The sequence below is a fragment of the Moschus berezovskii genome, chromosome 26 (genome assembly GCF_049115385.1).
Source record: "Moschus berezovskii isolate FMDL1 chromosome 26, NW_MosBer_1.0, whole genome shotgun sequence".
NCBI classification, from domain to species: Eukaryota; Metazoa; Chordata; class Mammalia; order Artiodactyla; family Moschidae; genus Moschus; species Moschus berezovskii.
The window spans coordinates 30,563,059-30,707,237 of NC_142485.1; the positions used below are offsets into that span (position 1 = coordinate 30,563,059).

The 144,179-nt window shown below is 45.4% G+C and overlaps 1 protein-coding gene and 1 long non-coding RNA gene across 6 annotated transcripts in view; both read left to right on the plus strand.

The window, feature by feature from the left end:
* Positions 1-7,832: 7,832 nt before the first annotated feature.
* IRF2 (interferon regulatory factor 2) lies at positions 7,833-94,523 on the plus strand. 3 transcript variants are annotated; one of them, XM_088832698.1, is made up of 10 exons: positions 7,833-8,019; positions 8,164-8,317; positions 52,469-52,564; positions 60,613-60,712; positions 62,115-62,291; positions 62,601-62,647; positions 71,068-71,185; positions 82,616-82,780; positions 91,782-91,828; positions 93,116-94,523. In XM_088832698.1, the coding sequence occupies exons 3-10, from the start codon at positions 52,478-52,480 to the stop codon at positions 93,422-93,424; spliced, it is 1,050 nt and encodes a 349-aa protein (XP_088688824.1). In that variant the 5' UTR covers positions 7,833-8,019; positions 8,164-8,317; positions 52,469-52,477; the 3' UTR covers positions 93,425-94,523. The 3 variants fall into 3 exon arrangements, with proteins under 3 accessions (XP_088688824.1, XP_055272369.1, XP_055272370.1); XM_055416394.2 differs by lacking the exon at positions 8,164-8,317 and having other exon boundaries at positions 7,834-8,019; XM_055416395.2 differs by lacking the exons at positions 7,833-8,019; positions 8,164-8,317 and adding an exon at positions 19,344-19,367.
* A 31,924-nt stretch (positions 94,524-126,447) lies between these two features.
* The window catches only part of LOC129549302 (uncharacterized), a 21,132-nt gene continuing 3,400 nt past the window's right edge, over positions 126,448-144,179 (plus strand). Inside the window, exons 1-4 of one of the 3 annotated variants that reach the window (XR_008684529.2) lie at positions 126,448-126,654; positions 127,972-133,089; positions 134,362-134,450; positions 139,417-139,565. This is a non-coding gene — a long non-coding RNA (uncharacterized LOC129549302). Of the gene's footprint in view, positions 126,655-127,971; positions 134,451-139,416; positions 139,566-140,283; positions 141,269-144,179 lie in introns of those variants that run through there. The other 2 variants (XR_008684528.2, XR_008684527.2) reach the window with 2 other exon arrangements.

Here is a 144,179-nt window from a genome sequence, read left to right on the forward strand (position 1 = left end):
TGGTAAAGAATCCACCTGTTAATACAGGAGACACAAGAGACTGGTTTGATCCCTGGGTCATGAAGATACCCTGGAGAAGGAAATGGCAACCCACTCCAGTATTCTTGCTTGGAAAATTCCATGGACAGAGGAGCCTGGAGGGCTACAGTCCATGGGGTTGCAAAGAGTTGGACATGACAGAGCATGCACACCAGCCAGCCAACCAGTGATTAAGACTCCGCACTTCCACTCTAGGGGATAAGGGTTCAATCCCTGGTTGGGAAACTAAGATCCCATATGCTGTATGGTATGTCCAAAAGATAAAAATATTAAAAAAGCCCAACATGACATCAACCATACATATTGTGAAACAAGTGATTCTGTTGGTTTTACACCCCTGAAAAGATGAAACGTTCTTGTCAAGATAGGAACTAAAAACAAGGAAAATATGGAGACAGTCTGAGCAAGTCAAGTGAGGATGAACCAAAAGATTGGTCACCCCTATGGGGCTGGTTCTGCCTGGCTCCCCAGCAGGAACTCACCCATCCACCCTCCCTCCAGTTTCTGTTCCTTGGTCTGCATATTTCTGTCTCTTCTTCAGTCTTAAGGATCCTCACTCACACTTTGCTGTGTCTTCCTTCTTATCTCCAACTATAGGGAAATGAAGCTGAACTAACAGCCAGTATTTGAGACTTTGGTCTTTTTTACTTTAAAAAAAAAAAAACACAACAAAACAGCAGCTTTTCCCCAAATGAAATTTTACTCAAAACTTCAATATGTAAAACAGGAAAGAAAGTGACTTTTTTTTGGTTGTCAGGAGACCAAATCCAGTATCCACAGTTGGATATTGAGAAAATATGTGATGGGCTATTTAAACCAATATTTGCTTTCAAATTATACAACATCCAAGGCAAATCAAGAAGTTTTACCTAAAACTTCTGCCAACAAAAATTCAGTTTTGTGGAAACTATTCATTACACACAAGTGGTTTCTGATGGAAAAAAAATTCTGAAAATTTTTTGAAGTTAACAAAAGAAATATTCAAAACCATTAAATTTGGGGATGAATATTGATTTTGTGGTGACATAATCTCCGAGAATTATCATTGTAGACTCAAAACAGTCTGAGGAAAATAGTGTGTGCCAGGACCCACAGTTGACTGTATCTTCTTTTTTTAAGGAAAGTTTTTATGGTGGTGTGATAAAGACCACGAAGTAAATATTTGCTTCACTTGTTGAGATGAAAATGAGAGAAAATGTTAAAGGGAAAGAAATATTTTAGGAATACAAAAAAGAAATGAAAAATGAGATCAAACTGTTTCCAAATATCCTTAATGTGTTGTTTCCTCAACAAATTCATCATGTAATGAACTGAGAGTCCAGCAAAAGAACTGTTGCAAAGTCTAAGAAATCCACAAATTAAGAAATCCTTGAATTTCATTAATTTGGGAAATTTATAATGTGACATTTTAAAACCACAAAACCCTTCAAAATCTTCCCACTGAGCTCACAATAAAATGCATACTCTTGTTCTGGCCTCTGCCTGTGTCCTCACCCTCATTCAGAACTTTTAAGTCACATTTACCTTCCTTTGGTTTCCAGAATACATCGGGCCCTTTTGCTTCTCAAGGCCTTTGTCTCCACTCTGCCCCCCTGCATCAGCACTTTATCACACAGTTGGTATCTGTTACGTGTTCAAGTGAGTGCCCTTCAAAATTCACATGTTGCAATGCTAGCCCCCAGGACCTGAGTGTCTTTGCAGATGCAATGAATTAAGATGAGATCATACTGGAGTATTGTTGTTGTTTAGTTGCTAAGTCATGTCCGACTCTTCATGACCCCATGGACTGTAGCCTGCCAGGCTCCTCTGTCCATGGGATTTCCAAAGCACGAATACTGGAATGGATTGCCATTTCCTTCTCCAGGAGACTTTTCCAACCCAGGGATCAAACCTATGTCTCCTGCATTGGCAGGTGGATTCTTTACCACTGAGCCACCAGGGAAGCCCATATTGGAGTATGCTGCTGCTGCTGCTAAGTCACTTCAGTCGTGTCCGACTCTGTGTGACCCCATAGACGGAAGCCCACCAGGCTCCCCCGTCCCTGGGATTCTCCAGGCAAGAACACTGGAGTGGGTTGCCATTTCCTTCTCCAATATTGGAGTATGGGGGCCCCTAATCCAGTAAGTTGGTGTTGGACAGGGAGGCCTGGCGTGCTGCAGTCCATGGGATCGCAAAGAGTCGGACACGACTGAGCGACTGAACTGAACTGAATCCAGTAAGACTACCATCCCTATAAAAAACAGGAAATTCAGATACAGGTACACATCCAGGGAGAACACCTGAAGATTCAGCAGAGATGGAGTGATGCTTCCACAAGCCCAAGAGTGCCTCGGATTGCTGGCCAACCACCAGAAGCTAGGAGGGAGCAAGGAACACATCCTGCCCTCTCAACCCTCAGAAGGAACCAACCCCGTGGACACCTCGATCCTGGACATATAGCTTCTAGAACTGTGAGACAGTACATTCCTGTTATTTCAGCCACCTGGTTTGTGGTACCCCAGGAAATGAATGGGCCCCCAAGTATTTTCTGTCAAAGGTCTTACTTGTTTCCCTCAGCACACGGATACAAATCTGTAACTATCTGATTGGTCTGGTTGTGGTGACTCATCCCATTAGAATGTAAGCTCCGGGAGAGCAGGGCTTCCTTTTATTCTTACCCAGAACGCAGCTCAGGAATGTCTTGGAGGTGCATCTAAGGTGAAGGAGGCAACATCAAGAGCTGTATGTATGAAATGTGGTGCGCCTTTTGGATGTAGCGGAGATGCAACTTTTTGAGGAAATAAGACTATTTAAAAATACTCTTCGGCCTTTGTTTCATGACACTCTTGTGTCTTTCTGATTGGCAAATTTCCAAATAGAATAAGGTGTATTATTCAAAGTGTTCAGAAGCTGGGGGGAGAAAGAGGATAGACTGAATATCATCAAGGCTCACATGCTGGCGAGTGAGGAGCATACAGAAAAGTGGTGGAAGCTGTAACAGAAGATTCTTCAAAAGCAGATTCAGCGAATTTTGCGGTTTGCTGAATTTATGTGACAAACTGGACATTTATTTCTTGTTTGAGATAATTGCTTTTTATTTTTCTGGTTCCTTGAGATCTGATATCTCTCTCTTAATATTTAAAAAAAATTTTTTTTTAAGATTTTCTTTTAATGTGGACCATTTGTAAAGTCCTTATTGAATTTGTTACAATATTGCCTCTTTTTTATGTTTTGGTTTTTTCAGCCCTGTGAGGCATGTGGTATCTTCTTAGTCCCTCGACTAGGGATTGAACCAGCACTCCCTGCATTGGGAGGCAAAGTTTTAACCACTGGACCACAAGGAAGTCTCTGAAATATTTTTAATTCTTGAAACTATTACAGTAATTGTTTCTAAAGAAACTCCAGGCAAGGCTATAGGCACTTTTTCCCTTCTGACTTTAACAGCACTACTTTGCAGTTTATCACCTTAGAGACATAATGAATATTTCAAAGCCATTTGGGATAAGACAGAGAAATGATAGCAAAAAAAAAAAAATTATGACTTTTTGACACTGAAAGCTTTGCTTTTGGACAACAGAAACTCATCTCTGTCTCCCTCCCTGTACCTGCCCACCCCCCACCACACACACACACACACACACACACACATTCTGGCACATTTAAAGAGTATTTCTTCTCTTATTTCACCAGAGGAACAGGACAAAATTAATATTTATTACTAAGGATTGGGCAATATATTACTCAATTGAAATTCATGGTTTTCAGAGAATAATTGCAACAAATGAACATTTCAGAGTTTCTAGTAAAATGGAAAAAAACCACTACATGAGATAATACAGTAGTCAAGAATTTCTCCAATTTAATGTCTATGATCCTTGAACTTAGATGGCTTTTTCAACATCTTTGCAGTTCTCCTGTTTCAACTAAAATCTACCATGGCTGTACTGTTTATTCAACATGGAGTTCACAATGATATTCTTTGCAGTGCAGAACTATAATCTATGGCTTTGTATTGGGCCAACTGCTCTGGCAAGTGCAGAACACTCATTTTCCATGAATTTATAACCTCTGCTGAATTCCAGCAGCATGCAAAAGAGTCTGGGGGCCAGGACAGAAGTGGTACGAGTTATACTGTGGGAAAAATTAGGACGTCAACTGACAGAGTTATGGGGGGCTGATTTAATCACAACTTTAAATGCTTAGCCCTCTAGTTAGCATGCCATCATAGCGTATAGCTGTAACTTTAATGTACAGTTCTAAAGACCGTGATAATAGCTGGAGGTGATGTCTGGGCCATTACTAGGATGATACAAGGGAAATTAACATTCCAATTTACTAGACTGTAATAAAACTTCTTGGATGGCAGAGATTTTCATTTGTGATGTTCACAAGAAGAGTTCTTGGGCACTCAATAAATGTTCATTATTTAAATGATTATTTTATCAAATTAGTCTCATTTATTAGAACAAATAACCCATTTGAGAAAGGTTAACCTTGACTGTATCTTTAAGTTTCATTCATGGAAACATCGACTGCTGTATGGCCAAGTCATCGTCCTTTCTCGACTCTCTTGAAATGAGTCCTGATACATCCAGACAGATGATCTAAGGATGTTCCAATCCACAGGTGAGACATAAACACACCTCACTCAGGAGCTCACTCTAGTTTCATTATGTTAGACTGCTCAAACAACATTTATTGCTTTAGATGACATATTTGGTTAGATTTCTTTCGTGTGGCAAAAGCTACTTTTCCCAGAGATTTTCAAAACGGTTATATTGTGCTATTTTGATTCATTTTCCACAGAGGTTTATGACTCTATGTGTCTCATCAAAAGGCTAAAAATATTTTTTGACCCTGTATATGAACACGACTGAGCGACTAAACTGAACTGAACTGATGAATACCGTGTGGGTTTGGGGGTCATATTTACATTTTGGGTCATATTTGGGTCATATTTACATTTTGGGGGTCATATCATATTTTGGGTCATATTTATATTTTGGGGGTCATATCATATTTTGGGTCATATTTACATTTTGGGGGTCATATCATATTTTGGGTCATATTTACATTTGCAATCATATGTCTTCAAGAGCATAAGAACAGAGTGAAATCCATTCTATGGTTTGTGAGTTTAGGGGCCTGGAAATTAGAAACATTACCCATGCCCCAGGAAGTTCCATGGACTCAGGAAAGATGGGAGTTGGTGAGGCTTCCGTTTCCTGGCTGGTTAATGAAGTAACAAATACAAGGAGGTTGGGGAAAATGTTATGAGTTTAGTTGGGACATAAATAATTTGTTGCACCCAAGGAACATCTAGAACGTAAATGCACCCAGAGCTCAGAAGGTATAGATTTTGGAGTTATCACCAAACAGTGATATCTAAAGCTTTGGGTGTAGGCGAGAGCACCCCAAGAGAAAGCATGCAGAGTGAGAGGGCAGCAGGGAAGAGGCCAGACTGTCTCCACACACCATAATTTAGTGGGCTGGCAGCAGAGGAGGAACCAGCAAAGAAATAAAACAGGACAGAAGGATGTCACATAGGCATCAGGCCGTATTATGGCAATTATTAAATGACAGAGAGATGCTGAACAGAAATGTTCTTTACAAAAATTACTAAAAGGATATACATGAAAGTATCTTCAGGTCTATTCCTTACTGGTAAAATTGCAGGCGTCACAGTCTTCCTTCAACTCTCCTGTATTCTGCACAACAAATATCGATTACATTTCTCTTAAAAATACTCTGATAAAGTCTACAATATTCTCTGAGAGCCAAGGGCAAACGACTATTAGTTCCTAAGCAGTTGAGTGCCTCTGCTGGGCACTACACTGAGGATAAAACACCGAACAAGAGGATGGCTCTGTTGTTTTACCAAAAAGGAACGGAAGCTGGTTTGACAAGGGAGTGGTGTGGGGCACAGTAGCAGGAGATGAGGCTGGAAAAGAGGTCTAATGTCAGATTATAATGGGCTTTTTATGTCTTGAAAATAATATGGACTTTATTCTGAGGGCCCTGGAGGAATTTTTGAGGGGCAGGATTAGGACGGGAATTGTGCTTCACCTGAAGTTGATTTTCTGCTTCACCTGGCTGTTAACCCAGACGAGTTCGAGTTCGAGGGAGAAGCCTAGTCCCCAAGGCCACTGCCTTAACGAGTGAAGGCTACGCAGAGGGGTGCAGGAGGGGCTGGCGCCAGAGATATTTGGGATCAGCATCAACAGGTCCACATGATGGGTGGTGTGCTGGGAGGAAGGAAAACATTAAGGACCACGGGGTTTCTTACTTGGGTCCACGGGGTGGGTAAAGAGTGATAAAAATTCTACAGAGTTTGTATATAGTTACTCTAATCATCTATCATGGCCATTGCTTTATGAAATAAGAAAGTCAGTGACTGTAGCAAATAGTATTCTATGAGAGGGGATAAAAAGTAACAGTATGGCAGATCTATTTCTGGGACCACAGCCACAACAGAATCCTAAACCCGCCCCTCTCCTCACCACACAGGGCATACTTAGATACTTTGACCCGTCTGCAGAGCTCAATACTTCTGTGAAAGAGAACTGCTGGAGCTATGTTTTTAGGCAAGTGTTTACATGTATGTAGCTATGGCCTCCTAGGAAGGGACTTCCTGTGTGAGGGGAGAGATATTTGGGAGAAGGCCAATGAAACTGCAGGTGGGGGAAGGAACGGGTATAAAGAGATGAGAATCTATATTTTCAAGCATGGGACCCCAAAGCAACAGGTCCCAAGTGAACTGTGTTAGTCTGAGCTAACACCCTTTGAAGGGAACTGGTGCAGCACCTGTATTCTCGCATTCTCTAAATCATCCCCATTTCAGGGCATTGAAGACTGAGGCCTGAGGTTAAGCAACTTGACTGGGGAATGCCAGGTAAAAAGTTAAAGAGGCCAAATCGGAACCTGGCTGGAAGTACTCCAGTATAAACCTGTCTCCTGGTCCAGCCACAGTGAGACATCTTTCAGGAAAATCCGCTCTTACCCTTGCCCATCTTAGCTGCGGGCAGGGAACTTCTAGGGGAGGGCCTTCCTTATCGCCCCCAGACAGGGTCCCAGTTGACAGCAGCCCCTCAAATGCTTACACCCTCAGCTACTGATAAGGGTTTAAATAAGGTTAAGCACGCGCCGCTTGGCCACGGTAGTACACTAGTATCTAAGTAATGCTGTCTTGTCAGTTCACTGCTCCTTGTGTTCCTTGGAAGTGGGCAGTGTTACAAAGTGAAGTTTTACTCACTCGGAAAACAGGCTGTAAACACCTGCCCCACCGACGGGATGGCAAGAGCGTTGCTTCTACGAGCCGCCAGCCTCCTCCCTCCTTCCCGACCTTCGGGTCGCCCTTTAGGATGGGCAGTCTGTAGGGTACCTGCTTTCCCCTCCTGCCGCCAACCAGCTGACGCCCGGAGCCCAAGCTGGCGCCCCCGGACCCCCCGCCCCCGGACCCCCCGGCTCGACTGGTTTGAACGCCCGGGTGCGCGGGCAGCACACTCACGAGCAGCCGCTTGTTGCTCTCGCGGCCGCGACGTGGGGAAGTGAAAATGAAATTGACTTTTCTGAGAAATGATGAAAGCGGCGCTGCCCGCCAATGAACGGCGGCGGCGGCGAACTTCCGCACCTCGCGGCCGGGCGGCTCGCTGCCTCCCCCCGCCTGCACCTCCCGGTTGCACAAGCTTGAAACAAACACTCGGGAGGAAGGGCGGAGGGAGGAGGGCGGAGCGGGGCGGCGGGGGGAGCGCGGAGGGCGGGCGGGAGCGAGCCAGGCTCCGGGAGGGCGGGGGGCGGGGGGATTTCCAGCCTCCGCGCTTCGCAGTTTCCTCTCCTTGTTTTGCTTTCGATCTGGACTGTTCTCAGGCAAGCCGGGGAGTAACTTTTAGTTTTGCTCCTGCGATTATTCAACTGACGGGCTTTCATTTCCATTTCACACACCCTAGCAACACTTAAGCCTTGCGGAATTGTATTGGTAGCGTGAAAAAAGCACACTGAGAGGTAACATTTTTTTCAAATAATAGTTGGGACTGTGCGTGTGTGTTTTTCTCGAGGGCATGTTTAGGAGCACTGGAGGGGATGTGTATGTGTGTGTGTGTGTGTGCGTGCGCGCGCGTCCTGATGGTTTGACACGATGTTTTGCAGACGGAAAATGCTGAGGTTCATAAATATTAATACTGATTTTTGGAGGAACAGTCGGCGCTGTTATGGATCATCTGGTTTTAGGGGAAGCAGGTTCGGTTGCTGCTGCTGCTGCTGCTGCTGCTGCTGAGGCTGCAAGGAGGAGGAGGAGGAGGAGGTTGGTGGAGGTTTAATTTCACTTTTGGATTTGCAGATGCAGAGAGCTGGCTCCATGGACACAGACCTGCTCTGTGCGATCCTGCTCCCCAGGTGTTGTTTGTGGGGGAGCAGGTCCGCTGGAGTCGGGCCTCCTTTTAAAAACAACATGATCGCGTGCATGTATGTGCGTGTGTGTGTGTGTGTGTGTGTGTGTGTGTGTGTGTGTTTACAGATGCCGGCGCCACCAGATCCGAAGGAGGGGAGCGGGTCGTTCTCGGCGCCCGGCGGCGGCGCCTCTCTCCAGGCAGCCTCTGGCGTAAATAGGCAGGAACCCGCCGTCCGCCCGCAGCCTGCGCCCCGCTCCCGGGCCGGGAGAGGCGCTTCCAGCCGCGGCAGAAGGAAACTTGATGGGGCGCCCGGTGGCGGTCCCCGGGGCTCGCCCACCCTCGGGGCTCTGGGAAGGGTCGCGGGCATCGGGTGCCAGCGGCCGGGGGCCGGGAGGGCGGGCGGGCTCCGATCGGGGCTGCGCGCGGGGCCTGGCCGGCGCGCCCGGCTTCCTGGGGGCTGGGCCGCCGCCGCCACCGCCCGGGAGGGACGCGGCGCCCTCCTTCCCGCCGGCCAGCGCCCGGCCTGGCCCTGGGGCTTTGTCGCTGCACTTGTCCCCGCGCGGGGCTGGGGGTCGGGGGGGCTCGGGCGGCGAGTCCCGGGAGGGGTCAGCGGTCCGGGCCGCGGCCTAGGGCCCGGCGCCTCCGGGTCCCCGCGGGCGCCCCCGGGCCGGCCTCGCGCGCTCGGCCTGACCAGCCTCGGCTACGGAGCGGGCAAGGTGGGGGCGGGGAGCCTCCGGGGACCGAGCGGCGCCCCGCTGGCAGGCCCGGGGCTGGGGGTGCCGGCGTCCCCTGGGGGTCCCGGAGCGCGGGCGGCGGCGGGGTGGGGACGCGAGTGCCCGCCCCGCGCCCTCCGACCCCGCTCGGGGCGCAGAGTGGCATTCGCCAGTTGGTGCAAAGCCGCGGCCGCCACTTCCTTTCCGCCTCGCGGGCCGGGCTCGCCCACCAAGCGATGCCCGCCGCGGCCCATCGTGGCGCCCGGCCGCTCGCGGTGCCAGGGAGCCGGCCCTGAGAGGGCTCGGGCAGCCCTTTGCAAGTTGGAAGGGTTTCAGGACGCAGCTCACCCCCTCCCTCCCAGGACGCACCGGCATCTCAGTTTGGGCCCCAGGTGTGGCTGCGTGGGCCGCCCTTACCCCCTTACCCCTTTAGAGGGGAAGAAGCGGGAAGGAGGCTGGCAGCCCAAGCCGGGCGCAGAAACAGCCTTCCGGGCACCTGGCGAGGCGCCGAGGTCAGCCGGTGTTGGCGGGACCCCTGGTCGTCGCTGTAAATGTGACCCTTGGCACTGGCAGTGGAGGTGGCCACGTACTGGCGGCGTGGTTTTCGGTCCTCTTTGCCCCTAAAGGATAGTGTTTGGAACTTGGGGACATCTTCCCCGCTCTCTCCCTCTGCAGCCTCCTCCCTCCAGTGTGGGCAACGGTAATGCTCCCGGTCCTCGGTTCAGAAGAGTGCTGGCATCTTCCCTCTGCCACCGGCCTCCCCGTCGCTGTGACTCGGTCTGCTTTTGATGAATGGCGAGGGAGGGTGGAGGAGAGTTACATTTCCTGTTGTGGATTTTCAGGAATCACCAAGGTTGCTGTCAAGCCTGCATTCGTTTATGAGTTTTCAGACCGACTGCAGATAACATTGAGGACTCAGCAGCGTGCGCTTTGCTTTTTGGTGCTTAAGGGCAGGTACAGAGAGGGGCCTGGTGACAATCTGGAAGGGAAGGTAGATGGTCTTGACGTTAGGCAGATGCAAGCTCCTTGCCACGACCTGGAAGGTGACCCCTATTTACTTTCATGCACCCGCACTCAGGATTTTCTCCTTTTCTCACCCCACCGCCATCACTCTTTTTTCGGAGAGGGAAAGGACAAAATCCTGGAAAAACTTGTGTTTTCTAAGGAAACTTCAGTAGATGGAATATTGAGGACTTTATTTGGTATTTTTTAATACCTTGAAAAATGTATTGATCGACGGGGCAAAGTCCAGAATTTCACTTTAATTAGTGAATGGTTATAATTTATAACAGCCTGTTGTGTAAGTAGTTAGATTTTGGCCTCCTGGATCCGAGTTCGTGTCTATTCTGATTTGTAACTGCTTCTTAATATTAAACATCTACATTTTTCATTCTCAGTGAGTTGGTTTTTTTTTTTTTCTTTTGTCCTTCCAAAGTTAGAGATAATTCTGCACACTTCAGACGTCCTTACCTGTTAAAGTGTCATGATAATCCAAAGTAAGTGTTTGTGGCTAAACTGTAGACTGATTATCCTGAACCAAAGTCCTGAAACGGCTCCATGAACCATGACCCAGTCTCCTCTTTCTCTGCTTTCCCATATACATTATTAGGCAGATATTCAGTATACCAAAACTAGTTCAGGATGTTTGAACTTAGTAGTGGAAACTTTAAAACTTTGGGCATTTAACATTGGGGAGTTTCACGTGCATCAATTTTCTCCTGTCTCCAAGGACACTGTTCTTTTATTCTTGGTGTCATGGCATATAAGCTTTGTTGTTTTTAGAGCATTTTCACGAAACTTCCCTTTTGATAGAGAACAGACCAGTGAACTGTAAATGAGGTATCTGGGACATGGTTCTGTTATGTGCTTCATACCAGAAAAAGGCTTAAAGCAGATAAGGGACTTTATTCATTTAATAAGTATTCATAGAACATTCACTATGCCCCAGACACAGTGCTGGGTTCTGTGGGTTTGACTGAGAACGGGAAGGGAGTTTCTTTACCTTTTGGGGAAATTGCATTCTAGTTGGTGAGCTGACAATACCTAGCCAAAAAATAAATACAGTAATTACCTTTAGGGGTGAGTTCTATGAAAGGTGATAGTCGTATGTAACTGAATATCTGATAGGGTTGCTTTTGGGAACAAATGAGGTAGTGTTATGAAAGAAGGTTGCATGAGTTACAGCAGTCTACAAATGCATAAGGCACTCACCTTCAGAATTCTGTCAGATCTTTCTTAACTTCCCACTCCAGTATTGCCTGGAGAATCCTCTAGACAGAGGATCCTGGGGCGGGGGGCTACAGTCCATTGGGTTGCAAAGAGTCATGTAGGACTGACGGATTAACCACAATGCATTCTTAACTTTAAAAGTCAGGGAATCATGACTGGATTAAACACTGACTTTCTTTTAGAGAATTTTCAGCACGAAGTGATTTTACTTGTTCTGAGAGAATATAGAGAATGGTAAGGAATTAAACACAGAATAACTTTTATGTAAAGCATTGAAATCTTTAACAAGACATCTGATATTGTTAGTAAGTTTTTTTCTGTCAAAAGTTAGATGGTGTCCATGGAGACCAAATGATATGGAAATAAAAATGATTGGACCAGTGTATTTTCCCTCCTTATATCAAGAAAAATCCTTTCCAAGCTCATTGTGTTTTAGTGTGAATTTTCTTCCTCATTGCTGAAGACTCTTCATTATCTGTTACTACTGATATGCTCTTAACTGATTTTAATTTTCGCTATAACATCTTTATTATTTTTGGCTGTACCGTGGGGCATGTGGAATCATAGTTCCCCAACCAGGGATGGAAACCGAAACCCCTGCAGTGGAAGCTCAGAGTCCTAACCACTGCACCACCAGGGGAGTCCCGCTATGACATCCTCAAAGCGAGTCAGTTAACTTTCATTTATTGGACGCTTACTATGTACCTAACACTATCTATGTGAAAATGATATGTGACAGCATATGTGAAAATAAATGTAATAGATGGTATATGTTTATAATAGATATAAAATACATAAAGGAGTATATATAAATACCATAAATTTCTGGGAAATGTCCATTATTGTTAGCAATAAAGCCAGTTCTTCTTTTGGTCTGTATGGGACACATGTTCCTTTGAGCACAGGGGTTGGAAGTTAGGGCCTCTGTCCCTGTTCACCCCATTCGTGCCCTACTTTTGGCCTGAGTGTGATCAATATTTGGCTATAATTTATGCCTAAGGCAGGGTCAAGCAGTGGCCCTCGTGGTGGGGGTGACTGGTGAGAAAGGGAGTGATGAGATTTGATTAAATCTTGTTTTTTTTTTTTTTTTTCAGCAAAGAATGGTAAGTTATCTATAGGATCCAGATTTAAACCCAAAGCCAATATTTTATATAAAATACTAAAGGCAATACACAGGCAGGAAATCAAGCCTGCAGGTACCTGAGGTTGGGCAGTGACCCTTCCAGAAGATCCATAGTCACCAGCAGTTTTTCCTCCAAAGATGCTTTTAAAATGATTTCCCATCTTACCAGCTCCATCTTTTGACAAACAGCCTCTGAAACAGATTGTGTTTAGTTAGGAAGACTTCGTGGGCCTGTTTTTATTCCTCAGAAACACACTGCAGTTAGAAATCGTGGTTGATCTGAGAACCAGCATCAGCAAATCTAGATGATCCAATTCCAGCCCAAAGCAGAGAAACTCGATGTTGGCAGCCTGGGCAGCCATTCCTTAGATAAGCTGTTAGTCCTGTTGGACCTTCTGAGGTTCTGAAACTAGCTGCCATCTTCCCCGCCCCCCTATCAGTAACTTTGAGTTCTGCTGGGGGTCCAGGGACCCCAGGATATGAACCATTGCAGTAACCCAGGGGATTATTTTGTTAAATGAATGCAAACGTTGGGTCCTTATTTCATTTGTTTTTTAAATATCTGTTGACAGCCAGCTATGTCCAAGGCCCTGGATAGCGGAAGGTGCATGGACTCAAAGAGCCCAGAGGCCTGGAGTTGACTTTCAGCTCTTTTGTTAACTCTCCACTCACTTCTCCTTTCTGGACCTTGGTTTTCCCATCTGTAAAATGGGGCTGCATGGTTCTATCATGTTTGAGGGATGGGACTTATGTATATCAGAATCTTGGAGAGGAGGGGGCTTTTAGAAACCACCCAGACCTTCAGATTTGAGACTGAAGCCCTTTCCTCTCCTTGTCTCTCCTTTTTGAGAATCCCTCCTCCCACCCCCGAGTAACCTTCTGACATTGACCAGGGTGTCCTGGATCCCTGTCCCTCAGGTATGTGGGCCAGAACAAAGGCAGAGAACCACTGAATCAAGGGTCTCTTCCCAGGGCCAAACCTCATCATTTTTTTCCATTGGCTCCCAGGTCAGGCTATTCAGGACAGCATGCAGATAGTACTTGTTATCCACCTTTTAGGCAGCTCTTTGAAAGGGTAATCTGTAGTCCCTCCCCATTGACTCTGCGCACGTTGACCTTGCTTGTCATACAGAAATAGGGTCTGCAGTATGGTTGTGATATTTTGAATTTTCTGCTCTGAACAAGCCGAGGAGGATTGTGTTTCATGAGCCTGTCTCTAGGAAGGCCACGGAGTCATGGGTGTGTTTGTTGTTTGTTTCTGTTTTGGCTTATATTCCCCTTTATCGGTTCAGTATTCAGCTTTAATACTGAATAAATAAGAAAGAACACGAGTTAAGCAAAGAACGGCTCTGTATGTCTCGTGCCCTGTGTGCACACCTTGTAGTCCCACGCTTATGAGACGAGAAGGCTGTGTCGTTCTTTCTGGTTCTAAGCATTTTTATCTCAGGGGCAAGGCCAATTTAGTTCAACAAAATACCTTGCTTTAGAGTTCTGCTTGATAAAAGCCAGTCGAGTTTTGATTAAACATTTTTGAGAGTTAACCAGTTGCTGGGTCAGTTTCATGAATAATTTCTTTTCCAGCATCCTTAGCAATCTGTTGCTGTCTGTGTAAGAGCATTTGATACTCAACACATCTAATGTGATCAAAGGAAAGATGAGCTTCCCATTTCATCTGTTCTTTTTGAGCTTACAGATATCAGGTTTTTGTAGGATCCAAAGAAATACCTTCTAGATAGAAGATGCTCTCCTGGCCCCATGAGCTTAGAATCCAGTGGACTTTGCCCTGTCATGAGGTTGATGTTTTGAGTGAGGAGAAGCTATATACATGTTTCAAGTCATATATAACGTGTTACTTTTGAAGAGCTTTTCCTGTGCCCCTTACCCTAAAATTATTGAAGGTGATGAGAACACTGACAGTGGTGGCCGAGAGCGTCATCTGATTAGGGTGTCAGGTGTTGGGGGTGGTAGAGTATGAGTGGGGAAGGTGACAGTTGAGGGAATGAGGTGATGGAAAAGAGACGAAGGTGTAGAGTAGAAGATTGCCTCTTGAATTGTTGAGTGCGAGAGAGTGAAGAGGGAGTCAGACAGGTAGACTTTGTGTCTGCTACAAATGCCATTGAGATGTTTTGCAAGTAGAGGGACAAGCTGGTAATTAATTGATAGTAAATGCAGAACAAGTTGAAATGCTAGGGGACCCTCCACTTCTAACTTTGGAGTTTGGCCTTTTTTTTTTTTTCCTGGGGGAATCAAATTACTAGGCATGGCCAACTTTAGACAAGTAAACAGAAGGCTGTGAGTTTGGGCATGGTTGAAACCACGTTAGAGGTGGTGTTGAAGCCAGAGAGGATGGAGGAATTGGTGCCCTGACCTGAGGCCTTAAGACTCAAACTCAGTTACCTTGAGAGGCAACCACAGCCCCCTCGAAGAAGATAGCTGTTGATGAAACGGATCAGCAGTGCTGTCACAGCCCTTAGGCTGTCCCCTCCCCCACGCTTGTCTTCCTTGCTGCTCTTTTGTTTTTGCCAGGTTGTAGGAGGTAAGTAGGGAGTTGGGAAAAGAGAATCAGCCAATACTGTGTTTCCCTAAAGAATACAAGGCACAGGGTTAAGACTGAGCTATGGATCGTCACTGGTACTGCGGTCACTGTAGTTTAGAAACTAAGCACTTGGTACCATAGCTAGGGTACTGTACTTTGAAATAAACTTTCTGGAATACAGTTAGGTGGTGTACACTTAATGTCTTAAAAATGTTGAACTCCCTGTTCCAGTAATCCCACTTCTAGGAACCTACAGATGTGAAGTAACCAGAGCAGAACAAAGATTTATGTACAGGGATGTTTACTGTTCGCTTCTGTTATAGTGAGAACTCGGAAACACCCTAAATCCCCAGCAATAGGAGCACATTTAAATGCGTTACAGTGCACCAGCCCCTGAGTACAGATAGCTGATAAAATTCATGCTTTTGCATTTAATGATGGGAAGGTATTTGGGGTGTATGTTGAATGGAGAAAAAGGATTTCCAATTATTAATTTTATTTTTAAAACATGTGCATGTGTTTGTATATACATCATTAAAAAACACACTGGAAGGAAATATCTGGATGGTGTGCTTATGGATGTTTGGCTTTCTCCCCCAAATTTAATACAACAACACAATTACTTTTATAACCAGAAAAATATTCTCAAGAAGACTCTGAAGTGTTCCCTCTAACCTCACCTCTGGTAAATGTGGATGAGGACAAGTAAATCGGGTGTTGCTAAGGAGGGTGTTGTTTGTGAACTTGGCCATTCCCAGGCCCTCTCTGCCTTGATGTACAGAGCCAGACTCTAGAATCAGAACTTTGCCAGCGACTGAGTGCCTAGATATGCCGTTGTCCTGATTCAACTCTTCCAGCTTCAAGATACTGAGATTGATGGTTCCTTTCAGAGGTTGGGACGCATTGTTTTATCAGCAACAGTGGAGGGTCTGAGATGTTACCTGCTTCACAAATGTGTCCTCTGTGTATGTGACAGAAGCACCTGACATGGGGGTAGGAGGCAAGAGTTCCTTCTTGATCTTTACAACCAGGCCAGCAGCCAGAGAGATGCTACGGTGCTGGCCCCCCATACCTAGACCTTGAAGCGATACCATTGAAAACTGATGAACCTGGGTGTGGATTACCTTCCATAGACGATGTCAGAACGATGTCAGAATGACCATCCCTCTCCGCTGCCAATGGTCCAGGGTTGCGGAGGGGAGCGGGTGGATAGGGAGAGAGATTGTGTGCGTGCTCAGTCACTCAGTTGTGTCTGTTTGCGACCCCATGGATTGTAGCCTGCCAGGCTTCTCTGTCCATGGGATTTCCCAGGCAAGACTAACTGGAGGGGGTTGCTGTTTCCTATTCCACGGAAACTTCCCAACCCCAGGGATCGAACCCTCTGCTCCTTTCCTCCTCTGAGTCAACATCCTCACCTTTCGGCTCTTACCAACGACAGGTGTCTCTGAGGTCATGGCTTTGCCCCTTTTGAAATGTACATGCTTAGAGAGGTAGGGCCTCCTGAGACCCTGCAAACTTAACCCAGGAACCTAGTCAAGGCTGTAACCATTTGGCCCTCTTGAGAAGATTAGAGAAGTTTGACTATTCTTCTGGAGCAGCGCAGTTAGTTGAGACAAATGACTACAGGTCTAGTTCTTGCGGTAGGTGAAGAAGAAAAGGTTTCTGGGGGAAGTGAACGCAACCTTCCCTGTCTTGTGTGCGCCGTCTTTGTACCCTGTTGGTTCCTGTGTCTCAGGTGGCTTGGCTGTTTCACAGGAGCCCTGAAATCTGGGAGGTTTCATTTTCTCCACACGGCAAACCTTACAAAGCCCTGTGGGATTCTCCATGGGGAGAATCTCCATGGGATTGAGACACTTGTGTGTCTCAATTAGAGTGTGATTTCTGATGTTCCATAACTAAAGAAGCCTCCAAATCTGGAATTTGTGTCTGGAAAAATTTTTAGAATAGTTTTGATTCCTTGTCGACACGGGAGGGTTTTTTTTGGATGTGTTATGAAACTGGGGTTGGGTGTAACCATTAGGAGTTTAGAGGCAGAATGCCAAAGCACAGCTGAGAAAAAAGAATATTGATTAGGACAACACTATCCAGTACAAATAGAATGTGAGCCACGTGTATAATTTTTAATGTTCTAGTAGTCACGTTAGAAAAGTCAAAAGAAGTGCATGCTCAGACACTCAGTCATATCCGATTCTTTCTGACCCCATGGACTACAGCCCACCAGACTCCTCTGGCCGTGGAATTTTCCCAGCAGAAATACTGGAGTGGGTTGTCATTTCCTCCTCCAGGGGTTCTTCCCAATCCAAGGATTGAACCCATGTCTCCTGCATCTTCTGCATTGGCAGGCAGGTTCTTTATCACTGATCCACCTGGGAAGCCCCAAAAGAAGTAGGTGAAGTTAATTTTAATGCTCTCTTATTTAGTCCAGTGTGTCCAGAATATTATCCTTTCAACATGTAATTAACATAAAACTGTTAATGAGATCATTTACTTTTTTTCATGCTGAATCTGCAAAATCCACTGTATCTTTTATACCTTCAGCACATCTTAATTCAGTCTGGTCACGTTTCAAGTGTGCAGCGGGCAGCGGCCATATGGCTGGTGGCTACCATATTGGACGGTGTAGGACTAGGAAATGGAGTAGGTCGTGAAGAGAAATATGGGGAAACATTGTAATACAGCAACTCAATCTAAAAGAACCAGGGAAAAAAGAAAGAGAGTACTCATTTGGTTATAACTGCATCTCCCTGTATGTCCCCCGCCAACCCTACCTCCTCTCATCAGCTTAAAATAATAAGATGCTCTGAATCTCTTCAGAGGCAACACACCGTGTGTGCCATTCCTTTGGCCATAGACCCAAACACCTTGAATATTTTCCACCCTTTTGAAGTGCTGTGAAAAACGTCGGTTCCCTGGATTTTCCCGTTTGCAACACCTCCCCGACCAGGTTATCTGAGACCTGGGGATCATGTTGTATTTCCTTGCATTCCCCACCCGTGCTTGATATGCAGTAAGCGCTAGGTAAATATTTGTTGATTTGATTTTCAGCCCGAGAGCGAAGGTTAGCTCCGAAGGCTGGATTCCAGCTCAAGATGGATGGGCCAGATCTCTCTCGTGTTAGAAGCCTAGTGGTATATGTATGGAGCACAGAAACCCTGGGATTTGTCACTTTGCGTTAGCAGTTATCACTTTGTATTAAGGAGTTCAATATCCAGAAGGGGAAAAAAACGGTCTGGTTTTCTCCTTTGGACCAAAGCCTTTACAGAAACCTTATCACTCGATTCCTTTGACATTTATGTTCCAGTGCTGATAATAATACCTTCCGGTACATGTAAATAAGCTCTAGTTGCTGAGGTATACATTTGGGAGCTGCTACTTTCTTGGTGGGTTAGTTATTAATAATAACTTTGTTATTAACAAACTTTCATCCCATAACTTATAGGCAGGGAAGTTCTTTTGAAGTCAAGCCCTGGTATCTTAACAGTTGCCTTCATTTGTTCTCTCAGACTGTAATTGTTGGGGAGAAGCAACAGACGTAGCCACAGAGCCCAGGCAATTTATTTTTCCTGAAGCCTTACCTAAGAACTGCTTAGGTAGCTTTTCTCTGCGAGATTAAATACGACCTTCACTGAATCATGTTAGCAGGGCCAGCAGCTAGAAAAATAAAGACTAAACCAAACCTTCAGCAAAGAAATTCCCAGCTGCTCAGCGGGTCAGAGCTTTCTTGATTGCTTTCTTCCAATGAAAACACTGTAGATTAGTTTTAAGTGAATTCTAGTAGGTTTGGGGATTTGCAACTGACAGAAGAACAGGGAAGTATAATCTCACTTTAAAATCGTAATCCTGAAGGTAAATCTTGATTGACTCTTTGGGGGGATGTTGGGATTTTGTTCATATGGGAAAACTTCACTGGTGTGCACTGTTGAGCTGACTTGGAATGTCAGGGTCCTCAGGGATGAGGGGACAGAGAAATGAGATGAGAAGCTGGTGGCCCCGGGGGATGCCCTGGGTTCGTGGGTTGCTCTCTGGGACCCTGAGGACCAACACGGATGGCACCCCTTTCTTCTCTCCGTTATAGAAGCGAAGTCCAAAGGTCCCAGGAGGGAATGTGGGTGAACTGCTATTTCCCCTTTGGGGTGTGGCTCTCCCGGTGATTCAGGAAGTCAGGGCGAGTTTAAAATATTATAGGAGAGGGTTTATTTATTTGCCTCTCTTACAGGTGCTTTGACTGCATCAAGTCTTTTTCTCCTCTCTCTCTCAAAGTCAAGGTGCAGTTCGGGTTGCAGTCTGGGCAATGGGGTCGGTCTGGACCCTGAAACGAAGGAGGGGACAGTTTTGATCATTCTTCCAGTCGCTGTTTACAGGTGTGTACTCAGTGCTGACTCCATGTTGGGGGAGAAGGTGTAGAAAGGTAGCGACGTCTTCAGCCTGGAACTGAGTGAGCTCGGCAGATGGTGTGTGTTCCCTGCAGTGAGGAGCCCCGGTCTGGGCGGCCGAGACCTCAATTTAAAGATGTGACTTGCGGTGTCTGCATCATCGATGGGCCACCCAGCACCGTCTCAGTTTGTCCCGGAGACCACAGGGCGGACGCGGCACGTTTTGGGGCCAGCAATGTCTGTTTTATTTTCTACAGGACAGATTCTTAGTAAAGCTTATCACAGGCGTAGAACAAGGTCTTGTTTCATTGTTCCGGCTGGTTCTCTACCGTTTTCCCTCCCTGGGTTTGGCACCTTGGTTCTCCCGCCGTTGTCTGGTGTCCTTTGTCATGAAGCGTCTGAGCCTTGATGATGGTTATCTGCGCTTCTACTTCCCCTCCCCTCTGAGGGCAGACTGGAACTGGCCATGCTGCTGCTGACACACTGCTCGGAATCCCTCCCTGGAGGTTTGTGCCAGGAGTACCTCGCTCCTCACATACCTCACACGGCTCGAGGTGACATCGCCCTGAAGGGGAAATTGGCCCATATTTAATTCTGAAAATCCATCCTTTTCTGTGCATGTGTATATGTGGTCAGTAGATTACCTTCAGGTTACCTGGAAGTAAAGTATGACTGTTGTCCAGTGACAAGCAAGCAGTGAGTTTGTAAATGCGTGTCTGGTCATTGTTTTCTTATTATTATTACTATGGTAAAAGTTACATAACACAAAATTTCCTATTATAATCATCTTTAAGAATACAGTCCAAGGGCATAAAATTCATTTACAGTGTTCGCAGCTGTCACCACTGCCCTTCTTCCCTACAACCTTTTTTCATCATCTCAAACAGAAACTCTGTGCCCATTAAATAAAAATCCACCTCACTCTGCATGGACAGCCACCATTCCCCTTGCCTCCTCTAGGTACTTCATATAGGTGGCATCAGACAATATTTGTCCTTTTGTGTCTGGCTTCTGTCACTCAGCAGAATGTTTTTCAGGTTCATCCAGTGTTGGAGCATGTGTCAGAATGTCCTTCCTTTTAAAGACTGAATAATATTCCCACACTTTGTTGATTCGTTCATCTCTCGATGGGCCTTCGGGGTTGTCATTACTGCTGGCTATTGTGAGTCATGCTGGTGTGAACTCTGCTATAGAAGTATCTGTTTGAGTCCCTGCTTTCAATTCTTACAGTCCAGTGGGTCATACAGTCATTCGCGGTTTAACTTTTTGAGAAGCTGTTTGCCATGTCACCTGCACCACTTTGCATTCCCATCAGTAATGCCCAAGGGTTCCAGTCTCTCCATATCCTAGCCAGAATTTCTTCCCTTGAATTTTTTTGGTAATCGCTGTCCTAACTGGTGTTTGATGGTCTCTGTCGTTTTGATTTGCATTTCCCTAATGGCTGGTGATGTTGAGGATCTTCCTACCTGCCTCTTGGCCATTTGTATATCCTCTTTAGAGAAATGTTTCTTCCAATCCTTTGCCCATTTTTGAACTGGTTGCTTTTTGTTGTTGAGTTGTAGGATTAAGTCATTATTTTATGGGTTCCAAAGTCTGGTCTGAAAACTCAAAAGATATGGTCTGAAATACTAGTATGGTCTGGAAACACAAAAGATTCTCCCTTGTTACAGTATGTATATAACATGTGGTTTATATAAAACCAGTGAAAATTTTTCAGATTTTGAAAAATTTTGAGATGTTGTAGAGCTGATAAAGCACCTATTGAAGAATTAAATTAGTGCTGAATGAAGTATATCAGAGTGGACTCTGAAATGGGGAATCAACTAAGGGTTAACCTTCTCACAGAATACCAGAATTGAAGGTTTTCCTAGGGATTATAGCCTGCTCCTTCACGTTTACAGCTGGAGAAATCAATCAGCCTGCCCAGGGTCACGTGGCTGGATTAAGTCCTTAGTACATTTTGTTGAACTTGGTAGTAAAGAGTTAATTTTTTTCTGTTACATTTTGAATCCTAAATTTCTGGCAAGAGAAAAAACATAATGTTTGAATATGGTAGTGTATTAATTGTATTAGCTACTCATATGGTCATCTCTGATTCATGTAAGTACCTTCAGTACTTGGGGCTCATAAAAAGACCCTCAGGTTCAGTACTTTTGAGGTATGTTGGATAAAACTGCGTAAAAGCAGCCTCAGAACAACATTTGGGGGCATGAGAATTTATACATAATACTCTCAGCAGTGGTTTGATAACTGCCATTTGAGCAGATGAAGCAAAATAGTGCTGTTATAACAGGTCTGCTGGGAAAAATGAATGAGAGCATTTGTGTATTTATTGCCAATAATCAACAGAACGAGAAACCATGTATTTGTCCTTAATAAGAGCTGTAGTAGATGACAAATTCAGTGAAATGTCAACTTTACAGTAGCAAATTTATTGTTGGTTTACTTTTGTGCTCTGCTCGAATTTTCTGCTTCACTCAATCCTTTAGAGAAGTTGGTCTTTATTGAATAATGTAGCCTGACAAGATCATATATGGATTATAACTCAGAGTGAATTGTAAATAATTGGGAAGCAGATAGATGGCTGCAAAAATCTGTATTCCCTTCAGGCTTGGGGCCCAGACTTTTTAAAAAGTCTGTAAAACTAACCTCAAGTAGCTATGAAAACAAATATGATTTTGAAGACTCCTTCCTGCAGACAAATATTTTAAATACAACTCTCAGAAGAGTTAATTCCTTCAACAGACTTTCTGGACTGCTGATGTTGAGATGCAAAATTGACATTCCAGCTTCTCACGGAGCTTATCATTAGTTAGAGAGACAGGCAGGGAAATAACCATCTGTAGGAGCAAAAAGAACAAAAGATGTGCTTAATGGAAGCACAGCAGCAAAGGCTGTGAGAAGGAAATGGCAAGGGCTGTATCTTTGACCAGGGCAATGGAGGTGCGCGTCACTATGCATTTCCACCAGCTGTAGGAACAGGGCAGGTTCAGCCAGTTTCCTGTGGGGGCTCAGGGCATCTTTGGTTCAAAGAGCAGTAAGAACGAAACCATGAAGGGTTGGAAATTCTTCCACTCTTGGTGGATGGAGAGTTCTCTTGTCTGATGGGAGCAGACGGGTCAGGGGGGTGTCAAGGATCATTCCTCGTAGGCACGAATACTTTCCTCAGTGTGTGCGTTCCTGTGTTTACTAGCAAGGAAAGGCCTTACTCTGAGTATAGAGCAAGTTTTTGGGGAGAAGGGTTATTGGGGATTTGGAACATCTCCCCACCCCTTACATTTTAGAAGACAATATAGGTAGTGACTCTTTAGCAGTTGGAAGTCAGAACTGTGAGCCTGCCATGCTTAAGAGAAGCTAGAAGAAGGTTTAAGAATGATGCATGAGTTTCATTCATAGACACATGGGTGCTGCAGGAAGGACCAGACTGTGCTTTTATAATAACCAGGCCTGTCTAGGAGATGTTTTTGTACCTTTGTAAGAGGAAGTGATGCAAAGGTACAAAAATATTTTTTGTATCTTCTTCTGTTTGTTTTGATTTGGCTTTTAGTGAGAGAAAAGTTAGGATGACTACGTTCACAATACTTAGTGAGAGGGTGATAGAGACTGCTGCCAGAGGAGAAACCCAAGTTAGAGTACCAAGATGATGGCCCAGGTGCCCCCAAGCCAGAACTTGGCACAGCAGAAGTGTTTAGGGTGAGGCATCCCAGCAGCTCCAAGAGTGACTGGATCTGGTTTCATCTCAGCAGCGGGACTTGCAGTTGGCATCGTATTCGCGGTGCGCTTGGCCGTGTTCTCCGAGTGATGCGATGGAAGAGCCTGGAAGGGCTGGCTCATGGAACCTTAGGGGCAAGCATCAGTTACTCAGGAAGCCTGGAGGAAGCCGCGGGTAGGATGCACCCTGTGGGACTTCTTCCCATCTGCACGCAACCCCGCTCCCTCCCGCCAGCGTAACTAGGTGACAGCGCAGAGGCCGTGACTAGGTTAACGGCTGCAGTGATAGCCTATATTGGATATGTGCTGGGCTCTTTGCTTACGTTCGAAGATCTTATTCAAAGGCCCAAGATACTTCTGTGTTATATTTTAATAGATCACGCTCCAGGTTTATTATCAACAACTGCCTTGTTGAGCTGATTATAAATTTGGGAGGACCGTCATGGGAGGGCTCAGCAGAACGACCTGCCTATGCCCGGCACTCAAGAAACATTGGATGAATTAACCCGGAATGATTGACCTAGTTCTCCCATTTGTCATTTCCTGTCCAGACAGACTCTTCTGTGGGACCTCAGAGCCAGCGGGGCTCCTGAACTGTGTTTTCTAGTGGGGAGCGAGGCCCCGACAGCAGGTGGGAGACACCTCAGCCACGTGTGCATGTGCCCCGGGGTGTGTGAGGGTGTCTCTCCTCACCAGTCGGCAGGGACCCTGGTTATGGTGCAAGGACAAAGGTCTCTCTGTTAGCCAGCCAGCCTCAGGGAGCCTTCCGGCTGTTTCTCTCCCATATCCGCCCATTTTTCCTGGGGCATAGCTTCTCCGAATTACTAATGGTTCAAACATGCCAGCGCGCTGCTTCCGCCCTTTCCTTTGTTGCTGGGCTCCCTTTGTTTGGAAGTTTTTTCCTTCCTTTCCGCCTGAGGCCTGAGATCCCCTACCTTTCCAAGCCTACTTCAGATGCCCCCACTTCTTTGAAGCCCTCTCTTCTGGGCTTTGACGTAATCTAGTAAAACTCCCACAAAATGCCTTCCAAAAAGCTCAGGGTCCTATGATTGTCAGGTTTATGAAATGACCAGGGTGACTCCAGTGCAAGAAGAAACCAAGAACCAGTTGTGTTGATAAGTTCAAGCCCACCCAGAGGGGTGTGTTATCACTTCAGGCACATCATGGGAACCTTTGGCATCTTTGATTTGTTTCCCTAGGATGCCTACTTTTAGATCTGGTTGTTTTCTGTTCCTGCCTCCCTCGTTACAATGTAACCTTTTTGAGGACAAAGATCATGTCCTGATTGGCTTTGTATTCCCCACAGAGGTTTTCACAAAGTTCTATGTTTTGAATGAAATGTTAAATAAATGTAATTCAGAAGTTTGCTAACATACTTAACTTGGTTCACCTGCGAAAAATGTCATGAAAATAGTACAATTTTTCTTTTTTTGGATTGCATGCTTTAGCAATCTTCCCCCCCAGCCCCTTATTTGTTACTTGTTCATATTGTAGTTCCATCATCACAAAAAGTATTTCATGTCATCTGCTTTCTCCTCCCCAGCCTGAGCCCCAGTGGGTTTTCCAGGAGGGGTTCATCCACTGTCTTATCAATCTGTAATTACTACATGATGATTCATGTGCAAAGGATGGTACCTGATCTTTAGGGAAGATGAGTAAGAGACAATTCCTGCTCGCAAAGACTTCACCCAGAGCTGTGCCTGTTTTCAAGTACATGAAGCTGTGAATTTCAGTTGAGTTTAGATGGTAGGAGGGATGAAGGAAGAAGTCAGAAAGGTGGGACAGGGCTGAGTTCTGGTGAGTACAGATTTTATTCACTGGTCATTGTGGAGCCACTCAGAGTTTCGAGCCAGGTGATCAGACATTTGGGAAGAGAAATCTGGCCAGTACTGTGCAAGGTGCAGAGGGTGCTCACATTCCAAAACACAGACCCTAGGGACCCTCCTGCTCCTTGGGAGTAATTGTGGGGTGTCCACTCTGCTATCAGGTGGGGTGCTGGCTCTGCTCTTCAGAATTTCTTGAGGGATATTTTAGGGGAGACCAAGGCACTCATCTCATACTTTTCCTCCTAATATAATAGAAGCTGCTCTTTATATGTTTCTTCCTCATAGCAGCTCTGAGTTGCTATTAAGATCTGTGTTTATAGATGAAGAAACTAAGATTTGGAGGGGTGACAGGGTGTAAGTGGTGAGATTCCCGTCAGGCGTGCTTGACACCAGACCTGTGCTTTCTCCAGCACCTTCTGCTGAAGCCAGGAAGGGGAGGGAAACCGGTGTGGTCCTGAGAAGGGCTGGTGGAGAAGGGGACATGGTGACAATACAGTGGATGCCAAATCCAATTTCCAGGTACTGTTTGGGACTTGGTTAATGGCAGTAAGTAGCTTTGAAAAATACCTGAAGACATTTCTGCAGCTTGTAAAGGAAAGATGTGTTCTTGAGTCAGGTCTTAATGTATTTGGGGGCGGTTAGCAGTGCTGGCGCTCATTTCCAGTTGGAATTCATCAGTGATTTTTTTTAAATGCGCTTAGATTTTCATAATTTAGATATATCTGGAAAGTAACTTATCTGTGCAACCTCACAGTTTCGCATCTTTTTTTTTTTTTACAAGAAAGAATATTATATTAGTATATGTATCAGATTTAGATCATTGTAGTGTGGTGGTTTCTTTTTAATGTTTTAGAAACATTGAAACATCCATGAATAGAATCATTACTGTGGAAGGTTATAGTGTGTGTGTTGGATCTCAACCGGATTTGAGCAAAAAGAGCTGAACTGAATGGCTCTGTAATATTATACAATAAAAGTGTGGTGGTTTAGTCGCTAAATCGTGTCGGACTCTTTGTGACCTCATGGATTGTTGCCCAACAGGCTCCTCTGTCCATGGGATTCTCTAGGCAAGAATACTGTAGTGGGTTGCACTGCCCTCCTCCAGGGGATCTTTCCAACCCAGGGATAGAACTTGGGTCTCCTGCACTGCAGACAGATTCTTTACCGACTGAGCCACCAGGGAAGCCCCAATAATGATAAGTATAATAATTATAATAGAAAGAGGAAGAAGGGGGAGGAGAAGGAAGAAGGGGAAGGGGAGGAGAAGGAAGAAGGGGAAGGAGGGGGAGTAGGAGTAAAAGAAGAAGCATCAGTAGTAACCTTTATTGAGAGTTCACTGGCTAAGGGGGCAAGCTCAAAGGAAATCCCCCAAGTAAAAGCCGCAGCTAGAAGGAAGCTGTCAGAGACCCTGTGGATGTGGAATGAAGGGAAAAGACAGTGCCCTTCCATGCCAACCTTTTTCAGAGCAAATTATTTTCAGGCCAAGTATCTTTGGGGGAGCATCGGTTTTCACCATCAGTTCAGTGCAGTCGCTCAGTCATGCCTGACTCTTTGCGACCCCGTGGACTGCAGCACATCAGGCTTCTCTGTCCATCGCCAACTCCTGGAGCTTACTTAAACTTGGGTCAACATCATCGGCCAGTGAATGGATTTGAAATCAGATGGCAGCAAACAGTTTTGTCATTTTATGCAAATAGGTTTTCTTGGAAGGGTCCAGTATTCTGAATCCCTCTTACTCGACTTTTCTAACTGAAGTAGTGACAGCATCGCCATCCCCTTTATCCATGTCCCCATGTCTGTGTTCCCAGTGGGACAAAACAGCCACCATCCGTAGGTCACAGAGAATCCTATGGCGGTGGCAGGAAGGCAGTGCCTTGGGTGAAGTACAGAGCTCGGAGAACTTAGGTCCTGCCCATTTCCTGCCGTGTTCTTCCTTCCCAAGCTACTGTGTGTGTCTCAGCGATCTCAACTCTGTGGTCCAGAGTTTTCTCACATGCACCATCTTGTTTGACTCCTCCTGTGCTTTCCCGGGGTACTTGAGGACCGAGACGTCTTTTCTGGGCTTTTGAACTGCTGGCTTAACTGGATGGCTCCAGAGATACCCACCTATTCACGCGAAGAGGGACAGTCTGAAATGGACGCCCCGCTTAACTCCCAAAAGGAGAAGTCACTCCTTTTAGGCTTTGCCTTACTGCAGAAGCAGTGCTCAGAGGACATGCTGATTAAGGGAAAAATAGGGTCGCTTCTTTTCCCATTTTCCATATGGAAAGAAGGTTTGAATGTGCAGTACAAGCCTGAGTCCATATGCTTTGAAATCTGTCTGTGGCTCTTGCTTTGCTGAATTGCAGAATCTGATGCCACCTAGGTACATGGGTCTGGGGCCAAACACACACAGTGGTCGCAGCATGACTTCAGATTTATGAAGTCTTGTTTAAAAGTCAGTCTACCCTTCTAGGTCCTTGCTGCCTTCTGTGAATTCTTCTAGAAGATACTCTTTTAAAAGGTGATGGATTTTTTTTTTTTTAATGCCCTTAGGTTTCTATAATTTAGATTTACCTGGAAAGTAATTTATCTGTGCAACTTCATACAGCTTTTTCTCAATTTTTTTAGAAGAAAGAATATTGCATTTGTATATGTAACAGATTTAGATCATTCCTTGTGTGTTTTGTTTTTGTTTGTTTTGTTTTTGACGTTTTAGAAAACGTTTCACACATGGTTAAATTGCCTTGAAAACACTTGACTGGGTCATGGCTGGGTCAAAGGATAGCCTTTAAAATGTCTGATACCTATGGTCAAGCTGACTGTCTGGAAAATTTGTATCTGTTTGTACTCCAGCCTATAGCACATGCGGATGTAAAGCACAATTCTAGGTGTTTTACGGGGTTCCTTATCTAATCCTTGCAAAGCCCTGTGGGAACAGATAGGGTTGATAACCTGCCCAAGGTCGCACAGCTAATAAGCAGTAGAGATGGGCTTTCAGACCAGGCTTGAGTTCACCTCGTGGCCTTTTCTGCTCTGTTACTCGTGTGGCAGCTCTTGTGAGGAAATTAGCCAAGGGACGCTCTGATGATACACTCCTTCCTTCTGCGAGTCCCTGGGTGTGATGGGAGCTCTTCTTTTTTGCCCAAAGTTTTTAAAAAATTTACTTATTTTTAATTGGAGGATAATTGCTTTATAATATTGTATTGGTTTCTGATATATAGCAACATGGATTAGCCACAGGTACATGGATGTCCCCTTCCTCTTGAACCTCCAGGGAGCTCTTTTTTAAATATCATTCTTGCTGCATCAGATAAGAGAGTTGCAAAACGGTTTTCCTGAGGCGAAACCTTTGGTCTTTACATTCTTTGCAAAACGGTACCCTTCAGAAAGTGTTCCCCGAGAAAGGTCTTTGGAGATACATCCCCTTTCCTCAGCTGTTCCTTGCTCCGTGTTCGGCTGGCTGTAGGCAAGGACAGGCAGGAGACAGTGTAAAAATCTTACCACTATATGACCCTTCTTCCTGCTGTCTTGTTCCTCATGGAGGTGTTGGGAGGACCTACCCCCTGCCCATCAAGGTTGCCTGTTTGGGGTGGCCTCTGCTGGTTGCTAGTGTCTCCTGGGGGACATTGTCAAACAGAGGTGTGAAGGTTTTGCAAAGTTTTGTTTGTGGACTTCAGCTTTTAAACCTTTGGCTACCAGACCTGGTGAGACCAGTCATATACACACACATAGACTCAAATTATTTTCACCAGTGCAGCCCTGGGATCATACAAGGTCAAAAGATTTGTTCCTCTTTTAGGAAAAGCCCCAGACAGCTCACTGTCTTCCTGTTCCATCCTTGTTTATGGGTGATTTATATTCTTAGTTGCTCCTCCCTCAGAACAGGAGACCCAACAAAACAAAGTAGGGAAATGCTACCATGACTCGGCTCTGTTTTCTTTCTGGGTCTGTAGGCTTGTGGGACTTAAATGCTCATGTCCCTAAAATGTTCCTGACACGAGGAGGCAACTGTCAGAACTAGCATGGTGTCCGTGAAAAGCTCGGGAAACATACCCGTTTTCTAGTGTATATGTTTGAGGGCACGTGTAGACGAATCCTTTTCATTCAAGTCTGAAGCCTGTCTTGGATGCTGGGATCTCAGGGTAGTGGAGCTCAGGGATGGAGGATCGGCTTTGCCAGATTGCTGGGAGAAATATGAATAACCTCAGATATGCAGATGACACTACCCTTATGGCAGAAAGTGAAGAGGAACTCAAAAGCCTCTTGATGAAAATGAAAGAGGAGAGTGAAAAGGTTGGCTTGAAGCTCAACATTCAGAAAACAAAGATCATGGCATCTGGTCCCATCACTTCATGGGAAATAGATGGAAAAACAGTGGAAACAGTGTCAGACTTTATTTTTTTGGGCTCCAAAATCACTGCAGATGCTGACTGCAGCCATGAAATTAAAAGACGCTTACTCCTTGGAAGGAAAGTTATGACCAACCTTGATAGTATATTAAAAAGCAGAGACATTACTTTGCCAACAAAGGTCCGTCTAGTCAAGGCTATGGTTTTTCCCGTGGTCATGTATGGATGTGAGAGTTGGACTGTGAAGAAAGCTGATCGCCGAAGAATCGATGCTTTTGAACTGTGGTGTTGGAGAAGACTCTTGAGAGTCCCTTGGACTGCAAGGAGATCCAACCAGTCCATTCTAAAGGAGATCAATCCTGGATGTTCATTGGAGGGACTGATGCTAAAGCTGAAACTGCAATACTTTGGCCACCTCATGCAGCGAGTTGACTCACTGGAAAGGACTCTGATGCTGGGAAAGGTTGGGGGCGGGAGGAGAAGGGGACGACGGAGAATGAGATGGCTGGATGGAATCACCGACTCTGTGGACATGAGTTTGAGTGAACTCCGGGAGTTGGTGAGGGACAGGGAGGCCTGGCGTGCTGTGATTCATGGGGTCGCGGAGAGTCGGACACAACTGAGCGACTGAACTGAACTGAAGCCACAGCTTCCTTCTCTGAAAATGGGAACGGTGATAACAGTGTTACCTACCTCACAGGATTATTGTGAGGGTTGCAGGAGGTAATGTATGAAGAGCATAGAGTTTAATACCAGGTGCACATCATAGGCATTGCCACCATCATTCTACCGCTATCTTTACCTGCTGAGGAATCAGGAGAGCATTTTTTTGGGAGGCAAGTTTGCATTTCTTTTTTTTTTTTTTAAAGATACATATATTTTGGAATGTGGAGGATTTTTTAAAGTCTTTATTGAATTTGTTACAATGTTGCTTCTGTTTTTGTTTTGGTTTTTTGGCCATGAGGCATGTGGGATCTTAGCCCCACCCTCCCCATCAGGGATTGAACTCATGCCCCTGCATTGGAAGGGGAAGTCCCAAGCATTGGACCACCAGAGGAGTCCCAAGTTAGATTTTTCAATGCGTGTATTTGCAGTCCATGGGGTCGCAAAGAGTCAGACACGACTGAGCAACTGAACTGACTGATTTATAAACAGTTCAGTTCAGTGCATGTAAACGTAATTGGTGGCATGCGTGCATTGGCCTTTTAGGTAGGCAGGTCTCTGGGGCTCCTTGACCTTGGCCATCATCAGCCTTGCTGTGTTTTCTTTCTTCACACTGCCTGGAGGAAGTGTGTGTGCAAGGATCTCCGAACTGAATCTCTACCCAAGTCCCATAGAACCAAAACAGTTCAAACGTACATTAGATGTCTCACGTGGCAAGGATACACCTGCCCTTTCATTCAAAATTATTTTAAGTGTAAGGGGGTAAAGTTTCTGGACAGTTCCTTGAGTGAATTTGCGTTTGTGTCACTTTTCAGTCTTTTTCTCTCATGCAATGGGTTCTGCAGAGCAGTAGGGCTTATATTAAGTAGAGAATGACTCACGTGCTTCCTCAATGGATAATGCCATTCTTATGCTGCATAAACTGTGATAAACAGCAGCAAATAAACATGATTTAACTTGATACTCCGGGACGTATTCTGTCATAACTTTAATTTTTGAAATCGGATATTTAAAATGTAGGAGAAGGAATGATGGCATTACAAATGTCACTGTAAGGCAACCTTAGGGAAGAAATTTTAAAGAAATTTTGAATCTTATTTAAAGCTTTTCTTGGGCTTCCCTGGTGGCTCAGATGGTAAAGGATCTGCCTGCAATTCAGGAGGGTTTGATCCCTGGATTAGGAAGATCCCCTGGAGAAGGGAATGGTTAACCACTCCAGTACTCTTGCCTGGGATATCCCGTGAACAGCGGAGCCTGGTGGGCTACAGTCCACGGAGTCGCAAAGAGTCCACAGGACTGAACAACTGACACTTTCACTTTCTATTGTAAATAGATTTATGTATGAGATGGTAAAGTAAAAGGTATACCAGTTGCTTGGTGGAACTAATGGAAAGGCAATAATTTTTAAATGGCCACCTCAGGTGTCAAATCTTAAAAACAATATTCAGCAAAAGCATTCCCTCACTCTTTAATATGCAAAAACAGTCTGCATTAAAGTTTTCCATTTCAGGACTGAAAATGTGCTGTTACTAACTCAAGCATGGTATGTGCCTGATTCGTTTATAATGTAAGCACAGCTTAAGGAAGAAGATGCTGATTGTCTTGTAGAACATGGGAACAATAATATATTGCAAGGATTGAAATAAACTTGAAATTAATTACAGACCCCAAATCCCTTCTTTGCAATCCAAGAAGCTCTGAAAACTGAAAGTTTTTTTATCATGACTCATTTGTCTGTATAGTCTGCCCCGAACTGGCATGAAACTATTTATAGCTTTTACTAATCCCAATCAGTGTGAATGTTCCTGTTTTACTGCAGAAATATTGCTGTATTAGATTAAGTGGTTCCGCTCTAGAGATTGCTGGGGGTGTTATGTTCTATATGTTATATGCACCATATCATCTCTCTACAATCCCAAAGCTGCTGAATTCTAAAACATATACGGTCCAAGGATTTTGAATAAAAGAGCAGTTATCTCCTATGACCTGAAGACACCCTCATCCTGCTTTTTTTTTCTTCCCCAGGGATAGTCTGTCTTTACAGCTGTAGAGGTAAGGTATAATTATTAGTAAGGCCCCATTCATACTCAGAAGTGTTCCATTTTGGACCACAAATGATATGGTCACTATACTGACCATCTGTGCATTCTGGGTAATGGAAAACGCAGTGGTGATGGGCCTCAGTAAGTTTCTTGTGAATTTCCATATATACCACTTTGAAATAAATGATTCCAGGTTATATCTTGAAACCCTAAAATAATGGAAAGCAGTGCTTATAAGAAATAATTTTTAAAATGTAAAAATAGATACTCCAGTGCTTTCTCAGACAAAATTAGTCATTGCATTTGTATATACCTTCCTTTTTTTTTTTTTTTAAAGGCAGATCATTGTTTTCTTCACTGTAATTGCTTGTGTACCAGGCTTCTTTTACTAGGCTGTCTCCCGTCTGTGTTCCCCCTTTCACTGTCTTTCCTGTCTGACATCCAGAGTCAGGTCCTTGTTTATTAACTCAGCATCAATCTTTGCCGTACGTTGGGCCCTGGAAGGAGAGACGTGAGAAGACAGAATTGCTTGAGCCTCACGGAGATTCTTGACTAGGGAGGCGGATAGGTTTGGAGTCTGGCCTGGCCTGGGGAGACTAGGAAGTCTTGCCCAGGATGGGCTTCTGAAGCTAAGATGTGAGCCATGTGAGTCAGAGGGTTGCCTTTGAGGATGGCAAGTACAGAGGTCGTGGGTTGCCCTGCTGACCTGAGGGTCAGGGAGTAGGCCAGCATCAGGAGGGGAAGCTGGAGCCAGAGCAGGTGACAACAATGAGCTTTAAAGGAGATCATGTTTATGCTTTTACAAGAGTCTTCTGGTTGCCGGGCAGATAACAGACTGGGGTTGAGAGGTGTGGGGGAGCCATCAGAATGGACGTGATTGGTGTGGGCTCTGCTGAAGGCAGGAATTGTTCTTGAGTCCCTGGTTTCACTTTCTGTTCTTACAGTGTTGTAGTTACTCTTCTGGGGAAACAGTGAATATGTGCTGTGCTTGCTACTTGCAGGCCAGAGCAGTTACTGAAATGATCAGCTAAGTGAGAGCAAGTAGAGTTGTAGGCTTTTCAGGCTTCTGTTTTCTCCACGTGGAGGAAAAGTTGTAAATAAGACACATAAAGCAAAAAAAAAAAAAAACGACCAAAAAAAAAACCCTTACTCATGGTGGGCTTTCTTGAGCCAAGTGCAGGAAATTGGCTGTTGGGATCAGGAAATCTTGTCATGAAAGAAGAAACTATGCCTGCTGGGAATGCCCACTTTGGGGGCTCTGCTGACAGCTGAGACTGGCCCAAAATGCCCCCCAGAGAATCCTGCGGTGTGCGGTCCCCTGAAGACATCAAAACCCGCCTTCTCTGGGGGGCTCAGGGACCTGGCCTTCTGACTTCTTTCTTCTGCTGCTGACTTCACCTACAACGTGAAGCAGTGTCACCTGGAAACCAACCTCATGTTTTAAAATCTAAATCTAGCATCTAGTTAGCCTCTTGGTCGTGTCCGACTCTTTGCGACCCCATGGACTGTAGTCCGCCAGACTCCTCTGTCCGTGGGATTCTCCAGGCAAGAATACTGGAGTGGGTTGCCATTTCCTTCTGCAGGGAATCTTCCAGATCCAGAGATCAAACCCTGGTCTCCTGCACTGCAAGCAGATTCTTTTAACTATCTGAGTCACCAGGGAAGCCCCAAATCTAAATAACTTCAATCAAGTATGAAGTTATTCAATTAAATATTAATTATTTATATTAATTATTCATATTCAATTAAATATGAATTCAGATGTTTGACTGGAGATAACTCTTAGATGCTGAAGTCTGAGAGCCTTCTCAAATATGCAGGTTGGCTTTCGGGGTCATCTGTTCATTTCTTACATACCCTATACTTTAAATGACTCGTGTACCATCTTCCCCAGAAAATGAAGCTTCAGGGTTCTGTGTTCAGATCGTTGTTGCTTGATTGTGCAGCCCTCTATGGGTGGACAGATAAAGTGATTGATGCTCATACTTCATACAATCATGGTACCCGTAGATTAAGAAAAAACCACCAGCCGTTTAGTTTAAGCACCTCAGGGGGAATTGGCTAGAGTTTGTTATATTTGCAGAAATGCTGTTGCTTCCCACTCTGGACAGTAAATCACTGGCATGTTTGGCTGTCTTCTTTTTTGCCAAGTCTTTTTCTTTGCAGTTAATTTCAGGCTTAAAAGTTGCAAAAATACTTGCAAATAATTTTTCTATTTTCCCAACCTCTGGAGAGAAACTTGCCAACCTGAAGTCCCATCACTCCTGAATCCTTGAATGTATCTATCCTGCAAAGAAGGATGACCTCTCCACGTGACCATCAGATTCAGGAAATGGGCAGGAGAACTTTCTAACCCACAGACCCTGTTCAGATTTGCTAGTTGTCTCAATAATGTCCCTCGTAGCAAAAAAAGAAAAATCTCATTCTGATTCAGGTGTCGTGCTTTTGTCATCTTTCCTAAGCGTCCGTGAACTTGAGATTTTTGATGATTACAATCCAGTTATCTTACACAGCATCTGTCAATGTGAGTTTGTTGGCAGTTTCCTCACGATTAAATTCAGAAGATGCATTTTCTGCAAGAATATCTCGTACGTGATGCTCTGTTCTTTTTGCCTCTTCTCCGGTGGCGTCTGTCTTTGACTTGTTCCTTTATTAGTGATATGCATTTGATCATTTGAGTAAGGAGATGATCTGTCAGCCTTCTCCACTGTAAAGTTACTTTTTCCCCTTTGTAATACAGAATATTTTGTGTGAGGTACTTTGAGACTGTATAAGTGTCCCATTCTCATCAACCTTTCACCCACTGGTTTTAACTTGTGTCTTGACTGAGTAATTACTACTTGGATTGCTGCCAAACGGCAATCTAGTTCCATCATCTTTCCACGGTTGTTAGTTGGCACTGTATTTTGCAGAAAAGCTTTCTCTTCTCCCTATTTTTTGTAGATCCCTATTTCATTCAGTGGGTATAACACAATGTTTCCATTATTTCAGTGCTCCAGTTGTCTCAGATTTGGCCAGTGGGAGCCCCTTCAAGTTGGCTACTATATTTTTTCGATGTGTTCCCAGTGTTCTTTGATCATTTCCTTACTTTCTGGCTTCTAAGATGGTTAAAGCTCATCTCTAGCTTTCCCTGATTTAGCCCTGGAATCAGCCATTTTCCCAAGAAGCCTCAGTGCCCTGCCCACTTGTGGTGGACCCAGAAGCCATCGAGGCCACCCCTGGTCTCCACCTTGCCCAGGGATTGCCACGCTGTCCCAGGGTCCCAGTGGCCATCAGACCTCCTCCAGTAATGTCCTGCATCTTGGCCGCCATCCTTCTTGATAAGTAAGGACAGCGCTAGTCCCGGCGGAGATCAGAGTCACTTATTCAGACGTTCCCAGTCAAATGTATTAGCTGAGTCAGACAAGATTGCTTATCTTTAGTGTCCAGATGTTTATCAGGAGCTTTCATATCAACGTGAAGAAAATGAGCCTTGTGGTAATAGTCGAATCTGCATTGATCTAGGGCAGCTTTTTTGGAAGGGTAGATTTAAAACCGGCCCCTGAATTCGCAGAGAGAAGTGAGCTGGTATGTAGAGTGTGGAGGACACACAGGGCGCTGACAGACTGAAGCTGTTTGGAGTGGAGTTTGTGGGCTGGAGTGTTGGCACGCTTTAGAGGTCCTGAAACTAGAAGTGAAGGGGCAGCAGAAGGCCTCGTGGGCAAGAGATTGCTCTTCACGCACGCTGACGGCTGTGGAAATTGACAAATACCCACAATGCCTAGCACTTCCGTGGTTTTCAGTAACTTACAAAAGTGTTCCTGTGAAATCAACTCTGAGATGGTGGAGCAGTGGCTTCTATGGGGCTTGTCTGTGTTACGGAAATAGTTCCCTGGGTTAATCAGTAACTGGCAGGGCAGGGCAGGGCAGGGCAGAGCCCGCTTCCCTCCCTTCATGCTTTCATCGGAACCCTCTAGGTCCCAGGTGGCCCATGCTCAGGCCAGGTGATCCTGCTTTACAGCAGAGGCAGAAACTAAAATGAAACCACTGGAAAATACACTCAGTGATTCAAGTTTAAAAAAAAAACAAACAAAAAAAAGATTCTTTCCTGTTGCTTCTTAAAGAAGGGATGGAGGTGTAAAGGGGTGGAGAGTGGAAAAATATTTTTATTTTGGAGTATGGGAGTGGGGAAATGCTGTTTTCCTTACAAATTACAAAAATAAAGCTGGGCTGGACAGGATATGCAGTCCCTGTTGCTGATTTCCACCAGCCAGGAAGGTACTAAAAGGGGCAGGAAGTGTGAATTGAAGCGGGTGGAGCTGGGTAATGAGGCTGTGAAGCTTTCTACTCATCAGGTCAGGCGGGCCAGCAAGGGCTCCCTTGATGGGCACTGGGTCAAACTGGGAGGCACTGGGATCTCAATGCCTCTTTATGTGGTTCCCAGTTTGGCCTCATAGTCCACAGGCTAAGTGAGGGCCTAAGACTCCTTCTGTTTGTTTATTTATTTTTAATTTTTCAATTTACTTTTTCATTGGAGTGTAATTGCTTTACAATGTTGTGTTAGTTTCTGCTGTAAAAACAGCATGAATCAGTTATATATGTACATATATCCTTTCTTCTTGAACCAGTCTCCTGCCCACCCCCCACCCCACCCCGTCTCAGGCCTCGGTCATCACAGAGCACCGAGCTGAGCTCCCAGTGCTATATAAGCAGCTTCCTACTAGCTAGCTGGTTTTACACATGGTAGTTTATGTATGTCAGCACTACTCTCTCAATTCATCCCACCCTCTCCTTCCCTCACTGTGTCCTTCTGTTTAAATTGGAGCTCTAACACCTTCTGTGAGAATGGACAAGTTGCTTGACCTTACGTGCCTCAGTTGCTTCATCTATCAAATGGGCATTTTAGTAGCAACTGCCTTCTAAGGTTGCTGTGAATTAAGTGAAATAATGCCCCTGACCAGCTTCAGTTCAGTTCAGTTCAGTCGCTCAGTCGTATCCGACTCTTGCGACCCCATGAATCACAGCACGCCAGGCCTCCCTGTCCATCACCAACTCCCGGAGTTCACTCAAACTCATGTCCATCGAGTCGATGATGCCATCCAGCCATCTCATTCTCTGTTGTCCCCGTCTCCTCCCACCCCCTATCCCTCCCAGCATCAGACTCTTTTCCATTGAGTCAACTATTCATATGAGGTGGCCAGAGTATTGGAGTTTCAGCTTTAGCATCAGTCCTTCCAATGAACACCCAGGATTGATCTCCTCCAGAATGGACTGGTTGGATCTCCTTGCAGTCCAAGGGACTCTCAAGAGTCTTCTTCAGCACCACAGTTCAAAAGCATCAATTCTTCGGCGATCAGCTTTCTTCACAGTCCAACTCTCAAATCCATACATGACCATGGGAAAAACCATAGCCTTGACTAGACGGACCTTGGTTGGCAAAGTAATGTCTCTGCTTTTTAATATGCTATCTAGGTTGGTCATAACTTTCCTTCCAAGGAGTAAGCGTCTTTTAATTTCATGGCTGCAATCAGCATCTGCAGTGATTTTGGAGCCCCAAAAAATAGAACTTGCCAAACACTTAATCCTCGTTAGCTAGTGTCAGGATTGCTGCCGTGTGGCGTGGGATACTCCGGGCATGCCTTGTGTTCAAGGGCCTAGGCGGAGGTAAGGATGACTCACCCAGAAGCTCACCACTTACCAGCAGGGTTGCCTCCCCAAAGATGATTCAGCTTGCCGAGGGTGAGTCAGGCCTTTTCAAGCCGACCCAACTGAAAATTGAGAGTAATAGTGTTTCAGTGTCAGGTGGATAACCTGCCTTAGCAGGAAACCCACAGGGGTGTCTCTTGCAGACACTGTTTTTTTCCTGGCACCTGACCACTCACAGTGACTTGGAAAGACTAGAGCTGGCCTTGAAACCATGTATCTGTCTTTGGGAACAAATGGTTCTCCCTTCACACCAGGCACATCCCAGGTGTTCAGTAACCACTTATGGCTAGTGGTTACCTTGTTAGACCGTTTGGATACTGTTTGCTCTTGTCCCTTAGTGACTCTTTGTGATCCCATGGAGTGTAGCCGGTCAGGCTCTCCTGTCCTCCCAAGCAAGAATACTAGAGTGGGTTGCCGTTTCTTCTCCAGGGGATCTTTCTGACCCAGGGATGAAACCCATGGCTCCTGCATTGCAGGAGAATTCTTTACTCCTGAGCCACCAGGGAAGCCCCAGGACATTGGTACCACTTGTTTTACAGATGAAAAATGTGTGTCACCATCACATGGAAGTCACCGGACTGAGATCTAACCCTGACCTGTCCACTTAGAGCATGTCCAGTACCGCTGGACGGGGCTGGTGTCGATTTATTGGCTAACTTCTGGGTACAAAGTGCAGGGCTAGATGTTTTAAGTAGTTCTACATGTTAACATGTGCAGCAGTGTTAACAGAAGTGCGTCTCAGTGGAGTAAGGCAAAATGCAGTGCAGACAGCATAGGATACATGATAGAGGCAGTGTGTATTATGGATTTAAGGGCAGTTTTGAATTCACCAGTGTGGGCTTTGTGGAAATGGCATCTGAACTATTACCAGGCAAGACTTTTCTCCTGGGCTCTGGCGTCACGTATCTAATTGTCCATCTGGCATCTCTTTGGATATCCCAAAGATATCTTAAATTCAATAGACCTGAAACCAACCTCAGTATTTTTCCTCTCTCTCAAGTAGAAGTATAGCTGTTTGACAGTACTGTGTTACTTCCAGGTGTACCGCACAGTGATTTAGTTACACATATATACGTAGTAATATATACACAGATGTGTACATATTAAGTCTTTTCCATTATAGCTCATTACAAGATAGTGAGTATCGTTCCCTGTGCTCTATAGGAAATCCTCGTTGTTTATCTATTTTATATACAGTAATGTGTATCTGTTAATCCCAAACTCCTAACCTGTTTCTCCCCACCCCGCCAACCAACCTTTTCCCCTTTGGTAACTGTAAGCTTGTTTTCTCCATCTGTATGCCTATTTCTGTTTTGTAAATAAGTTCGTTTGTATCATTTTGTTTTAGATCCCACACATTAGTGCTATCACATGATATTTGCCTTCCTCTGAATGACTTCTCCTAGAATGGTCATCTCTAGGCCACTGGCAGCATCACGGGTGGACCCAGAGATGATCATACTAAGTATTTCTCCCCTTAAGCCTTCCACATTCCCTATTGCAGAGCGACATTACCACCCACTTTGTCTGAAGATGGACGAAAGGAGGTCACAGAGCAGTCTCAAGAGGGAATGGAGTCAGACATTCAGAAAGAAGAGTGGTGACCTCTGTTTTTCTCTCTGGGGTGAGGGGCAAAATCATTTGCTGGGATCAATGAGTGTGGAAGTGAGGGTAGAAAAATCTAAAAGTGCTCCCATGGAGAATGAGAAGCACTGATGGAGAAGGAATACAACAACAAAAAAGACAGACTGTTTGAAAGCTCTGGTGAAGTGATAAACCATAAATCTATAATGGTATTATTATTATTATGACTGGGTACCATTCGGCCAGGGGCTTCCCCGGAGGCTCAGTGGTAAAGAATCTGCCTGCCAAGCAGGAGACATGAGTTCGATCCCTGTGTCAGGAAGTTCCCCTGGAGGAAGAAACGGCAACCCACTCCAGTTTTCTCGCCCGGAGAATCTCAGGGACAGAGGAGCCTGGCAGGCTGTACTCCATGGACTCTCAAAAGAGTCTGACACAACTCAGTGATTAAACAACAACTATTCAGCGCAGTCCTGAATTTTTGCCACATGAGCAAACAGGAAGAGGGAGGCAGTGAGACCTGTCTGCAGTGAAGTGGTTGGGAGCTGTGTCTGGGAAGGAGTGGGCCCCGAGAGTGGACATTCTTGGGAGACGGATCAGGGATGCGGAGCATGGTGGGAGGAGGTGGACCCTCTTGTGGGGGAGCGCACATCTGCACAGACATGGCATGTGGCGTGGATGTTCAAGGCTTCCTCCCTGGGTGGAGACCTTCTGTTCTCTTTTGGCTACATTGAGAACTGTTTTCTAGAATGACCGTTGGCTCACCTGCAGTACTGAAAACCAGAGATATTTTGGTGTCTTTCGAGCACATGTGTGGAGGCCGTAAGTGGCTTACGGTTGTGATTCAGAGGCTAAATCACCCTGTTTCAGGTGCCAGGGTAGTTTGTGGTCAGAAACAGGGAGATTTTTGTAAAGGAGCTCTGGTAATGTCATTCTAAAAGGGTATAGAAAACATGCCTAATAAGAAATTTGTGGGTGTGCAGTGGTGAATATGCAAAACGGTAGTTGGGATAATTCTCAGTATGGGAAACTGGCTCTGTGGTACTTAGAGGTATTCCATTGATGAGGAAATCTAGTCACCATTGGCCTCCCTGTTTTCCCATGACTCAATTGTTTACTAACCATATGGAATCTGAAAGGCCGTTGGCTAATGATCCAAAGTGTATGTATCACTACATACACTTACCTGCATATAAAGTATCCTAGGAAAATAAAAAATAACTGATTCTTGACTCACAGACATAGAAAATGAACTTATTGTTGCTGGGGGGTGGGGGGGAGTTGGGGGGAAGGGATAGTTAGGGAGTTTGGGATGGACAGGTATACACTGCTCTATTTAAAATAGATAACCAGCAAGGACCTCCTGTATAATGCATGAAACTCTGCTCAGTCTGCTCTGGCAGTCTGGATGGGAGGGGAATTTAGGGGAGAATGGATACATGTATATATGTATATGACTGAGTCCCTGACAGTCCCTGAAACTGTCTCAGTACTGTTAATCGGCTATACCTCAATACAAAATAAAAAAATTAAAAAAAATAAATAACTGATTCTTAAGCCCTGGAGATTCTTATTCAGTAGTTCTGGGATGGGGCCAGAAAATCTTTTTTTTTTTTAATTTTGATTCTCCAGATAATTGCACACACAGGTTGGGGTGCTGCTATAGGTGAAGGGAAGGTATAGCAAAGTATAACTGTGTTATTAGCATTGGTATCTCATTCTTAGTAAGGGCTTGAACTAGTGTGATAGGGATAAAGATGATGGTGATAACAGTCATGGTGATGGTGATTTTTAATTTTCAATTCCAACTTCCTCTAAGTTCACATAATTTTGAACTGAAATTCTTATTTTTTTCAAAAAGGTACACAGAAGTCAATATGAGGCGCATAGGGTCATGTAAGAGGAACTTAAATTTGGGAAGGACTACTGTATATCCAGGAGAAATTACCACTAGAAATTGCTATATTATATTCCTATGAGTGTATCACCACTTGTGTGTTTTCCCTTTCCTCATACCCAGTAGCTCTGGTCACTGGCTTCCTTGCCATCATGTGTGGCGTGGTGCTTGGTTCATGATGAAACATGGCCATTCAGGACTTTTCAGTAACCCTGCAAACAAGTCCAGTGTCTAGTGGGGCATTTGAGACCCTCCAGCAAGACCTGGATTCAAATCTTGGTTCCTAGATTCAAATCTGGGGGCTTGGGTGACTTGGAGCCTTTTTTTTTTCCTTTGTTTTTTAAATGTACCTTTGTAAGCTAGGCTTTCCCTCATCTCTAAAATGGGGATAGTAATAACTAACTGACAAGTGCAATTGTGAGGGTTTGCGATGAGTATATTAACATGTGAACTATCCAGTCTGTGCTTCTAACACGCTGGCTGACTCTTATGAAGCTGCCCCATGTTAATATGTGAATCAGTTGCTCTGTCCACATCAGCAAAGAGGCCTGCCTTAGTTCTGCTTTGGCCATAAACACCAGTGCTTACCTTGCCTGACTTGACTTGCAGCCTTCCGTCTACGTAAGTGATCCCGCCCTACCCTGTAAACTCTTCCTGTACCATAAAGCTTTCGATTAAGAACCCATTTAATAATGATTTATGAAGGAGTTCATCTAGTTGGCATTTAATCATCCACTGCCTTCTGATCTCTATTGCAGTCTTTTATTATGATAATTATAGTATTATTAGTTAGCTTTAAGTAATTTATGTCTCATGCCCCCAGTTAATTTACTAATTCCTCGAGGGTAGTGATCATGTCTTACACGTCTTTGAATTCTCCTCAGCACTTAGCACACAGTTCCTCGTAATAATGTGTGTTGAATAAATATGTGGTGGTACCCTGGATGACTGGATACTGCAGACAGTACATCCATAGGGGGAGAGGGTCCAGTGGTTAGAACTGTGAGAGAAGGTTAATGGGTGAAAACGGACTCGAGTTGCCTTTTGTTGGGAGGATGACATTTATGTCGGTTGATAAGAGGGCTGGCACGTGGCTATGTGAGGCGAAGAAGCCGCCTGCACAGGTATATTTAAAACAAATGATGCAGCTGCAGAAGCGATGGGGCTGGGCACCACTGTGATTGGCTTCTGTGACACAGCCTCAAAGTTAAGCCCTGTGCTTATCAGCAGCTTCTCTCCCAGGCTTTTGCCTGCCCTCTTACCACGCTGTGACCCACCATCTGTGATGCTGTGACTGGGAACTGACGTTTGGCGGGGCTGCTTGTAGATCTCTAGGTTTGCCTCTAAGTGAAGATGCCTTTATTTCCTCTTCATTCCTAAAGGAGATTTTCACTGTATTTAACATTTAAAAAGAGCAATTATTTTCTTTGGGTGCTTTTTAAAATTTCTTTTAACTTAATTGTTTTGGTCTCGACACACAGCATGCAGGGATCCTAATTCCCCAGCCAGGGACTGAACCTGCGCCCAACTCAGTGGAAATGCAGAGTCCCAACCACTGGACCGCCAGGGAGGTCCTACTTCAGGTTCTTTAAGGGCATCTTTTCCATCAGCTTCTGTGTTCCATGGTTTCTGTTGAGTAGTCACTGTAAGGCTTCTGGGTTTTGTGTTTTTTGACGGTCATGAGCCTTTTTTTTAAGAACCTGTTTTTCTTCTGCTGATGTTAAGATTTTTCTCTATATTTTTAGTTTTCATCAAAGATACTACACTATGCCTAGGTGTGGCTTTATTTATAGTAGTCAGTTTGGGATCTGTTCCGTTCCGTTCTGTTCAGTCGCTCAGTCGTCTCCGACTCTTTGCGACCCCGTGGACTGTAGCCTACCAGGCTTCTCCATCCATGGGATTCTCCAGGCAAGAATACTGGAGTGGGTTACCATTTCCTTCTCCAGGGGATCTTCCTGACCCAGGGATCGAACCCGGGTCTCCCGCATTGGAGGCAGACGCTTTAACCTCTGAGCCACCAGGGAAGCCCTTGGGGTCTGTAGTGAGTATAAATTTGTGGTTAGGTGGTAATTGATCACTGTCTCTTGAAATATTGCTTCTACCTCATTCTTCTATCTTATCTTTATAGAACTTCCAACTGCCAATTGTAAGGTTGGACCCTGGTGGCCTTCTTGGCTTCCCCTTCCCGGAGGCTATCTTGGCTCCTTCCCCTCTCCATCCCCCGCCGGAGGGAAAAAGTCCCGCCAAACCACTGAGAAATCTCTGACGTAATAACCCTCTGCCGACATCTACCCTCCTTCCTGACCTCCAGAGTGACCAACCCGGTCTCACCTCCTTGACTAGCTGACCATTCGCAATCTCACATTCCCGAGCTTTACCCTATTTTAGGCCTGTCCAGGTTATATGATGCCACTTCCTGCCCCGAAGGCATAAAAATCGCACCCTGCCTTTGTTCGGGGCAGAACTCCTCGTGGCCATTCTTGCGGTCAGTGGGCTCTGGGAGCGCACTGCCAATAAAGCCTGTTCCTTTCCCTTGGTGTCTGGGTTATTTCCTTACAGCTTGAGACGCCCGTTTTCACGACCTTACACCAATATCTAGACCTTTTGGACTTCCCTCATAGCTCAGTGGGTAAGTCATCTACCAGCAATGCAGGGGACCTGAGTTTGATTCCTGGGTTGGGAAGATCCTCTGGAGAAGGAAATGGCAACCCACTCCAGTATTCTTGCCTGGAGAATCGCATGGACAGAGGAGCCTGGCGGGCTACATACAGTCCGTGAGGTCGCAAAGAGTCAGACACAACCTAGCTACTAGACCACCAGAACTTTTTAGGTCTAAGACACACTCTCTCAGTGTCGTGGATTTTCGATCCCTTATCACACGTATCCCACTCTTTGTCTCAATGCTCTGTTCTTGTCTGTTTTGTCTTCTGGTTCACATTTTCGCCCTAGTGGTGTCTAATCTGTTGGTAAATTCATCCCTTGAATTCTTACTTTGAATTATCAGTAGTTATCCTTTAGTGTAGAATTTCCAGTGTTACAGCTTTCAGTTCTCTGAAAAATTTTTCCATCTTGTCTTTTATTTCCTTAACTGTATTAAGCATAGTTGTTTAAAGGCTATGTCTGGAAACATTGGCGTCTGTGTATTCATTAGATCTGTATAAAATCCGTGTCTGTATCCCTATTGGTCCGTTTTTATTGTTTACTACTTTCCCTGGTTTTCTATTTTGTTGTCTTTCATCCTCGGATTCCTAGCTGTTTTGATTGAATGCTAGCCATTGTATCTGAAAAATACCCGATAGAATATAAATCTTAGGATAATGTCATCTTTTCTCAAGATGATGTTTTAAGGTGATTTCTGGTAGTTCCAGATCATTTCAGTTTGATCAAGGATTGAGATTAATCAAAGCCAGGTTTTAGTGTTTGAGGCTGCTGCTGCTAAGTCACGTCAGTCGTGTCCGACTCTGTGCGACTCCATAGACAGCAGCCCACCAGGCTAGTCTATTTCCATTTCGTTTTACACCTTACACAACTTTCATGTTTGGGAGCAGGGAGTTCCCAGGACTCCCTTTTCGTAGCTGGCTCCTGACTTCAGTTCTGATCCCCCTGGTCACTGGAAGGGTCCACAGCCCTGCTCAGCTTCGAAGCCCTGCAGCTTCCTCTCTGGGTTCAGCAGTTGCTCCTAGGCTTGGAGAAGAGCAGCCCCAAATATCAGGCTTACCTTCCTGTGTTCCTTCCTTTCCCCAGATCCTGCCCTCCTAATTCTTTACCATCATTTTAGCTCTCTTATGTTTCTAACCATATTTTATTTATTTTTTATTTTTTTGGTTTCACTCTCTCTTTTTTTTTTAATTTTATTTTAATTGGAGGCTGATTACTTTACACTACTGTATTGGTTTTGCCATACATTGACATGAATCTGCCCCGGGTGTACATGTGTTCCCCACCTTGAACCCCCCTCCCACCTCCCTCCACATATCCAACCATATTTTAAAAAACACACTTTGTTCAGGTTTCCTAGTTATTCAGTAGGGGAGTTAGGTGTGAATTACCGACCATGCCATTACCAGAAGCAACCCCTCTCTCTCAGCCCAGAGTTTTATTCTCTAAATCCAGCAAGGACATTAGAAGTCTCTGGCGCTGAACATTAACATGATTTAAGTGGTGTTTTAGGATGATTAACATGTCAGTGGTATGCAAATCAGAGAGGGGTTGGGAAAGTCTCCATAAGTAGAACAGTTAAAAGACCATCTGAGTGTTTTCTGAAGCAAGAGGAAGGCAGATGTTAGGGTTTCTGAGCCTGGGCATTGGAGACAGACCTGAACGAGAGTCTGGGCTCCTGTAATGATCAGCAGGTTGTCTTGGGCAGTTCCCCAACCTGTCCCCTCATCTGAAATATGAGTAATAAAGTCCCTACCTTCTGGGGTTGAAAAGAAGTGAGAAGCTCACAGAACACCCTGGTTTTCATGGCTAGCATGTAGTAAGTGCTTAGTAAGTGGCCTACTATTCTAAGAGCCAAACCACAGTTATTTAGGTTAAAATTCAAGATCTCGGTTAATGGCACTAATCAGGACCAGAGTTAGCATTGTCAGCCTCATAGGGGATGTGAGTTCGTCCCATGAAACACAGTGAACAGCTCTTGTGCCTTCATGTAGCAGCACCGGTGCCAGTAATATTCTAAATACTTGCCGTGCCCTGAATTGATTTATAGTCAATGCCATGGTTTCAAAGATGAATCCAATTCCAAATCTCAAAGATGTTAGGATAGCTGATTTCTCAAAGTCAAACTTGAGGGTAGATGCTTCATATTTTAGGTTTGAAAGTGTAGTCACTCAGTCATGTCCGACTCTTTTGCCTCCCCATGGACTGTAGCCTGTCAGGCTCCTCTGTCCGTGGAATTCTCCTGGTGAGAATACTGGAGTGGGTAGCCATTCCCTTCACCAGGGGATCTTCCTGACCCAGGGATCAAACCTGGGTGTCCTGTATTGCAGGCAGATTCTTCACCATCTAAGCCACCAGGGAACCCCATGTTTAGGTTTATAGAACCATAAAATTTAAGTTTTTCACTTTTAATGCACTGTGTACAGGAAATGAAGCTTACAAGAAAAGATAAATCAGATTACGAGCCTTTATGTTACAAAAGGATTCCTAGAGTCACAGATAACCTGGGAAATTATCTTTGTGAAACCCCTCCTTTTTCTAGACAATTAAAGTGTCCCCCGGAGAGATTGAGTGACCGACCCAGGGACGCACAGTAGTCAACAAAGTCAGAACTGGAACACAAAGGTCCACGTTTCTGATGTTTTTCAGTCCTCTTAGCAAAAATATCACCTCTTTGCTTCCCTGTCGAGTTCCTGACTTTTTCAACTCTGTTCAGGTTTCCTGTGGTGTGTTTGTGCCCAAGGGAAACTTGCACCAGAGAAGGAAGACCCAGCTAGCTCCTTGAATTTCACTGATGGAAGCTGGAAAACACATGCCTCATAGGCCTGTGCTAGATCAGTGTTGAGTTCCACCTTCCCTTCCTTTCACAGATGTATACTCAGCCTCTGATAGTCATGAGAAATCTATGTCAAATGGCAGCCTTTTTATTCTTGATCATGTGGCAAGACCACTGGTAATTCATTACCTGTTTAGTGTGTGGGAGTGGGAGCCAGGCTCTAAAATGGAGTAAGAAAGAGGAAGTGCTTCTGTGTAAAAGGGTTAGCTTTCATCGGGGATGTCCTAGCTATTAAAAAAAAACAAACAAAAAAAACACACACAACACCATGGAACCTGAAATGAGTGAAGCACTTGATAACAGTTTTCCCTACTCTGATCAGATACTTGCTGTATTTGCTTTTCCTAAAAATCTGCTTATAATTTATGACACTCCTGACTAAAGATTTAGAACAGTTTCTATATGTGGGATTTCCATAGAGTTTGGCTAGGTGAGTGGTAAACATTGAAGTTTGGCTGAGCTGCATCCTTGTTAGAAGGACGTATGTAAATGGACTGGGTCAACAGGTAGATGACGCTGCAGAACACGATGTACAGAGGCTAGTGGAGGAGGGCTGTCTGCCGGGACGAGCAGACTTTGTAGCAAGAAGAACCAGACTCTTCGCAGAAGAACCAAGTGAGTCTGGAGCCTTGCTCCTCAGAGTGTGGTCCAGTGACCTAGGAGCTTGTCAGAAACTGAGAATCCCAGGACTCACCTAGACCTCCTGAATCGAGATTTGTGTGTGTGTGTGTGTTAACATTGGTGGAGCCCTGGTCCAGGTTTTATCAGTTCAGTTCAGTTCAGTTCAGTTCAGTCGCTCAGTCGTGTCCGACTCTCCGCGACCCCATGAATCACAGAACGCCAGGCCTCCCTGTCCATCACCAACTCCCGGAGTACACTCAAACTCATGTCCACAGAGTCGGTGATGCCATCCAGCCATCTCATTCTCCGTCGTCCCTTCTCCTCCCGCCCCCAACCTTTCCCAGCATCAGGGTCTTTTCCAGTGAGTCAACTCGTCGCATGAGGTGGCCAAAGTATTGGAGTTTCAGCTTTAGCATCAGTCCCTCCAATGAACACCCAGGATTGATCTCCTTTAGAATGGACTGGTTGGATCTCCTTGCAGTATAAGGGACTCTCAAGAGTCTTCTCCAACACCACAGTTCAAAAGCATCGATTCTTCGGCGATCAGCCTTCTTCACAGTCCAACTCTCACATCCATACATGACCACGGGAAAAACCATTGCCTTGACTAGACGGACCTTGGTTGGCAAAGTAATATCTCTGCTTTTTAATATGCTATCAAGGTTGGTCATAACTTTCCTTCCAAGGAGCAAGCGTCTTTTAATTTCATGGCTGCAATCAGCATCTGCAGTGATTTTGGAGCCCAAAAAAACAAAGTCTGACACTGTTTCCACTGTTTTTCCATCTATTTCCCATGAAGTGATGGGACCAGATGCCATGATCTTTGTTTTCTGAATGTTGAGCTTCAAACCAACCTTTTCACTCTCCTCTTTCACTTTCATCAAGAGGCTTTTGAGTTCCTCCTCACTCTCTGCCATAAGGGTAGTGTCATCTGCATATCTGAGGTTATTGATATTTCTCCCAGCAATCTTGATTCCAGCTTGTGCTTCTTCCAGCCCAGCGTTCCTCATGATGTACTCTGCATATAAGTTAAATAAGCAAGGTGACAATATACAACCTTGACGTACACCTTTTCCTATTTGGAACCAGTCTGTTGTTCCATGTCCAGTTCTGACTGTTGCTTCCTGACCTGCATCCAGGTTTTATAATCAGCTCTTATCCTTCTGTTCACAGCACTGATAATATCATTGGTTGGTATAAATCTCTAGTTTTCTCTTCACTCTTGGGATGATGACCAAAATCCTAAGCTTGACTTTCCAGGCCTGTGGGGTCTGCCTGTCTCTGACATCACCCTGTTGCTGACTGCCTTCTGCAGCTGGTCCTCTTGCCCCTGGGGTCTTTGCATTGTCTGCTGTCCTCATCTTCCTTTAACTGTAGACAGAGTAGGAGACCTGTCACCTGACTCAGAGCATCTTCTGCGTTAAATTTCTTAGGGTGGCCGTAACAAAGTACCGCAAACCGTGTGACTTCAACAGAAGTCTATTCTCTTACAGTTCTGAAAGCTGGAAGCCCCAAGTTAAAGTGTTTGTAGGGCTGTTCTCCCTCTTAAACCTCCAGGGGAGGATCGTTCCTGGCTGCTTCCAGCTTCTGGTGGTTGCATGCAGTCCTTGGCTTGTGGCTGCATCACTCCAGTCTCTGCCTCTGTCCTCACATGGCTGTCTGCCCCTGTGACTGTGTCTGCACATGGGCTTCTCTGTCTGCGTGTGTGTGTGTGTGCTCAGTCTCTGAGTTGTGTCTGAGTCTATGCGAGTTGCTATGGGCTGTGTAGCCCACCAGGCTCCTCTGTCCATGGGATTCTGCAGGCAGGAATACTGGAGTGGGTTGCCGTGCCCTCCTCCAGGGGATCTTCCTGACCCAGGGATCGATCCCACGTCTTCTGCGCCTCCTGCATTGTGGCAGATTGTTGTGCAGAGCCACCCAGGAAGCCCCTCTCTCTGTGTGTCTGCGTCTGCATTTCCCTATTCTCCAAAGACACTAGGTTCCTGTGAGCCTCTGATCACATTTTCATCAACTCATTGATAGGTCATCTTGTTCTATGTGCTTCTGTTTTAAAGACTCCATATTTAATACATCTTGTAGACAACAAGCAGTAACTCGTGCCTGAAGGAAGTTTATCTCACACACGTATTTTCTCTAAAAGTCACGTCACAGCCTTCTTGCACTTAGAGATGGTTGACAGCATTTCAGACAGCCCACCCTGGGGGCCATTTTAAATGGCAAAATCACCAGCAAAAAAGCAGGAAAATGTGAAAAATGTTGCACTGGTTAGACTGTGAAAAGGACACGTATTTATAGTGTGAGAGCTGAAATAAGAAGGCAGGATGTCACCGGTTTGACCTTAGTTGGGAGCGTGTGCACTGGCTGACTCAGGAATTCCACATCTCTAGGCATGTCTGTCGGAGAAGGCAATGGCAAGCCACTCCAGTACTCTTGCCTGGAGAATCCCAGGGACTGGGGAGCCTGGTGGGCTTCCGTCTGTGGGGTCACACAGAGTCGGACACGACTGAAGTGACTTAGCAGCAGCAGCAGCAGCAGGGCATGTCTGTGAAGGGCCAGGGAACACACCAAGGATCAATTTGGGTGATAGAAATATATTTAGTGGGTAGGTACATTTGCGAATATGAAATCCTCGAATAATAAAGATTGATTGTATTTCCCCACACAGGCTTTGAAGATAGAAAGTTTTTTGCCTTATTTCAGGTGACCATTTTTTCCTAAATGGGTCGTTTGTGAAAAAAAAAAAATAGGGGAGGAACATGTTATAAATTACAGATGGAAAGCAGGGGCATGTTTCCATGTTGCTGAGCTAAGGTAGGGCTGCAGAGGTTCCTGGGCCACAGCGGTTCTGCTTGTCATCTTGTCCCCTCAGAAGAGCTTGTCACCTCGTATCCACGCCTCCTCGCCCCTCTGTACTGCCCAGACCTACCTGCCCCCTCTCTGTGTCTTGAGATCTTTTTAAGAAGGAGGATCTACAGGGTCAGCTGGGCAGGGCCCTCGCCATGCTCGGTCACTCAGTGGATCTAATGTGGACAGCTTTCCCCCACGCTTCCAGAACTCTCTCCTTACCATTCTGTACACAGGAGGCGCCCTGGGCTGGGGAAATTGTCTTGCCCACTGTCTCTTGCTAGACCGGGAGTCCCTAGGTGGCAGGGACCAGCTCCTTCCTTCCTGTTCCTGGAGCATCACTCTTGATCTGTGACCTGTGAATGGGTGGATGAAGGAGCGAGTGATCGGAACAGCTTGAGAAGCGCTCAGAGCAGCCCTGTGGGACTCCCTGTGGCTCTTCCACATCCTTTCGGGGTGTCCCTGTAGGTCCTCTCACTCCTGAAGCCACCAGATGAGGGGACAAGGCCAGCCTGCCGTGGTGACCCCATCTTGGCTAACCTTCAGGACTGGCCCTTGTATTGCACCTCTCTTGCGGGGGAAGGCTGCATTTAGGTTCTGTAGGATTATCCAAAGACCTATGAGAGCTGGAATTCCTGCTCTCAGTGAAGTTACTCTTTGGAAAGAGTAGAGGGTGGGCACAGCTGAGAAGTTTCCGTTTCAAAAAGGTAAGAGTTAGTAAGTTAGTAAGAATAAACACAACCTTAGAATAGCTGCCCTATAGCAATGTTTGATTTTCCGATGAGCAGCACAAGATCATGGGCATTGTGGGACGTGGAGGAGGAGGGATTCCTGCAGCTGGCGTGTCTGGGAGGCCTTGTGGGGAGGAGCGCGGAGACTGCGTCTTGGAGAATGGCTCAGGATTGGTGAGGCCGGGAAAGAGGAGCAGGGAGGAGGCGGTGTCTGTGTGACAGCCAGTGGGTCAGAAGTAGGGAAAAGGTCCAAGGGAAAGGCACGGACTTAATTCTAGAGTTGAAATAGGCTTTATGGGCAGAGAGTGCAGCTCCAGGTGGCTCATAGTGATGCTTGCCGTGTGGTGCAAGCTGCAGGCTGGGCACAGAGGAGACAGGAAGTCCTCTGCGAGCTGGAAGAGAGCATTACTGAGACTCTGACCATCCCAGCCCGCAGTCATTGGAACAGAATATCCAGAGCTCATTTCTGGAGGAAAAAATGAGCCAAGGATAGATGAGGCAGCCGAGGGTTGAAAAGAGCGTCGTGTCCCACTGTCCATGAAGTCCTGTGGAATTGGAGACTTGGTCGCCACTGTCTCTGCTTTTGCATTGAATGCAAACTTGTGTGTGAATAGGCTGAAGATGAATGAGTGATCCCGCTCTGGGTATATTTAGGTGGGCAAGGGATAGACTGTGTAGAAATGCCATCTGGAAGGAGGTGGGAGAGGCGTTCTGTGGGCTGGGGGAGGAAAGGTGACCCCAGGTCAGAGGGGGTGGGTGGCGGTGAAGAAAGATCCTTGAGGGAGCACTCTGAATAAGAGATGCTTTCACATAAAAGTGTTGCTGAAGCCAGAGAAGGAGGCTGGTGTGCTCTGCGGGGAGACAGACTACATCAGGAGGGGACTGCTAATTGGTGAAAGACCTTGGAACCGAATGAACTGATACCTTAAGAGCTTGCCCAGGTGTGCCCGTATTGGGATTTCGAAGCTTGTCAATAACTCACATACCCCAAAGGAATGGCTACTGTGTCCACCCTTGGCTCTTAAAAAGATGATGCCCAAAGGTACTTGTAAAACACTGGTCCTCTGGGTACCCGATACAGTGAAGGTATCTGCCGTAAACACAGCCAGGTTGGGAGGGGGTAAGACCCAGCCTTAGGGTTTCCCAGGTGGTACAGTGGTAGAGAATCTGCCTGCCGATGCCAGAGACACAGGAGATGCGGGTTTGATCCCTGGTTAGGAAGATCCCCTGGAGAAGGGAATGGCAACCCACTGCAGTATTCTTACCTGGATAATCCCATGGACAGAGGGTCCTGGCGGGCTACAGTCCATAGGGACACAAAAAGTTGGCCGCAACTGAGCATGCCTGTGCAAAACCCAGCGTTAGGTATCTGAGCCCTCTGGCTGGCTGCGTTTCTGCATCATGGGACCCTCTTAGCTGAGAGCAGGCGTGGCCCTCACTCACCATTGCCCCACGGAGACAGCCCCTCGGGAATGAGTGGGGCAGGATGCTCCAGGGCAAAGCCCCTGATATGCTCTCATAGCCCCCCGGCCCCCGGGTACACATAAGCTGTGCGATTTTGAGGAAGAGGAACATACCGTCGGTCAGGCATGGTGTCAGACTTCACCTGCGGACATGACAGTGAGCAGCAGAAAGGCCTGATGTTGTGTTTGCTCTTCTGCAGAAAGACACCATGCCGGTGGAAAGGATGCGTATGCGCCCATGGCTGGAAGAACAGATCAACTCAAATATGATACCAGGGCTGAAGTGGCTTAGCAAGGTAAGTGTGTGCATGTGTGTGTATGTACGTGAGTGTGTGTGTCTGTGAGAGAGAGATCCCTACCAAAAGCCAGCTGCGTGTGGACTGCTGCAAGTAAAATTGTTCTTTGTGTTCAAAATAGTAAGCTTATTTATTACAGAAACCAGCCAAGCAAAAGTGATTATGAAAATGTCAAAGGATCATCAAAAGAAGATTTATCATCACTTCGGACTGTAGCCTCGACCCCGAGCTAAGGCTCTGGTCTGTGGGAAGCGTCTGGCTGTATTTCTATTCAGTGCTTCTTACCCTTATCCATCTCTGAATATTCTTTCTTGCTTCTCCTGGTTTTCTAGGGTTGGAGGACATGGAAACTCTAGGGCTTTCTATTGGGAAAGGAGCATATTGATTTTCTTTTCAGTATTCTCTACGTAAAGAAAACTTTTGTTTTTGTCTTTAAAAAAAGGATTTTACTTTTATTATGAAACTCTGTGTGCCTACCTGTCCGAAAAAAGCAGTATTCTGTCATTTACAACCCCCTCCCATATACATACGTAAATACTTTCTTTTATCAGCCTCAAAACTCTCAGTTTCGTCGATCCTGACTCTTAGGGGATGAATCAGGAAGCCATTGAATGTAAAAATAAAGAACGCCTGGAAACATTGTGTTATCATCTAGAAAAGCGATGACTACAAAATACTTTTCTTTAAGACAGCCCAAGAGAGATTTCTCTCCCGCTACCAGGAGTATTACGGTTCTTCTGAGCAAGTGTCTTTTTCCTCTTCTACCTCCCCCTGTGTTTTTAATCTTAAGGACATGATGAATAATTTAGCAGGTCAGGCTTTACCTTTGCATCATGTGCTGAGAGCTGACAGCCAGATTGTGGCCACTCCTAACAAGTGTACAAAATATTGTTCAGCCTAATTTTTGTATGGATACTGCTCCTTAGTTCACTTTTATCTTCTCAGATATCGCTCAATCTTATTTCTATTTTTCTTCCTCCTCATTTACCTATTTTTTCATTTATTTTAAATGTAATGGTGTATTATATGTGAATGTATCTATTTAAATGAGTCCCTTCTGAAACAAGATGGCGTAGATATAAACAGAAATATTTTAAGTAAAGCATATGCTCATTTCAAATAACCTGTCCTATATTCTAAGATCTTAGGGCAAACAATGTACTTTTCCAGCCTTGCTGTGTTTGCAGTGTTTTAGGTTTGTGTCCTGGAGGGGCTTTGTAATTAGCCTCTTCCAAAGAAACAAGTCATCAGTTCAGTCGCTCAGTTGTGTCTGACTCTTTGCGACCCCATGGACTGCAGCACGCCAGGCCTCCCTGGCCATCACCAACTCCTAGAGTTTACTCAAACTCATGTCCATTGAGTCAGTGATGCTGTCCAACCATCTCATCCTCTGTTGTCCTCTTCTCCTCTGGCCTTCAGTCTGGCCTTCAGATGAGTCAGTTCTTCCCATCAGGTGACCAAAGTATTGGAGTTTTAGCTTCAGCATCAGTCCTTCCAATGAATATTCAGGACTGATTTCCTCTAGGATGGACTGGTTGGATCTCCTTGCGGTCCAAGGGACTCTCAAGAGTCTTCTCCAACACCACAGTTCAAAAGCATTAGTTCTTCGGCACTCAGCTTTCTTTATAGTTCAACTCTCACCTCCATATATGACCAGTGGAAAAACCATAGCTTTGACTAGACAGTCCTTTGTTGGCAAAGTAATGTTTCTGCTTTTTAATAAGCTGTCTAGGTTGGTCATAACTTTTCTTCCCAAGAGCGAGCGTCTTTTGATTTCATGGCTATAGTCACCATCTGCAGTGATTTTGGAACCCCCCAAAATAAAGTCACTGATTCCACTGTTTCCCCATCCATTTGCCATGAAGTGATGGGACCAGATGCCATGATCTTAGTTTTCTGAATGTTGAGTTTTAACAAGTCATCAGGTAGATTTTTTTGTTATTTTGCAGACAAGGAAATCAAGGCTCATAGGTTTAGGAGGATTATATTTTGAAGAACTGGTAATATTGCTTATATTGATTTAGGATGTGAAATTAAAGCAGATGTTCCTGATTTCTGAAGAGAAGTCAGTTGTTTGCCTTTGCTTTTTCCTTTTCAAAACCCACCCACCCGTTTTGGCTAGCTTGATGCAGTGGCGCGCTTCCAACATCACCATGTCTCCTGAAAGTAGGCTCTTAATACACTGCAGTTTGTTGTTATCTGTTCTAGGTTGAATGGTAGCCCCCCTCAAAGATAGATCCACATCCTGACCCCCAGAACCTGTGGTTGTGACCTTATTTTGGAGAAAGGATCTTGGCAGATGTAAATTAACTTAAGGATGTCAAGATGAGATCATCCTGGATTACCTGGTGGGCTGATCAGTGACCAGGGTCCTTATAAGACACAGAAGAGGGATTTCCCTGGCAGTCAAGTGGTTAAGATAATTCACCTTCCAGTGCAGAGGTGTAGGTTCAGTCCCTGGTCAGGGAGCCAAGAGCTCACATGCCTAGCAGCCAAGAAGCCAAAACATAGAACAGAAGCAATATCGTAAGATTCAGTGAAGACTTTAAAATAATGGTCTGCCTAAAAATTTTGTTTTAAATCTTAAAAAAAAAGACACAGATGAGAAGACACACCCACAGAGGGGAAAGGCCAAGTGGAGAAGGAGGCAGGGGCTAGAGTGCTGCGGCCATAAGCCAAGAACACCTGGACCCAGTGGAAGCTGGAAGAGGCAAGGGAGGATTCTCCTTAGAGCCTCTGCTGATGTCTTGATTTTGGATTTCTGGCCTCCACAGAAAAATAATAGGATCCATTTCTGTGGTGCTAAGCCATTCAGTGGGTGGCAGTTTGTTATGACAGCCCAAGGAAGCTTACACCCCCCTCTCAGAGCTACTTCTTCACTGGGGCTGTCCACCGAGATATCTTTTCCTCAAGGCCCTGTGTCCTTGTATTTTGGATTTTGTTGTTCATTCGCTAAGTTGTGTCCGACTCTTTTTGAACCCATGGATCGCAGCACACCAGGTTCCTCTGTTCTCCACTATCTCCCGGAGTTTGTTCAAATTCGATCCATTGAGTCGGTGAAGCCATCCAACCATCTCATCCTCAGTTGTCCCCTTCTTCTCCTGCCTTCAGTCTTTCCCAGCGTCAGGTTTCCAGTGCGTTGGCTCTTTGCATCAGGTGGCCAAAGGACTGGAGCTTCAGCTTTAGCATCAGTCCTTCCAATGAATGTGCAGGGTTGATTTCTTTCAGGATTGACCGGTTTGATCTCCTTGCGGTCCACTGGACTCTAAAGAGGACCAGAAAGTGAATGAATTCTTCTTGGTGCAGCTGAACACTTACTGCCCCTCAGGCACTCCTTCATGTGGAACCTTACTCACCTGGCTCTTGGCTCCTGAGTGCCTTCCCTGGTGCAGAAGGACGGGAGACCTCCACCGCCTTGTCCTCTGCTGGCCTGGGCATGGGCCAGGCTGAAGGACAGAAAGGGGTCAGTGGCTGCAGCAGATGGCACCTCCCAGGATGATGCTGTGCCGGGTGCTCCTGGGCTGCCTGAGGGCCCAACGCCAATGGAAACGCCTTGTGGCTGTAGTCACTGTAGATGTTGGGTGGCTCGGGGCATTTCCTGTCTGTACCCACACCTCCCCAGGGCGTCTATTTATAGGTTTCTGCCAACTTAGGCTTGCTGGCATTCGACTGTCTGCATAAATATTTCACTCAGACCCCACTGTTATTCCCTGCCCATTCATAAGCCTAAGAATCCCTACTTGTATTTTGAGTGGTTTGAGGTCATCCCAAATTCTCTTCTGCTGAAGGCTGTTGTGAGTCTTAGAAAAGCCGTGCTGTCCTCGGGGTTTTGTCGTTCGCGGTGCTCATGGGGAGGCACTCCAGGCTGGCCATGTACCAGGGCTGTCTTGACCGTAACTGAGAGCTCAGTGACAGGCCTGACACCCTGGAGGCTCCAGGTAATGTTGTGCTGAGAACAAATGGATGAAGGATGGCTGCTTGAAGGGGAGGAACATTGGTGACTCTGTTTTTGTTCTGTTAAGATAATTAGACTCAAGAACACTGGATTGGCAACGGCCACATCGCTCTCAAACGGAGACTCCATCATACCCAGTGCATTCCTAGTGAGAGATAAATAGGTGGCTGATTAATGCCTTAAATTTGTTTCCATCTCCTGTTTCTAATACATGAAGGGGTGGGGAAGTGAATGAAAGTCTGTTGCTCAGTTGTGTCCGACTCTATGCAACCCTGTGGACTGGAGCTCACCAGTCTCCTCTGTCCATGGGATTTCCCAGGCAAGAATACTGGAGTGGGTTGCCATTTCCTTCTCCCAGGGATCTTCCTGACCCAGGGATCGAACCTGTGTCTCCTACTTAACAGACAGATTCTTTGCCACTGAGCCACCAGGGAAGATAAATAGGTGGCTAATTAACGCGTTGAATTTGTTTGCATCTCCTGTTTCCAATACATGAGGGGGTGGGTGCTGATGGAACCGGTGCTCTGGAGTCCTCTGAGGAGCGATAAGGAGGTTTGCACAGCAGCTTTGTACCTAGCTCCTGAAAGTGGCTGTGGCTTGGGCCAGTTGCTTTTTATTATGAGTATTTGCAAATACACATAGTATGCTTGAATGATCTAACGACTAGAAAGAATAGTGTAGCAAATTCCCTTCTAGATTTAAAGCTCACATCTAGATTGAACAACTATTAAGAGTTAAAAAAATCTGTGTTTTGGGAGGTGATTAAAGCAACTCCTTGACTGGGTATATCTGTAAGACCCAAGAATATTTTCTTATGGATTCACAATACCATTACCAATTGGATAATCATAAATTAATCATAATTAGTCATCATTTAAAGTGTCATTACTGCCCTGTTCCTATTCAGAATACCTGACTATTCCCCAGATACCTTCCTAGGATTTATTTGTTCCATCAGAAGCCACAGCAGACCCCCAGGTTGTGTTTGGTTCCTGACTATGAGCAATGTCTGCTCCCTTTTTGCCGTCTCTCCATTGGCTTGTTAAAGAGACCAGGTCTGTTCTGGATTTGTCCTCATGCTTGATTTTGTCATGCTTGATTTTCCCTGGGGCTGATTCTTGAGGAAGGAAGGAGGCGGCATCCAGGTTCACTGTTCTCATCACTTTGATTGATTCCCACCCTGATTATTGAGGTTCCTGTTTCTCCCCGGAGGTCTGCCTGGACCCAGGCGCCAAGGCCCCCTCCCTGAGCCCTGAAGGTCATCGGGTAATTCCGACCTTTTCCTGCTCTGCACTTTGAAAACAGGCTTGTTACTTGTGTAAATATCAGGCCATCTCAGAACACAGTGAGAAGTCCAAACAAAAATAGCAAGCAACATTGGAACATCTTATAAATATTGGGAGAGTGAAGCGGCCGTGGGAGATAAGAAGGCTGGATTCCATTTGGGGGTCAAGGTATGTTTGTTCTGCATTGCTCAAAATTATCTCAGATTTTCTCAACTTGAGCCAGGCTCATTTCTCCTGCCTACAGGTGGGCAGAGGTCTCTACATATGGAAATAGAAGTGGACTCTGCTGCTGTGTTCAGTTCTTCCATACACAGTGTGTGCAGCCACCCTGGAAAAATGTCTATTTAGGTCCCTTGCCCATTTGAAGGGGATTCATGGTGGATGATTGCTAGGTTCAGTCATTACTTTCATGATTTCATGATTTGGGCATGATTTCTGGGAGACTAGGTTTGGACTAGGTTTGTGTGTGTGTGTTGTTGTTGAATCACTAAGTTGTGTGTGCTTGCGCGCACACACACACTTAAAAAGATCTACTTATCAGAATCAATTTTGTGTCTCAGGAGATTGATTTCAGACTGTGTCACCCCAGATCTCCTTTGATCTAGAAAAGAGTGCAGGAGTCTGATTCTGTAAGGGTCTGTATCTTTAAGCATAAACCTTTAGATTCTGGTTGTGTACGTCAGGAAAAATTCTTTCAGAAATAAATTTATGGGTTTTTTTTTTTCCCTGGGAATGTTAAAAACTGCATTGAGTGATTTTGTGCTCTGATATTCATCTACTGTAAAAAATAAAGTTTCACTCAACCCTCTTCAGATCACCGCCCTTTTGAAACTGGCCAACCTGAAACCCTGCCCTCTCTCAGTGGATGATACGGCCTGAACACAGAGGGTTTTATGAAAAACCTCTCACTTTCAGTTCTTTACTGACTACGTTTTATATACATGGAATTTTCCCCTTTAACAGTTCTGGGGAACCCTCAAGTGTTCTGACATATTTTTAGTTCAGGCTTTGTGATTGGTTCTGTGGGAGGCATCAAGTCCCTTTTGGGTCGGTGGGGCCCGTTTGTATCTTTCATTGTGTGAAACCAAAGTGGTGGAAAATCCCTCCTGACATTTACTTTCCTGCTCCAGTGTATTGTGCAGAGATTTTTTTTTCCCCATCCCTAGAAATGATCAGACCTACCTTGAGAGCTTTAAAAAAATACAGTTTTCTTAGTCTTTAATCTCCGTGGAATCCAAGTCAGCAGATCTGTTGTAGGTCAGGAAATCTAAATCTAAACCCTGGGAGACAACTGGCAGTGTGAGTCCATGATTGAATATGGGGTCACATGGCCTAGGTTTTGAATTTGGATATTTACTAATATTACCGTGAGTTCCTTGAATGGATCATTTAAATCCGTTCCTCAGTTTCCTGAACTGTAAAGCGGAAATAGTAACATATACTCAGCTCCTTCGGGTGTTGCAAGAACCAAAACTGAGACCTTGTGAGCATGCAAAGTGAACTGGGTTTCACATAAGTAGTTTTACTATTTTGTTTCCAAAGCACCAGTTTCTAGTCATATGTTTGCCAGGGTTGATTTAAGCAGTTTTGAGTAGGTATAGAAGAGAGACGGAGAAGGTCTTCCATGACAAGAAGTGTACTTGAGGGACTTTTCTTCAGAAAAGGAGTATCATCCTCACATAATTGGTACATCTTTGTTTATATTTGTTGCTTTCTCCTCAGGCAGGGTAGCAGACACATAGGGATTAGAACAAAATCTTTTAAGTTTTTTTTTTAACTTCTCTATTTTGTTTTATTTTGTTTATATATTTTTGCCCACACCATCTGGCCTGCAGGAGCTTAATTTCCCCAACCAGGGATTAAACCTGTGATGTGCACCCCCACCCCACCCACCCTAACCCCTGGACCTGAGTTTGAGTAAACTCCAGAAGTTGGTGACGGACAGGGAGGCCTGGCGTGCTGCAGTCCATGGGGTCGCAAAGAGTCAGACACGACTGAGCGACTGAACTGAACCCCTGGACCGCCAGGGAAGTCCCTAAAACAAAATCTCTCATTTCTGTTGGCTGCATGAGCAGATTGAGAGATTCAGTCTCTGACAATGGCCTCAGACACCCCGACTTCCCTTTAGCAGTGAAATGAGTATTGCTTTGGAGAGTTGCCTAATTTTTAAACATTTCTTTATTTTTAATTGAAGGATAATCACAATATTGTGTTGGTTTCTGCCATACATCAGCATGGATCAGCCATGGGTATATACATATGTCTCCTCCCTCTTGAGCCTTCCGCACACCTCCCACCCCATCCCTCTGGATTGTCCCAGAGCCCCGGGTTGAGCTCCCTGCGTCATACCTCAAATTCCCACTGGCTGTCCATTTTACATATGTTCGTGTATGTTTCCATGCTAGAGTTGCCTGATGTTTAATTTACCTAAGACAGCTGGAGTTCCTCTTTACCACGTGACAGAAATAAATCATAAGCCATAGGCATTTCAGTCAGTGGCCATTTACCTGTGGTCCTATGAAAAAGGAGGCACAGATAATGAAACACATTGGCATTTCCCAAATCATCACTTTCGACCTTGAAATTTATTTCTCACCTACAGACTCCACCTGCTTCTCAATCTCACCTGGAAGACTGTCAGGATTTGGGTCATAGTGAGGAAATAGGTTTGGTTTACCATAGACATTCAGCAAACCCAGTGATTTTACTTAGTGGGGAGTCTTACTAGCTAAAACTAGCTAGAACCCTCTGCAGTGATGGCCTGAAACCCTTGGCTCCAGTTCTTATTTACTTTTTTTTTTTTTTAGGAAAAGAAGATTTTTCAGATCCCCTGGATGCATGCTGCTAGACATGGGTGGGATGTGGAAAAAGATGCACCCCTCTTTAGAAACTGGGCCATCCATACAGGTATGAATCCCACATCATCTCCGGAGGCTGGCACTGTTGCTTTTTTTGTTGTTGGTTTCATGCTTTTTAAAAATCAAGGTATAACTGACAAATTGCAGGATATTTAAAGTGTACTTTGTTTTTTGGTTGAGAATATTTAAGTTCTATTCTCTTGGCAAATTTCAGTTATATGATAGACTGTTAGCTATTGTTTCTTTTTATTTTTACTGCATGTATGAAATGCCTTGGCTTATGGTTTCATGAAGATAGTGCTGATAAACCTGTGACTTGTCTCCAGACACATCCAGGACATATGAGGTATATAGACTTCATCACTCAGAAGTGATGCTCCACCCATGCCTTAGAAACTGAGTCTTTAAATTTCATGGACATGTGGTTTTCTTTTTTTTTTTAACACCAAGAATACTGTATATTGGGGTATATCCGATTAACAATGTGAACAGTGAAGTTCACTGTTTCAGGTAAACAGTGAAGGAACTCAGCCATATAAATGTGGTTTTCTGATGAAGTTCCTCTGGTGTATACCAGGGGGATGTAGAACTGGTTTGTTCTGGAGCTGTAAACCTTGGCCAAATTATCTCCCCCAAAGGTAGTCGAGATTATATTTATTTATAATATAATTTAACTAGAGAGCTGTTTCTCTATTTATTTAGCTATGTATTTCTTACTATTTATTTATTTAGCTGTTTATTTTTGATTATATACTTACTGTTTATTTAGCTATTATTTATTTGCTGTTTATTTATGTAGCTATTTATTTATAATTTCATTTAACTAGGGAGCTGTTTGTTTGAGAGTCAATTGAAAAAGAGACCTTCCAGTGACTTAACGTTTGTTGATCTCCTGGCCTCCTGAAGTGAAGTGAAGTGAAAGTCACTCAGTCATGTCCGACTCTTTGTGACCCCATGGACTATACAGTCCATGGAATTCTCCAGACAAGAATACTGGAGTGGGTAGCCATTCCCTTCTCCAGGGGATCTTCCCAACCAGGGATTGAACCCAGGTCTCCCACGTTGCAGGCAGATTCTTTACCAGCTGAGCCACCAAGGAAACCCTCCTGACTGCCTAGCTTTTTCTTTTCCTTACCTTGATTCTCCACATTGATTTCTACGCTTATTTTCTCTGAAGCTGTTTTGTAGACCCAGGGTGACCAGTCTGTCCCTGTTTGCCCTGAAACTGTTGGGTTTTAAAACAAAAATTCTTGCATCCCAAGAACCTTCTCAGCTCAGAACAAACCAGGACGTTTGTTCACTGTAGGCGTGGCCTGGAATGAGAAGCATTCTCTCTACGACCCGCCAGCCATCCTGTTTCCAGAAATTTTTACTCTGGAAATAATTTTCCCTCTCTTTTTTTTTTTTTTTCTTAACCTTCATTCTTTCGACTATTTATTTTTTTTTTTTAGGAAAGCATCAACCAGGAATAGATAAACCTGACCCAAAAACGTGGAAGGCGAATTTCCGATGTGCCATGAACTCCTTGCCTGACATTGAGGAAGTCAAGGACAAAAGCATAAAGAAAGGAAACAATGCCTTCAGAGTCTACCGGATGCTGCCCATGTCTGAGCGACCTTCTAAGAAAGGTAGATAAAGATATTTACCGGCTAAAACAACCGTCGCTTAAAGAACGCCTTTGTGATTTTTTGATTTCCACAATCATAGCCACAGCAAGCATACAACCCTTGTTCCCATTGTGGATGTTAATTCTGCCCTTACCTGGCTGGGTAAAATGACTCTCAGGCCTCCCAAGGAAAGGAAAAAAAACATTTGGGATCTTGACCATCTACAGATTACAGCAATAAATGCACTGAGAGTTTCAGAAAGAGTTTAACGTAGGGGAAATGTCTCTCCGTTCTTCATGGATTAATCCCGAACTGTTTTTGTTGCCACAGGAAAGAAACCAAAGACAGAAAAAGAAGACAGAGTGAAGCACATCAAGGTAATCTTTGTGCAGAGAGGAGGCCAAAGTTGTGATCATACGAGTGATTCATTGTCTGTCTCGTGAAGACAAGCGATGTGGTCTTTGTGAAGTATTTAATCTTGCTTCCTTTGCTGTTGTGATTTCTGTGCTTTTCGTGTCTCCTCTTTGGCATGTACCTGCTTGTAGGCTCAGGTACATACACCTCCCCTGCTTTATCCAATTTCCCTGAACGATTTATGAATGAACTCACAAATCCACGCTGAGCCTGGCAGCCTCAGGCCTCCATCTGGCCCCTGCAACTCTTGCCAGCTGGTCACTTAGCTCCAGCTAAGCTCCAGCAACCCGCTACTATCTGATAATATCAAGTTTATTTTCAGGCCATTAAATATATTTTAAAGTATATTAGGTATTATAAATTTATATTAAATACCTACACTTATGTATGTAGGTGCTTAGTCACTCAGTCGTGTCCGACTCTTTGTGACCCCATGAATAGTAGCCCACCAGGGCCCTTGAGCCTGGCAGGCTACAGTCCATGGGGTTGCGAAAGAATTGGACGTGACTGAGTGACTGAACACACATGCACACATGCACATATATATGTGTGTGTGTATATATATATTTATGTGTGTGTGTATATATATATATATATATTTATGTGTGTGTATAAATGTATATTTTTTTCCCTTGATAGATTATTAGTTTGTGGTCTGTTCAGGCCCTCTATTTGTGTGGATCTCAATATAGAACTAGCTTTCATGACTCCCAAAGGTCTTCCATAGGGATGTGTTTGTGTGTGTGAGCTTTTCCGTCAGCTGTGTAGTCTGAAACCCCCTACCCTGTGAGGGTCTTTGTGTGTTGATTGGGTGGCCCTTGTTCAAAAGCCAGAGAATCACCAAATATCCCGTGAGAAATTTGAAGATGAGCTTCAGTTGCTAAGCACAGAGCAGACTCTACAGTCTGGGCCCCTGGACCATCAGAGAGACAGTGGTCTGCTTCAGCGCCCCCTGTTTGCAGATGAGGAGATGGTGACATGAGAGGGTTCAGTGACACGGGCCCAAGGGCAGTGGGACGTGTGGCCAGGTTCCCATGGTAACTTAGAACTGAACCTAAAAGTGATGCCAAGTACTCTGATTTCTACTCCAGAATAACTGTTGAAGGAAAATCCAAATTATCCAGACAGCACAACGTTTAAAAGCAAACCACTGAGTCAGAATAGTCGGAAAGACACACGCACAAAATATACTTCAGTTAGATTTGTGAAGGTAGTTCAAGGGGAAAACAGGTAAATTGTTAAAATTTCAGACACATTTACTTCTACAGTTGAAAAGAAATATTTTAGCTAGAGTGTTTCAACAGTGAGACCTCTAGTTTCCACTTTCAGTATTTTTAGTTGGTGGCTTACTTTAAATATAGCACAGTATAGGCCTTATTTTAACTTTTTATTATGGAAAAATTTTATACACACAGGAAGGAAGCAAGTGAGTCAAATGTACTTCATAGACCGTCACCCCGCTTTCAACATCAGTCAGCTCATGGCCATTTTATTACATTACTACCTCTGTCCACTTCCTTATATGCATGAAACTTGCAGATATTCAACTATTTTTTGACTTGCAAAAATAATTTCGTATGGTTCAGCCCAATATTTTAAAGCAGATTCCAAACATCATTTCTTTCACAGGTACTTCAATAAATATCTTTAAAAGATAAATGCTCTTTAAAAATAATCCAGAATCATTATTACATCTGAAAAACTTAGTAGTAGTTCTTCAGTATCACCAAATATCCATCCAGTCCGTGCTAAAAATTTCTAATTTGTCTCATAAGCTTCATAGTTTTTATATAATCTGATCACTTGAATCAAAATCATGTGAAGTTCATATGTTGTGATTTTTTTATATGTCTCAAGTCTTTTTAACCTATGGGTTTCCACTAGATTACTTTTAAAAAATTATTTTTTTCTTGCAATTGAAAAAATCTTGTTGTTCGTTGTATCAAATTTCCCACTATTTGGATTTCTTTTAGGGCCTACATTCTGATTATTGTTGTTTAGTCAGAAAAGTGTAACTTCCACAAATATGTGATTTTGAAGAATCCTCTACAGTCTTATGTACAACTCTGTCATATTTACTGCTTTTAATATTTTCGCAGCATCTAGCTTAGTCCCTGGTACAAAACAGATAATTAATACATATTTGATCACTGCATAGATAGATGAGTATTTGTTGACCAAGTTGATGCATAAAGAAATATATTAAAGGGAGTGGAGGGTTAGAATGCAGATCAAATTTCATAATCTCAGTTAATGGAGAAATAAAAATGGAGTAACAGATGTTCACTTTTCAGCTGACTTTGCTCAGACATATCCTCCAGAAGCAGTGACTATTAGGTGCCGATGATTGTAAGATGTACTATTATTTTTTTTAATCTGTAAGCAAGGAAAACTGGTTGCAGTGAAATCCTGACACACACAGTTGATCAGAAGGCACGTCTTACTTCAGGGGTAGGGAAATGTGAGGAATGTGCCCCTCACAAGTCCATCAATGTGAGAATTGATGACACATGGTGTTCTCGGCAGTAAAGGTCATCTGCAGCCCCGTCACAATGACAGTGTCTTCCGTGTGGCCAGGCCCCCCATTGACGCAGGGGAGCAAATGAGAGCTTTCCTCGTAGGTACAGCCATGTGGGTTAATTCCATCCCAGGAGAAAGTGCAGTGAGAAATCCTGCTGTGATGTAGGCTTGCTTAGTACCTGAATTGTGTCCCTCAGAGAGACATAATTCCTTTGGCAGAAGATAGGTGATTCATCGGAAGTAAACACAACTTAACTTTTGAATATAAATCCCCTTGCATCTGACTTACAGCAAAGACTGGGAACGTGGAGGGGGCTGGTAGGCTTTCCCAAGTGCTATGGCTCATGGCTGCATAAGTGTTCATTGGATATTTCTGTAGAGCAGTTCAAAGTTCATTCCCCAAATTGTCTGGAATCGTGTAAAGGATTTTACTGAGATATTCATACATTACTTCTTATTGTTTGTCAAACAGCTAACATCTGAGTTCATATGTTCTGTTCATATATGCAACTGAATAGACTAGGGAGGTTTCTTCTACAGAGAAAATTTGTCTTATATGTTTGCTTCCCTGGTGGCTTAGTATCTGCTGGCTAGTGCAGGAGACATGGGTTGGATCCTTGGGTAGGGAGGATCCCTTGGAGAAGGAAATGGCAACCCACTCTAGTATTCTTGCCTGAGAAGTCTCATGGACAAAGGAGCCTGGCACAGTCCATGGGGTCGCAAAGAGTCAGACGTGACTGGATGACTAAGCACAAGCGTGTAGTAACTAGGTATGAAAATTTGCTGTTAAAACAAGCTCTTCCCAGTCTTCCTTCAATTAAAGGTGAAGTTTTTTTTTTTTTTTTAAGATACCTGAATAAATCCTATTCTTCTTTAAATTATTTTTTTCATTGCAGTATAGATGATAGAGGTGAAGTTTTAACTAGGAAAGAACATTCAGAGCATGCTGGCCCACTCTTAGAATATTTCTTGGGCCATTCAGGCAGTCTGTTATCTCCATGCTTTTTGTTCCCTCAGGAAATAGCTTCCTGGAAACTGGGAGACCCAAGGCCCATTGACCACGTATTATGTGCAGAAATGCTGCCTCCATATCCCCTGATGTTGGCGTATACGCTGTGTGCTCAGTGAGCCGTCTTTTACTTGAACTAAGCCCTGCCTGTGTGGAGGTAACTGGCCGTCTAAGGAAATATTCGCGTAAGAAGCACAGCAGAGGGCAGTACTAGATGGCACGTCATCAGAGCACGTCTGTTGCAGAAAATGTCCCAAGGCCACCACCAGTAAGGATAGAAGTGGATAAAACAGAGGGTGTGTGGCTGACATTCTGGAACTCCTACTGTGCTCTCAGCTTCAATTATTACCTCTTTCGTCCTTCTCACGATGGGCAGGTTGTCTCCCTTTTGCATCAGCAGCAGTGGAGGCACAGAGATGTTGAGTGATTTTCCCAGAGTTGCACTGCTTTATGGAGTTGGGATTTGAGTCCAGGCGAGTCCAGCTCCAGAACCTGTGCCCCATCACCTTCCTCGGTGCCTCTTGGCCTCTTGGAAGCTGTGGGCTCCGAGCCAGGCCTTGGGGGACATGCCAGTAAATGGATGGACATCCGCCACCACCAGGATCATCGCACGTGAAGGTCTGGAGGTCAGAGCTGCTGTTTGGTCTTCATTGGGTAGGGCTTCCCTGGTGGCTCAGATGGTAAAGAATCTGCCTGCAGTGCAAAAGACCTGGGTTTGATACCTGGGTGGGGATTATCCCCTGGAGAAGGAAATGTCAACCCACTGCACTGTTCTTGCCTGGAGAATTCCAGGACAGAGGAGCTTGGCGGGCTACAGTCCCTGGGGTTGAAAAGAGTCGGAAACGAGAAGTCAGGAAACCAGCTTCATTTGAGCAGGAGCCTGAGTGAGGGCACGTGGGGAAAAGGAGGTGTATAGGTAGGAAGGGTTAGGAATGAATAATTGCAAACTGTAGACTGCTTCCAAATCAAAGAATTGGTGCTCTTACAGAAAATATGATCACAGACAGCCTGCACAGTCATTTGGTAAAGAGCAGGCCTGGACTCTTAGTTCTGAGTGCAGACCTCTGGATGGGAGTTAGAGAAAAATAGGTTTTGGCTCAGCAGAATTTTTTTTTTTTTTGCTACCTTGCACAGCATGCTGGATCTTAGTTCCCCAACCAGGGACTGAACCTGTGCCCCCTGCATTGGAAGTGCGAAGTCTTAACCACTGGACCGCCAGGGAAGTCACTCAACAAATTTTTCTGATAGAGCTCTCGGATCCAACAGTGACTTGAGCTGGCTTACCAAACAGTATGCTCCCTGTTGCTGTCCACAGATAGGCCGAATGACTACCTGTCAGGGCTGATTCTGGAGTGAACTTTTCATGGGTTGCAAGGGACCTTCAGTTTTTAAACCTTAATGAACTGAAAACCCATGCCAGCAACCCCCCTGAACTTTTCAACAGATGGACTCAGAACTGCTCTGGAAGCAGGGAACAAGTGAAGGGCTTGCCCAGGCAACCCTGGTGCCTTCCTCTCCTGGAGGCTCTTGAAGGGACTGCTCAGAGCACAGTCTGCAAAACTGGTTGGCCGACTAACCTCCGTGGATGCTTTTGTGGCATAAGGCACAGTTGAACTCCTTGGGAAGGACTTGGAGCATGGTGGACTTGATATTTAAGGGAGGTCTTTCTCACGGTGATGGGAAGCAGTCAGGGAGGAGAGACTGCAGGAGACAGTTTAGCTGAAAATAGTGGTTGGAATGGAGAGGAGACATTTCTCTGGAGGAGGATGCTGAGGATGAAGACAGGTGTGGATCCAAGAGGCAGCCCTGAGTTTTCAGGCCTCATGGAGAGATGTTAGGACAGAAAGAGGAGCTAGGTTGGCTTAGGACTCAGCAGGCCAGGTTATGGTTCAGCCAGGTGTGGTACACGGCAAGAATGAGCGTTACAGAGGACCAGGAGATGCTGTAGGCAAAGGCCATTCGTGACCTGAAGGATCTCTATATACTTGTTCTATAGAGAAGCGTTCACCTATTTTCTTAATTTGTGCTCTTGCCTTTAAAAATATACATATAGTTTAGTTTTAGATCTTCCTATTCTAATAATTTCAAAAATTTCAGCTGAATGTAGTGAAGATCCCTGTTTTTCTGCTCCCTGAATGGAAACCTTTCGAAGAGGTGCTGGATACTTTTCACTAGACAGTCTGCTGTCTTGTCCTTCCACAACCAAAGAGAAGGTTTGCATGGAGGGCTTGGTTATTTTGGATGTGGGGATGGGAGGAGGCAAAGCAGGTCTCCATTGGTGGTGGTGGTGGTCTAGTTGCCCAGTCGTGTCTGACTCTTTGGGACCCCAATGATTGTAGCTCACCAGGCTCTTCTGTCCATAGGATTTCCCAGGCAGGAATACTGGAGTGAGTTGCCATTTCCTATTCTGTTCTGTTATAGAAGTTGTGCAGGATTCAAAGCAGGGATCTGGGGAATAGAACAGTGTTGGCAGTAGTTCTCTCTGTCTCCGTTGGAATTAGTGCAGGATCCAAGGGTTTATTAAGACAGAAACTACTGGAATTGGACCATGTTCCCTGACCAAAGACTGGATTCAGTTCCCGTATCTCCTCAGATTAAAAGGAGTGTGATCTTAGAAAACTAATTTCGTCTCTGAGTCATAGTTTTTTCAAGTGTAATGTGATAAAAGTCGCACTTGCTGCTAATTAAACTGTAGATCATGTGAAACACTTTGACGTCTCCACATTGAAAAATCAGAATAATTTAGGTTTTTAAATATATGCAAGTCTGACCGCCTCATTACTTTTATAAGAAACCTGGAGTGGAAAATGACAACAAAGGAGACCCATGAAAATGAGCAGTTCTTTCCATAATTCCTTAAAATGTTCTTAGTTCCTTTTGGGAAATGAAAGAGATGGAAGAGGAATAAAATGACACATGGAACTTGTCGGAGATGAGGAAATAGAAAGGGGGCCATTGAGAAAGCCAGAGAGGAGGGGGCTATCAGCAAGGTGGAGAACCAGGTAGATTTTGTTGTCAAGAAGGGAGAGTTACAGGTCTTCCTGTTGGATGTCAGACTGTGGGCCTGAGGGAAAGAGGCTTGCAGAAAGGTGCTTGGATTCGGGAGAGTGGAGTTTTATCAGTGACCTTGGATAATAGCAAATGTTTAATTATAGATGACAGGTGCATATTTACTGTATTTAATCTTCCCATCACCCCTGTGGGAATGGTGTGGGTTCTATTATTGTCCTCAGTTTATAGCTGTCCACAGCATCCTAAGAGACCACCAAAGAGGCTAAAGCCCTGTAACTGCTGAAAGACTTGAACTCCAGGCTCATGTGACTCCAAAGCCAGACTGTCTCACTGTCACCCTCTCCAGGAGCTGAGAGTTCGCTTCCATGAGTGGAGTGGCAGCCGGACTGCAGGCTTTTCCAAGCCACAGTGAGGGGGCTGTGGTGGGAAGGCAGGTGCACAGTCAAGAGTTTAGCTCTCAAGGGAAAGTGACGCCTCAAGTCACAAGCAAGCTAGTGTCTTCCCAGAAAGGATAAACTCCTTTGAATTTGTAAAAGAGATGCTACAGGGAAAGAAGATAAATATTCTACCCAACAGGGCTATCCCAGGTCCTTCGGGGGGCGGGGGTGGGGCAGTCAGCCTTTCATACATCTGGTCAACCCTGCCGGTTGTGATTATTTTTTTTTTTTTTTTTAAGAACTGAGCTATACAATGAGGTAATGTCTTCAAAGTTACGGATATAGTGGTGGGAATTTGCTGGGTGGGACTGCAGCTTCCCTAAGGTTTACAGGGCATTCGTCATTGAGTCCAAGCAGCACATGCATTGATAAGAACACTCTGCCTGCCTTGGAGCCGCCACTCGAAATTTTTCAAAGCACAGTCATATCCATCTCACGTGGTCTTCAACTTCCATTTTCTGTTCTCTCCACCCTATATCCCCCTCTCCAGTGTGGTTTCCCCAGGAGTTGTGTGTGGCTTTTTTGGTCTGATTCTGTTACTCTCATAGATAGCAATAGCTTCTCTTCTCTGGAAGAGAAGCGCTCTCCTCAAACCACTGAAAGGCAGTCTGTACCCCAGCACTGGCTATCCCAGAGCTGTTGGTGCTTTCAGAGTTTGGAGGGCTCTGGTGTACTTGAGTTAAGCAGAATCGAGAGCCAAGCTTAGGCAGAGGAATTGGTTCTACTAGATTCATTAGTATCAGTATGCAGACTCTCAGAAGGCTTTAACAGGCGCCATGGATATGGGCTGCTCCACTGGCCTCCACGGAGTCGGGGAGTCTTCAGCTGGGAGTCTGGCCTGTGTCACCGGCCGCCCCACCCCACCCCCGGGGCAGGATGCTCAAGTGGCCAGGGTCCAAGGCAAAGCCTATATGAGAAAAATTCATCCATCATGTGCTCTGCGTTCCTGTCCTTGGGCTCGGAGTTGAGGCAGAGCTTTTCCTCCAAAAGTGTAAAAGGATTCCTCCCTTAGACAGAAGGTCAGGAGCTGACACTCGCACCCCCTCCTTCAGAGAAGGAAGAGTTGAGGTCTCCACAGCACGGTGCTTTACTTAGATAGTAATACAGCTTCCTTACCCAGGGGTCATCAGGTGCAGAGGTAAGCATTTCAGGGAGGCAGGCCAGATGCAGTGGTGTTATCTCCTCCAAGGAAGAAGGGGGAAAAAAAGGGAACACTAGAGGAGACATTCTAGGCAGAAATGTGCCTTTTAAGCTCTAGCTGATTGAAAACATGCACTTGAAACATGCACTTGGGAGACGAACCTGACCTTGGCATTAAAAGAAAGCAGACAGGGTAGAATTTAAGCTAAGCAAAGGAAGGGAAAAGGAAGTGTTCTCAATTCTTTTTTTCTTTTCTTCTTCCTAGCAAGAACCAATTGAGTCACCTTTGGGGCTTAGTAACGGAGTAAGTGATCTTTCTCCTGAGTATGCGGTCCTGACTTCAACTATAAAAACTGAAGTGGATAGTACGGTGAACATCATAGGTAAACTGTTTTGACATCTCATTTCTTTATACACACAAGTAGCCCCTCCGGGGTCGAGAATTTGTAAAACGTGACTTGAAATAACATAGGCTGTGGGAGGAGGGCTTGGAACTGTCTCAGATGCAAGTTCAGGCCCTTAGATGTCAGTCAGGGCTGAAAAATAAAATCCTTTCAGGATCAGATAAAGGAACTGAGGTGGATGGACCTCAAGAAAATAGGTAGATGAAAAGAGATTCCACCCTGGTGGCTAATGACCGGCGGTTCTCAGTCTTTGCATTTTTGGTTACGTGGACAAATGTGTTACTTATTTAACTTGGGAACAAGGAGTGGGGGAGACTGTCCCCACGAGACCTCACAGCATCTCCTGGATGACGGACTTGCCACTGAGGTGGCGCTCATCTGTCAGATGTGGAAACAGAGGTGCGTGGCCAGAGGGCACACTGTGATCCCAGGAAGAGTGCTGAGTACCTTCTGTGCAGCAGAAGCAGCGCTGTGCACGGGGAAATAGATCAGGAGCAAGGCAGGACCAATTCCTAGTTTCACGGAACTGTAGATAACAACTTCACCGCCTATGATAAATGCGCCAGAGGGTCAGACTGGAGAGATGAGATGCTGCTGCTGCGTGAGCAACTGCAGCAGGGGGCTGGCAGCAGACCTGGCCCCGTGGATCCCGATGCAGGAACACGCTTGGAGGACCAGAGGGAAGGCCAGTGCGCCTGGGGAGGGCGCATGGATCCCGATGCAGGAACACGCTTGGAGGACCAGAGGGAAGGCCAGTGCGCCTGGGGAGGGCGCATGGATCCCGATGCAGGAACACGCTTGGAGGACCAGAGGGAAGGCCAGTGCGCCTGGGGAGGGCGCATGGATCCCGATGCAGGAACACGCTTGGAGGACCACAGGGAAGGCCAGTGCGCCTGGGGAGGGCGCATGAGGCGCCTCAGAAAGGAAGTGGGGTGGGCTTATGGGGGTCTTTGCAGACCCTGGGAAGGAGGTTGGGTTTTTTTCCTCAAAGTGCTGGAGTGTGTGTGTGTGTGTGTGTTTAAGTTTTTAAAAATTGAAATACAGCAGATACTAAGGCTCACAAAGTGTCGGACATGACTGAGCGACTGAACCGAACTGAAGGCTCACAGATGTTTCATATACATGCATCATGTAAGCCCCACCCCTGGAGGCTTTTAGGCAGGAGGCTGACAAATGTGGATTACATCTCAGTAAAGTCCCGCCGGGGTGCTGCCGTGAGTGGATGGTCGGGACCCTTTGTAAGAGTGGAGGCCCAGCCTTGAACTTGTATTCTGACTCCAGCCCAGGAATCCAGAACCTCCGTTTCTTTGCCATCAGTACCTTTGGTTTCATTCCATTTAGCTCCATTTTGTAAACAATTAGGGCTTCTGAGGCTAGTAAGAATGGGAAAGATGAAGTAGAGCTCCAAGTCAGCCTCACACTTCATTTGTGGGTTCTCAGTGGCTTCCCCGATGGCTCAGCAGATAAAGAATCTGCTTGTAATGCAGGAGACACAGGAGACGCGGGTTCCATCCCTGGGTTGGGAAGATTCCCCTGGAGAAGGAAATGGCAACCCACTCCAGTGTTCTTGCCTGGGAAATCCCATGGACAGAGGAGCCTGGTGGGCTACAGTCCATGGGGTTGCAGAGGGTCGGACACGACTGAGCTACCAAGCACATAGCGTGGAGTTTGGACCGGAAGTTGCAGCCGCTGCACATGGGGTTTTGGAGTTTGGAGGTAGAATCACACGTGCAGGGTCTCCCTTGCACTTGGAGTCTCCAGCAGCGTGCAGGGTGGAGGAAGAATGACGCATATGCTGTATCTTGCGACTGGACCGCCTTCCCCGTTGGGATGCCGCACTTCTGCACAGAGACAGATGGCCCCCACAGTCATTTTGAGCTACACGAACCGTCCAGCGAGCAGCCTTCTCACTTCCCCTCTGGAGCGAGGCTGCTTGTCTGACCGGAAGTCCGGCTCCCTCCCCCAGGGCCGGGAGCTGCTTCTCCAGCACCTGGGTTTTGATCATTCCTGTGTCAGCAGACTGTCCTCAGAAAGCTTCGGTCCTCTGAGCTCTTTTTTAAAAAGCAAGATATTTGCCAACCCTCCAGGCACGCATTCTTAAGATTCAGCTTATTTTGAGGGAGCTGTTTGACTTTTGAGCCCCACTTCCTTAAGGAGGGAAATTCAGCCTCAGATAAAATGCCAGACAGAAGCCAGAACTGGACCAGTTTTCTTTACCCCCACCTTTTTTTTTTTTAACATTCTGGTTGAGTCTTCAGTACGCAAATTCTCTGTCAGGTTGGTTGTTCTTTGCCCTTTGGTGTAGTGGGTGCTGTATGGCATTGGTACTGATTTAATGAGTCATTCCTTCTGGAGCAAAGATGAAGGCCAGATTTGGTTAGAGAATCACCAACTGGATTAACTTATTCTCTTCCAAAGAATAAAATCATAATGGATGGCAATAAAATGAGTTTGAATATCTCTTTCTAACTAGTCAGTGACTCTTGCAAAGGTGTGTAATGATAGATGCAGTGGATCCATGCAGGTATTTGAAAGTGGGTAATTTGTGATTATTGCTAACAGAACCACTAGTTCAGATTTTAAACCCTTCTCAGAGCCTTGTCTCCACTCTGCCACGTGATGGTTAATTAGCCATTCCAGCCTCTGTGATGTGTGGACCGAGATGGAAAACATAGCTGTTTCTGATTCCGAGGCTCCTGTGGCATTGGAGAGATTCTTTTCTGGGCTCTCTTTACTTTCTAAAAAAGTGTTTTATTTAAAAATGACACCATTTCTTGCTTTCTATTTATTGGTCTCTAAACCCAGAGTTCCTTCCAGTTTTGTATCCCGGCACCAAGATGAAAACTTGAAGATATTTTCATTCCCCTCTGATAAGCCCATGTTTATGAGATTAAAAATGGGAGCTGAAATGAGTCCTTAATACGAGAGCCTTTTCCTCGTTGTTGGTCGGCTCTGTCCCTGGGGAAATAGATTGAAAATCAATATCTTAATCCCGTGGAGGCCAGCCAGCCAGTATATTTTTATTCTGGAGATGGGCGGGCTGTGTGGTAAGCAAATCCAGTAAGGGCGTAAACAACGAAATGTACTGTTAGCCTGACAAATGAACTCTTGCTGGATCGCAGCTGTGTTTCACTTTTATTCTTAGGGCAGCAGGAAAACACACACACATACACACATGCACGAGTGCACACACACTCACAGTCAGCGGGCAGTGTCCTGGGCTCGCCTTCTTGTCCATAACAGCTGAATGTACTTCCAGATTTTCTGGCTGTGCACTTCAAGCATGTGTGCGGTGTCTCAGTACTTAAACCAGGTCTTTTCCTGTTTCTTCTCTCCTGAGCATTTAAATGCACAGGTCAACACCCCCCCAACACCCTTACCTGCTACCCCTTTAAGAGGAGGGAGGAGAAAAAAAAACCACTCCTTATTGTTATTTTTACTTTTCTTTCACATTGAATTATTTCGTGTATGTGGCAACTTCTGTTTTTAGGAAGTGGAAGAAGCCAGCAACATGTTGGATTGTTCTGATAATACCCTGCTGGCCTACTGCCCGGGTCAGCAGGGCCTCTGCTGAGCTGTATTGAAATCACCTCCAGGCCAGTGTGTAAAGTCTGCAGGTGCGGAAATTCTGTCTCCCTGGCTTAGGTGGGGCTTCATCACCCGCATTGTGTTTCTTGATAAAGGTAACCCCACCCTGCAAGAGAGCAAAGACTGCTGTGAAATAAGACTGTTCATGACCCTGAAGTAAATCAAGCAGGCCTTGGGCAACTAGACATAGACAATTAGGAAATAATGTGATTTGGGTTTTGCCTTGATTTTGGTGGCCCAAATCTCACTGTCTTAGGAAGTACTTTTTTTTTTTTTTTGTAATTGCTTCCAAATTTTACTGACTTCATCTAAAGTAAACCTTGAGTAGCTTTTTTTTTTTTCAGCCATGCTTAGAAACTTTGAGTATCTACAGGAGCAGAAAACAACAAAAAAGGCGCAGAAGAGATTCAGAACTAAGAGACCAAACTTAGGGCCTCCCAGTTATAACTTAAGATAGGCAGCCTCTGGAACCAGAATTCATAACTTTGAGGATGGCCTGCCAGTGCAGGAGGCGTAAGAGATGCGGGTTCCATCCCTGGTGGAGAAGATCCCCTGGAGGCGGGCACGGCAACCCACTCCAGTACTCCTGCCTGGAGAATCCTGTGGACAGAGGAGCCTGGCGGGCTGTGGTCCATAGGGTTGCAGAGAGTCAGACACGACTGAAGTGACTTAGAACACACACACAGATGATGCTCAGGCTGTAAGGGTGTCTTCATCTTTTCAGCTCCTTTAGGCCTTGTTCAGTTTCCCATTTTCCCTGATGCTTCAGATATGAGAAGTTCCATCTACAAGATGAAAAAGTAGCTTTGGGGTGGCTCTTTCGATGGAAGGCACCCCTCTAAGGGGCGAATAAAGGCCCTCCATGCTGGTTCTCAGGGGGCTGGGCCTTGTCCTGGAGGCTCTTGAGGACGGGGTCAGAGACTGGATATCCAGTTTTATCAGGACCCTGAGAAAACTCTTAGCCGTCAGGTGGTCCGTGTATGAGGTGTAAACCGAGATCTCACCAATAATGCATCTTGTTTTTCTTTGGTGAACTGGACCTTGGAAAACCCAGGGTGACAGGTGAGCCAGCACAGGACGTGGTCTCAGTCCCGTGTGCCCCTGCAGCCTGGCAGCGGAGGTGGAGGTTTTATTTATTTTTCAACCTTTAAGGAGTTTTTATCTACCCAAGAAAGTTGTCAACTTTTCATGAGGCTGCAGATGTTTTTCTCCTTCTCCCTCTCTCTTGCCACCTCTGCCTCATTTATAATTAACTGTCTAATCCTGTCTTCCCTGGTCGTATTTCTCAAATCCTCCTCTTCTATTTTTGATGCGACTCCCAGTCACCTTTGCACTGGCCCGAGCTCTGCGTCCTCGCTGCCCCTTCTCCACGGAGTCGTTTGTCACAAAATGCGAGTCTCAGCCTGTCACCACTGTCCTGTGCCAGGACCAAGACCCACACGTCCACAGGCTCCTGGTGACCTAGCCCCTGTCCACCTCTTTCATACCTGGCTTTGAACTTGAATGGCTCTGAACGGTTTGATTTCTACGTGTGCATCCAGGGAGAAAAAGGTTTGGGTCGTGGGTTCTGTTTCTGTGGGTGGATGCTAAGGCTCTGTCCACATAGCAGGGTGAAGAAGGGGCATTTGGTGGCTTCATCAGGGAGGGTATGCTGCCAATTCATGAGGGCTTACCTGGGTCTCTGCTCCCAGAGAGTTGACCCTTAAGACAAATTGATGAACTCAACTGAGTTTTTACTAGAACACACTGTTTGCTCCCCTTTGTAGCAGAGCAGCACAGGATGCTGTTTTCTGGTGGGAGTGAGGAGTGTCTACACAGCCGTAACACTCTGGCTCTACCCTGCACCCGTGTAGACCTGTCACTGTTGGGGGCAATGTGCCCCATGTGGGGACAGAGCTCCCTTCTCTGAAAGTACTAGCCTTGTAGACACTGTCTCTACCTCCCTTGAATGCCTAAACCAAATCGTGGCCAGACTCTTTTATCTAAAGGAAAAACAGAAGAGCACCAGATTAAAAGTTAACAGGATGGGGCTCTGGGCCTAGTTCTGCAGGTTTCTGCTTGTCATGTGACCCTAGGCAAACTCCCTAACTTCTCCAAGACGCAAATTTCCTCGTGTCTAAAGCAGAAATGATAAAACTGATCCCGCCCACCTCACAGGGTTGTTGCGAGCATCCAGTGGGTATCACCAGAAATCACTGTGAGGTTGAAAAGTGAAAGTCTCTCAGTCTTGTTCGACTCTTTGCGACCCCATGGATTATACAGGCCACAGAGTTCTCCAGGCCTGAATACTGGAGTGGGTAGCCTTTCCCTCCTCCAGGGGATTTTCCCAATGCAGGGATCGAACCCAGGTCTCCCACATTGCAGGTGGATTCTTTACCAGCTGAGCCACCAGGGAAGCCCAAAGTGTGGTTAGAAGATGGTAAAGTGATATTATGCTTGTGATATTATCAAAATCATATTAAAATAGATTTGATTAAGAGAAGTTTTCTTATATATGTTATGTCATCAGGGCTGGTATTCACAGTTTAAGTTCTCAAACTTCAGATGAGGTCAGAGAGAAATTTCTCTCCATGGTAGCTTGCAATGGCCTGCTTTTCTATGCCTTCAGCTGGACCCTGCAGCCGCCCGAGTGACCTTGACAATTTGCCCAACCTCCCTGGTTTTCAGCTTTTTTTCAGCTGCCAAGTGGTAGGACCAACCCACCTTCAAAGAACTTTCCCACTCCTAGTAAGATCTTTTAAGATCTTTCTCTGAGGTATGGGGGCAACTACTTTTTTGGGTGGAGACCTGCATTAAGTCAACAGTTATTAATAAAGTGAGAATGACCTTTTAAGGAATCGTACTGGCTCATCAGTAACGAGCCATGAATAATATTATTGTAAGTCTCAGCAACGAGGTCCCGATAAAATTACATTCCTGCGGGTGTCTCTTTTCCTGATGTGCTGACCTTCATAAGCTAGAGGAGCTTAGTGGATTCCTTGCTCCTCTAGCCATTCGAGAATTTCCTTGGCACCCAATATAGAACTGTTGAAAAGCAATTTCACTATTGGTTATGAGCCCAGAGTTTTATTAAGGTGAGATTTGAAAGTTTTTCTCCTAAGAGGGGCTCAGAAAGCCCTGGGTAGCTCAGTTTGAACTTCCTTAACTCTTTCAAGAGACGGTACTGCTGAGCACTTCAGAGGGAAAGCTGAATTTCCACCCTAAGACTGCACTTAACCAGCTGGCTGACCGTTGAACGCTCTGTTAGCTATTTGATTCTCCACGATGTTTTTCCACCTATGTAAGACAGGGTGATAATTGTATCTTCCCCATGGAGTTGTGAGGTCTTACAGATGGTCATTCATGGTGGGGAAGACAAACTTCAGGGCCCAGAAGATGTTAGGTTTTGTTCTTATTGGTGATTAGGATCATGTGGCACCTAGAGGGCTGCCACCCCTGTCCTTGCATGCTGTAGCACAAGGATCCCGACCTCTGGGATCTAATGCCTGATGATCTGAGGTGGAGCTGATGCACTAAGAATAGAGATGAAGTGCACAAAAAATGGAATGCACTTGAATCACCTCCAAACCAACCCCCACCCCCAGGTTCTTGGAAAAATCATCTTCCACGAAACTGGTCCCTGGTGCCAAAAAGGTTGGGGTGTCACTGCTTGAGCAGATTGGTGACTTTGCTCTTCTTGTGACTTTTCATTCCTCAGGAATCAGTGGCACTGTCTGTGTGGTCCCCTCGGGGCAAAGTTTGGTGAGTCAGGGAAATCAGTTCTCATGTCTCTATAGATGGGTAAAGAGAGAGAGATTGATCAAGGCTGGTGCGTAAAGCCCATCCAGAGAGCATCTCGGATGTGTGAGACCTCCCTGCTTCTCTCTTGGACTCGCGACTTACGAGTTGGGAAGTTTCTAGTGTCCTTGGTCATGTTCAGATGGGGAGCGGCGGTCGTCCCTGTCCCAAGCACAAAGCCACACACTCTCAGGGCGATACTTGGCCTTAAACACTGTGGACTCATATTAACTGGGTACCAGATGTAGCCCAGGAAGCAAAAACTTTTCTCTCCTTGTCACTGGTATTCAGGATATACCTAAAAATTGATTTAGAAGTGCTTATCTACTTTTGGTTTGAAAGTATGTTATATTAAGTGAAATACAGTAAAAGGAGCCCCCTTTGAAGGCATGCAGCTCTATGAATTTTGACGGATGTCCTCAGTGGTGTGACCACCAGTATATTTAAGGCATAGGTCACTTTCCTCACCTCCAAATGTTTTCTGTCCCTCCTGTAAGCCCCTGGCAGCTATGGCTGCTCTGTCTTTATCACTTCACCTAGATTTTTAAAATCCCACTTGCCAGGAGTCCTGAAATTCTCTAGAAGACATCCATTGTTCTGCCCAGTACTGACAAATGGTCCTGAACTCCCGCCTGGGAGCCTCAGTCTGTTTATTCATCTCTCTCAGCAGAGTCATCAAGCCGCTCTGCGGTCCAAGCCGCAAACGTGTGCTGTGACTCGAGACACAAAGTCCTCATGCAGAATCTCGGCTCTCTCGGGAGCCACGGCGTGGTTGGGAGATGACATGCATGAACACAGAGTTTAATAAAGAGACAGAGAATTAATGGGTCACGTGAGGCCAAAAGTCAGGACACGTCCCAAGATGGTGTCACACTGTTGTTTTGGCCGAGCCTTGGGGACAGCGAGCGAGGGGCCCACAGGAAGGAGAGGGCAGCTCTGTTCTGGGTTGGGGGGGCAGGAAAAGGCCCCCCAAAAGCAGAAGTGTCTGACTCCTGCCTGCCGTTCACCCTCCCCTTCAACCCTCCCGCTTGCTGAAGCCTTTGATTTCCTGGAACTGGAAAAAAATATTCCACTTCCTGAACTTTCATCACGGGCCCTCCGCTTTCTGTTCCTTTTCACAACTGTCCTCGGCTTATTCTCTGGATCTTTGCGTGCTGGCTTCCAGCCCTGCTGGACTTCTCACAAACCAGATCCTGGCCTAGACTGCGCTTCCTCGTCTCCTCCTAGGACCCGACAGCCAGGCCTTGTACAAAGAAGATGCTCCAGTAATCTCTTGTCAGTTGAATGACTGAGTTGGGCCTTCTGGGGGAAAACCTTGAGGGAGAGAATTCCTGGTCAGAACAAAGGGATGCAGTTAGGAAGATGCTTGAACGACCACCGTTGTTTACACTTCCAGGAATGACAGTGCAAGGGAGAAAGGAATTTTGGAGAACTGGAAGTTAAAGTGGCCTCGATTTAAATCAAATTTATAAAAGATCTTAGCATGTAAGATCTCACACACACACACACACACACATGCACGCATAGACACACCTTGTTAGGTTTTTATATCCACCCCCAGTTAGGGAAAGGAAAGACCCCATTTCGTTTTCCTGCATCTTATTTTCCTTGGGAGAAGAGGCAGAAGAAACTTGAGAGGGCAGTGTCAGTGCTCAGTCTGTGTCTGGCGGGCAGCACAATGGATGCTCTCAGGCCCGAGTAGGATCATCCAAAGGATAAAATAAGAATTTGGGAGTCTGCCGGCCATATTTAGCCTGCCCTCCTCTTCTTTAATTTTATGTGTCCCCCCTCCAGGAAAACCTTGGTAGCATCCAGTTTCCATTCCATTCTGTCTGCCGTGACTTTGTGGAGTCTGTTATCACATCCCCAAATCTCCTTTCCCAGCTTCTTTGGCGCCTTTCATTTCTTTGCTAGAAAATCCATGGATTCTCACTCCCTTCTAAAACCTCCCCTGTATAGAAATCGGGTTATGTTCTCCCTACCTTGTGCTGGTCATTTCATCATCCCTCATTGCCCAGGAAGTTCAAACAGAAACCCACGTATAAGCAGAAATCCTTAAGTAATCAACATACTTGGAGCAGTGAAAACAAGAACTGGCCCATGATGCTAATAACTTCTCCAGGAGACTGGAATGTGGCTGCCCTCCCACCTAACCAGAACCTTTTCCAGGTGGCCAGGGACGCAGAGCACTGCCCATAATCCGAACTGAGTGACTTCGAACGAGCCACTGTACTTCTCTGTGCCCAAGTGTCTTCATTTATAATGGGATAGTGATTCTTTCCCTGACATTCTCACGTGATGAAATGTTGAAGTAACTTATGCAGGAGCAAAACATTGATTACTGGTACGGAGTGCTTTGAGAGAGGCCCTAGGGAAAACGTCGGTCCCATTTGCTTATGGGTGCCAGTTTTCAGGGATATTCCATCCAATCAGTTGCCAACAGAAGTATATGGTCTGTTCTGTTTGAAAGTGGGACAGGGCATTTGGGGCATTCAGATTAAAACCACAATGAGGTATCACCAACATGTATCAGAATGAATAAGTCAAAAAGTAGTGATGACACCAAAATCTGGCGAAAATGTACATAAATGAGCTCATTCATACACTGCTGGTGGGAACATAAAATGGTATAGCTGTTCTGTACGCTACTTGGGCAGTTTTTTTTTAAACTAAACATCTAATTATGACGTGATCCAGCAATTGCACTCCTGTGCCTTTGTCTCAGAGATGGATACTTATGTACAGATAAAAACCGTGCATGAATGGTCATAGCAGCCTTATTTATGATAGCCAAAGAGTGGAACATACTACAAGTCCTTCAGTGGGTGAATAGAAACAGACCATGGTACATCCACGTCATGGAATATTACTCAACAGTGTGAAGTAACCAACTACTGACAAACACAACAATTTGGATGAATCTCCAGGGAATTATGCTGCGTGAAAACAGCCCATCTCAAAAGGTTGCCATGTGAGTTCATCTGTGACGCATGCTTGAAATGACAAAAATTATAGAAATGGGAAACATATGAGCAGATGTCAGGGGTTAGAGACAAGGGGAGGAGGCTGAAGGACGGTGGATATGGTTATAGAAGATGCTTGTAACGATTAGACTGTTAGGTGTTTTGACTGTGGTGGTGGCTATATGAAACCATGTGTGTAACGAAATTCCCAGAACTATATACACACACAAACACACACAAAGGAGTACAAGTGAAACAAGGAAATCTGAACAAGACGCATAGATGATCGATGTCAATATCCTGATACTCTACGATAGTTTTATAAGGTGTTACCATTGGCAGACACGTGGCAAAGGGTGCACAGGATCTCTGTATTATCTCTTAAAACCTCATGTGAAACTCCAGTGATCTCAAACTTGGAAAGTTTGATTTAAAAAAAGATTGAGGCGGAATTCGGAACCAAGGTGGTCAGAATTCATCTTGTTAGTGTTTTGAGGAGCTGATGCTGCGAAGGTGTGTTAGAACTGGGAAGGCAGTCTTTTCAGATGTTCTGATATGACATCCTTTGCCTGCAGAGGAGGAAGAGGGTGGAGAGTGTGAAGAGAGCATCCCATAGCTAGACATGACACAATAGGGTGGAATTTGGTGGTCTTTCCTCTTTATTAAAGTTTGATGAGCTCTCTGGACCCCAGGACCCAGCAGCTTCTTTTAGAGGAGGAGCAGAGAAGAGAAACGGGTCAGGTTCAAAGCACTGTTTCCCTCTCGCGCCCTGGGGCTAGGTCTGGATGCGGCCCCTGCTCCTGCAGCCTTGGCCCTGGGAGGGTTGAATTTGGGATGCTGCCACACGTGAGCACGGTTGGCAGGGCTATTTCAGCCCTGGTGAGCCAGGTTATTGGCAAGCTGCTTCTCCAGGGACATTAACCCAAAGCGAAGGCTTGTTCTTATTTCATGGCAGATGACATTTGATAACTGGGACTCCGGCTCTTGGGCTCCCTCTGGGGAGGTTTTCTTTCTTGAGAGTGCATGCCAGGATGGTGTAGGCTGGGGACGGTGGCACATGATGGCCATCTTTTCTTTAAAGTCGTAGGACAGTCACATCTGGACGGCACCTACGAGGATCAAGAGATTGTCGCTAACCCACCGGACATCTGCCAAGTTGTGGAGGTGACCACTGAGAGTGATGAGCAGCCGGTCAGCATGAGCGAGCTCTACCCCCTGCAGATCTCCCCCGTGTCTTCCTACGCAGGTAAGGGGGTGGGTGGGTCAGAATCTCTGCCATTGAACAAGGAACAAGGCGGGGAGTTCCTTTAGTCTAAGGTCACCCATTTCACCAGCACAGCAGAGAATCTCTCCTCCGTCCGAAGGATTACTCTGGCTGGACTTATTCTGGCTTTAATGTTCTCAAGCAACATCTTCTTAGACACTTTTGTTCTCAGTTCCAAGTCTTGGTCACATTTCACTTGATCCCATGAATAACATGTTCATGCATGACGAATGAATAAGAAGATTTCTTTGGCGGGGGGAAGTATGTTCGATTTTACAGATGTTACAGAAAGATGTTGCAGAAAAACCTGAACGAAAGTTTTAGCCAGTATAACAGTTCATCTGCGTCTGTTTTATTTGCATACATTATCAGAAATTTGGAAGGGTGTTTTTCATGGAATCTGAGTTTGTCCCACCTGGGTAGGACCTTAGGGATCACCTCTTCCAGTTCCTTCATCGGAAGTGAAGGGATTGCTCCAGGCCAGTAAGTGTTTGGGTCAGAACTTGAACTGGACCTGCAGACCCCACGTTCCATTCTGTCATTCCACCAAGTTTCCTTGTCATCTCCATGTAGGTTCCGCTTCTTTTTCAATTTAGCACAGCTTCTCATTGGGCATTTTGAACTCTCCAGGGAATGTCCCCAGACTGGCAGAAATTGGCCCCGATGTCACAGCGTTAGGACCAGATTCAGCGGGCTCTCCCATCCTTAGAGGATAAAGTGGTGGCTCCCTTCCTCCACCAACATTATGTCTTACCCTCCTTCTGATGATCTCCACTTTTTGGGACTCAGATATAACTGTGAAATGTGAGGTCTGAGTCAGGGTTATTCCTTGCGGATATTACAGGTAAAAAGTGGACGCCCTTTGATGGGCAACCACAGTCGCTCAGGTCAGGAATTCTTCCCAGCGCTCTTTATGTGCTGCCAAGTAGCGTGTCCTTCAGTCTGGGCACCACCCCAGTGACTGGCACCGAGTCAGCTTCAGAAGTAGGTGGATTCATGTGACACACTGTTTGTACATTAGCAGCCCCTAAATTAACCACCTATTTCCTGACCCCCAGCTTGCTTCCATGTCAACTTAATTTTTTTCAGTTGTGGTAAAATATCCGTAGTATAACATTTACCACGTTAGCCTTTTTATTATTATTATTATTTTGGGCCATGCTGTGTGCCATGTGGGATCTTGGTTCCTCGAGCAGGGGTGAACCCATGCCCCCTGCTGCGCAAGTGAGAAGTCTTAACCACTGGACCGCCAGGGAGGTCCCCCCACTCCAGCCATTTCTAAGGGCACATTTCAGTGGCATTCAGTGCCTTAACAGGGTTGTGCAGGGAGCACCCCGTCTGTCTCTAGAACTCCTTCACCTTGCAAAACGGAAACTCCATGCCTGATATACAGTGACTCCGCCTCCCCCCAGCCCCTTGGCAGTCCCCCTTCTACTTTCTGTCTCTCTGCATTTGCTAATCTGTGTACCTCATATAAGTGCAATCATACAGTATTGGTTCGTTTGTGACTGGCTGATTTCACTTCGCAGAATATCCTCAAGGTCCTGACTGTCTTTTGTGCTGCAAACATAAAAGGAAAGTGAGAAGCAACCTTGGCTACAAGAGGCCTATAATCTGCCAAACAGGCTAAGCTTGTCATCAGTTATTTATTCATGAAGCATATTTTGAGCTCCTGTGTGTACCAGTCCCTGTAACAGGAACTATAACGATACTGTTTGTTGCGTGTTCGTTGTGCCCTGGAAACTATGCTAAGTGCTAAGTGTTTACTGGCTTATTTAATTGTCAGGAGAATAACCCTGGGTACTGCCGTTATTATGTTTTTAAAAATTAAGTATCTAAGGTGGCTGGGGTGAAGCAATGTGTCCAGAGATGGACAACCTGTAGCACAGTGGGACACACGCGTGGCTGATGCTGTTCTTAGCCCTTGCACTGCGATGCTACCCTGCAGGAACTCGTGGGGCTCTGCCATTCAGAGCAGTCCACATGCCAGGATCTCAAGGGCCAACCAAAGGAGGCAGAGCCAAATGTTTATGCCCTGATTTTTCAGTGGAGATGACTGAAACCTGAAACACTCAGCCAGTTTGCTTTTGTTTCCCTGACCATCGCTGAAAGTGTGTGACTTTCCTCTGTATCATGCACTACAGGCATTATTACATCCTTTTTTTTTTTTTTAAGGGGTTAGTTCTTTAGAATCAACTTTTCTATTTATCTGTTGAGTAAGAGTTTTCTGAAGTGTTCTTGGGGATTCTGGAAGGGCCTCTTCTTGCTGTTCTGCCAGCAGTAGCATTTTGCCTTCGCAGAAGAATCCCAAGAACAGCTGATTCATGCAGAGAGAAATGAAAATGTCATTACCCTTTCTTTTCAGGACATCTGCAAGATTTGAAAAGAAGGATTTTACTGCCAGGCTGACAGGCAGCAGGGGTTTGCTTAGAGCCTGGTGTTTCAGCCTGGCCTTCATTTCCTTCCATTGTTTTCATTGTCTGAATTCTCCAGATCCTTTGCGGTGAAGCTTATTGGATAGAGCCAAGATAAGTCATCACTACTACTTTTCTAGAACCCACGACACACCAGAAACTTATCCGTTACTGACCATGGGTAGCTAAAATCTTTCAGTCAGGAATTCCATAGCTTTCTGCTGGGAAAGACAGCTTCTTGGTTGTATTCCTTTTTAAACTTGATGGTCTCCACAAAAAAATAGGCTGTTTGCCTGTTTTCCATGACAGGGTCCCTTTGTTTGGACTATTCAAGTGAATTTCAGCCTCCTCTAACCACTTTCATTCATTGAAGAAACTGGTATTTGGAGGCAGTTGTTTGCTATTTTTTTCCTCCCTACTGATCACTGAAATAGAATCCCAGTAGTATTACAAAAACCACATTCATTGTTGCAAGTTGGTTTTCTCCGTGGTCTAAATATGATGTTAAGCAAGAAAAGGGACAGTTTCTTCTAGTGGACGTACTTGCACTGTGCGCTTCCCTGTTGGCTCAGCAGTAAATAATCTGTCTGTAGTGCAGGAGACATGGGTTCAACCTGTGGATTGGGAAGAGCCCCTGGAGGAGGAAGCAATTCATTTCAGTATTCTTGCCTGGGAAATCCCATGGACAGAGGAACCTGGTGGACTGCAGTCCATGGAGTCGTGAAAGAGTCAAACATGACTTAACCACTGAGCACACACACTTGCATTATGTTGTTTGAAGACAACATGAAATTCTAGTTGGATTCATGAAACTTTATTCTGGGAAGGGATGTCCCAAAGCCCCAATCTTGGGAAACTCTAGAGAAGAGTCCTTTTTATTTTTAAAGATTCCGGTGTGTGAACAGGGATTATTTATTATGTTGTCGGTGGTTTAGTAAGAGAAATCACAGTAGTATTGGAGGCTGGATGAGAGGATGGAGAAGAAGGCAGAAGACAAAGGATTGACTTGTGATAACTGAGAGAAGGGAGACCAGCCACCAGCAGAAAAGACTTTGGGTCCTTCAGGAAACCGGAGCAGGCTTGTGTTTTGTTGGGTGCAGCAAAAATAAAAGTGCTTTAAAAGGACTCTGGTTCGAAGGACTTCCCTGGTGGCCCAGTGGTTAAGAGTCTGCCTTCTAATGCACGGGATGCAGGTTTGATCCCTGGCCAGGGAACTATGATTCCACATGCTGTGGAGCAACTGACCTGTGTAGTGCGACTGGAGAGAAGCCTGCATCCCGTAAGAAAGGATCCCACACGCCACAACTAACACCTGACGCAGCCAAATACAGAAATAAATGCGTATATATATTTTTAAAGAGGGCTCTGATGTGAACCTTTTCATTGAGACTTGCAGAGAAAGTCATGGAGGAAGTGATCGAGGGAAAAGAATCCTTGTCAACCTTATTAATGAAACTTGTTGAACAAATCTTCCAGAAAAGGTACCAAGATGTCATTGTGCAAAAGGGCTGTGACGGAAGACATATTGTCTCCTTCCAAATCATGTTCCTAAGATGGTCTGACAATAAAATCTGAGCTGAGGGGACTCCCTTGGCGGTCCAGTGGTTAAGACTTCATGCTTCCACTGCAGGGGGCATGGGATTGATCCCTGGTCAGGGAACTAAGATCCTGCGTGCCAGGCCACATAGCCAAAAAATAGAGCAAAAAAAAAAAGAAACTGGGCTACATGAAGAGTGAGCCTAAGACTAGCGTCATTGTAAAACTGCAGGTCCTGAAGGGAGCACCCAAACCTCCCCCTTCCCTCTCACCCAGGTTGCTTCTGGGAAAACAGACCAGAAAGATCAATCAAACTGCTTCAGTTCAGTTCAGTCGCTCAGTCGTGTCCGACTCTCCACGACCCCATGAATCACAGCACGCCAGGCCTCCCTGTCCATCACCAACTCCCGGAGTTCACTCAAACTCATGTCCACAGAGTCGGTGATGCCATCCAGCCATCTCATTCTCTGTCGTCCCCTTCTCCTCCTGCCCCCAACCTTTCCCAGCATCAGAGTCTTTTCCAGTGAGTCAACTCTTCGCATGAGGTGGCCAAAGTATTGGAGTTTCAGCTTTAGCATCAGTCCTTCCAATGAACACCCAGGATTGATTTCCTCTAGAATGGACTGGTTGGATCTCCTTACAGTCCAAGGAACCCTCAAGAGTCTTCTCCAACACCACAGTTCAAAAGCATCAATTCTTCGGTGATCAGCTTTCTTCACAGTCCAACTCTCACATCCATACATGACCACGGGAAAAACCATAGCCTTGACTAGACGGACCTTTGTTGGCAAAGTAATGTCTCTGCTTTTTAATATACTATCAAGGTTGGTCATAACTTTGCTTCCAAGGAGTAAGCGTCTTTTAATTTCATGGCTGCAATCAGCATCTGCAGTGATTTTGGAGCCCAAAAAAATAAAGTCTGCTTAGGTACCTGCTATTACTCTGTAAACATTGCAACTTACTCAGACTGTGCTTAGGAGGCAACTCCCAATTTTTTTTTATTCCATTTTACTCAAAGCAAATAAAAACCCAAACTGAAACGGATGAAAAGGAAAAATAAAACAACTCATATTGATGTGTCAGCAACAACATTGATCTGGAAGCGGCAGCTGCCATGAACTTGTTAGTTCTGTGAAAATACCAGTGGTGAAGTAAAACCCAAGAAAACAGGAAAATAGGTATGCGTGGCCCCCAACAAAGCACTTTGAGCCAGTGACCCAGGAGTCTCTGGAAGTACTGCTGTTCTTCTAGAGAGAAGAGTTTGAAATCCTCAGGCTGGGGCTTCAAGCATCTTTTGCTTCTAAGCTGAAGGCACTCGAGGCCATTCTTTTAAATACTAAAAACTAGAAAAATCAGGAACTTCCCTGATGGTCCAGTGGTTAAGACTGAACGCTTCCAATGCAAGGGGCAGGGGTTCGATTGTTTGTCTGGTAACTAGGATCCCACATGCCGTGGGGAGCATCCCAAAAAAATTACTTAAAAAAAAAAAAAGAAAAATAGAAATCTCAGTTGGCTAATATGGAGATTCTTCAAAACTGCTTCAGAGGGAATTGACCTTCCTTTAGAAATGATGCTCTTCCACTAACACTTGGGTCAGCTGAAAACAGAAGTTCAGAGCACATGTGTCTCCTCTTGTCTCCAGCAGTTTCCCTGAAGTTGTACTTACAGGTGGATAACATTCTGATCCCGTTTATGGTCACTCCAGGTCCCACCACAGAGTCTTCCCAGAGACTGCATCCCAACCCCTCCCACGTTGGTGACTCAATCTCCTGCTGGTTTTTGCCCATTTCCAACAAGCCTGGTGGCATCCTGTGTTTATTTGAAGGGGAGAGGGACAGAAGACGAAGTATTTCTGGAGGGTGATTAGGAATTGGAGGGGCTGGACCTGCATGAAAGGGAGAGAAACCTCGCCTTTGGAGCCCTAGGAAGCTAACGCTCAAAACGGAAAGGGGATCTTGAAGTTTCGTGGGAGGTCGGAGCTGCAGGAGAACGTCAGTGCCCAGGGCCCGGGGATCAGAAGGCTGGTCTGTCTTCCCTCCCTGCGCTGACTCAGACTGTCACACTTGAGCTGGTTTCTCAACATCTCTGTTCCGCTTTCTTCTTGGGAGTGGCCGCCTCTGATTTCTGTCTCCTCTTCGGAGTCCTGGGCTAGCTGGAAGAATAAGCCAGGAGGGGTGCTTGCCCTTGCCGTTGTTTTTATAATAACGCGTTTTTGTGGGGAAGGGTCTCTTGTGCCTGGCATTGCTGGTTTGCCCCGATAAAGAGGCTCAAGGCTTCCCGGGCATCTGCTGCCCCTGCTGGATGGGCTGGTTTTCTGACTGCGGGTGGTCAGCCCTCTGCGATGGCTCAGGCCCGGGTGAAGTCACTGAAGTACAGTGACCAAGAACCGTGCTTGGAGGTCCCAGGGTGGGCCCCGTGTCGTCACTTTCAGCTTCTTTGTTTGAAGAATGATTCTGTGCCTCGGTTTGTCCGTTTGTTCCCCGGTCTTTAGTTCATGGAGGGGGCTGGTCTAGGACTGGTGCTGTGTGTGGTCGGAAGGGCTCTGTCTGGGCTGGGGGGCTGCCTGGTCACAGCCATGCCACCAGCAAGGCTGGAGGCCAGGGCCTCCGTAGGTTCGGAGTGGAAGGAGTAGAAGCCGCAAGAACACACGAGATCTTCGGCCCAGTAAGGGTGGGGTAGGGTGACAGTACCTGCTTCCTGACTTAGGGTCCTTGAGAGACTGAATGAGACCTGCAGGCAAAGTGCTGGCGCACGGCTCACTGACCCCATACTACTGCTGCTGCTAAGTCACTTCAGTCGTGTCCAACTCTCTGCGACCCCATAGACGGCAGCCCACCAGGCTCCCCCGTCCCTGGGATTCTCCAGGCAAGAACACTGGAGTGGGTTGCCATTTCCTTCTCTAATGCATGAAAGTGAAAAGTGAAAGTGAAGTCGCTCAGTCGTGTCCTACTTTTCGCGACCCCATGGACTGCAGCCCACCAGGCTCCTCCTTCCATGGGATTTTCCAGACAGGAGTACTGGAGTGGGTTGCCATTGCCTTCTCCGACTAACCCCATAAACATTCAGTAATACGGCTTCCCTTCAGGCCTTGTCTGAAAAGTGAGTGACCCCGAGGGTGACCTCTAAGGGTCCCTGTATTTTGGAAGTTCTCCCTTCTGTGCGTTCATTTCTCGATGCTGTGAACCCTGAAAAACTACACGCAATCAATTTTGTATTTGAAACACTTAAAACTTTTTTTTACTTTAAAGAAAATCAAAATTAGTTTGCTTTAAATTTTTTTAAAAATTATTTTTACTTGAAATCTTGGGGATTCCCTGGTGACTCGGTGGTGAAGAATATGTTAATACCTGCCGATGCAGGAAACTCCGGTTTGATCCCTGGTCCAGGTAGATCCTACATGCCGCAGAGCGACTAAGCTTGTATACCACAACTACTGAGCCTGTGCTCTAGAGCCCAGGAATTGCAACTACAGAAGTCTGTACACCTGGAGCACGTGCTCTGCAATGAGTGAAGCCACCACAATGAAAAGCCCACGCACCGCAACTGTGGAGTAGCCCCTGCTCCCTGCAACTAGAGAAAAGTCTGCACAGCAATGAAGACCCAGCCCAGCCAAAAATAAATAAATAAATAATTTTTTAAAAAAAGAATACTGGTAAATTACTTGAAAAAAAAATCTTGTATTTTGTGCACAGGTAATGTCACCTCTAGCTGTTGCCTGATTCTGTTCCCCTAATAAGTGGTACAGATCCAGTGTTGAAGGAGGCTAGTGAGCTCAGGACAAAGGCACTCCAGTCCAGCATTTACTGGATGTGGGCTGTGTGCCGGGCCCCGGCCTGAGCACAGCATCCTCTTTGGAAGGTGCTTCTATTCCCATTTTACAGATGGGGAAAACTGTGCCTGCGTGAAGTCAAGTCACTTGCTCTGTCTCTCACAGCTGGCAGGCTGAATCAGGGTGGTGACTGAGTTGGTTGTCTATTGCCGCCTACAACTACAATCTTAGTGCCTGAACACAACACACTTTTTCATCCCACAGTTGTTAAGGGTCAGGAGAGCAGGCATGACTTGGCCTGGGTCTTCAGCTCCGGGCATTCTCTGCAGAGATCTGCAGTCCAGTTCTGGGCCGGGGCAACTGTTGCATCTGAGGATGGGATCTGGGAGGGTCTGCTTCCAGGCTCACACAGCGCGGGGCGGAATGTAGTTCCTAGCAGGTTGTCAGCTTGAGGGCCTCAGCTTCTTGCTGGCTGTTGGCTGGAAGCAGCCCTTTGGTTGTCTGTCCGGGTGCCTCCCTGCTGTGGCGGCCTGCCCCCTCAAGGCCAGCCAGGGGAGGTCGTTGCCTCATTAGATGGGGTTTCAGGCTTATGTAATGTGATCGCATACAGCCCGTCGCCTCCGCTGTGTTCTGTTGGTTTCAGAGCAAGTCACGGCCCCGCCTGCCCTCTGGAGGAGGGAACCCCACGAGGAGGTAAACAGGGCAGCTGAGGCTCACGGGAACCCCCCTAGAATCTGAGCATCTACAGCAAGCCAGGGGGAAGATAAACCCCTTTATCCGTTCAGGATATCAACACTGAGGGGCTGGGAGGAGACTGGGCTGGATAGGAGGGACCTGGGGAGACTGGGCTGGGATTTAAATGAACCAGCTGCCTGGATGGAGCAGCCGCAAGGAAAGGGCCTGACACAGAGGCAGGAGCTGGCAGAGGACCAGTGGGGCAGACGGGCACCTGGGGGCCCAGCACCCCATCCCGGGACGCAGAGGCCATGAATAAACGTAGCCTGGCCCTGGGAAAACGAGCCACCCCTCCACCCTCAGCCTTTTCCTCCAAAGGGGCAGAACTAGAGAAATCCAATTCTGCTCCGGCACCTCCCAAGCACACGCGATTGACCTGAGCCAAGGGGACGGAGGTTATGAGTTTAGTGACCCACTTCTCTTTGGAAGAAAAAGTTGCTGATATATATATTTTTTAAAACACTGCCTGAGCCTCCAGACGGTTTGGGCGGCAGGAATGATGGGCCTGTGTTTTTCTCTCTGTGAACAGAAAGTGAAACTACCGACAGCGTGCCCAGTGACGAAGAGAGCTCGGAGGTAAGCATGGCGGGGCCGCTGTCGCCAGCAGGCACTGGGACAGAGCCTTCCCAACCAGCACGGTGGTTTCCTCGTGGCTAGTGAAGGTTCTTTTCTTTTGATCATGAGTTTCATTTGCGGCTTTTTTTTTTTTTCTGGTGGTAGTGGTGATAATATACATAACGTAAAATTGACAGTGCTTTTGGATTTCAACTTAACAAAACGAGGCTTTGGGAACTGAATGGGAGGGCGAGAGATGTCTCAGTAAGAAAAGAGGCTGTGACGGCAGGAAAAAGCCAGGAAACGGTGATGTTCTTAGCGCCATAAACATCCTACTTCTCGGGCAGCAATGGGCAGTGGTGGCCCTGGGCAGTGATGAGAGGTCAGTGTCAGGAAGCGCTTTAACCAGAGCTGCTCTCCAGGTCCCTAGAGTCCCTGCCACCCGCGATCCATGCCCACTGGCCAGGTGCATGTTCAGTCGGGTTCTGAGTCCCTCTCCTGATCTGCTTCCTCTGGCTGGGCTCTGACGGTGGCAGCCGACGGCTCTGATGGTGAGCGAAAGCATTCCTGTGAAGCCTGCCTTGTGTCTGTGTTTGAGTCAGTCGCAGACAGACAGACAGCCTAGCAGTTGTTTGAATTAGCGATTTCCCAGGGTGCAAACTGCTTCCAAGGATAGCCCAGGAATTCTGAAAAGACAGTAGATGCAGGTGCTCGCACACATTCAGACCCTGTTTCTTCAAGGTCAGAATTCTAGCTCCTTCCCTGAATGGCGCCCACACCTTGAAGCCAGCTCTTGGCAGCACGCTGGAGCTCTGAACTGCACCCATGTGAAAGTGATCCAGGGGCATTCCCTGTCTGTTGCTGAGCACCTCACTTCCTCCCTTTGAAAAACGCAGCTGGACTCAGAGATCCTGTGGGGCCGTCGTGAAGGCCTGGCCGCGCTCTCGCACCAGCCACCTCTGGCCCAGAGCTTCCTAACAATCAGGCCAGGCAGCCGGCGTTAGAAGGGAACCAGAAACCAAGCTGCTGCCTCATTTCCTGCCTTCACAGGATAGTCTCGGACTAGATTTTTGGGAGGTGGCCGACGGGCATTGATGATTTCAAAAAAAAGGGGAGAGAAACCGTGTTTTGGGGGCATGTGTGGCTGGGGATGGATCTCAGTTCAAGGATGTGGAATCACCCAGTTTCTCGTTTATTCCATGCCTCTGAAATTCAGACACTTAACACGTGGGGAGAAGGGGCCGTATTTTAAAAAGCCATTGGACAAAGGGCAGAGGAAATACCTGTCATCATTCTTTTCTTTGCAAGGGTCGGCCACACTGGCGGAAGAGGAACATTGAAGGCAAACAGTACCTCAGCAACATGGGGCCACGGAACACGTACCTACTGCCCAGCATGGCCACCTTCGTCACGTCCAACAAGCCCGACCTCCAGGTCACCATCAAAGAGGAGAACTGCCCGGTGCCTTACAACAGCTCCTGGCCCCCGTTCCCAGAACTCCCCCTCGCCCCCGCCATGAGCCCCACGCCCAGCAGCAGCCGCCCAGACCGGGAGACCCGGGCCAGCGTCATCAAGAAGACGTCAGATATCACCCAGGCCCGCGTCAAGAGCTATTAAGCCTGCGACTTCCCCTGGTGGTTGTCGGGATTTCTTGGCTTTGTGTTTATTGTTTGTTTGTATTTTATTTTTCTCTCTGACACCTGTTTTAGACGAATCTTAAGGGAAAAAGCCTTGACAAAATAGAACATTGATTGCTGTGTCCAACTCCAGTACTGGAGCTTCTTTTTAACTCAGGACTCCAGCTTCTTGGTAGACGCGTTATCTCTAGAGCCTGCTGGATCTCCCAGGGCTGCTCCCTCAAGTTCAAGGACGTCATAGGACCAACCCCCCATACGGGCAGTGAGGTGCTGCGTTGCCTGTGGTCAAGGCCAGCATGGTGGAATGGATGCCTCCACACGGAGGAGAAAATGTGAACTAGCTGGAATTTTTTATTGTGAATATGTACATAGGGCAGTACTAGCGACGTTGCAGTCTGCTTCTGCACCTTATCTTAAAAGCACTTACAGATAGACCTTCTTGTGATCCTGCTCTGTTTCACAGCACAGTCAGCACCCCCTTCCCTGGCCTTCTTCCCTCCTCCCCTCCCAGCCCTGACCCTTCATCCCTTCCCTTCCCTTCCCCTCCCATCTCTTTCCCTTCATCCCCTCTCCTCCCCTCCCCTTTCCTCCTCTTCCTCCCCTCAAAGGCCGCGTTCCACATCCCTGAGGAGGAGAAGAAGAAAATGAACTTCTCCACCAATGTCCCATTTTAAAAGACTGCTTTAAAAAAAACAACAAAAAAGAAAATCTCTCTAATCTGCTATGCTTGAATGCCACGCGGTACAAAGGAAAACTATCATGGAAAGATTATGCAAATTCTCAGATTTGAAGACAAAAATACTCTAATTCTAACCAGAGCAAGCTTTTTTATTTTTTATACAGGGGAATATTTTATTCAAGGTAAAATTCTAAAGAAAATATAATTGTTTTTTATCTTTTCTACAGCAAATTTATAATTTTAAGATTCCTTTTCTTGTTTATCGGCAGTTATTACATCCTTGTGGCACATTTTTTTTTTTAATTTTGTAAAGGTGAAAAAGCTTTTATGAGCTCATGTAGCAATCAAATTATCCTGTGGATTGATAATAAATGAATATGATATATAGTTAAATTTTTAATGGGCATCACGCCTGGCTTTGTCTGTGTGTACCTTAGAGGACAGTCATGGGACAGGATTGGCAGGGTATCATTTCTTCTGGCGGACTGGAACTTTTCCCTTTCCTTTTCCTTTGTGTTAATCATTCAGTCATGTCTGGCTCTTTGTGACCCCATGGACTGTAACCCACCAGGCTTCTCTGTCCGTGAGATTCTCCAGGCAAGAATACCGGAGTGGGTTGCCGTGTATTTCTGCAGGGGATCTTACCAGCCCAGGGATTGAACACAGGTATCCTGCGTTGCAGGCAGAGTCTTGACGATCTGAGCCACCTGGGAAGCCCTGAGGATGCAGATGCCTTCCTTTGCTGGGTGTTCGCCCGGAGCTGGATCCTGTGCTGAGTGTTATCTTACATGAGGGTTTCACCTCTTCACTCATCAAGGTTGTACCCAGGATAGAGATTTATCTCCATTTCACAGGGAAGAAACGGAGACTGGAAAGGAAAATGCCTTTCTGCAAAGCCTCACCGGTAGTAAGCGTCCGAGGCTGGTGTGATTATGGAGGGAGTCTTTCTCCCCTTTCCACTGCTCTCTGCTGTTAGCAAATCCATGCACATCTGTGTTTTTCTTGTTTTTAAACGTATGATTAAAATTCTGTATTTATGTCACATCCCAGGCTCACGGATAAGACATTTTTGGTAACAGGAGATATTTGTTGGATTCCTCCTGGCTCGGTCTTCTTTCTAAGACCTGGGGCCTCAGCCCAAGGCCCTGCCCTCAGAACTTGAGGCATATCTTTTCGAGTGAGAAATGTGAATTCCAGAATCCCAGACTCCACCACCAAGTCTGTGACCTCGGGGAAGCCACCCGGCTCAGCCCTCAAGCTTTCACCATGTCTGTCAAATCAACCTATGGAGCCTCAGCACCCCCTCCCTGTTACCTCTGGGGCTTGTGCAGGAGATTGCTGGGTTAATATTTGAAAAAGTTCCTGCAGTGAAAGGACAAAGGGCTAATTTTATGCCTCCTTCTGTGTGTGGCTGCAGATAGAATTAGTGGCCATAAAATTATCCAGCCCTGAACAAAAAATGAACTGAAGCTTGTTACTGGTTGCTGTGCTGTGGCTGAAATGCCAGGCTGGCCAGTTGGCTGCTCCCATGAGGAGCACCCAGGTCACAGTGGGTTTACCTCCCCTTCATGAAAAGCCTCTGCAATCTCGGCAAGAGGAGAAGTCACAGGGAGGAGGAGTGCCAGTCTTCCTCAGCCCTGTACCCTTTACTGAAGACCTCACCTTCTCCCAGGTTCTGGACAAACAGGTCCAGTTCTTTGCAACTTGTATCTCAATCCTACTCAGCCACCCTGCTTTAGAATCAATTAAAGACCAGTAGCGGAAGGCAGCTCTTGGTCACGTGGCCTGGAGATCAAAGGGCAAAGGGGAGGTCCTCTTGACCCCATTCTCTCTTCCAAACACAGAGAGAGCCCCCCCAACTCACTTCCAGGCCTCTTGGCAGCTCTGCAGGGCCCAGAGGCCGCTCCTGTGCTTCTGCCGACACGGTTGTGACCAGACAGGCAGCATCTCAGCAGGTGAGAGAAGACGGAGAACTGGAAATGCCCCCCTGAGGGATCCAAAAATAACCATCCATGGCCAAGAAGATGCAGGTTCGATGCCTGGGTCGGGCCGATTCCCCTGGAGGAGGGCGTGGAAACCCACTCCAGTATTCTTGCCTGGAGAACCCCATGGACAGAGGCACCTGGTGGGCTGCGGTCCATGGGTCACAAAGAGTCGGAGACGGCTGAGCACGCACACACAGCATAGCCAAGAAGGCAGGAGAACCAGAATGGTGTTCAAGTTATTTCTGAGAAAGAGCATGTTCTGTCACGGTTCTCACTGTCACTTGCCAGGAGTGTGTAGGGAAAGAGCCCCATGCCTGGGGTCGGCCTGAGGAAGAAAAGTGAGACGGGGCATCTCAGGGACTCAGCCTCAGACCTCATTGTCCGTTAGAGGAAGTGCTGGGGACATGTGTTTCTTTTGGCTGGTGTCTGTGTGAGCTGATATGCTTTTGTGATGGACTTGGTGTCTGTGTGAGCTGATATGCTTTTGTGATGGGCTTGGTGTGTGTGTGTGTTGATATGCTTTTGTGATGGGCTTGGTGTGTGTGTGTGTTGATATGCTTTTGTGATGGGCTTGGGGTGTGTATGTGTGTGTGTTACGCTTTTGTGATGGGCTTGGGGTGTGTGTGTGTGTGTAACTGGCAAGTTCAGTGTCTTAGTCTCTGCCCCAGCACCTGAGTCATCCCCTTAATAATGAGGGGCCTGTTCAGCTGTGAACTGTGCATCCAGTGGCAGGAACTTCCTCCCAGTCCGAAGGTTGAAAGAACCCAGCATATCCTGAACCGCGAAGGGCTTCCACAACACTGTTTGCAAGTTTCTAAATAAATCCATGCTCAGCCATAGCATTTTTCCATGTTTTGATGGAAGTAACTGCCAAAGGAGGTGTTTAGTCTATTTAAATGTATTTATAGAGAAGAAGAAATATACACAGAAAAGAAATACATTCCAATCTACTGGCCATCCAAACCCCAAAATAGTATCAGTTTCCCCCCCACCGCCCCCTCCTAAATCTAAAGTATATTCTGCTATCAGGTGACCACTAGTGAGATCAAAATTTTAGGATTGAGGAAGATGAGTGGTTGGGTTTCAGGATTCTGAGTTTTCCAACTTGTGCTTTTGAAAGTATTTTGCATGTGAATGAAAACGACCATTAAGCCCCAAATGGCCTCCTGCCCTAATGGAACATTAGACATTCTTTTTGCTCGAGGCTATTCTTTGAACGTTGAATTCATCGGGTTTTAAAAGCCCCCTGTTATTCTAGCTGTGGACAAACAGACCCAGATAAAAGGTGAACAGGAGAACCCCCGCGATTCTGCCAAATTTCTACTGAGGGAAAAGAAAGCACACTAGGAGGCTTGCAAGCAGGTAGCCCAGAGAGGTCCTGGCATGCAGTGTCACGTACCCAGTGTCTGGGTAGCAGCCTTGGTTTGCAAAAAGAATGCAGGCAGAAACTTGTTTTTACTCCATGGTGTTCAGCCACCCCTTGAAACACCACCCCGCTGGCGCACCCTGGGCCAGGATGGTCAGAGCTGGTGGACTAGAGCCTGACCCACCTGGGAACCAGATCTCCACCTGTTCTCAGGCTGCCGCAGACCCCTCCCCAAGGGGATCCCATTCTGTGGGACTGGCAGCTTCTCCAGGGTGAGTCTCAGTCATGTTGGCCTTCCACATGTGGAAATTAGGCAGTCACCCCCCCACCCAGAATCTTCTGCTCCCCTGGGATCCACACACCAGAGTCAGAAGAACAGGGCCGGCCACAGACCCAGAGGGGAGCACCCCGGTTGGGCAAAGCTTTGGGTCAGGAGACACAAGAAGATGGTGGGTGCACAGTTCTCTCCTGAGGCTGCCGGCCCTCTGGACCCTGTCACCATCCGCTGCCTGGCTTGGGCAGGCCTGGCCTTGCTGGGCAGACAGACCAGGGTTTTGTTGAGGTTTCCTTCTGCAGCCATGCTAACAGCAGGTGCAGGAGTTCTGCTACCGAAAATAGAGCCTGGAAGGAAGGAAGTGGCCAGGCCTAATAGCCGGTGTGAGCAAAAATGTGAAGTCTGTCCAAGAACTTGAGTCATTCCATGGAAGGGTTGGAAGGCTCGCGATGTGGGACATGTCAGAGTTCACACGGTCTAAAAGCGTTTTCTGGAGTCCTTTAGGCAATTTCTTAAGAAGAAAAGCAGCCCAGGTGGTGCCTCTGTTCCCCTAAGCACGCTGCCCTCAGGCAGCCTGGTCAGTTTCCCTGTATCTGCTTTGTAAACACGTTCAGACGGCGCTAGCTGTCTCTGAGGAATGCATTGTGCTGGATTGTGCAACTCCGGCTCCATTAACCCCTCGCACGCACGCCGGAGAAACACCATCACGTGGGACAGTTGATTTTAGCAACACAACTGTTTTTGCAGGTGCTCAACAGACTCCAGGGTGACAGCATCGCTAAGTTTTGGTTTGGGTTGAGAATGTTTGAAAATCTAAACACCCAAGCATTCAACCGCATGAATCATGGGGGAACGAAATTCTCCAAGATGATCCATCTACTGGAAGTTTGGGTCGTAGAACTGAGCATGCTCACATCCTCCAGTTCTCAGTAATGCACCAGATCAAAGACATTATTTTGAATCACAAATTATACTTGAACTCGATGTCTGAAATTTCAGGATAACGTTAGCCGCTAGAAGCTGGGGAGGGGAGGCAGGGAGGGGGGAGTTGTTTATGGTTTGTGACGGCTAAGCATTTATTAATCCCTTGAATTAATATTGATAAATATTCTCAATAGAATTCACTCTTCTGTCTCCCAACGACATTATAAACAGACTTCCGTTGCCTTCCCGAAGGATCTAGTGCTATAACTTTTCTCTGGGAAGCTCCTGTATCAAGTTTTTTAATTTAATTATGAAACATGCTATTAATTATATTTCATACCCTGAGCTGTAGCATATTCAGTGCATAACCAAAAAAGAAGATTGATAAAAGTGTAGAAGGCAGCGCAAGGCCATTGTTCAAATTTCACCCTGATGGCTTCTGGGATCATTCACAAGACAACTGTGACGTGGGAAGGAAACCACAAGCTGGTTTAAAAGATTTGTGTTTGCAAACTTTAATTTGCAAGATGGATTTAAAATAATATAATTTCAAATGCCTTTCTTTACCATCTCATGAATTTAACTAGGGCAACTAATCATCTTGGTTTGCTCAGGTCATGGGATTTCAGTGCTAAAACTGAGAAAATATCAGGCAAACCAGAAGGATTTGGTCACCCTAAATTTAATGCCAATATTCAGAGAACACATATCACTTTGTGTTCTTTGAGGATTTCCTAAACCCAGGTGAAAGCTTCATGAGGAGGCATAATTGAGGGTATATTGTTGATGACCTTGTTACTAATGCAATAATTTAGGAGCAGTGTTCGGGTAAGAGGGCTTCCCAGGTGACACTATTGATAAAGAACCCCTCTGACAATGCAAGAGAGATAAGAGATGCAGGTTCGATCCCTGGGTTGGGAAGATCCCTTGGAGGAGGGCATGGCAACCTACTCCATTGTTCATGCCTGGAGAATTCCATGGTCAGAGGAGCCTGGTGGGCTACAGTCCATAGGGTCACAAAGAGTCGGACACAACTGAAGTGACTTAACATGCACTCACCAACATTCTGTTAAGAAAAATAGATTCATTCATTCAGCACTATTTATGGAGTTCCTACTGTCTGCCACTAGGAGAAGGCAATGGCACCCCACTCCAGTACTTTTGCCTGGAGAATCCCATGGACGGAGGAACCTGGGTTTCAGTCCATGGGGTCGCAGAGAGTCGGACATGACTGAGCAACTTCACTTTCACTTTACTGTCTGCCACTAGGGTTCTAAGTTGTTAGAAGGCTGTACAGAAGTGAGCAAAGCAAAGTCTGTGTTTGAATAGAGATTAAATTTTAGTAGTGGTGGACATCCAACCAATAAACAATCTTTGGTGGTGGTTTAGTCACTAAGTCATGTCCAACTCTTGCAACTCCATGGACTGTGGCCCAGCAGGCTCCTCTGTCCGTGGCTTTATCAAGCAAGAATACTGCAGTGGGTTGCCATTTCTTCTTCAGGGGGATCTTCCCAACCCAGGGATCAAACCCATGTCTCCTACATTGCAGGTGGATTCTTTACCAACTGAGACACCAGGGAAGCCCAAAAAATCTTTAAGAGAATAAATACTATGGAGAAAAATAAAGCTGGACCAGGAAGAATGGGAGTGATGGAGATATTTAGAGCTCTCATTTTAGGGCTTAAAGGATCCATTGAAGGGTTGACAGTTGTAAAGCCCAGCAGTTTGTGGGAGAGATGGGGAACAGTGTGTATCAGCGGGGTTCAGTTGCAGGAAACAGAAGCCGCTCTGGCTATTTTCAGCAGAGAGGCATGGACTGGGGAGAAGCAGGTGTTCGTGTTTTGGGAAGGCTGGAGGGGCCAAGAGCAGGCTGCCTCATCTCTGACTCCTCCATCAACCTCAGAAACCAGGAAGCTGGCGCTGGAAGTACCTAACGATCGTGAGGATGTGATGTTTTAGTGGAAATTTGAGAACCAAGAAGTCCCTGTCAGCCACAACCTATCTCTGGTGTGTGTGTGCTAAGTTGCTTCAGTCGTGTCCAACTCTGTATGACCGTATGGACTGCAGCCCACCAGGCTCCTCAGTCCATGATTCTGCAGGCAAGAGTACTGGAGTGGGTTGCTGTGCCCTCATCCAGGGGATCTTTCTGACCCAGGGATGGAACCCCTGTTTCTTACGTCTCCTGCATTGGCAGGCAGGTTCTTTACCACTAGCGCCACCCGGGAAACCCTCTGGGGGCCCATGACATTAGTGACTAAACCTTAGACGCAGCTTTAGAAAGTCCCAGTGTCGCACAATCACGTTGCCTGATGATTACAAGTGAACGTGAAGGAAGGTGGCTTCTGCCTCCATCCTGACTCCCAGTCTCACTCAGGCGCAGGTAACTAACTCGTTGAACCAGATTCGCAGTTTCGAAGCCCAGATGCAAGAACAACTAGGAAATAAGGCTTTCTATTTCCAGCTTTGATGTTAGAGGAAGGCAGAAGAGAAAAAGTTGAACGGGACTTCCCTGATGTTAAGGCTCCTGCGCTTCCAATCCAGGAGGATGGATTTGATCCCCCCACCACCCCAAATTTGGGCATGGCGACTGCTGAGTGCTTGTTTGGGATATGCATACACCTTGAGGAATTCACTCTGCCAGTTACACCAAAGGAAGTAAAGACTCCCAAATAAGAGAATCCAGAGACCAGAGTCACCATCCCGTACTTCCAGTGTGTATGGGACTGCAAGGTGGTGTAGTGGAAAGAGATTGGGTTTTTGAAATCAGATAAACCTGGGTTCAGTTCTCACTCGCTGCTGACTTTTCAGAAATCTCTTAATATCTATACAAAATAAGATTTTTTGTATATAAAAGAAGACATTAACATCTTGCAAGAATATTGTGAGATTACTCAGCTATTAAGAAGAATGCATTTGAATCAGTTCTAATGAGGTGGATGAAACTGGAGCCTATTATACAGGGAGAAGTAAGTCAGAAAGAAAAACACCAATACAGTATATTAACACATATATATGGACTTTAGAAAGATGGTAACGATGACCCTATATGCAAGACAGCAAAAGAGACAGATGTAAAGAACAGACTTTTGACTCTGTGGGAGAAGGTGAGGGTGGGATGATTTGAGAGAATAGCATTGAAACATGTATATTATCATATGTGAAACAGATCACCAGCCCAGGTTCGATGCATGAGACAGGATACTCGGGGCTGGTGCACTGGGATGACCCTGAGGGATGGGATGGGGAGGGAGGTGGGAGGGGGGTTTAGGATGGGGAACACATGTACACCCGGGTCAGATTCATGTCAATGTATGGCAGAACCAATACAATATTGTAAAGTAATTAGCCTCCAATTAAAATTAATTAATTAATTAATTTTAAAAAATGTTGTGAGAAAGAAGATCATGTCATTAAACTCTGGACTGTGTTGTATGTACTCAGTTTTATCAAGCATATAATCTGGATATAAAATAGCCAGGATCCATATTACAGTGCTTCCAAATGACCTATCCACTCCCAGATTTATATTAATTCAAGAATTTATCACTGAGGATTCCAGAGCTCAAACATGTAACCCTAATTTCTATGTAGCCCAAAATTAGTGGGTCTTTTTCCTTCCTAGATCCTGGTCCATGCTTTGTTGGACAAGACTCATTTTATGACTGATGATTGAGTGGGCTTAGAGTTAAGAAAATATTCCTTCCTGGTAGGAGTTGAAGGCAATCAGAATCTGTCCATAGGGTCTTTTATTTTTAACATCATAGGCTCAAACACATTTTTAAAATGCCTTCTAAAACCACCAGGTGGAATTTAATTAACTTTTTATTATTGAGGTGATCCTAATTGACTTCATTCTGGGTCAGCGACATGATTTTCATCATAGACCAGTGGGCACGCTGATTCCCACCAGATTCATAGGATGCAAGACATATGGACTCAGCAAGTTTGAAAGCAGGTGCATTTCAGCGAACTTATAAATTAGACAAGCACACTATTAAGCTTTTGTGTTTCCTGATATTTTCCTACCCTATCCTAGAACGTTATCTTAGGTCATGGACAGGATAAAGGAACTTAGGTGTGGCAGAAGCTTCGATAGAGTCTAGACATAGACCAGTTGTAGGGGCAGGAGAAATCCTTTCCAGGGTATCTGTTTGCCTCAATGGATCAACACGGGGATTGAGAAGCTTCCTGGGAGAAGAGCTAGAAGAGTGTGTCAGAGACTAGATCCCGGGAAGACAGTGTAGGCTGAGGCTGTGACCAGCTGGAGCCAGAGAGATGCTAAAGGCGGCGGGTGCTGTTCTCAGTAGTGTCGGGACTGCTGCTTGTGCGCATGAAGATACTCTATCACCCTTGAGAGACGTATAGCCCGAGGCGAGAGAGTGGCTAAGGATACGTCAGCTGCCATCTCAGGACCCCCACCCCGCTTTATGTGGTTGTTGTTCAGTTGCTAAGTTGTGTCCGACTCTCTGCAACCCCATGGACTGCAACTGCAGCACGCCCGGCTTCCCTTATGTGGAGGCTTTTTTTTTAGTTTCCTGGTTCTTTTATTTTTCAGTAGTGGCCTGAGCCTCAGAAGCAGATCAAGTAGAATGATGGGAACCACCCTGGAGAGGGCAGAGGCAGGTCACCTGAAAAAATAAACATATAAGAAATAACAAAGAAAATGTGCCAAATGAAGGACATACAGTAAACATAGCATGCAGTGACTATAACATAAAATAATATGACAGCTTTGAGACTAAACAGGAGTGGTATCAATAAATGGAACAGACTTTACTGGTTTCTTCTCTTTTCTTGTAGTGACAAATGAGCCAGGTATCAAATTAGCTTACAAGGCAATGTTTAATAGACACGCCTAGATCACAGTGATTCAAAAGACCAAAAATTAAGAAACAGGCAAAGTTCTAATAGAAAAATAAAAGCAGTGAGAAAAAAGGGTGATGATTTTTATATCTGATAGATAAAGTGAATTCAGGCTAAAAAGCTTTAAATAAGAGAAAAAAGCATGCTATCTAAGGTTGAAAAATCACGATTCACAATGAAGATAAATTACGAACATCTCTGCACCAGATGGTACAGCAACCAAGCATATAATGCAGAAATTACATAAAATGAGAATAGAAAGAGATGGAAACGTGTTAGTAAAAGGAGACGTCAATACACCATGCTCAGCATGGCAGGTCTGGAGGAAATAAAGATAAAAGTTTTAAACAATTTAGTAAATAATAAAGTAGAACTTATGCATGTATATTCAACACTATACCCTAATAGTAGTGATCATATTTTCTTTTCAAATGCAATGGATATGGATCATTTGTAAAATTTGATCATATATTCATTTTATGGTCTCATTAAATTAACCATCTGGGTGAGGGGAAACAGAGCCCCCACAAGGTAACTCTTTCTCCCAGAGCTTTGTGTAAATTCCTTCCAGGGACCTGCATCTTGGCCTGGTTTGACTTTGCCCTCCTATAGGTCACATATTTACCAGCTGGGGGACTTACACTTTGTTTTAAAGCTAAGAATTTTTTTCATAGGCAACAAAGCAAAGCTCTTAATTGCTAAGCAGGAAGGGGAGCGGCTTTGCTGTGTGAGCACTTGGAATCATCATTAAAAGTTTGTTTGCTTTATAATTTTATTAAAAAGAAAGAATCAAAGAACACCCAAAGCAAAAATAACCTCACACGGACACGCAAAACTGCAAAGTGCTTTTATTGGAATTATTCCTCATTCCTTTATCAAATGGGAGTCCGTCTTTCACAATAGCTGTGTGTTCACACTCATTCAAATGAGCCTCCTGAGAAAAGGAGGTTTCGTGTCTTAGCACAGCCATGAAAAGATACATTTGCTTATAAGCCCTCAGGAAATGAAGTCTAATCTAGAAGAAATTAGCCTCATGGTAGTTCAGGAAGGACGCTTAAAATAAGCATAACCATTGTCTTCTTCTTCCTTTTTAGACTGGTTTTCCCTCCATGCTGTGACTTGAACTCTGTGATCTCCCGGTCTGAAGCTGGAGGAGGAGCTGGGATGACCAAGGGTAGAGGCAGATACAGCTTTCTGGCTGGTGGACATAGCTCCAGCTCTGCAGAATTCTCCAAGGGCTTGGAATAGTTGAAAGCTGCCCTATTTTCTCGAGTTTAACACTCAGTTTATTTTCCCATATGTTAACATTTATGAAATTGGGATCTGTAACGCAAGCCCTGTCAAAAACATTTGCCTACTGCTGGGCGGAGAAGTGAGGTGCCAAGACAGTTGGCACTGCCAATGGCCACACAAGCTTTGCCAGTGTAGAAGTATCTCTTCATCCACCTCACCACTCCTGTTCACTGTTTGTGTGGGTGGCACCACACGCCATCCACTTATCAATGGATATATGTCCTAGTGGTCACCGAAAATGTCTTCAAAAAGCTTACACTGCTTTACCGTATTGAAGCAGAAGTCACCTTGTGTGCACATATAGAGCATTACACATTGCCCCACAACACAGGGTACATTATAAAAATTTTCAAAACTGGGAGAAATTGGTGTGACCCCTTCATGCATTATAAGAAAACTATTATTTAGGCCTCAAAATCTTTTAAAGGTTTCTAGTGACTCCAGTACTCTTGCCTAGAAAATCCCATGGATGGAGGAGCCTGGTGGGCTGCAGTCCATGGGGTCGCTAAGATTGGGACACGACTGAGCAACTTCACTTTCACTTTTCACTTTCACACATTGGAGAAGGAAATGGCAACCAACTCCAGTGTTCTTGCCTGGAGAATCCCAGGGATGGGGGAGCCTGGTGGGCTTCCATCTATGGGGTCACACAGAGTCGGACACGACTAAAGTGACTTAGCAGCAGCAGCAGTGACTTTCAGCAGAAGCTGTTTAACGTTCTTTAAAAAAGGAAAAACGAAATTGTAAGTTTAACCAAAGAGGAAATGCCAACACACCCCTAGGGTTCTGTGTGACGCCTTCAAATTACATTGTCAATCTTAACTGTGCTGCAAAGGCCAAGCTCTTTAGGATGACTGAAAGACAGCGTCTCCTAGTCAGGCTGTGAATAACTGTAGATGCCCAAAATGACTTGGGAAAACATTTAGTCTCTGATTATGAAATAAGCTACAGAGACTTCCCTGGTGGTCCAGTGGCCAAGACTCTAAGCTCCCAATGCAAGGGGCCTGGGTTCAATCCCTAGTCAGGAAACTAGATCCCACGTGCTGCAACTAAGACCCAACGGAGTCAAATAAATGAATATTTTTTAAAAAGAAATAAGCTGCAGCTAAACTGTGCTAATAAAAGCAGCATATAATCGTGAAGAGTAGGAGGTGTATGTCTAGAATCTTTTTTATTTTTTTTGCAAGTGGATGCTCAGTTGTCCCAGAACCATTTATTGAAAAGACTATCTTTTCTCCATTGTGTTTCCTTTGCTCTTTTGTCAAAGATCAGTTAGTTATATTTATTCGGGTCTGTTTTATATTTATTTATCTGGGGTTATATTTCCAAAGAATAGCAAGGAGAGATAAGAAAACCTTCCTCAGTGATCAATGCAAAGAAATAGAGGAAAACAACAGAATAGGAAAAACAAGAGATCTCTTCAAGAAAATTAGAGATTCCAAGGGAACATTTCATGCAAAGATGGGCTCGATAAAGGACAGAAATGGTATGGACCTAACAGAAGCAGAAGATATTAAGAGGAGGTGGCAAGAATACACAGAAGAACTGTACAAAAAAGATCTTCACGACCAAGATAGTCACGATAACGTGATCACTGACCTAGAGCCAGACATCTTGGAATGTGAAGTCAAGTGGGCCTTAGAAAGCATCGCTACAAACAAAGCTAGTGGAGGTGATGGAATTCCAGTTGAGCTATTTCAAATCTTGAAAGATGATGCTGTGAAAGTGCTGCACTCAATATGCCAGCAAATTTGGAAAACTCAGCAGTGGCCACAGGACTGGAAGAGGTCAGTCTTCATTCCAATCCCAAAGAAAGGGAATGCCAAATAATGCTCAAACTACCGCACAATTGCACTCATCTCACACACTAGTAAAGTCATGCTCAAAATTCTCCAAGCCAGGCTTCAGCAATATGTGAACTGTGAACTCCCAGATGTTCAAGCAGGTTTTAGAAAAGGCAGAGGCACCAGAGATCAAATTGCCAACATCCGCTGGATCATGGAGAAAGCAAGAGAGTTCCAGAAAAACATCTATTTCTGCTTCATTGACTATGCCAAAGCCTTTGACTGTGTCGATCACAATAAACTGTGGAAAATTCTGAAAGAGATGGGCATACCAGACCACCTGACCTGCCTCTTGAGAAACCTGTATGCAGGTCAGGAAGCAACAGTCAGAACTGTACATGGAACAACAGACTGGTTCCAAATAGGAAAAGGAGTGCGTCAAGGCTATATATTGTCACCTTGCTTATTTAACTTATATGCAGAGTACATCATGAGGAACGCTGGGCTGGAAGAAGCACAAGTTGGAATCAAGATTGCTGGGAGAAATATCAATAATCTCAGATATGCAGATGACACTACCCTTATGGCAGAAAGTGGAGAGGAACTCAAAAGCCTCTTGATGAAAGTGAAAGAGGAGAGTGAAAAGGTTGGCTTGAAGCTCAACATTCAGAAAACAAAGATCATGGCATCTGGTCCCATCACTTCATGGGAAATAGATGGGGAAACAGTGGAAATAGTGTCAGACTTTATTTTTTTGGGCTCCAAAATCACTGCAGATGCTGATTGCAGCCATGAAATTAAAAGACGCTTACTCCTTGGAAGGAAAGTTATGACCAACCTTGATAATATGTTAAAAAGCAGAGACATTACTTTGCCAACAAAGTCCGTCTAGTCAAGGCTATGGTTTTTCCCGTGGTCATGTATGGATGTGAGAGTTGGACTGTGAAGAAAGCTGATCGCTGAAGAATTGATGCTTTTAAACTGTCGTGTTGGAGAAGACTCTTGAGAGTCCCTTGGACTGCAAGGAGATCCAACCAGTCCATTCTAAGGGAGATCGATCCTGGGTGTTCATTGGAGGGACTGATGCTGAAGCTGAAACTGCAATACTTTGGCCACCTCATGCGACGAGTTGACTCACTGGAAAAGACTCTGATGCTGGGAAAGGTTGGGGGCGGGAGGAGAAGGGGACGACGGAGAATGAGATGGCTGGATGGCATCACCGTCTCTGTGGACATGAGTTTGAGTGTACTCCGGGAGTTGGTGATGGACAGGGAGGCCTGGCGTGCTGTGATTCATGGGGTCGCGGAGAGTCGGACACGACTGAGCGACTGAACTGAACTGAACTGGGGTTATATTTATATATTATATAAATTTAATTTTATATATAAATATATATATTATCTATAATATATAAATTTATATATATTTATATAGTTATATTTGTCTGGGGTTCTGTATTCTGTTTCACTAATCCATTTGTCTATTCTTTTTCCAATGCCATGCTGTTTTGTTTGTCGTAACTTAAACCCAGATAGTGTTCATTCTCTAACTTTCTTCTTCTTCTTCAATATTATGTTGGCTATTCTGCATCATTTGCCAGGAAGTCAAATAGTCCAAATGCTAATCACTGGGGTTCTTAAATGTCTTAACAATACCTCTAGACGACTACGTAAGTACCAAGATAATATTACAAAATCTACCGTGTTTTGTTTTTCATTTCAATTCTTCTCCACTTAAGGAAGGATCCCGTGTAAGCACAGCTCACTTTCGCTTCAGTAACTTTGGGGAGGGGGGGTTGTCTCCTTCCTTTATCAGTCTGCCACAGGGACTCCTTTGACTGGGAAGTTCGCCAAGTTCCTCACATTTCAGCCACAGAAAACAAAACTCACCGGAAGCATACACTTCCCTTCTCTTCCCAGCAAGAATTACTTTATCCAATCACCAGGAAGTCCTGTCCCCTATCAGTGATGGAGGAAGGTGCAGAGTCACTGTGTATGTATGTTACCCACACTGTGGCATAATAAAGGCATAAATAAGATGCAACAGAGAAGGGTTTTTCCTGTGACTGCCCTTCCAATCCCTCAGTTCAGTTCAGTCGCTCAGTCGTGTCCGACTCTTAGCGACCCCATGAACCACAGCACGCCAGGCCTCCCTGTCCATCACCAACTCCCGGAGTTCACTCAAACTCATGTCCACAGAGTCGGTGATGCCATCCAGCCGTCTCATTCTCTGTCGTCCCCTTCTCCTCCCGCCCCCAATCCTTCCCAGCATCAGAGTCTCTTCCAATGAGTCAACTAAGTGGCCCCATAAGCTTCCTTTGCTGCCTTCTTCCTGCAGTGACCACTCGTGCAGCACCCCCTCCCCAAATTCTACACACTTTTCTCTTTTAGAAAAGTGATTTATCTCCCCCAAATATTTTTTCTTTATATTATAATGATGACTCCAATTCAGGAATACTCCGAGACAGTAAATTCAGTGAAAAATGTGTCTATGTTCATACCTGCTGTGCCAGTTACTGTTGCTGCACGAGAATTTATCCCTGACATTTAGCAGCTTCAAAAACCCATCTACTACACGTTCAGGGATTCTATGGGTTTGGAATTCAGACAGCAGGAATGGCCTGGCTCTCTTCCATAATATTGTTCCCGGTGAATTTGAGGTTCTTGCTTCATTGTGAAAGAAATGGCAGTCCCCAACCTTTTTGGCACCAGGGAGTGTTTTTCTGGAAGGTAATTTTTCCACAGAACAGGGGTAGGAGATGGTTTGGCGATGATTCAAGTGAATTTCTTTTCAAGAAAATTAGAGATAGCAAAGGAACATTTCATGCAAAGATGGGCTCAATAAAGGACAGAAACAGAAGCAGGAGATATTAAGAAGAGGTGGCAAGAATACACAGAAGAACTATACAAAAAAGATCTTCATGACCCAGATAACAACGATGTTATCGGTTGACAACAATAATCACTCAGCTAGAACCAGACATCCTGGAATGCAAAGTCAAGTGGGCCTTAGGAAGCATCACTACGAACAAAGCTAGTGGAGGTGATAGAATTCCAGTTGAGCTATTTCAAATCCTGAAAGATGATGCTGTGAAAGTGCTGCATTCAATATGCCAGCAAATTTGGAAAACTCAGCAGTGGCCACAGGACTGGAAGAGGTCAGTTTTCATTCCAATCCCAAAGAAAGGCAATGCCAAAGAATGCTCAAACTACTGCACAACTGCACTCATCACACACACTAGTAAAGTCATGCTCAAAATTCTCCAAGCCAGGCTCCAGCAATATGTGAACCCTGAACTTCCAGATGTTCAAGCTGGATTTAGAAAAGGCAGAGGAACCAGAGATCAAATTGCCAACATCCAGTGGATTACTGAAAAAGGAAGAGAGTTCTAGAAAAACATCTATTTCTGCTTCATTGACAATGCCAAAGCCTTTGTGTGAATCACAATAAACTGTGGAAAATTCTGAAAGAGATGGGAATACCAGACCACCTTACCTGCCTCCGGAGAAATCTGTATGCAGGTCAAGAAGCAACAGTTAGAACTGGTCATGGACCAACTGACTGGTTCCAAATTGGGAAAGGAGTATGTCGAGGCTGTATATTGTCACCCAGCTTATTTAACTTATATGCAGAGTACATCATGAGAAATGCTGGGGTGGTGAAGCCCAAGCTGGAATCTAGATTGCTGGAAGAAATATCAATAACCTCAGATATGCAGATGACACCACCCTTATGGCAGAAAGGGAAGAACTAAAGAGCCTCTTGATGAAAGTGAAAGAGGAGAGTGGAAAAGTTGGCTTAAAGTTCAACATTCAGAAAACAAAGATCATGGCATCCGGCCCATCACTTCATGGCAAATAGATGGGGAAACAATGGAAACAGTGACAGACTTTATTATTTTGGGCTCTAAAATCACTGCAGATGGTGACTGCAGCCATGAAATTAAAAAATGCTTGCTGCTTGGAAGAAAAGTTATGACCAACATAGACAGCATATTAAAAAGCAGAGTCATTACTTTGCCAACAAAGGTCCGTCTAGTCAAAGCTATGATTTTTCTAGTAGTCATGTATGAATGTGAGAGTTGGACTGTAAAGAAAGCTGAGTGCCAAAGAATTGATGCTTTTGAACTGTAGTGTTGGAGAAGAGTCTTGAAAGTCCCTCGGACTTCAAGGTGATCCAACCAGTCCATCCTAAAGGAGATCAGTCCTGAATATTCATTGGAAGGTCTGATGCTGAGGCTGAAACTCCAATACTGTGGCCACCTGATGGGAAGAACTGACTCATTGGAAAAGACCCTGATGCTGGGAAAGATTAAGGGTGAGAGGAGAAGGGGACGACAGAGGATGAGATGGTTGGATGGTTTCACCAACTCTGTGGACATGAGTTTGAGCAAGCTTCGGGAGTTGGTGATGGACAGGGAGGTCTGGCGTGCTGCCGTCCATGGGGTCACAAAGAGTGGGACAGGACTGAGCAACTGAACTGAAAGTGAATAACATCTATTGTGCACTTTATTTCTGTTATTATTACATCAGCTCCACCTCAGGTCATCAGGCACTATTAGGTCGTGGAGGTTGGGGACCCCTGATTTAAGTGAAACCTGGCAAAATAGGGAAGGCAAGAAAGAGAACTAGGCAGAGACTGCACTTTTTAAATACAGGGAGGTAGGGAAGTATGGGGTTAACATGACTCCCATCTGTGTATCTACAGTGCTGGGGCTGGGCTCAGGGCTGAAGGGAGAGAAGCTTGAAATGCACACGGAGTCTGAATTTGTTTGAGCATTTGACTGACAAAGCAAAGGCTCAGAAAGTCTGTTTATATCTGTCCCTCCTGCCTTCTCCCCGCTTCCCACCATTAGTCTATATATATTTTAAATATTTTGTGTTTACCCCTATAATTTTCCTTTCAAAACAGCCTCCCATGATTTTGTGGCATTGGCACTCTTGGAGGAAATAAAAGTACAGAAGAGAGGGTTCAAGATGTGCACACTTTCCCAATGTTTGCAGCTGCTGCTGCTGCTAAGTCACTTCAGTCGTGTCCGACTCTGTGCAACCCCATAGACGGAAGCCCACCAGGCTCCCCCGTCCCTGGGATTCTCCAGGCAAGAACACTGGAGTGGGTTGCCATTTCCTCCTCCAAGGTGTGAAAGTGAAAAGTGAAAGTGAAGTCGCTCAGTCGTGTCCGACCCTTAGTGACCCCACGGACTGCAGCCTACCAGGCTCCTCCATCCATGGGATTCTCCAGCAAGAGTACTGGAGCTAGGGTCCTTCAAATGATAGTGACGCCTCTGCCTGTCACAGAACGCTTAGAGGAAAGTCTCACCCACAAAGTAACTATAGGAAGGGTGGGCCTTCCAGTTGCATGCGCCACCTCGTGGAGGTTAGGAGCTTCTGTAGATTAACTTAGACCCATGTCTTGACTTTGGAGCTGTTCTTAATCCACGTCTATTCCTCCTCCACATCCTGTGCGGTCTATTCTTCTCCCCCCTTTCCTTCCTCTGCTTCTCTGTGTGTCTCTTTCTCCCCTTCACCCCTTCAAATCCACCCTCTAGAGGTGAAGATGATGCTCCAGCTGGGAAGGGACCGTGAGTGTCTGTCCCATGGGAACTGGAAAGCCCCGGGTGTGGCCCCAGGCCCTGGGTCACTGTGCACACAGGCAGCTCCTGGGGACTTGCGCTGACCCTGCCCTGTCCACGCTCTGCCTCCTGGACTCAGGGTTGGCCACGGCCTTTGTTCCAAGAGGGCTGTGCGTTCCTCACCGTGTTTTCAGACTCTCTGCTGTCCACCTGGCTGCTGGTCATTCAGGAGTAAACTCAGGCCTGGCTGGATGTCAGGGGAGAAATTGATCGTTAAGAGAATTCAAAGGACAGCCCCAGAGACAATCGGGGAGACTGAGGCCACATGGCTGGGGAAAGACAGCAGGTGCTGGGGGACCCACCAAGGAGGTCTTTCTACTGATGCGGGGTGCCTTTCTTTCTGTACAACAAACAAGACATAGCCAGCGTTCAGGGAGCTGTTCCTGAGAGGAACGTGCCACAGGAAGGCGGGGAGCCGGGGAGCCTCTGTCACCATCTTAGAAAGACCCAGAAACAGGTCTGGGAAGGAGATACACATGTACAAATTTTTTTCACTCACTTATTCAAGAAATAATAATGATGGAAGGATGAATTAGGATTGTGGGACTAAGAGATATCAACAACTATGTATAAAACAGATAAGCAATTAGGATACACTGTATAGCATGGGAATTCTAGCCATTAAATTGTTATAACCTATAACGGAGTATAATCTGCACAAATACTGAATCCCTCCGCTGTACCGGCAACATACAACATTACAAATCAACTGTACTTCAGTGAAAAAAGTAATGAGAAATGAGTTACACACAATGGATTAGTATGCGCCGATAAGGTACAGATCGAATACCTAAGTGAACTGGATTTAATGACACATTAAGAAACTCTTTCTGGGGCAATTATGAATCTCTCTCCCTGGAAGGCTTGAAAAAATGGATCCATTAAACTTGGTTGACATGGGGGCTTATTAAAGGCCAGAGGAGGAAGGAATCAGGGAGGTAATTCTCACTGTGAGGCCCCTGGCCAGGGAAGCTACACCTGCAGAGGTAAATATTTGCTCACTAGTTAGTTCAGCAAATCACCATGCTGACACACCCATCTGCTACCAAGGTCCAGAAGCTGGTACGGTGAGAAGGGGAGAATCAGGTTGGCCTTTGTGTCCTAAAGGAAGGACATGAATGAAGTACAGTGGACCTTGATCTGCCATTAACACTGCAGAGCAGTGTTCTCCATGATCCACTGAAATCCCATCATCCCTCGCATCCGCAGATCCATCAGGTGGTGTTTTTCCATGGACCTTATTCCAGCACAATGCTGTGGAGAAAAGCTTGGGAAGTCGACATTAGTACAATACAGTACAGGATGGGGGGCTGGGAGGTGGAGAGGAAAGAAAAGGACTTATATGTTTTTGAAAAATCATTGCCAAAAGATAAGCTTGTTTATGCAACCTCCAGCATGGATGGGGGCAGGGAGGACTCTGTGCCACCAGGACTAAAGAAAGAACTTTAGTCAGCAAATAAATACACAGTTCGTACAAGCCAGCGGGTAGGGAAAAGACTGAGTCTGTAAACAGTCCGAGAGCAATAATTCTTGAAGGCAGATTTAGGGCGAGGTGTCTGACTTAATTTTGTTGGTATGGAGTGATAATTTGGAGTCTACATTCACAAAAAATCAATTCATCTCATGAAGCACCAGACTACATACCGAGGTCTCTTTATAGACCCTGATCAGTGGATTCAAATGATGATGTCCTACGTCCTGGGGGCCAGATGGCTCTGCTGCTGGCTTCACACCCACCTCTGGGTAACAGAGCCTTGCCATCAGGGAAGCTGGGTAGGCATTGAGGCCAACTGGGGGGAATATGAAATGAGTCAGTCATTCTGTGAGTCCTGGCTGTTACCAGGAAGTGATCTAAAAAAAAAAAAAAAGGGAGAGAGACTAAATATGCATATCGAAAGCTGGAACAGAGATCTTGTACTGAAAGGCTGTTTGGAGTAGTTCATTCACTTCAAGGTATGAAAACCCACCTTCTGTCTGGGTGGGGACACTGAAAGCTGGTTTGGGGCTCTGCATGTGACCAGATGGTGCCCGGGGACCACTTCCAGACAGGGCAAGCTCCAGGGAAGGAAGCCTTTACTTGAATGAAAAGCAGAAACTTTACTGACACTTTCTCAGTGACAAGCTTTCCATCATTAGCGGCCAGGAGGCAAGTTCCAAAACCCTCCTTAAGGGAAACTTGAACAGATGCAAAGACATGGTCCTAAAGACTGGGGAATTCATCCCAGGCAGATGGACACAGCGGCAACCTAGGGGATTTGGGTGTGGGACTCACATCCAATCACAGGCAGGGTTTTCTCAGCAGAGGGCGACACACTGGCTCTGGTTGCGGGGCACCTCTCCCAGGAAGATCCCGGCCAGAGGGGATGGTCTAGGGTGTCTGAATATCCACATAACTGCTGATGACATTGGCTGAAGCTCAGAACACCATGAGACCTCTGATTAAAACTAAAATGTTGGCCGAATGCTTATGTGTGAGATTTATTTTTAAGTTGTGACTTCCTTCCTGTCTTTTGTGGCCAGTGCCTGAGCCGGAGGAGGGAGAGTTGTTATCACTCTGCAAGAGAAGTTTCCCCAACTTTCTGGGTAGATTCTTGAGGCAATAGACATCTGACCCCTGTCGAGAAGTATTGCAGGTCACCCCAGCCCTCCACCACCCCGCCCCAGGCACAGGCCCATGGGCCCAGAGACAGAATATTATATGCACATCTCTCTGTCCATTTCTCTTCAGAGACCCCAGAGGAGTGCGAGAAACTAATTTCTGCAGCAGCGTTCGCTGTTCCACAGCTGAAAGAGGAAATAAAATTGAAGGCAGGATAGTGACATTTTGAAAATGCATATGGAATTGACTGAGCCATCTCAGCTTAGAAGTCTTTCAAAGAAAGACTGAGAAATCATCACTAGGGATATATTGTTTTCAGACCCTTAGGATGATCTGTCTGGTAGCTGTTGTAACATTGAAAAATTGTCCGGGAAGCATTACTGACTTTTTGATCAGCTGCTAAAAATACGGTAGATAAGAAATTCCAAAAGTTGCACCAAATTCCTCGCCAGGAGGAAACCTCTTCTGAGTTGCTTCCCAGTGATGGGTTTTCATAAAATGGTGTTTAAAACCATTTTTCTGTAAATGATATCTACGTAAGAAGGGAAGACTAGGCTAAAATAGCATATTTTATCACTTCAGATCATCTCATTTTCTCTCTCATTCCTGGATTCTGAGTTCTGTTTGGCTTGAATGTGGAAAGCTTTCAACCATGAAGATATCTCACAGAACTGGGTCAGGAGGGCAAAGTGTTGAGATAGAAGGAATTTTTAGCCAGCAGTTTCCCAATGGCACAAGATTTCCCTTTATTTTTTTCTTTCTCATTCTTCTTTCTTCAGAGGAGAGCAATGTGTGTGGGGTGAGGACCTGAATACAGGGCTGTCCAGGCAGGAAACATTGTCTCAGATCATGAAATTTTAAGAGGAAGAGATTTTAGAAAATGATATATATATTTATGGTTTGCTTCCTTCATTCTGTTCGATGCCACAGGCTTCATGCTTTGTAGCTGCTCGAAACATTGCAAATCCCAAAGTGAACCCATGAAATCAACTTCAGCGGCCACTGTTTTCCTAAAATGATGAGGATTTAAAAAAAAAGGTTAGTGTGTTTTTTCAGTTGGTCAGAAGATATTTATAGACCCTCCCCTGGGTGCAGAGTGATGTAATGGGTCCTGAGGGAAAGCAATTAAAAAGCAGGTTTGGGATCTGACCAGCTGTATTTACAACCTTTTGAAAGAGGAGGTCTCATGTGTCATCTAAGACACTTGCCCCTTGGAGCCCGGCAGATCGGGGTGCAGACAGAAGGAGGCGCAGACCTGGGGCCCACTGTGGGGGAGATCAGCAGAAACCCTAAACTCAAACTTATACTGTGTTCTGGGAGAAACAATAAAAGCAAGTGACCCAGGCCTCTCTCAACCTCTGAGAGATACTGGAAGAGGGGACACAAGCGGAAGATGACTGTGATGAGTGGCCCTGCTCTCTGTTTCCACTCCTGTCCAGACCAGTCATTCAGCTCTGGTCTTCTTCTGCCCAGCCCTCTTCCTGCTCTTTAGATGCTTGGGAGTTATCCCAAGGTAGATCTAGAGGCTGCGGGTGTTATGGAAATAATTTGGCTTTGGAGTAAGTCAGACCTGGGTTCCAATTCTTCGACTGTACCATTTATAACGTTAGACTTTATGTTCCTACTCTGGAAAATGGGTGCACCAATACCTAACAGTCAGAGTAGTTAGAAAGACTGTGGTGGATGCTGTGTGCAAACACACAGCATGGTGCCTGGCCCAGGACAGAGGCTTGGTGAAGATTATTCATCCCTCAGCCCCCAGAGGGGTAGCCAGTCACTGGGATTCACCCATATTGACGTGCAGGTGGAATAGACAGGGCATGGAACCTGGTTGTATTGTTGACTAGATGTGAGGTCCCCCATGTCCCTGTTTCTAAAAAAGCCAGAATGATTTCACTGGTGTTTTGCAGAGAGGAGTGTGACATACAAGTTATTACCAGTATTGACATATTCCCCACCAATCCCAAGGGAAAAAAGGAGTAAATGGCCAAGAGGAAGCATGGTTTGGTCATCAGATAGTTAAATGTAGTGAGGTAGTGTTCTATTAGAGGTTTTGAAACATTCATGGTATGTTCTCTTTGCTTCAGATAGACCCGAGCAGAAAACATTTGGACATATGCGCACATCTGTGGGGAAACACCTGTGTGTGTGGAGCAGGGTGCTGGCTAGCCTGTAGTCTATCAGTTCCATTCCCACCTCCTTGTCCTTCTCTATAGAGGGGATGGAAGCCTGCAAACCACATTTCCCAGACTCCCAGCCAGCTGGCCTCCCAGTGAGCTCTACCAAGGGGAGACACTGGTGGGAGACTGGAAGGTAAGTAGAAGGAAGAAGCCAATTTAAAAAATCCTTTTTTTTTTTTTTTGCTGAAGTCTTTGGCCATGGCAGCAGCAACAGCAGTGGGTGATATGGCTTTGTGCTTAGGTAGTTGAATTTCAGCAGTGGAGGCAGGGTGCTCCTAGACCCCGGCTCTGGCAAGAGCAGAATCAGTGATGCGCAACTGTGGATGGAAATTCAACTTCCTGGCTTCTTGAGAGATGCTTCAAGAATAATAGCAGTGGAGCAGTGACTATAAGAGCAGGCTCAGCCACAAAGCAATGGCGTGTTCTGGATAAGGCCTTTTTTTTTTCCCTCAACACTATTTTTTCCCCCGCTTGGTCAGCCGTAGGATGGTGCTAGCTTCCTGCAGTTACTAATCTCTGAGTGATCTCAGCTTCTCTCTTTTTCTTCTCCAGCCCTTCAAAACATTTATAGCTGATTTCCTATGTTAACACTCTTCTATCTGAAAGTCGTAGAGTAGTTTCTGTTTTGCTAACTGGACACTGACCCACACAAATAAATTAAAAAAAAATTAAAACTGAAGGCAAATCAAATTAAAATTTCAATATGCTTAATCTCCTACTCCTACATTTTGGAGCTTACAGTAAGGAAGGGATAAGCAAGATTTTATCCCTAAAATTTGGCAACAAAACTCAGTTCTTTGTCATATGTCCTACAGGTTCTACTGAAAAAGAAAGATTAACAAGATAGGTGTTCTAGAACAAGACTTGCCTATGAGAGATGCCTGTCTATAATGTTAGTCTGTCAAGGACCTTAATAATAGGTACCCCCTCGCCAGGTAATTTTTACACCTGGCCTTTCAAAGATGCTATTTTACTTAATTACCATAATACCCCTAGAAATTAGGTACTGTTCTCATTTCATATATGAGGAAGATAAAATACCTTTAATGGAACTGGTTTATTGTTTAATGGCTGCTTATGCCTCCCTTTCTTGGAGAAGGAAATGGCAACCCACTCCAATATTTTTGCCTGGAGAATCCCATGGACGGAGGAGCCTGGTGGGCTACAGTCCATGGGGTCGCAAAGAGTCGGACACGACTGAGCGACTTCAGTTCAGTTCACCTCACTTCATGCCTCCCTTTCTAGAACATATACTTTTTGCAACTTGACCTAGCCACTCCTCCCATTCAGCGGCACAGTCTGTTTCTTCACTCCCTAGAATTTGAGACGACCTTGTGACTTATTCTGGCCTGTAGAATGTGCCAGAAGAGACCTGCGAGTTCCAGAACCCAGGCTCAAGAGAGCTGGCAGCTTCTGCTTGCTGTCCCCTGGAACATTGTCCTGTAATGGCCCTGAAGGCAGCAGGCTTTGCTTATCGAAGGATGAGAAACCATGTGGAGAAGAAACATCAGAGCATTTAGAGTTATCTAAGGACAATGTTGCTAAAGCTGAAACTCCAATACTTTGGCCACCTCATGCGATGAGTTGACTCACTGGAAAAGACTGATTCTGGGAGGGGTTGGGGGTGGGAGGAGATGGGGACGACAGAGAATGAGATGGCTGGATGGCATCACCGACTCGATGGACGTGAGTTTGAGTGAATTCCGGGAGTTGGTGATGGACAGGGGGGCCTGGCGTGCTGTGATTCATGGGGGGGTCGCAAAGAGTCAGACACGACTGAGCGACTGAATGGAATGGAACGGAAGGACAATGTTAGAGTTCAAACTGATTACTTGAGGCCAAAACATCTCTTCCTCAGTCTAACTCCGCTGGTGACCCTGGGAAGGAATTGAGCTCTAACCTGGTTAGCATCATCTGGTAAATAGGGCTGGCCCTGGGCTCAGGCAAGAGGAAACAGGTACCACTGTGGATATGGGCAGATTCTGACCACGACTTCAGGTCATGGGGACAGGGAAAGGGGAGGGCTCTCTCTCTCTCTTTTTTCTAATAGTTAAAGCTTCTTTTTTTAAAAAATTACATATTTATGGCTGTGCTGGGTCTTTGCTACTGCGCGGGCTTTCCTCTAGTTTTGGTGAGCAGGAGCTGCTGTCTAGTTTCAGTGAACAGCTTCTCATCGTGATGGCTTCTCTTGTTGCAGAGCATGAGCTCTAGCACATACTGGCTGCAGGAGTTGCGACTCTCGGGCTCTAGGGCACAGGCTCAGTATTGTGGTGCTCAGGCTAATTTGCACCGAGGCATATGGGATCTTAGGGATTGAACTTGGGTCACGTGCACTGGCAGGCGGATTCTTTACCGCTGAGCTACCTGGCAAACGCAAGAGAGGGCTCTCTTAAGCTCAGAGCCTGGTTGAAGGCCTGGATCTCCTGTCTGAGTTCAGACTGGAAACAGTAAAACGTCACAATAAAAAATGCGGTAATGTCTGCAAGTGACATAGGCAGTGTGACCTCTGCCTCTTTTTAACTGAACCCCAGGAGCAGGTACAATCGTGAAGGACACTCCTCGGGACTGAATACACACTCCAGGGGAGATTTGCGGGGGGAATATTAGGAAGACCCTGCTCTCGGGGCAGTTATAAGCACTTCCCCTGTCCTCATTCTCCATAAACACCAGCGGCTTGGATATTTAGCTCAACGGATCTTAGAAGTAATTTTCCTTGGTAAAATAAGAGGTGTTCCAAACAAGTGAGTTGGTTGAAAAGACTGTATCAGACATTCTGGCTCTTGCTTACAAAGGTCATTATAATCTAGAGCACCTAATTAATAGTGTATGCCCTTCCTAGTGCTGACTCTGGCTTCAGATTTGAAGTGGGACCTGTAGGAACATTCTCGCACAGGACTCTGTCTAGAAGTGTAGCTAAATCTAGGGCTCGAATATTGTCACATCTGCCTTAAGTGAATATGTTATACAAGGAATTTGTCAGAGTGCCAGGAGAACAGAGAACGGATACCTCACTGAGTTTACGGAACTGGTTATGCAACTCTCTCGTGCCGGCTGCCTTTAAATGTTTATTTTATGGGATTCAGTCTGAGACTCGCTTTCCTTGTCAGATATGTGCGTGTGTGTGTGTGTGTGTGTGTGGTGTGCTCAGTCGTGTTTGACTCTTTGAGACCCTATGGACTGTACTACTGAGAAATGAGGATGAAGGCAGAAGACCGTAGCCCTCCCTGACCTCTACTGCAGACACACAGGCCCACGTGACGCCCGCAGGTGAAAGTTTATGTCCCTTAGTTTAAGGAGGTTCTCAGAAGCTAGAATAAAACCTGAATCCATTGTTAAGCCTGGCTGCAGCAGCTACAGTGGTCTTCATTTCTCTGCCCCCTTACATTTCTACATATTGGTTTTTCCACCATTAAACACGTTAGGGTAAGCTGCCTCAGTTCTTTTATTGAAAGGACTTATAAGATGTATGAGATGGTACTGAGATAGGAGAAAATTAAAGAGGGCATCTCACCGATCCAGGAACCAACTTTTTTTTTTTAATGTGTGTATCTGTGTTTATAGGGTCACATGTGTGAAGAATCCTTTCCAGCTTTTGGAAAAGATACTTCAGGCAGGGCTAATATCCCTGTAGCCAACAGCTCCTGCTAAAGCTACAATTTCTACCCTCTGGTCTGAGTCAAGTACTCTTCTTAATTTCAAAGTTTCAGAAAACCTGCCCAACTTCAACTTATTTTGGCACTGAACCCATTTTTTTGTTTGCTTTTAATTATCTTTCAGGACCACCACACCAGGTAATGTACTTCTTTTTTCTGCCCCCCGATCTCACATCTTTGTACCAAGAATACACCATTAAATGACACTCTATTTCTGCGTAAGCCAACTTTGGTTTTGGTAAATGAGAAAATGCTTACTTCTTGCTATCTGTGGTGTGAAATTCCTTTGGGGAGCCCCACCAATAAAATAAATAAGACCATCAGGAGTCCTTAGACTCACTAAAATTCCAGACTCTCTAAAAACAATATTTTCTGTCTAATCTTAACGTTAACAAAATGAGCAGTTGGGAGCCAAAGCATGGCTGTGGGATGAGCTATTTTGGACACTAACTGCATGACATTTAGAATAACCAAGTCACCATGGACATTAATGTGTCAGCGAGAAGTGTCTGTTTCTCAGATGTGCATTTATAAATGCCCCATAGTGGTGTACATGTGTGATGTGTAAGCACGCACCCCGAACAGCAGAGAAAGCCGACAGGATCATGTCACTACCATGAGCATTCATGTTGAAAAGCTATAGTCAATTTAACTTGCTATCACTCTTGGCCTTGAACTAAGCTTTGTGGCCACTCTCTGAGAAACCATTATAAACACAAAACTGGCATGTGTTAAATGATCCCAACAGAGGTGTGACTGGACAGCAAACAACGTTTTCAGAAAGGGCCTTTGCTCTTTGTTAGTGGCAAAAAGTATGTTTCCTTGGGAGGACAATTGCCTCTTCTTTAAAGGCCAGAGGATGGGGACAGGGGAGCTGATTGAGATTTATGCCAGTGGATTGCTGGAGAGTTGCAGTTATAAGGCATTAGGCTCACCCAGCTGGGTGTGGCCTTATTCAGGAAAGCCAAGGAAATTTTTTTGGATGCATTAAACTATGAGTGATCTTCCTTTCATAGAAACTTGGACCAATTATCATTAGGTTTCATGCCAGTAGAATGGTTTTCGGATGTTTAACCAGAATGCTTCAGGAAATAGGCAAGGGGCTTCTCAGCTCTTTCCTCCATGGACCCTGCTAGCCCTTCAAAACAATTCTCTGTCAGCTCCACAGTCTTTGAGTTGGAACCACTAAGCCTGAATTTAACAATTTTTTGATTCAGTGATTGTCCACCCCTCATCTATCCACATATTCAATGATTCCAGTCTTTGCTGTAATCCTACTGCGTGCTACCAGCTGAATTTTATAGATGAGCAAATTGAAGCTCAGGTTTCCCAGATGGTGCTAGTGGTTAAGAATCTGCCTGCTAATATAGGAGTCGTAAGAGACGTGGGTTCGATCTCTGGGTTGGGGAGATCCCCTGGAGGAGGAACTGGCAACCCACTCCAGCATTCTTGCCTGGAAAATCCCATAGACAGAGGAGCCTGGTGGGCTACGGTCCATGGGGTCACAAAGTCGGACACAACTGAATGACTGAGCACAGATCAAAGCTCAGATAATACATAACTTCCCCAAAGCCAAAAGCTGATTTGGGATCTGGGAGCGTTTTTAAAGTTCCTTAGACTTTAAGCCCCGTGCTTTTTATTCATTTAATTTCAACATCTAGCAAAAATTTAAAAACTGGTGATAATTCACCTTTAGTTATTGGTCATTTTACTCTTAAATGGACTTTTCCAGCTATTCTACCCAACTGGATAAGGGTATCTTTAGTGTTACCTTCGTAAGTGTTTTTGGTTTTTATCTTCTCCAAGTCAGTATACAATCAACTCAGGAGGAGAAAAATAGGCTTGAGGTTGTAGATTGGGAGCATCGGTTCAGAGTGTGCCAAGCCTTAACTGCAGTATCACTTAACGTTTTTAATGATACCGCAGGGTAGGAAAATCTTTTTCTCTACCCTCGGTATCTGGTGGCCCTGGGAATTATATTGGCAAAAGACAGATTAACGAGAGAAAAAAACAGATTCAATTGATTACATTTTCTCATATTGATTCGTGATTCTCTAAACAGCCTGTCACTGCTTGATTCTCTTGGCATCTTAAGAAATCAACCTTTTAATCCTGATCAAACTCGATAGCCACGCTAAAGAGATAGGAATGAGCATCTCAGGAGGATGTATAGGCCCACTTCACACGTAAGAAACCTCCGTGATCCACTGCTGAAATGCAACCAACCCCTACTAGAGTGTAACAGGACACTGGGTACATCAGTGATAACACTGTCTGAAGATGGGAGAGAGGAAGTAAGAGAAAAGCCCATGAAACCCCATACAGACCAGCAGGGAAATTCCATGTTATTGGGTTCTGCCCACACAGGTGGCAGCCCTGCTCTGCGGTGACCCCCATCGTTCTGTGGTGTCCCCCCTGTTCTGTGTCCTTCGGTGCCTCTGAGGCACTCTCAGAAGGATGAGCCATCGTGGGAGGCTCCGGGCTGGCTGAAGGTGCTGATGCAAAAGTCAACAGCAGCCCTGTCAGAATGTCATAATCTAAAGGTCAGCAGCTGGGTCCCCTGGCATTTGGGGTCTGCAAGGGTGGATAGGCTCTATCACTACCTCCACCCACAGGGCGCAGACCACATCCATCCCACTGGCTTCCATGGGGCCTGGGACCGGGCTGGGCCCTGGTGGCCATTGGGGGACACTGTTTGAGGATGCAGAAGCCCCTTGGATGGGTGCGGTGGTGGCCAGGCCTCCAGCATGCTCTGTTAAGTGCTTTCTTCCCATCTTCCAGAGCGAGCTCACTTAGCCTGCCTTCCCTCCAGACTTGAGCACAGTGTACAGAGCAACCATGTCCCCCGAGAGGTGACGGAGAGGACAGGGCTGCACAGGGCCGCCGTAGGTGTCTTGGCTTTGAGCAGACCCCCTGGGCTTGTCCTGCAGCAGGAGTGGGGGGGCCGGCCTCGGATCCGGGAGCCGCTCCTCTGCTCCTGTCTCTTTGGGGGAAGGTGCATCTCGGGCAGCCTCCTTCCTTCGGGACCCCGTCTGTCCTCTGATCCTCCCTGTGGGCTTCCCAGCTTTGCACCGTTTTGCTTTCTTCTACCAGAGAGGCCTGAGTGGGACCAGAGACACTGATGTCCACGGCCTCCTCCCCAGTGTCACAGAGCTATGCGCTCTGAGCTAATGGTTTTGAGGAATGTTGAAAAACATGTGGTTTTACCCCAACTTCCAAGAATTAGAGGCAGATTCTAGGGGAGTGGGGACTGTCTGGACTTAAAAATAGTAAGTAGTACAACACATCTGGTGATGAGATACTGCTGCCCATTAAAAGGACAAAGTAGGAGCTGGTCTGTGGGGCAGGGTGTGTACCTTACAGGCAGTCCCCAATCAGGCCCAGCCCTGGGGAGGCTGCCTGCCCAAGAGGTTTTGGGGGGTTGTTAAAAATTCCCCCCTCCACTTCCTGAGTCCATAAAGAGTAATGAGCATCCCAGTGGTGACTCATTCCCCATGTCATCAACCCCCACTTTTGCCAGAGAGAAATTTCTAGAACTCAAGCCCGCCCAGACATTTCACTCCCCATGTTTAAATCCAGCTCTTGGTTCCCAGACTACACAGGTTATACAAACCCCCTCAAGATCAGGCTCCAGCTTATCTTTATACCACATTACTCACAGGCCCTCAGACAGTCCGTGTTCTCACTTGCTGTTGGGTTTTGTTCTCTCTGTTTTTTTCCAGTTCTCTTTCTCTGCTTGACTAACTCATACTTCAACATTCAGGCACTGGGATATTTCCGGGGTGGCTGTCCAGTGCTGCCCACCCATCCGAGTTAGGGCTTGGCTTGACCAAACACGTCTGTGACCTGGCCTTAAGCCTACACTTTGAATTGTCTTTTTCCTTCTCTGTGTTTTCCATCACATTATCAGATGTTCAAGGGCAGGAACCACAACTCTTTGTTCTCCAGAGTACAAATGTTTCTTTCAGCAAATATGCATTAAGTTCCTATTATGCTAAGCTCTTTAGATACAATGGCAAAAAGAAAAAAAAAATACAAATATAAAGCCATGTTTGCGGCCTGAAGTAGTTTGCTAAGGTTGCCAGAAAAAAGCACCCCAGATTGAATGGCTTAAATGATGGAAGTTTATTGTCTCACAGGTATTGGCAACAGGGCTTTTGGGAAGAATCTGTTCCCAGGCTTTTCCCTCGGTTTCTGGTGGTTTGCTGGCCGTCTTCGGTGTTCCTTGGTTTGTGGAAACATCACTTCAATCTCTCCCTGATCTTGTGTGTCCGTCTTCAAATTTTCCCTTTTCTTTTTTTAACTTTCTTTTAAGTTTTTTTACTGGAGTATGGTTGATTTACAATGTTGTGTCAGTTTCTGCTTTACAGCAAAATGAATCAGTTATAGATATATGACTATATATCTGCACTCTTTTTCTAGATTCTATTCCCATGTAGGTCATTGCGGAGTATTGGGTAGAGGTCCCTGTGCTATACAGTAGGTCTCTACTAGTTATCACATTTTATATATAGTAGTGTGTATATTTCAGTCCCAATCTTCCAGTTTATCCCTTCCCCCTTTCCCCCTGGTAAACATAACTTTGTTTTCTACATCTGTAACTCTGTTTTGTAGATTAGTTCATTTGTACCCTGTTTTTTTAGATTCCATATATAAGCAATATCATATGATATTTGTCTTTCTCTTAATGATTTACTTCACTCACAGTATGACAATCTCTAGGTCCATCCATGTTGCTGCAAATGGCATTATTCCACTCTTTATGGCTGAGTAATTGTCCAGTGTGTGTGCGTGTGTGTGTGTGTGTGTGTGTACAACATCCTCTTTATTCATTTCTCTGTAGATGGACATTTAGGGTATTTCTATGTCCTGGCTATTGTAAATAGTGCTGCAATGAATATTGGATTGCATGTATCTTTTCTAATTATGGTTTTCTCCAGATATATATGCCCAGGAGTGGGATTGCTGGATCATATGCTAGTGTGATATTCAATATAAGTGTTACATTCAGTTTGCAGATGAGAAGTTTGAGGCTCAGAGATATTAAATAACTAACAAGTGTCACATAATCTCTAAAGGGTAGAGACAGAATTTAAAGCCAGATCTGCTCAACTTCGGCTCATTGTCCCTCTGTAACTGTCGGTATCCCCGTGTTACAGGTCATGATCAACTCTCATTGCAGACATAAACAGGTCAGGGAGGCATCAGAGATTTCATACCCCACCCCCCGTTTTCATAATTCTTGAAATGAATCCAGGAATCTGGCCCAGTATGAATCACCCGTGTTCACTTCGTGAGAAAAGTGTCCCTAAAATGCTAAGAACATAAGCATGACAATAGCATACAGTGACGCTTAAGACAGAGAATCGGCTCTAATGTTGACTAAAGGAGACCTTTGGGCATATTTCTCTGTGTGGGGGGACACTGACGGAGTTCTGTGGAGACGGCTCCTCTCAGTGTGCAGAGTTACACGCGGTGATTTCCTTGGAAAGGGCCAGGCTGTGTTTTCCTGCAGGGTTTGCAGTCATCCCTGTCTTTTAGTCTCAAGGACAAAGCACCGTCATTAGTTAACTACCAGAGCTATTGACTCCCTTTTCTTCAGCAAACACTGCTGGCAGGTTCTTTCTGCTGCCTCCTCGCAGCCATAGTAACCGTTGTTGGGTAATCCATGGTTGCCAGACTCCTCAACTGAAGTGAGAGTTTTAAAAAAAAACCCTAATGTCATATCCAGGACAAACAAGAAAAGTCCTTTCACCCATACCAGACTCTTTTATAGCTACGGTGTTTACGGTGTAGAATTTGTATGCCCTCAACTGCCCCTTTCTACTGCTTGGGAAAGTACAGTTCACATGCAGAGATCTGTCTCTGTTTAGAGAATAGATGGAAAAGCAGTGATCAGAGATATTGCCCAAAAGATGCTTTTTGGGTCAGAATCCATAGGCGAACGAATCCAGTTAATCCTCATACCTGCCTTAAAGGTAAGTACTCATGTGGTTCCCATTATACAGATGAGAAAGTTGAGCCCCGGGTCAGTCAGGGTGAAGCTGGGATTTGAATCCGCTGTGAGTGATCCTTATTGGCCTGCCTTCAGTTTGGTTTACATGTCGCCTGTGATGTGTGTTCATTTCATTGCCGGCTAACTTTCTAGCTCTGGAACCTATTCTCCTTCACATAGAACATACAGATTTTGAGGAAAAGGGTAAAACCAAAGCAGACTTTCTCCTGCTGGGAGAAAGGGAGGGTTCCCTGCAGATGAGGGGAGTAAGGAGCCGCATTGCTGCTTCAGCTGCAGGTCCCAGCCAGGGACCCGGCATTACGTCACTGACCGACATTGTAACAGTGAACAGCTGGAATCCAGTCACACACAAACATTCAAAATCCGCTGCTATAGCGTGCCACTCTGTCAGGATGCTTTATAAATGAAGAGACCGTGTGGAAACCAAAGGAAAACAGTCTTCTTATAAAGTTATATTTATTTACTTGAGGGACTCTCGTCCCCAAAGTGGGTTCTCCCAGGGCCCCTTCCTGTGGCAGTGTGTTATTTCCCCTGCAAGGAATTTGTATTACTATTAGGAATATTATTGTACTTTATATAATAATATACCTGTGTATTACATTGTATGTATTAACATACTAGGAATAATATTTTAATTGAACTATTTGGACCTTGTTGAACCCTCAGAGATAGGTTAACATTCTTAAGCATGTAAAGAGGTCTTATGAATTCACACAGAAATAAAGAGGAACAACCCCACACAAAAAATAAATAAGCCATTCACAAAAAAGGGAGTAAAAACTGCCCCAGACTATAAGAAGATAGACAGTCTTGTTCATAATAAAAATAATTTAAAATAAATGAGATGCTATAGTTACCTACCAAATTGTCAAACCAACAACAGATTTAAAACCCAGTGCTGTCCACAAGGAACTCTGCTCAAAGTTATGTGGCAGCCTGGGTGGGAGGGGTTTGGGGGAGAATGAATGCATGTATATGTATAGCTGAGTCCCTTCACTATTCACCTGAAACTATCACAACATTGTTAATTAATTATACCCCAATAAAAAATAAAAAAAAAACTCAGTATTGTTCAGAGTATGAAAAAAAATAGAGCATATATACTCTGTACTGAGAGTACATTTGGTTTAGGTATTACTAAAGAGCATTTTAGAAAAAAAAATGTAACCTTTAAAGAGGTAGATACTAGACAGATATATATGAACATACATACACACATACAGAAATGCAAATGTACACACACATTGCATATCTCTTGACTCAGTAACTAAACTTTCAGGAATGTGACCTAGGAAGGCTGATAAACTCAAAAAAGGCGAGAAGCAGCTGCGCAGCGCTGGAGCTGTGAGCGACCGAGGAGATACCCCATGCCCAAGGTCAGTAGCGGCGGCTGTGAGGAGCCACCCCACATCCAAGGTAAGGGGCAGCGACTGTGCTTTGCTGGAGCAGCTGTGAAGAGGTACCCCACGACCAAGGTAAGAGAAGTCCAAGTAAGATGGTAGGTGCTGAGAGAGGGCATCAGAGGGCAGACAGACTGAAACCACAATCACAGAAAACTAACCAATCTAATCACATGGACCACAGCCTTGTCTAGCTCAATGGAACTATGAGTCATGCCATGTAGGGCCACCCAAGACAGATGGGTCATGGTAGAGAGGTCTGACAGAATGTGGCCCACTGGAGAAGGGAATGGCAAACCACTTCAGTATTCTTGCCTTGAGAACCCCATGAAAAGTATGAAAAGGAAAAAAGATAGGACACTGAAAGATGAACTCCCCAAGTTGGGAGGTGCCCAATATGCTACTGGAGATCAGTGGAGATAGAACTCCAGAAAGAATGAAGAGACAGAGCCAAAGCAAAAACAACACTCAGCTGTGGATGTGACTGGTGATAGAAGCAAGGTTCGATGCTGTAAAGAGCAATATTGCATAGGAACCTGGAATGTTAGGTCCATGAATTAAGGCAAATTGGAAGTGGTCAAACAGGAGATGGCAAGAGTGAACGTTGACATTTTAGGAATCAGTGAACTAAGATGGACTGGAATGGGTGAATTAACTCAGATGACCATTATATCTACTACTGTGGGCAAGAACCATTTAGAAGAAATGGAGTAGCCATCATGGTCAACAAAAGAGTCTGAAATGCACTACTTGGATGAAATCTCAAAAACGACAGAATGATCTTTGTTCGTTTCCAAGGAAAACCATTCAATATTACAGTAATCCAAGTCTATGCCCCAACCAGTAACGCTGAAGAAGCTGAAGTTGAATGGTTCTATGAAGACCTACAAGACCTTTTAGAACTAACACCCAAGAAAGACGTCCTTTTCATTATAGGGGACTGGAATGCAAAAGTAGGAAGTCAAGAAACACCTGGAGTAATAGGCAAATTTGGCCTTGGAGTACAGAATGAAGCAGGGCAAAGGCTAATAGAGTTTTGCTAAGAGAATGCACTGGTCATAGCAAACACCCTCTTCCAACAACATAAGAGAACTCTACACATGAACATCACTAGATGGCCAACACTGAAATCAGATTGATTATATTCTTTGCAGCTGAAGATGGAGAAGCTCTATACAGTCAGCCAAAACAAGACCAGGAGCTGACTGTGGCTCAGATCATGAACTCCTTATTGCCAAATTCATACTTAAATTGAAGAAAGTAGGAAAAACCACTGGACCATTCAGGTATGACCTAAATCAAATCCCTTATGATTATACAGTGGAAGTGAGAAATAGATTTATGGGACTAGAACTGATAGATAGAGTGCCTGATGAACTATGGACGGAGGTTTGTGACATTGTACAGGAGACAAGGATCAAGACCATCCCCAAGAAAAAGAAATGCAAAAAAACAAAATGGTTGTCCGAGGAGGCCTTACAAATAGCTGTGAAGAGAAGCGAAAAGCAAAGAAGAAAAGGAAAGACATACCCATTTGAATGCAAAATTCCAAAGAATAGCAAGGAGAGAAAGAAAGCCTTCCTCAGTGATCAGTGCAGAGACAAAAACAATAGAATGGGAAAGACTAGAGATCTCTTCACTCCAGTACTCTTGCCTGAAAAGTCCCATGGGCGGAGGAGCCTGGTGGGCTGCAGTCCATGGGGTCACCAAGGATTGGACTTGACTGAGCGACTTCACTTTCACCTTTCACTTTCATGCATTGGAGAAGGAAATGGCAACCCACTCCAGTGTTCTTGCCTGGAGAATCCCAGGGATGGGGGAGCCTGCTGGGCTGCCGTCTATGGGGTCGCACAGAGTCAGACATGACTGATGCAACTTAGCAGCAGCAGAGATCTCTTCAAGAAAATCAGAGATACCGAGGGAACATTTCATGCAAAGATGGGCTTAATAAAGGACAGAAATGGTATGGACCTAACAGAAGCAGAAGATATTAAGAAGAGGTGGCAAGAATACACAGAACTGTACAAAAAAGATCTTCACGACCCAGATAATCACGACGGTGTGATCACTCACCTAGAGCCAGACATCGTGGAATGTGAAGTCAAGAGGGCCTTGTAAAGCATCACTACAAACAAAGCTAGTGGAGGTGATGGAATTCCAGCTAAGCTATTTCAAATCCTGAAAGATGATGCTGTGAAAGTGCTGCACTCAATATGCCAGCAAATTTGGAAAACTCAGCAGTGGCCACAGGACTGGAAAAGGTCAGTTTTCATTCCAATCCCAAAGAAAGGCAATGACAAAGAATGCTCCAACTACCACACAATTGCACTCATCTCACATGCTAGCAAAGTCATGCTCAAAATTCTCCAAGCCAGGCTTCAGCAATATGTGAACCATGAACTTCCAGGTGTCAAGCTGGATTTAGGAAAGGCAGAGGTAGCAGAGATCAAATTGCCAACATCCACTGGATCATGGAAAAAGCAAGAGAGTTCCAGAAAAACATGTATTTCTGCTTTATTGACTATGCCAAAGCCTTTGACTGTGTGGATCACAATAAACTGTGGAAAATTCTGAAAGAGATGGGAATACCAGACCACCTGACCTGCCTCTTGAGAAACCTGCATGCAGGTCAGGAAGCAACAGTTAGAACTGGACATGGAACAATGGGCTGGTTCCAAATAGGAAAAAGAGTCCATCAAGGTTGCATATTGTCACCCTGCTTATTTAACTTACATGCAGAGTACATCATGAGAAACGCTGGGCTGGAGGAAGTACAAGCTGGAATCAAAATTACCGGGAGAAATATCAATAACCTCAGATATGCAGATGACACCACCCTTATGGCAGAAATTGAAGAGGAACTAAAGAAACTCTTGATGAAGGTGAAGAGGAGAGTGAAAAAGTTGGCTTAAAACTCAACATTCAGAAAACTAAGATCATGGCATCCGGTCCCATCACTTCATGGCAAATAGATGGGGAAACAGTAGCAGACTTTATTTTTTGGGTTCCAAATTCAGTGCAGATGGTGACTTCAGCCATGAAATTAAAAGACGCTTACTCCTTGGAAGTAAAGTTATGACCAACCTAGATAGCATATTAAAAATCAGAGATATTACTTTGCTAACAAAGGCCCATCTAGTCAAGGCTATGGCTTTTCCAGTAGTCATGTATGGATTTGAGAGTTGGACTATAAAGAAAGCAGAGCGCCGAAGAATTAATGCTTTTGAACTGTGGTGTTAGAGAAGACTCTTGAGAGTCCCTTGGACTGCAAGGAGATCCAAGCGGTCCATCCTAAAGGAAATCAGTCCTGAATATTCATTGGAGGGACTGATGTTGAAGTTGAAACTCCAATGCTTTGGCCACCTGATGCGAAGAGCTGATTCATTTGAAAATCCTTGATGCTGGGAAAGATTGAAGGCGGGAGGAGAAGGGGACGACAGAGGATGAGATGGTTGGATGGCATCACCGACTCAATGGACATGAGTTAGTGTAAACTCTGGGAGTTGGTGATGGACCGGGAGGCCTGGCATGCTGCAGTCCATGGGTCTCAAAGAGCCAGACACAACTGAGCGATTGAACTGAAACTCTAAAAGATAATCTTTTAGAAATCAGGGAAATGCAAATAAAATACGATGGGGTCCATTTTTATCAGAGAGGCACCAATCCAAAGTTTGGCCATACAAAGCGTGGATGAGGTCGTAGCGACACACACACACACCCTCATTTGTTCACTGGTGGAGCCTGATTGTGCAGCCACATTGGTCCAGTTTAACAGTAGATCTTAAAATTTAAAAATGTGCTTTATCTATGATCACCAAGTCTACTTCTTTGAGTCTCACCAGAGAAGCATTTGCACACGTATGCAAGGAATAGATCAAATTCAGTATTGTTTGTCTTAGCAAAAGACTAAAAAGCCCAGATACACAGCAGTAGGGAACTAACTCAATAAACAGTGATTTGTCCTTATTATGGAATTGACCCAACAGTTACAGAGAGGGTTCCAGAGCTTCATGTGGGAATATGGAAATATCTCCAGGATTTGCTGCCGAGTGAATACATACAGCATGTGAGCATCTGCTTGCCACTCCTAGCCTCGCAAATAGAAACCATACACCACTATATACTTTATTTAGATACATGAAAATATATGTAAACAGATTGAAAACAAGGAGGCTAGGCATTAGCCAATTACAGTAGTTATCGCTATCTGAAAGACAGTGACTGAACATCACTGTCTAGTGACTAGTTGGTCAGTAGAATGACTAGTTGGTCATTCGCTGGGACTTTAGTCATAGCTCTACTGTTTTAAGTTTTCACCAAGTACATGTGTTGGCTGATTGCATATGTAGTTTAAAAATATTTGAAAGAATGATTGCAAAGCTTTGGCTACACTAATATTTATGGAAGCACTACTTGGAGTAGCGAAATTTGGAAATAACCTAAATGTCCAACAGCAGGAAATATTTCATGGGATATCTCATGACGGATTACAACACAACCATCCAAATAATATTTACAAATCTAGTAAATAACAGAGGGGGAATGTTCACAGTGATTGTCAAGGGGAAAAGGCAGATTAGCCAACAGTGTGTATATTATCAAATACCTGTTAACTGATGAGTCCAAAGCAGGCATGTCAGATCACTATATGTGAGAGTGCTAGCCAAAAAGCTTTTTAAAGCTTCATTAAGACCAAAGTCAACAATATCGGTGATTGAAATGATGATCCCCAGTAAGATGATGGAGTAACGGAGGGCCAGAGAAATTAAGGAGGAAGAAAGTGTGGCCAGGCAGCCAAGTGGAGGATAAGAGTGAAGTGCTAATGGTGCCACTGGGGATGGATCCATCACAAGTGCTGTTTGTTCAGGATCTTTCTGGAATCCAGGATCAAGATGGAGTCGGCCCAGCTGTACGCTGAGATCTGCCACTTCACTGGATGTGATCAGTCTGGGGGTGGCCTGGTCCCCTTCCTCTTCCTACTGGAAGATCTTTTCAGAGTTGAGTATGACCCTCCCCTTCCACTTTGGTGGATGCATGCATGCTCAGTCACTTAGTCATGTCCAACTCTTTGTAACCCCATAAACTGTAGCCCGCCAGGCTTCCCTCCCAGGCAAGAATACTGGAGTGGGTTGCCATCTCCTCCTCCAGGAGTTCTTTCTGGCCCACAGATGGAACCCACATCTTCTGCATAGGCCGGAGTATTCTTTACCACTAGCGCCACCTGGGGAAACCCTCACTTGGCTGGACAGTAACGTGCCTCCTAGGAGCGACTCCATGGCACACAGAGCCCCAGGCCACCTTCTGAGGGCAATGCTAGATGGCTGACACATACAAGCCCCTTTCCAGTGGCTCATCGAGAAATGGCTCATCTTCATTCAGTCACGAAAACTGTCACACAATATGGCGAGGGCCCCCTTTGAAAGTCAAAAATGAATGTTAGAAATTCTGTTCACATAGCAGAATTAGTCAGAGAGAAACCGTTCAATGGAATAGATTTTACATTATGGAAAAGGAACAGAAAGAAAGAAGAGAGAACAGAGAAAAGAGGTGGATGGGAAAGAAGAAAGAGAGACTATAAATCTAGAGGAGGAAAAGACCAGAGAGGTCTCCATAGTCACAAATGATGACGCGCTTCAGGTTTAACTGTGCCCCTCCCCCGCTGCCCCGCCCCAGCAGCACTGGAACTTGAATGAGCTGGTGTCTTCCGAGCTGGTGGAGGGTGGGAAGAGCTCATCTTAGCAAGATGAGCTAAGGGGACAGAGAAAGAGTCCAATTTGAAGACGCAAGTGTAAAGTAATCTGGGTCCTAAGTGCCAGCAGCTGTGGTTAAAACAATTAAGCAACCAAGCAAACAAACAAATCGGCATCTCAGCGTGAGTCTGGGGCTAGAGCAAAGGAAGAATACATGAGGGAAGAGGGAGGCAGAACAAGGAAGAAGCACTTCTGATGCAGGAGGTGAACTTCAGGTGCTGGGAATGATTCTAGAACCCGTGAGCTTGGGAATTCATTTCTTTTTAAAATTTGTTTTTTGAATTTGAAGGATAATTGCTTGACAATGTGTGGGTTTCTGTTGTACAACAACAGGCCTCAGTTCTAAGTATACATGTACCCGCTCCCTCCTGAACCTCCTTGAACTCTTTTTCTTTCAACGCTCATTTTTCCTCTGTGTTTTAAAATCTCTTTCCCCCTTCCTCCTTTTAAACCTGCATGAAGTAGTTATCCTCTGTGAAGGGACAAATGGTTTCGAGTCCCTCCTTGGTTTCATAACAGGTGGCGCCTTGCACGGGAAGAAGCAGGTGGGCTGGGAGAGAAGCTGTTTGGCCATGGTCTGCAGACTTGGAGAACTGCAGCCGGGACAGGTGGGAGTACTGGTGAGACCTGCATGCCAGCTTCAGAGATCAGAATAACAATTTGCTTTGTTTCTGTGGTCAAGCTTGCAAACATATTTAAAACTTATCTGGGTGATTTGTCAATGGATTTACTTAAACAGTTTACGTCCTAACTCTAAGTAAGAATAGGTCTGTGCCCTTGAGCAATACTGACACCCAGTGCTGGATTTTTTAAAACTGAAAGGCAGAAGAAGAAATGCTAAATATAACTGCAAATATAACTGCTCTCATTCACTGACGTTCACTGCCCCAACTGAGGTTCAGCAAGGCGAAGTGTTGATGGACTGGTCCTGTCTTCTTGTTCTGCACGAGGCTCACTACTCAAAAGCCAATGTGTGTGTCAGGGGTAAATTTTGGGAATTGAGTGTCCTTTTTTTTTTTTTTGTAGAAAAGATTGTTTAGAGGCCAACAAGTATTCAATAAGCAGGATACTAATTTTTTTGGTTTTCAAAATTTGTATTTAACTTATTGAAGATTACAAAAATTTTAAACATAAGCTATTTCTGCCTTATGTGTTTAAGTTCAACTTCCAAACCCCATTGTTTTATTTACCAGTACAATTACATTCACAACAATCATACAGTCAATTGAAAGAACAATGCACCACGTAAGACCTGTGAGTTTCAGTTTTTTTCAGGGATCTTACTGAGGGTTAAGCCCAGGAAACAGCCTCTCAGTAGCTCAGAGGAACTGATCTAAAAGGGTAGGGGAGGAGCCAATATATATATGAATTTTTTTGGATAGGAAAATACATGTAGTCAAACGTATATCTTTTAAAAAAAAAAATCTATTTATTTGACTGTGCTGGGTCCTAGTTGCAGCCACACAGGATCTCCCATCTTTTGGGGCATGCGAATTCTTAGTTGCAGCATGTGGGATCTAGTTTCCTGACCAGGGATCAAAACCAGGCCCCTTGAATCGGGAGCACAGTCTTAGCCAGTAGACCACCACGGAAATCCCCAGACATACATCTCGGTAAAAGATGACTGCTTATCTCAAAGAGCAGACATCTCAGATTAATGATCTTTGTGCTTTTCTGTGTTTGGGAAGATACAAGAATCTGGAATCATTGGAATTCTTCCGGAGATACGTATCTTCATTATCTGTGGACTCCTTTATCCAAAGCACAGAATGCCTCCTTCTGTTCTTCTCCATCCTGAATTCCCACCAGGGTGCAGTCAGTGGGCCGCTGCCCGGGTCGTGACTTAACCTTTTGTACACCTGGACGATGAGTGACACTGTTGTTTTGTTGTTATTCACGATATCTACTATTTGGGAAAATCTGTCAATAAGCATATACATATATACGAAGTGAAGTGCAGCAATTTAAATACTTAAAAAGAAATCTGAATATTAAAGAAGTGGGGCAACGCACTTACATTTAAGGAAGCTAATTATGTTTCTCATGCCTGTGAGTGTGCGCGCTCAGTCGCTCAGTTGTGTCTGACTCTTTGCAACCTCCTGCAAGCTTCCTTATCCATGGGATCCCCTCAAACACCATCATTTCATTTACAAATTTATTATATTCAGATATCTTTTTGAGCACGTCTAATGGAACACCCTTTCAAGATAACTTATAATAACTTTTAAACATCAGATAAAAATATGCATAAGACAGTTTTTTAAAGCTACCTAAATGACTCAAGATTGGTTTCAAACTGAAAATGATTATCTTGTTCCTTTCCAGTTAAAATCGTAAGTCTTGGACAGTTGGTAAGTCATCTTTTATCGTGGTGTTCTTATATTTGTCAACAATGCTTCTACTGACATTGTAAACCTTCACGAGACCTTGTTTGTTGTCAATTAGTGCTCGGAGGTGCTTCCCAACTTATTTTCATGTTGTCACAATCTGGCACTTGCCATGGGCATTTGCCATCTATCTCTACCAGGATTAAATCTTGTGCTGCTGCAGTGCTGACCTTCAACACCACCTGAAGGAGTTCAGGAAGGAGAGCAGAAACGTGCCACTCTGTGCTCAGGGAGAAACTGGCAGGACAGGTCTTCAGATGGTCAGATATTCTCAGGAGCTGATTTTATGAACCCAATTCTTGTATCTCCTCCTATCTAGAAAAGCACTAAAATCCTTCTATTAGTCACTGTTTCTCGTGACTAACAGAAGCTTCATGAGACTAGTAGAAACCTTTTGGAAAAATATGTGCCTGATTGCACGTATTCCCCCTTTACCAAAATCACATATATGCTGTCCTCCTCCCAACCCCATGCATCTTTAGAACAGTTTCTCAGAGCTATCTGAGGTGCTGTCTCCCTGCTTGCAGTCTTCATTCTGCCCCAAATAAAACAGCTCATAGCTCTCACTTTGTGTATCTTTTTTTTTTTTTAAAGCCGATAATATCATAGCCCACATGGCAAATGCTGACATTTACTCAACTACTGAGGTCCGTGGAGAGGCTTCTCCAGGCTGGAAGTGACTGCCCAGCCCCACCTGACCTTCCGAAGCTGAGGGCGCCGTAACCATCCCCAGGAGCCCACCGGCAGCCTCGTAATAGGCTGTGGTGCTCTCACTGGCTGGAATCTGGCCCTGGTTACGGGCCTGAGTGTGGACTGAAAGCAAACCCTTAAAATGAGAAATATAATTTCTCATTTAAGGAGATTATAATTTCTGTCATTTGGAAGAAGTGAGTTACCAGCCTTTCAAAAGTAGTAGTCAGATTCCACTTTGGATAGTCACAAAACTACTCACCCTGTACTCAGATGGGCACAGAAAAGGTGCTTCTCTCTGGCTTATCTGATTTTCTTGAGGAGTCCACCCCTACAGGGCAATAGGAAAAACCAATGACAGTCTGCTTAGAATGAAAGAACTTACTCTGGTGAACTTAGTCTGTCTGCAATAATATAAATTGTATGGAATTCTCCAGGCAAGAATACTGGAGTGGATAGCCATTTCCTTCTCCAGGGGATCTTCCCAACCCAGGGACTGAACCCAGGTCTCCCATTTCTCCTGCAATTGCAAGTGGATTCTTTACCATCTGAGCTACGAGGGAAGCCCATAAACTGTCCCAGTTTCAGAAAAATGCTCAGTGCCTTGAACAGAAACGCTCAGGCTCTCAGTTTCCACTGTCTTCCCTGGTTCTTCTTCAAGATGATTCCTGCATCCTGGATGGAGTGACCATTATAACTCATCCTCCATATGGGACACTTTATAAACACACACACACACACACACACAACTGATACAACAAGCTGAACATATAAATTAGCACAACACTTTCCATAGCACCACCCACTGCTCAGGGAACCACTGTTAGCAGCCTCTTTCCAAACGTGTTCACAGCAGATGTGCAAACAGAAAGAAACCTGAGACTTGCCGGTGATACTTTTGTAATTAATAAATAGAATCACAACATGCCCCTTATTCTATATTATTTATAACCACCTGCGCCAGGCCAATTCGGGACACGTTTGAGATAGAAAAGAAGCATTAGAAGCATATGTGCTCAGTCGTGTCCTTGTTGCGATCCCATGGACTATAGCCTGCCAGGCTCCTCTGTCCATGGGATTTCCCTAGCTAGAATACTGGAGTGGGTTGCCATTTCCTTCTCCAGGGGATCTTCCTGACCCAGGGATGGAAGCTGAGTCTCCTGCATCTCCTGCGTTGCAAGTGTAAGCTTTACCACTGAGGAGTGCCATTAACAGGTATTCTGGGATGACAAGCATGAAGGGGTGGAGATATATCCCTGGTAATGGAGGAGAGGCATGGCTCTTGTGACCTCATGGCAGAAAGAATGATTGCATCCATTTCGTGTCCTTTATTTACACACCAGTTTATGCAATAGAGTGACTGGATGGGGCTCCCTCCTGCCCTGGTCCCTCTGGTGGGCTCCTCGCCTCATCTGGCCCTTTGGGGTATTATGATGCAGCCCGCACTGGAGTCTGGAGACCTGGTCATTTTCTCTGATGTTGATGTCTGGAACCCCCAACGCTTTTCTGAAGTGATCTGAGATCTCTGTTGATGAGTGGCATTCTTAGCATGGCTGCGTTCCCTTCTGGTGGCATCTAGGACAGTTGGGCTTCATCAAGCCACAGGCAGGCCCAGGGCATCCAGAAGCCCTGCCTTGGGTTCTTCTGTCACCCACTTGCCATTGTCTTGCGCCATTTTGGATGTAGCCTTGAGCTGAAGGCTGGTGTTCCGCAAGGACCTGGAGCTTCCCCTTCCTCTGCCTGTGCTGCTGCCAAAATCTTGGCTTTCTCTGCCCACACACCAAAGCTGAGTTGAAAAATATGGAGACAGAGTTTGGAGAAAATAGGGTGGCTTTATCCTCAGCCGGTAGAGGGTAGAACACAGTAGGCTCCTGCCTCAAAACTGTGCTCCCCTTCCGCGAGGAGCTGGGGGGATTATACAGATAGATGAGGGCTTGCAGTCAGGGGTAGGTGATGAGCAACAAAGTTGTAAGGATCTTCTATTCTTCCTCTTGCATTGGTTGGCATCAGGTAGCCTGGTAGTTGGGGCCATTGTCTTTTGTGTATTGTACCCTGACCTTCTTTCTGTAAAGCAAACAGAGAAAAACTACAAGGAGTGGTCTGCAAAGAGGGTGCTATAAAGCCGAGCACCAGAGACAGGATGTAATTATCATAGAGGTCAAGGACAGTAGGGCTTCCCTGATGACTCAGCAGGTAAAGACCCTGTCTGCAATGGAGACACAGGTTTGATCCCTAGGTCAGGAACATCCCCTGGAGGAAGAGAGGCAACCTGCTCCAGTATTCCTGCCTGGAAAACCCCATGGACAGAGGAGCCTGGTGGACTCTAGTCCACGGGGTCCAAAAGAGTCAGACACGACTGAGCACTGATACAGAATGTAGCTCGTGGAGTCAGGGGCAGAAAAGCGACCTTAGTTACAGACAATGGGTCAGGAACAGCTAAAGTAAAAACTAGGCGAGACCAGGCCTGCTCACAGTTCTTTATCCTCTCTGCTCTCAGGAAAGAGAAGAAAAACTCACTCCTCCTTTTTCCTTTTCACGGCAACACGCAGAGATGTGGATTCCCAACCCTGAGGGTCCAGCTTCCCTTCAGTGATCTCGGCGTTTCTACAGCTCCCCTCTTCCTAAGAGCGGGTCCTGAGAGAAAAGGTAAACCAAAGCCCCAGAGCCTGTCCTCCTTTACCTCCTTCCCTTCCTCCTGCAACCCCTCAGTTGTAGAAAGGACAGGCCCTGGGCTTCCAATTTCGTCCTTGTCACTGCATCCTTCTGCCCAAGGATTACAGCCCAACGAGCTCAGCTGTCACAGAAGGATGGGGGTTCTCTATCTGTGTGGAAAATGATCTGGGTCATCTAATTCGGGTTTTGACCTACTAAATATAATTAAGAAAAGTCTCTCTCTCCCAATAGAAGTCAGCTTTCAAGCTTACTGTGTTACTGCCAACACAAAGATGGTCAGTGTGGAGCAAAGCTGTCTTCTTATGATAGACATCTGCCTTTCTCCCCAGGCACTCAGCTCAGGCTGTCAAAGGGCACAAGCCTTGAGTAGTCACTGTGCAGGAATGGTAGCGATGGGGGATACCCCGACCTGACACACTCTTGGGCTGTTTTATGGGCGACTTACAGCCTCTGGGGTCAGGACCGGAAAGAAGGAAAGAAAAGTGAGAAAGGGGGCTCCCGCCACCCACATCACTGCTGCTGTTCCAGCTCATCAAAACAAGAGCCTCAAACAGTTGCTGGAAAGTACCTTGAATGATCTCTTCATAGAAACAAGAGCAGACAGGAAAAACTACACAGTCAATTCTGGGCACCATGTAAACCTCCTCCACCAACTTTTCTGTTTGTCCTCCCTTTATGTTGCTTCTCCCAGAAGCTGAGTTTCAGATCCTGTTTCTCTTGGATTTGACTCCTTCTCCCAGTGTTTGTGAAAATCAAGTCCTGTTCCCAGAGGCTTGGGAAAATGCTCCTGGCAACTCAAGGAAGACTCAGCAGGGGGAGAGCCTAGACAGAACATGGAAGAAGCACAGGATTTGGGAGAAGGTTGACCCACATCTGGGTCTCAGGTCAATGGATGTCTGACCTACAACCGTTTACTTAATCTGAGACTCAGTTTCCCTATCTGTAAAATGGGGATAATATTATCTACTTAATGGGCTGTTGTGGGAATTAAACTATGCTCCTGGGTGTGATATCAGCTCTCTGTTGGAGAGACATATTGCTTGGACAATCTCAGCCTTCCTCAAACTGTGCAGTTGCCTCCAGGTGTCATAGCTAGGCTCTTTTGCTGATTATTTTTTTCCTGGCCACTTCCTGTTGAGTCTCAGAAATAGACTTTAAATTTATTCTTGGGAAGAATTGCTTTTACACCTAGTTTCATGTGTAAGAGTTGATTAACATGTTCAAGTGCAAAGAGCTCAGGACAATGAGTTCAAAAGCCAGCTAAAAGCCCCAACCGATTCTGAGTTTGAGAAAAATCACCCAACTTTCTGGAGGTGGGTTTCCTTGTGGGCAAGTGAAGGCTTTGGACCAGGTGGTTGCTGAGGTTCCTTCATCTGTGACATGCTCCAATTTCGTCTAGTGTTTAAGAATGCAGCTGGCTGGTGTTTTTCCCTCCAGAATGTTCTCTGGCCAGCAGTTTGGTCACTGACTCCTCAGTCTTGCTCTTTGCTGACTCAGATTCCTAGTCCCCAGCCCTCCGCTCCTGGATCCCAGAGTCCCCTCCATAGGCTCCAAGTTCCTCCAAGTTCCCTTTTCAGTTCAGGCTCGTAAGGGAGGTTATACTAATGAGAGCCGGCAGATTCAGCTGAAAGAGGAGCCTTGCGGCTCCCCATTATTCTGAGGCTCTTCCTCTCCTTTTCTTTTGTATAGAAAACACTTTCACACTTTTCCTGCCTGATGCTCCAATGACATTTGACAGCTGTCCTAAACAGAGGCACCTTGGATCTTCCAAGACACCCATTCAAGACATGCTTTTAGGGCTTCCCTGGTGGCTCAGTGGTAAAGAATCTGCCTGCCAATGCAGGAGACATGGGTTCAATCCCTGGTCCGGGAGGATACCACGTGTCGTGGAGCAACTAAGCCCACGTGCCACAACTATTGAGCCTGTGCTCTCGAGTCTGGGAGCTGCAACTCTTGCGGCCTGTGAGCCCTAGAGCTCATGCTCCACAACAAGAGAAGCCGCTGCAATGAGAAGCCCGGACACCACAACTAGAGAGAAGCCTTCACTCACCAAAACTAGAGAAAAGCCAGTGCAGCAAAGAAGACCCACCACAGTCAAAGATAAATAAATTATTTGTATAAAAGAAATTATTTTAAACAGTAGCCAGATCCACAGTGCATTAAAGATTCATATTTTTTTTAAACTTTTTATTTTGTATTGGGGTGTCAGTTCAGTTCAGTTGTTCAGTTGTGTCTGACTCTTTGCAACCCCATGGACTGCAGCACACCAGGCCTCCCTGTCCATCACCAACTCCCAGAGTTTACTCAGACTCATGTCCATTGAGTTGGTGATGCCATCCAACCCTCTCATCCTCTGTCATTCCCTTCTCCTCCCATCTTCAATCTTTCCCAGCATCAGGGTCTCTTCCAGTGAGTCAGCTCTTCGCATCAGGTGGCCAAAGTATCGGAGTTTCAGCTTCAGCATCAGTCCTTCCAATGAACATTGAGGACTGATCTCCTTTAGGATAGACTGGTTGGATCTCCTTGCAGTCCAAGGGACTCTCAAGAGTCTTTTCCAACACCACAGTTCAAAAGCATCAATTGTTTGGCGCTCAGCTTTCTTTATAGTCCAGCTCTCACATCCATACATGACTACAGGAAAAAACATGGCCTTGACTAGATGGACCTTTGTTGGCAAAGTAATGTCTCTGCTTTTTAATATGCTGTCTAGGTTGGTCATAATTTTCCTTCCAAGGAGTAAGTGTCTTTTAATTTCATGGCTGTAGTCACCATCTGCAGTGATTTTGGAGCCCAAAAAAATAAAGTCTGACACTGTTTCCACTGTTTCCTCATCTATTTGACATGAAGTGATGGGACCAGATGCTATGATCTTAGTCTTTTGAATGTTGAACTTTGAATCAACTTTTTCACTCTCCTCTTCACCTTCATCAAGAGGCTTTTTAGTTCCTCTTCACTTTCTGCCATAAGGGTGGTGTCAGCTGCACATCTGAGGTTATTGATATTTCTCCCAGCAATCTTGATTTCAGCTTGTGCTTCATCCAGTCCAGCATTTCTCATGATGTACTCTGCATATAAGTTAAATAAGCAGAGTGACAATATACAACCTTGATGTACTCCTTTTCCTATTTGGAACCAGTCTGTTGTTCCACGTCCAGTTCTAACTGTTGCTTCCTGACCTGCATACAGATTTCTCAGGAGGCAGTTCGGGTGGTCTGGTATTCCCATCTCTTTCAGGATTTTCCACAGTTTATTGTGATTCACACAGTCAAAGGCTTTGGCATAGTCAATGAAGCAGAAATAGATGTTTTTCTGGAACTCTCTTGCTTTTTCGAGGATCCATCAATGTTGGCAATTTGATCTCTGGTTCCTCTGCCTTTTCCTTTTCTGGAAGTTCATGGTTCATGTATTGCTGAAGCCCGGCTTGGAGAATTTTAAGCATTACTTTACTAGCATGTGAGGTGAGTGCAATTGTGTGGTAATTTGAGCATTCTTTGGCATTGCCTTTCTTTGGGATTGGAATGAAAGCTGACCTTTTCCAGTCCTGTGGCCACTGCTGAGTTTTCCAGATTTGCTGGCATACTGAGTGCAGCACTTTCACAGCATCATCTTTCAGGATTTGAAATAGCTCAATTGGAATTCCATCACCTCCACTAGCTTTCTTCGTAGTGATGCTTCCTAAGGCCCGTTTGACTTCACATTCCAGGATGTCTGGCTCTAGGTGAGCGATCACACCATCGTAATTATCTGGGTCATAGTCAGTAATGGGGTATAGTCGAGTAAAAATGTTGTGATAGTTTCAGGTCAACAGTGAAGAGACTCAGCCATACATATATGTGAATCCATTCTCCTGCAAACACCCCTCCCATCCAGGCTGCCACATAACATGGAGTGGAGTTCCATATGCTATGCAAAATGATAATGATAATAAATGCCAGCTCCAGAAATCAGAAAAAAAAAAAGATTCATATAACGATGTCCCAACTGGTGTCTCTTTGTCAACATGTCTGTCTTAGAAAAAAAAGCCTCCACATGGCACTGTCTCCAACAGACTACCGAGTGGCTTGAGAACTCCAGCTCGGGCTTCAAAGCTAAGAGGAATGAGAACCTACTCTATGGCACCGAGAACACCGCTCAGTGCTCTGTGGTGACCTAAATGGGAAGGAAATCCAAAAACGAGGGGATGCGTGTAAATAGCTGACTCACTTTGCTGTGTAGCAGAACTGACACACCATTGTAAAGCAATTAAAAAACAACAACACAAACTAAGAGAAGATGAAAGCACAGGCCGACCAAGATTCCTTAGGTTTCCTGCTTGTAAAATGACAAATGCAGTCATGAGAATCACTGTGATAACACCAGTATTTCCAGTCATTATAGGAAAAATGAGGTAATCTAAGCCATGCTATTCAAAGTGAGGTCTAAGGTGCAGCAGCATCACCACCCGTCATCTGGGAGGTTATTGGAAATGCAGAATCCCAAAGTGTGTAAGTGTTTGAAAAGCCCTGATATAAACTACCTTGAGGGCTTCCCAGGTGGCTCAGTGATAAAGAATCCACCTGCCAATGCAGGAGATGAGGGTTAGACCCC

Bases quoted from the DNA above. Each gene is read 5' to 3' on its own strand.
- IRF2 (XM_088832698.1), top strand. From the start codon at position 52,478: ATGCCGGTGGAAAGGATGCGTATGCGCCCATGGCTGGAAGAACAGATC. The intron at 62,648-71,067 runs GTAATCTTTGTG...TCTTCTTCCTAG, and splicing joins ACAGAGTGAAGCACATCAAG to CAAGAACCAATTGAGTCACC. The intron at 71,186-82,615 runs GTAAACTGTTTT...TTTTCTTTAAAG, and splicing joins TAGTACGGTGAACATCATAG to TCGTAGGACAGTCACATCTG.